General features: G+C 45.3%; 1 protein-coding gene across 1 annotated transcript; it reads right to left on the reverse strand.

Annotated features, from left to right (window-relative positions):
• Positions 1–1727: 1727 nt before the first annotated feature.
• Positions 1728–119774, reverse strand: ADAMTS16 (ADAM metallopeptidase with thrombospondin type 1 motif 16). Its single transcript, XM_054984903.1, has 23 exons — positions 119703–119774; positions 119170–119269; positions 112186–112511; positions 99839–100109; positions 94122–94321; positions 91784–91867; positions 84239–84398; positions 82301–82406; positions 80790–80927; positions 76318–76471; positions 74274–74369; positions 60831–60979; positions 52334–52506; positions 47386–47516; positions 44026–44149; positions 39303–39547; positions 33579–33717; positions 26035–26161; positions 12699–12900; positions 11907–12101; positions 11179–11397; positions 5123–5270; positions 1728–3668 (listed from the first exon to the last, which is right to left on the reverse strand). Exons 1-23 carry the CDS (start codon positions 119772–119774, stop codon positions 3553–3555), a joined length of 3675 nt encoding a protein of 1224 aa, XP_054840878.1. The 3' UTR covers positions 1728–3552.
• Positions 119775–144179: the final 24405 nt, after the last annotated feature.

Raw genomic sequence — 144179 nt, forward strand, 5'->3', positions numbered from 1 at the left:
GCAACAGACTGTGGGTGATTCCCGCACTGGGAAGCACACAAAACGATGATTCTGAATTGCCATAGTTGAGTAACAGTGCAATAATGTTATAGTGATAAAAATAAAATTAAAAAATAAAATGGATATGCAGAAGAAGGGGTGGTGGCATTCCCTTTGACTGAAACTGAAGATGTACTTTCCTTTTGGGCATCTTTCTTTTGCATTTTCCTTACCCCTCTTTATTATTAATGTTGAACTCCAAACATAGTGCAATTGCACTGCGCCACATAACTTTTTTTTTTTAAAAAAAACAGCATATCTAGATAAAGCTAAATACACCTGCGCTATTTCCCCCGTCATTGTGAATCATCAGTGAAGATGAGAGGGAAAAAAGTTTTTAAAAACCATCCGACTGAATAGCTGGAGGAAGGGGGTGGGGAGAGGATGCATCCATTTTGATAAGAACCCAAGATGTACGTTCTGTTCTGGACACATTGAAAACAATGCCCCAGAAATGCTATGCAGAGAAAAATGAGGTTTGGTTCCTTTTTTTTTTTTAAAGCATTTGGTTTAGAGGAAAAAGTGGGCTGCCCACAACTGGGACATGAATGCACGACATCATGTGGAAAAAGAAAAAAAAACACCCGTATTTGTTGGGCGACTGAGAGGGAGATCCCATGTAATAATGGGATCTGAGCATGCAATGCCTGATTCAAAATGCAACTGTGGTGCACGTGGAGAAGGACCTTTGGCCTTCCTTCTCACCCTGTTTTCTTGACCTGAAATGATCTGTTGCGGGGAGCAGTACTGGGTTTGCTGGGGAAACCCCAAAAGTGTACATGGTCAGGAAAATGGCAACGGGGGAGAAGCTCTTTTTAAAACCCAAAGGAGAACTTAACAGAGTGACTATCAGATGAGTATGAAGAAACGAATTTCTTCATATTTTGGCCAGCTAATCACGAGGCGTAATCCTTGGGGATTTTCAGTTTTTAGGATGGGAGACGTTCACATCTGCTCTTGAAATGCTTTGCAAACCTACCCATATATAATGCCTATTATGACCTTCCCATCAGACCAATGGGAGCAGATAGAGGAATCTGGAAAATGTCTTTGCCATCTTCTCAGCACATTCTTCAAGGTGCACTGATGTCTCACTCCTTCCAGAAACAGGTTTCAGGATCCCTGGTATGATTTTTAAAAATGCCCCAACGACGACAACCATTTTCTCAGCATGGCTGTGGAAAATGCTAACTGGATGCATTCCATTTGAAAAGAAATGGCATTTGCTGCTGCCACTCTGTAATGAAAACATATCCTTCTTCCAGTCTTATTGCAATACTATATCCAACAGCAACACTTCCAGATTCCCAGAGCCATGCTTTTATATGGGAGACTTTAAATCATGTACGCTCAAAGAGATTATTGGGGTGGGAGAATTAGGGCAGTTCCTGGGACAGAACAGGTTTTCCCTTGAATCGCATGAATTTTGCATTTAATGGAGCCACTGAGACCCAGGCCTCCTCTATTTCCAAACACGGCTTCTGTTTGTTGGCCATGCTCGAGTGTGACATAATCCTGGTGGCAGGCTTATGATTGACTTATGATTGACAGGCAAGAGGCAGTAAGCATGGCAAGAAATAAGTAATAATATTGGACAACCAGCTGTTGACATTCAGAACTGAGATTAGGAAGTACAAGCTTTTAACAAGGCCTTTGAACATTACTGAAATAATTGATGAGACAGCAGAGAAACAAATAAAAAATTTATTAACTTCAGGTAACATAAATAGTTGCGTTCCCGTTTGGAGCGACAGCACCAGAAAGTCTTAAGTAAGCACCACTCTTGAAATTGCAGAGCACATTATTGTCAGGGCTGTGCATGTTTTTATGCTTGAAAAATGAGGGGGGGGGGGACTGCACAAAGAAAAGTCCAATTTTTGACTGTGTACATTATGCAAATAATGCGCATTTGTATGATTTCCCTTACTGTGTAGCATTTGCAGTGCAAATTTTTACTTGAAAAGAAGTCCCACTGAATCCAAGTGTGTTTTCTGTTGATTAAACCATATTACAGCTTTATTCTGCTTTTGCTAGTTGGGGTCACAACCAGCTATGTTGGGCGCTGAAGCCTCACCCCAAACACTGGAAATCTTACTCAGCAATTGCTTTGCCATCTGATATTTCATCTGGTGTGGCTCATATGCTTTCCAATCCTCTATTTGCAGCCACGAGGACTAGACACTTATGATGTTTAATGAAAACAAGACTGATTCTAGGAAGTGAACATTCTGTGCTCTATACCACGACTTCCTTCCCAACCCAGTTGCAAAACACACACAGCCCCTGAAGTTGGCTTTTCCTGCAGCTTCTAAAGATGTAAAATATTTCCAGTTGATCTGAATAGCTACTGAAATGCAAAAAAAAAAAAGTTTATTATTCATGTGTCTACAGTGCTGGAATCTAGTGTGAAAGTACCTTACATTTAAATACAAGCAAAACAGCATTTTGGTATTATCAGCCACTGGAGGCAGGACACAGATTTTATACTTAACAGAAAAGCATAAAACAGGGATGTTTAAATAAGATTGCCTGTTTGAAAAGAAGAAATATACAGTATCTTATTGCCAACACAGAAGTTGAGAAAGGCACCCTGAGGCTTGTTTCCCCGGCTCATATTCATTAAAAGCTAATAGATATAACTAACTTAGGACATTAAAAAAAAACAGGCAAATGAACCTCAAGTATGTTTCAGCCGCTGTACTCCATTACAGTATTCGTTTTCATGGGGAATTTAGGAATTGCATGACTAAGGTGACTGGCATGCAGCGGCAGGTGAACAATCTGCTGGGGATTTCCATGCGAGTTCCTTTCGAAATGGACAGGAGCTCCTGGGGAGCAGAGTAGCGCCCTTCTGCTGGCCCCCTTTCCGTCAACGGAGCTCATTCAGGAGCCTGCAGTGCTGGTTCCCACAGCTGTGCAAGAGGATGCCAGTGAGAAGTCATAAATATTCCATGCCTTGAGAAGTTCTTTTGCACGAGCCCCACTGCAGGGCTCTAGGGCAGTTCCCTTTGTTTTATCGGGGCAGGGGCACGAGCAGCTCCCGTGAGTTGTGCCCGAAGGGCTTGTTAACATTGCCTCCATTTTCCGCAGTGATAACTGAGGTAAAAAAGGCTTCTCATGGGCTCTGCTGATCTCTGTGATGCTGGCCTCAGGTAGTCTTCCTCCAGACTGTTCAAGACCCTCCCGAAAGAAGGTGCCCGCTTCACAAGAATCACCTTTTCCGTGAGTTTTAAACTCTGAACACTGTGCTGTTCATTGTGAGCCCTTTCTCTCCACATGACTTCTGAACAAGGTATGCCTCAGATATCAGCACCGTGGATGCCTTGAGAATACTGAGAAGGATCTGAGACGCATGGGTAGTCCTGGTGTCCAGGCTCAGTCGATTAATGGGGGGAAAAATGCTTTTGGAGCAAACTGCAGTCACGGTCAAGACTCCTATCTTCAATGGGCCGAGTTAGAATACGCAGCTCATTTTACACTCGAAACGATGCCTTTGCATCGAAGAACCAAGTCTCACAAATTGGAGTTGATACAAGACCTGCAGCATTGTTTACCGTAGAAACTATGATTGCAAACACCGTGCTGGGGAACCAAGTGGCACCAATTAAAGTAATCTTTGCAGAAGGCCTCTGGAAAATGAGAAGTAATAGAAAGCCAATATTGCGGTGTTAACGTTGTTAGAAAATGATATGGCATCCAGATATACATAATTTTACTAGTGTTGTGCCTGAAAAAAGCTAACTCTCTGTGCCTGTTTGTGCCCAATTAGACACAAAGAGCTGGAGAGGAGCGAGTGGTCTATAGAACTTTAATTGGTTCCTCCCTTGAGCAGCAGAGTTTTTATAACAATTATGACATCACAACATCATTGTACCTAATTACCAGTGCTTTTTTCAGCTGGAATGCGGGGGAACGGAGTTCTGGAACCTCTTGAAAATGGTCACATGGCCGGTGGCCCCACCTCCTGATCTCCAGACAGAGGGGAGTTGAGGGCACGGAGGGCAATCTAAACTCCCCTCTGTCTGGAGATCAGGGGGCAGGGCCACCGGCCATGTGACCATTTTCTGAGGGCAACCCACTGAGTTCCGCCACCTCTTTTCCCAGAAAAAAAGCCCTGCTAATTACAATATGATTGGTTCATAGTTTGTCGCAGTTAGACATTTTAGTACGCATGTCACCTTCTTTAGAGCAAAGTCAGCTCATATTACATTGCACAGGAGTGATCCTACAGAATAAGCCATTGTCTGAATATGTTACTTTTCAAGAATTCCTTTCTGCCTGAATGTATCTGGCAAACCACAATGTTAGCCTGTACCGTTATCTTTGAGACAAAGCTCTGAACTCTTGCCTTCGGTACTCAATATAATTAAACACAGCTTCTCAAACTTACTAAGCAATTGTAACTGCTTACAGCAGACACACAAGAAATCACTGCTTGTAGTAGGTCTATCAGCATTCAATTAATTGTTAATTATTATAGCAGAGCTTGGCTGTGATATCACTAGTGTGCCCCCCCGTAGAAGCACCTCCACTGGTCCAATATTCATTCTCATTCCTTTCTTCAGGAGAAGCTGTTATGGACAACACTCTCAGAGCCAAGCTACAAGTGACGCCTGACACAGGTTGGACCCTTGTCAGCTTCCCTCAAGTTTTGATGGGAAATGTAGGCATCCTAGTCTTGCAGGTGTAATGGAGAGCCAAGCTGTAAAACCAGGACGCCTACATTTCCCATCAAAACTTGAGGTAAGCTGACAAGTGTCCAACCTGTGTAAGGCATCACTTGTAGCTTGGTTCTCATTTGGCTTAGAACCAGTGGTGCCGTTACCCTACTTTCCTCTTATTTTATTTATGAAAACATTTATATCCCTCAAGTCAGCTTCTGCACTTCAGCACTTTTTCAATATCTGAACATTTTAATTTGCCTATTGTTTTTAAATGAATGTGCATTTAATTCTCTAATGCTTCTTTGATGAAACTGCAGAGTGCAGACCACCGGATTGCCTTTGAAGACACAGGAGCATTCTGCAAGACCTTTTAAGGACCGATTTTGAAGCCGGGAAAGGAAAACAGGATCTGGATTTACCTTTTGTTTCTGGAAGAGGGCAGAAGTTGGTGTTGCAGGCTTGTGAGGCGATGGGCTTTTGGTGTAGGAGACAACCAGTGGCCAACCTCCCATTGGCTAGGCACTGAACGGATCGCACTTGCATGCCCCCTCCACAAGTTGCTGTGCACTGGTAGGAAAAAGAAACTTAGTGAGTTACCCCAACTCCTCATTGAACAGAACACAAGGCTCTTGGGAATCTCAGGCTATACATCAGACCACACTCTCTGCTGCTTTTACCAATGCCTCTTCAAAGAGGAGAGCGGCCTAAACCCAGATTTTATTCCAGCAGCCTCTGCACACTGAACGATTAACGTCAAATAAGACATAAAGCTCTTTCATAGGCCATCGGAACGCTTTCAGATTTCCCCAGATTTCTATACTTCTTACCACAGAGATATGAGAAATTCCTAGAGTGCTGTGCAACACCATGACATCACTTCCGCATATGAGACCGGAAGTGGTATCATGGAGTTGCATGATGTCGGTTTTTTCCTGCCCATTTTGCTTTTGCTGCGCCATCAAGTGGCAGCAGGAACACCGACCCAGAGGGAGGGGAGTTATCTGCTATGGCAGCCCTAGTGTAGCTCTCCACCCCCAACCAGGCTGTGTTGCTTGTGACATAATCTAGGGACAGGTGTAGCTCATAAGGCTGGCACTGTGTTCGGAGTGGTCCTTTATAGCACAGCGATTACACTGGGTTGGAACCAGTGGATCCATTCTGTTTTTGGGGCATGGAGCAGGGGTCACTGGGGCAGTTGGAGGGGTAGTTGTGAAGTTCCTGCATTGTGCAGGGGGTTGGGCTAGATGACCCTAGAGGTACCTTCCAACCCTATAATTCTATGATTCAGAAGTGCTTCTCTCTGGGAGAAGGAGCCTTCCCTTCACAAGACACAAGGGAAGACTTCTTCCACTGGAGGAAAGCATTTGTATGTGCGGAATGGGTCTGCAGGATCCAACCTTTTAAAATCATTAATTTATTATTTATTTATGTAATTTATAGTCTGTCTTTCTCACCGAAACTTAAGGCGGATTACACGGTGTGAGATTAGTACAGTTGGTATCAAGGACATTTCAATAAACAATACCATAGGATAAATAAATGCATGTTTACAAAGATATAACATTAGCAAGAATCCAATACAGAGTTGAAGAAATGCACACGCAATTATAGGGCTGACATTAGACAACACAGAACTACCTAGACACAATATTATTATTATCATTATCAGGGCTTTTTTTCAGTGGGAACGCAGTGGAACGGAGTTCCAGCACCTCTTGAAAATGGTCACATGGCTGTGGCCCCGCCCCCTGATCTCCAGACAGAGGGGAGTTGAGATTGCCCTCCGCGCCGCCAAGCGGCGCGGCGGGCAATCTCAACTCCCCTCTGTCTGGAGATCAGGGGGCGGGGCCACAGCCATGTGACCATTTTTGCCGAGGGCAATTTAAACTTTTAAACCCCCCCCGCCCCGTTTCAACTAACCCAAAGTGACGTCATTGTGCAGTCCTGAGTTCCACCACCTCTTTTCCCAGAAAAAAACCCCTGATCATTATCATGATCATGATTATTGATGATGATGGTGATGATGCATTTTTGAACAGTGCTTCACATTTCTCACAATAATCCTGACAATGCTCGTTGCAGTTATCCTCTTTCTCTGCAGCAGAGGGGAGAAGGGTTTACAGAGAGTAGCTCACTCAAAGCAGCCCCTAAATGAGTTTATGGCCCCCTCTGTTCAACCATTTTATATTTAATGTAACTCTTTGACACTTTAGAATGACCGGTCATTAGAAACTTCAGCAGCCCAGCTCAGAACCAGGGTCTTGAGATACCCAGAAGAAAGGAAGGTAGATAAATATTTTCAATAAATAAATCAGGTGGTCAAATGGTGAGGCCAGTCCAAGAATAAACCTCTGTGGGCACCAAGCCATTGGGTCTTTACAAGCCTCTCAAGCACTTAGGCTGGCAAGGTGTGAAAATGCTCACAAGCAATTGATCACTTTTAACAGATTAAGGTGTAACCTAAAACTCTCTTGTGGGGGAGCTCGTTGGTTGCTATGTCATGAGTAGTTTCCCAGAGAACTCCTGCGTTAAACCGATCTACAACATTTTTTTTCAATGAATGTTAAGTGGTCCATTAGTATGAAACATACACAGGCATTAAGAATCTGTTAATAAGCTTTAACAAAACAAGAAAGCTTCCTCAGTAAGTAAACAAGAGAGAGAGAGCTGTAACAACTTTCTTTTCTTAACTCCCAGGCCAATCTAGTCTCCTAAAACATCATAGCCTGCGTGATACTCATGTGAAAGAGTGAAGTAATAACAACACCATTTAGCTAAGGGCCACTTCACACATTGCAAAGTCCTTGTGTCCTCCCCAACCCTGTGTCTCTCTCGACCCCTTTTCATTCAGATGTGCTTTGGGAGTTCTGTGCTTGGAACTTAATTCCCAGATACACACAGGCACTCCATGGGATTGGTCCAAGAACAGGACTCTGAGAGTGGAACTACAAGTGACAAAAGGCACAGGCTGGATACTTGTCAGCTTCCCTCAAGTTTTGATGGGAAATGTAGGCATCCTGGTCTCGCAGCTTGGCTCTCTGACGGCTGTCCAATGGACTTTTCAACTGTCACTTGTCCAACATTCCGCCAAGCTGCCTACATTTCCCATCAAAACTTGAGGGAAGCTTACAAGTGTCCAACCTGTGCCTTTTGTCACTTGTAGTTCCGCTCTCAGTCAGTACATGTCTGATTCCGCACACGTTGGATAATGCACTTTCAATGCACTTTATCAATCGTTTGAGGTGGATTTTTTGTTCTGCACACAAAAAAATCTGTTCCAAATGATCTATAAAAAGGATTGGAAGTGCATTATCCAACGTGTGCGGAATGTCTGATGGGAAAGACAGACACAGGGCGGGATGAGGACTTTGTAATGTGTGAACTGGTCCTAACAACAAGGCGTTCAGAGCAGTAATCCTTACAAAACCTTTAGAAGCTGGGTCCCATGTTTCTTCCCTATTATGCATGAGGTAGGGATGAAGCCGAGACTGTGCATTCAGGGCAGACGTGAAGTTTGAGCAGGGGGCTCTGTAAGAGCACAAGACTGAAAGCATCAACACCAAGGCCCCATCATCTGGCACTTCAGATTCATAGAAAATTGCATGGGCTTCTGTATCCTCTCTTGTGGTCCCTTTTGTGGGCATTGGGTTAGATACTGAAAAGAAGCAGGATGCTGAAGAAAATGAGCCATTGGTCTCATTCAGCTGGGCTTTTCTTACATTGAATGTAGCATCCTATTCCCAGCAGTGACCATTCGGGTAATGTCCCAAAGCCCATACACAGGCCACGAAACAACAGCCTTTCCCTCTTTATCGCCAATATCTGCTGGCACTGCCTTTGAACACAGAGGTTATTTATTTATTTAATTAGATTTATAGTCTGCTTACTCCACAAGCAGGCTCAGAGCAGATTACAACTAGAGATGGGCAGGAACAGAACCCGCCCCCCCCCCCCCGAACATGATGTTCGTTGTTCATTGCCATCCATGAACAGGGACTCACGAACAACCACGAACATGGCCCTGTTCACGAACATGTTCATGGTTGGCTGTTCGTGGGGGCCAGCAGGCTCTCCTCTAGCCATCATCCCAGTTTGGTCAGGATCCCAACTGCACCACTCACCATGGATGTAAATGCCCTATACACATCCATCCCCCATGACGGGGCCTGTTTGGTGGTTGAGTCCACTCTGAGATCCCACCCGTCCCCAGAACCCCCTTCTGAATTTTTGTTACAGTTGTTTGACTTAGTGGTAGAAAAGAATTATTTTCGTTTTAAGGATCAATTTTATTTTCAGACTAAGGGGGTCGCCATGGGGTGTGCCACTGCCCCGAGCGTGGCAAATTTGTACATGTCTCAGCTGGAGGAGACCAAGGTGTTTAACAGTTCGGTTAATCCATATTTTTCTAACATAAGGGTTTATTATAGGTTCATTGATGATTTATTTTTTATTATTTCGGGTGTGGAGGATGTCACCGCTTTTGGGAATTGGTTTAACTCCTTGGACCCAAACATCCAATTTACGTGGATCAGTGATAGCAATCATATAGATTTTTGGGATCTGACAGTATACAGGCAGCCCGATAATACTTTGGGGGTTAAACCCTACAAAAAACCCACCAACCGTAATTCTTATTTAGCCTTTGACTCCTGTCATCCTTATACTCTTAAAGCTAACATCCTGTTTGGACAATTACTCCGTCTTAAACGGAACGCATCCGATCCAGGGGACTATGCCAGTGAACCAAAAAATTTACTTCAGTCCTTTGTAAATAGGGGATACCCTCTTGGGGTGTTACAAAAAGCACGCTTTAGAGCTGACTCGGTTCCTAGAGAAAATTTGTTTCGTCCCAAACCTAAACAGCCGTCTGAGAGGATTCGTTGGGCTTTAGACTTCATCTCTAGAGCCAATCATATTTGACATGTGATTTTCAAATATTGGCCATTGTTGAGGGAGGTGCCTGGTTGTTCGACAGGGCCCCTGGTAGCTTTCCGCAGAACAAGAAACATCAAAGACTTTATTGTTCATTCGGATCTTCGGGGTAACATCCCCATTTGGAATGCACCATCAGGGCATGACAAATGGGGCCATGGCTGCCTATGCCCGTTGGCACTAACTGGAAATAGGATCAGTGTGGTGCTGGGTGGTCGTCCTATTATTTTGAAACAGTTTACTACTTGTCAGTCTACTGGGGTTGTATATATGATCATTTGTTGCTGCCCAAAATTGTATGTGTAGTAGAAGCAAAAGAGGAAATTTCCACAGAAACGTAAGCACTCAATGTGCAAGCCATAGTAATAAATAATTAAACAATTTTTCAAAAGTGCAAGTGCCTCTTATTTCTTTAGCTAATATAATCATACATACAAATCCAATTCACAAATATACAAATTCATCAACGGCGCAGTACAACACTACAATTCCAGGTGCAATACAATTGAAATTCAGTTTCTTTCTTCGTGTTTATTCCTTTTTCTCTCCTTGCTAATTTCTCTCCAATTCTTCCCAATGGTGATAAAAAATCCGGATTGGAGAGTAGATAACACCACGCTCAATCTGGGGCCGGCTACGAACGCAGATTTCGTGCCACCTTCTTCAGGAGCGTGCCATAGTCACCCCACGGATAAACATCACCAACACATTTCTCTCTCCTCCTGGTTAGTAGGTACGCATATTCTCTTCCGGAAGAAAGAAGACATGAAGAAAGAAACTGAATTTCAATTGTATTGCACCTGGAATTGTAGTGTTGTACTGCGCCGTTGATGAATTTGTATATTTGTGAATTGGATTTGTATGTATGATTATATTGGCTAAAGAAATAAGAGGCACTTGCACTTTTGAAAAATTGTTTAATTATTTATTACTACGGCTTGCACATTGAGTGCTTACGTTTCTGTGGAAATTTCCTCTTTTGCTTCTACTGTGCTTAGCAGAAACGGCCATTCTTTGCTTGTCCAAAATTGTATGTGGGCAGTACAACCAGACCTTTGAGGACTAGACTTTTAGAACACATGTCCCGCATCCATAACAACGTTAGGGATGCCTCATTGGTGGATCATCATCAGCAGCAGTAGCAGCAGCATCCTCCTCCTCACCACAACATACGATTTATATACAGCCTTTCAGGACAATTTAACACCCACTCAGAGCAGTTTACAAAGTATGTTATTATTACCCACACAACAAACATCCTGTGAGGTGGGTGGGACTGAGAGAGCTCTGAGGGAGCTGTGGCTGACCCAAGGTCACCCAGCTGGCTTCAAGTGGAGGAGTGGGGAATCAAACCTGGTTCTCCAGATTAGAGTCCTGCCGCTCTTAATCACTAAACCAAACTTGATCTCTGCTGTCTGGAAATCAGTTATAATTCCAGGTGGCCTCCAAGGCCCACTTGGCAGTCCTTGTGTCAGCCACCAGCAAGCAGAAGGACTTTGTAACATGTAGCTTTACAGATTTCAAAGCGGGCAGTGCGTCTTACCTGAGACCAAGGAGAGGAGATCCAGCTGCTCTGGCTTATTGGCAAGTACACAGGGTGCCTGGGGCACAGGTTTAAGATGCAGGCTGTTTCCAAGTTGGTGCTGGGTTTCTGTAGGTGGGAACACTTCTTAGGAGCCAGTTCCCTGTACTTTCCAGAAACATATTTCTCTGCACAGTTCAGAGTTCTTCTCTGTACTCCCTTTCCACAAGTGACAGAACACTAAAAAGAGGAGGAACGAGAAAGGGGAAAAAAAGACAAATCCATGACAATATTTTAGCATAAAATACTTTAGTGGAATGGGCACATCTGAATGGATCGCAACACGGCTACTGCCAGAGCAACCCCATTGGTCTAAGAACGTCATGGCTGTCTTCTCTTGGGCAAGCTTGTAAATGTGAGTCTCTCTACACAAGGCGTCTTACACAGGAATGCTCAATTGTAGGGAGATGCAATGTTAGCCAGGAAGGGTAGTTTTAAAAGACAGAGCTGGTGGAGATCGCTCCTCAGAGGGTTTGTTAATTTCATCTTCATGGGGAAGATGAAATTAACAAACTGTTTAAGGAGCGATCTCTGCTGGCTCTGTCTTTTTAAACTATGGTTCCCGGCTAACATTGCACCTCCCTACATTTGAACATCCCTGTGTAATATGTCTTGTGTAGAGAGACTCTGTGTCTTCTAACAGAAATACTGAAATTCATAGGAAGGCAACCGGAATAGTATTTGCTTACCTCAGACCATTCAGAAACAAACCATTGCAGCTTCTTGGGTTTATGGCATCGCTTAAGGAGGCAGGTTTCTTGCATTTTCGGTTTCAGTTCTGCTATACAGGCTGAGTCAGGCAAAATCTGAGGCCAGAGAGAGGAACTGGAGCTTTTGCATAGGACTACTCTCTTTCTCCACCCTTTTCCACAACTTCTAGAACACTGAGAAAGCAGGAAAAATAAAGCATTCAGCGGTTAATGTTTTCCAGAAGTGGAGGGGAAGAAACACACATAAATGAATGATGTTAGCAGGATGCAGTTTTGCAAATTTAATAAATGTGTAAAGTGGCCATTAAAGCCAACCTACATGTTTAGAAATATGATGTAATATTACTCTGCACGTATTAGTATGGGATGGAGGGGAAATTACAGTTTCAATGTTCCTCAAAGGTCTGTGTACATAAGGGGAAAAAACAGCATGCCGGATTAGGGTAGCCAGCTAGTGTCTGCTGTCTGATGGGAGACAGGGGGTGGGGAGGTTATGGGAGGCAAGCTCAGAAGTGATGTCATCATGATGCTCTGGAATTCACCAGAAACTCTATGGTTTTACTCTAGAGCTTCTGGTGAATGCTTCCATCAACCATGGGCCCCTCAGGGATAACAGTCAAGCTTTTCTGTTTTTTTAAAAAAAGTCAGATTGAGACCTAAGGGGTGGTTTCCATACCAGCGGCTAAGGTAAGCTAACAAAGAGATGCCAGTCTAAATACCTTGTTCAAAACATTCTACTAGCTGAAGAAGACATCTGCAAATTGGATTTACCTCAGACCAGGGCCCAGCACTCCAGGTAGGTGGACAGTTTTGGGTGTTGCACAGCTCCCTGGTGACCGGGGCAGAGTATCGACAAAGAGAATCTGACACCCATTCTGGCTTGTACTGAATTCTCTGCATACAGCGGACATGCCGATATCGCTCTCCTCCTCCACATGTCAAACTGCACTCACTCCAGTTGCCAGCAGACCAGCTAGAAAATGGTTCAGAGGAACAGTTACATTTGGGGGGCATCCTGCTTCATCTAACCACTCTGCTTAACCAAGCAGGAAGCCTTCCTTCACCCTAAGGAGCCTGAGGGAAGAGTTTTGCCCTGGAAGTGACATTACAGTGTTACCACAAGGCCTATTTTTCTAGTCTTCCCCCACCCCATTGCCTTATGAAGCAACAGCTGGATCAGGGCAGCCTACACAGGAGTCCTCTCTTTTACCCTCACAAACCCCAAATATTGCTTCACTCCCAAACCCTGATGAGCTTGGTGTTAAACTGAGATCTTCAGGCTGCTTTTCAAATAATTAAGACTTGACAATAATTCCTGCCAATGCTTGAATAAGCAAGGGCAGCATTCATAAAACAGTAGCACTGTCTGAGCCAGTTTTGTTTAGTGGTTAAGAGCGGCAGAACTCTAATCTGGAGAACCGGGTTTGATTCCCCACTCCTCCACTTTTGAAGCCAGCTGGGTGACCTGGGTCAGTCACAGCTCTTTCAGAGCTCTCTCAGCCCCACCTACCCCACAGGATGATTGCCGAGGGGATAATAATAACACACTTTGTAAACTGCTCTGAGTGGGCATTAAGTGGTCCTGAAAGGTGATATATAAATCAAATGTTATTATTATTGAGTCGAAAGGCAGTCCAAAAATGTGCTTAATTTATCCAGAAAGACCAGATACATTGAAGCAGCATAAAATATATCACGCTTCTATGAGATTCGAGTCTAGTAGCACCTCCTGTTGCTGCCAATCACTGACTGTTGTCCTGAAGGGTGGTATATAAACCGAATGTTGTTGTTGTTATTATATATAGCAATAAGACTCCCCCAATGGATTTCTCCACACAGTCAATAAACAACAATTCAATATCACTATATTCAAAGTGCAATAAGTGCTCTGTATAAACAAGTTAAACAGTCATAACAGCATAAATACATTCAGAATAAACACTTCCATTAAATATACAATTGCATATATACAACAGCCGATACAAAAGAGATGGAACAATATCCGAGTAACGTTTCCAAATCAATAGATTCAAGTATAATCACAGTCCAAAATCACTTGTAAACATCTTCCCTTGGAGCGATGAGGTACAATTGTGTGAAAGCTTATAGGTCATAAAGTGCAGTGCCAGTCCATAAACAATTTCCTCAATGGATAGTTGCTACTTCTGGAATAAATATTCATGCTCAAATAATCACGCCCTACAGACAGTCGGCCGCATCCGTGGTGTTTTCTCAAGGGCAATATTATTTCCTAAATTCAAAAAATAAACGTTCAAAAGATCCACCTAAGCATCCAATAACACCACTAACTAACCCAATTGTATATTTAATGAAGTGTTTATTCTGAATGTATTTATGCTGTTATGACTGTTTAACTTGTTTATACAGAGTACTTACTGCACTTTGAATATAGTGATATTGAATTGTTGTTTATTGACTGTGTGGTGAAATCCGTTGAGGGAGTCTTATTGATATTAGTAACCAGGGCTTTTTTTCTGGGAAAAGAGGTGGTGGAACTCAGTAGGTTGCCCTCGGAGCAAATGGTCACATGGCTGGTGGCCCCGCCCCCTGATCTCCAGACAGAGGGGAGTTGAGATTGCCCTCCGCACCGCTCGGCGCGGAGGGCAATCTCAACTCCCCTCTGTCTGGAGATCAGGGGGCGGGGCCACCAGCCATGTGACCATTTTCAAGAGGTGCCGGAACTCCGTTCCACCGTGTTCCAGCTGAAAAAAGCCCTGTTAGTAACCAGGTATACTCCTTGTTGTTTACCCTTTGTTAGCATTGTTATTATTATATAATCAAACAAAGGAAATCAAATACAAAGAGTACTGGCGTAGAGGTACACAGCATATGTTGTGGGCTAGGCTACTGCCAATCCCCTCTTAGTTTATCTCAGTATCTGCAAGATGTTTTTTAAAAGTGGCATTTTTGTTAGATTTCAGTGCCGTTTCAAAACACCACATCCTGGAGCTGTGGCAAAGGGAAAGGAGGGCTCAGTGTGCGGAGGACTCCCATCAATCCTTCATCTCGTATTGATAAGGATAGCTTGTTTACACGTGCTCTCTCTGTCTTTGCGTTCCTCTCTGTTTAATAGCTGCAGGCACACTCTGCCCCTGCCGTTGTATCGAGAATCCGGCGACAAGATACAGCCAAAACAGCAGGACACAATGTGATCACATTTTCCCTTACTCTGCTGTTTGAACAGATGTTCTCCCGGCTGACCTTAGGAGCAGGTTTTAGGCTGCCCAGGGCATCTGCTCATACTTTTCTCTCTTCCCTGAAAACGACTGCCTGATATCAGACACTGGCATGGAAAAGGCTGGGGGATGATGATGACAGCTGCTTGGCATACAGCATGGAAAGAGGGAAACCTGGAGCAGTAACCCAAGGCCTCCACAAGTGACCTAAAACATTCCCGTCAACACTTCTGCATGTTCTGCTTCATGGATCCGTCTTTCTTTTAGCTGGCTGCCTGAGACTTTAGCACAGAACGATTAACTGGGCGTGCAAATAACCAGGTGAACCTGTAACGTGCACAAGGCACCCATTTTGTGCTTTCAGTTCTCATGGGCAGACTGCATCTCATGCAGCATGCAAAAACAAACTGTGGCTGCACATCACAGTAAGTGTGAAATGGTTAGTGTATTGGATTACAACTGGGCAGCAGCCACTGTAGGAATGGGGCACCAGCTATAATAATAATATAATAACATTTGATTTATATACCGCCGTTCAGGACAACTTAATGCACCCTCAGAGAGGTTTACAAAGTATGTCATTATTATCCCCACAACCAGGGCTTTTTTTCAGCTGGAATGCAGTGGAACGGAGTTCCGGAACCTCCTGAAAATGATCACATGGCTGGTGGCCCCGCCCCAATCTCCAGACAGAGGGGAGTTGAGATTGCCCTCCACGCCGCTCAATCTCAACTCCCCTCCGTCTGGAGATCAGGGGGCGGGGACACCAGCCATGTGATCATTTTCTCCGAGGACAACCCACTGAGTTCCACCACCTCATTTCCCAGAAAAAAAGCCCTGCCCACAACAAAACACCCTGTGAGGTGGGTGGGGATCTGAGAGCTCCAGAGAGCCGTGACTAGCCCAAGCTCACTCAGTTGGCTTCAAGTGGAGAAGTGGGGAATCAAACCCGGTTCTCCAGATTAGAGTCCTGCCGTACTTAACCACTACACCAAACTGGCTCCCTAACGGTTGCTGTTAGGGACGCATCAAAGGGAGCTTTCTTACATGTTTATTTGGGCTTAGACCAGTAATTCTTAATGGGGAACATATATTTGCATTTTCATCTTCAGGGACGAATCTTGGTGGACATTCAGAATGTGGGCCAATGAGATCTAAGGGATCCCCTTGTCCCTCCTTGCAATGGCTCCTGACAACCAGTGGAGGAGAGACATTTTATAAATGCACACCAGGATAAATCTCAGATCCCTCCCCCCACCCTGACCCATTGGGCCTTTAACAAGACGGCATGCAGAAAACATGAATCAAGCCTAACATTAAGGAGCTGGCCAACGGATATCAGGCTCAAGCGTCTCATGGAAAGTATGCCTGAGATCTGTGGATTGTATCAGATGAATACAGCTGCATGCATTAAGTTGCCTTGTCCAGAATGCCAGTTTCATGTCCTAATTTTTTTAAACTTGTGGCTTGCGGGTGGGGCATTCATGGAGAACACTGCATACTTGGCAGGTGGTAGATGATTAAATGTAAAGAATCACAGGTTTACACTCAAAGAAGCGTCTGGATTTCCCACCACATTTCCTCTACACCCCCACCCTCCCAATGCCCCCAAAGACGGGGGGAACATTTAGAATCATAGAATCGTAGGATTGGAAGGGACCTCTACGGTCATCTGGTCCAACCCTTTGCACAACCACAGAATCACAGAGTTGGAAGGGGCCATACAGACCATCTAGTCCAGCCCCCTGCCCAATGCAGGATCAGCCTAAAGCATCTCTGAAAAATATTCATCCAGCCTCTTCTTGAAAACTGCCAGTGAGGGGGAGCTCACCACCTCCCTGGGCAGCTGATTCCACCTTTGAACTACTCTGACCGTGAAAAAGTTCTTCTTAATATCCAGCCAGTACCTTTCTGCCTGTATTTAAGCCCGTTGCTTCAGGTCCTATCCTCTGCTGCCAACTGGAACAGCTCCTTGCCCTCCTCCAAATGACAGCCTTTCAAATATTTAAAGAGAGCAATCATGTCCCCCCTCAACCTCCTCTTCTCCAAACTAAACATTCCCAAGGCCCTCAGCCTTTCCTCGTAGAGGTCAGTCTCCAGACCCCTGATCATTCTCGTCGCTCTCCTCTGCACCCTCTCGATTTTGGCCACATCCTTTTTGAAGTGAGGCCTCCAGAACTACACACAATACTCCTGGTGCGGCCTGACCAAGGCACTATAGAGAGGGGCTATGACCTCCTGCGATTTCGATGCAATGGCCCTTTTGATACAACCCAAGACTGAGTTTTGCCTTTTTCGCCACCACATCACACTGACTGCTCATATTTAGTTTACAGTCCACTCTTACTCCAAGATCTCTTTCACATACACTACTACCCAGAAGTGTATCCCCCATCATGTATTTGTGTTTCACATTTTTGTGGCCCAGATGGAATACTGTGCACTTATCTATTTTGAATTGCATCCTGTTCACAATCACCCACTTCTCCAGAGTATTCAGGTCTTGTGGAATTTTAACTCTATCTTCTTGGGTGTTCGCCTCTCCTCCCAATTTGGTATCATCAGCAAATTGACTGAGTAGCCCATTTACCCCTTCATCCAGATCATTGATAAAAATATTGAAAAGTAACAGGCCCCAAACCGAGCCCTGTGGCACCCCTACTGGAACCTCCCTCCAATCTGATGAAACGCCACTGACCACCACTCTTTGGGTGCAGGAAATTCAGTTACCCCCCCCTCCCCCACCATGTGCACTGAGGCACAGGGCCAGGAGGGGAGGGGCAGGGTAAGCAAAACAGTTCATTTGTGCACAAGGGGAAGGCTTTAGCTTGTGGAAATGACATATGAGGGAGGCAGTTTGTGGACTGGGAGAAAAGTGTCTAATTTTGCATGGGTCACATCTACACTACAAACCGTATTGTGTTGTTCTACAATTTTGCCTTGCTTGTATTTATGATACCGGTACATTGTCTTAGTGTTTTGTTTTCTGGCTTTCACTGTTGGATGTATGGTTTATATTGTTCCTATTGCACTGTTGGAATTGTGTGATCTACCTTGAGTTTAAGTGATACAGGAGAGCTGTATCACTAAAGACGTAGATGAAGTAGAGGACTTCAACATATGCAAGACGGGTAGTGGTGTAAGTGTGTCTGTAGCAGAAGAAAAGAGCAAGAGTCCAGAAGCACCTACAAGACTAACAGAATTGGTGGTAGGGTATGAGCTTTTGTGAGTCACAGCTCACTTCTTCAGATACAGCTAGAATGTGAGTCCATCTGTCTTTATATCTTGGAGAGTGGAGTGATTTCAGATGCTGAATGACAATAGCCAGTGAATGACAATAGCAGGCGTGATGTGATAGGGTAGGGTATGCAGAGGGGTAGTAGGTGTGTCTTATCTGCCATCAAGTTGCCTCCGACCTATAGTGACCCTATGGGTATGTCTTGAGCTTCATTATTTTAAACTTTTAACCGTCCAGGTTATTCAGTTGCTGATCTAAAAGTAGCAGTTATCCTGCAGAGGTATTTCAAAGGAAGATTAGAGAGAGAGACTGCTGAATTGCAACTAATAATAACACTCAAGACAATGCATCTGCCTGGACTGAACAGAGACCTAGGCTTCCTGTCTCATTACCAATGCTGATTTCTCCACACCTACTAGCCCTCTGCATACCCCACCCTATCCAATCATGCTTCCTATTGTCATTCACCAGCTTATTGTCATTTGGCGTCTGAAATCATTCCAGTCTCCAAGATATAAAGGCAGACGGACTCACATTTAGCTGTATCTGAAGAAGTGAGCTGTGACTCATGAAAGCTCATACCCCACCACAAATTTTGTTAGTCTTATAGGTGCTACTCGACTCTCGGTCTTTTCTACAGCTTATGCAAGAGACACTTTAGCCTGAAAGTAATATTTCCCCAAACTTTTCATCTTAAATGTAGCTCCCCCAATCTTTTTCTCTTTAGCTCCCTTCTTCCGAGGAGTTCAGGGAGATTTATATGGTTCTTCCTGCTGCATTTTATCCCCATAACTGATGAATTAGTTAGGCTAAGAGAATGTAACCAGCCCAAGGTCACCCAGTAAGTTTCAAGGCTGAATGTGAATGGTAGTTCACAGTAATTTCAATCCATTACATAGCAGTCACAAGGCTGCTGGGGGTTTGTCTGTATGTTCTCAGCTTAAACTGCAATTTCAGTGATGTTAATCAGCTGAGGGTGGGGAGAACCATTTGCGTTACAGCTATTAAGACATAAGAACACCTATATGCTGATGAATATATTGATGAAAACCTTCTGTGACTTGGACACAGCTATCCATTCATAACATAAAACTGGAATAACCATAACTGATAACCATAACTGATATATTTAATTAACACAGAACCAATCTGCATTCAAAAGCTGTGGGAACCATAACAATGTCAACGTCAGTCAACAAAAGAATGAAAGCAACACACACACACGCACAGCCCCACCCACCCCCATGAAAAGAAAGCAGAATGAACTCAAAGCAGCACACACACACACACACACACACACACACAGCCCCACCCCACTGAAATGAACTCAAAGCAGCACACATACACACATAGCCCGACCCACCTACTCCCCCAATGAAAATAAAACAGAATGAACTCAAACAGCACACGCATACACAGAAACCCCTGAATGAAATGAAAGCAGAATGAACTTAAAGCAGCTTAACCTCCTTTGGAGAGCCAGCCCCAGCAGCTCTGCTTGCTCTGTCTCTCTCTCTCACTCATGAATGAAAAAAAAGTAGAATGAACTCAAAGCAGCTAAACCTCCTCTGCAGAGCCAGCACCAGTTACCGAGCAGCATCTCTCTCTCTCTCTCTCTCTCCCCCCACTCAAGAAAGCAGAATGAACTCAAAGTAGCTTAGCCTCCTCTGCAGAGCCCACAGGGCCAAAGGAGGAAGGAATCACGTAGAGCTTCCAGAACAGCAGCCCGGAGTGTTGCCCCTCAAAAAAAGCCCTGTATTTGTTCAACATCCCTTCCCCTAACTAGCAACTGCCATCACAGAGACTTATAGAAAAGAGAGGTGGTAACAGCCATGCATCAAGAAAGTTCTTCAGTTTGCCTTCAAGTTTTAGGAAGAAATGTTGGACGAGAAGGAGTTGGAGCATTGGAAGGGGAAAGGAAAAGAGCTGGATCATGGAAAGGAGTTTGATTATGAAAGGAAAAGGAAAAGGAAAAGGAAAAGGAAAAGGAAAAGGAAAAGGAAAAGGAAAAGGAAAAGAAAGAAAAAGAAAGAAAGAAAGAAAGAAAGATTATTTCCTTGGACTCTCTCAAGGCAAAAATAATAATAATAAATTAAGGTGATTAAACTGGCATTAATTGGAATTCTCTAATCAGTTTATATTGCCCATGAGGGAGAACATAACACAAATGCTTCATGTCAGACAAGTTTTGGATATGCTCAGCAACTTAATCACCAGCTCAAGCTTTGTTCTGGTGTAAACCTAATATTTATAGACATCATACACTAGCTCAGCTGTGTTAAATGTTCAAAACTGGGACTGCAGCCAAGCCCTGCAGGGCTTGGAGCCATGAATTCTAAAAGATCACATATAGAACACAGAAATGGTGTCTGGAGGTTCAGACAGTATTCCGATGTCTCTTTTAACTCGATAGAGGGCACACACAGTGATGTAAGCTGCTATATGCACATAAGGAGCCATGATAGAATCGCTTGTGCATTTTTAGTATTTGTGAGGACTAAACAAGTACTGCTCTATAATGAGTCAGGATCAAAGAAAGCAGAAGCATCCTCAAAGCTGGACTAAGAATTTGAGGGCATAAAAATTCAGCAGAGTGCTTTTATCCTCTTAACGTATAGATTTAACTGCTCTAAGTAATTTTCACCCCAGGACATTTTACTTTGAATGAAACCTACATTGTAGGTATTGAATTTAACAAGGACTGTGCAAATATGCACAAGCACACGCACGCACGCACATGCACACACACAAACACACCGTCCCCAACATTCTAAGCCTTTTGTCACATTCTCGTTTCTGCAATATAGAGAGAAGAGGAGCACAAATAGAAAAGATGACGTGTGAAGATGATGCATTTGAGATCCATCCACAAAATGCAAACGGAAGGCTAGTGCAGCCTTGATTTGTCTTGGTGCTGTGCACGGAAGTGGGAGGGGGGGAGTTAACTCTTCAAACTCCATTTCATTTTGCTATTCGAAACAGGATCCCTCACTCTGCGACTACCATTCGAGGGAGAGCCCTGACATAATGTTTTGCCACAGGACTTGAGTTACCTCTCTATGGCCCTGGATAGGAATGGGCTTGACGGCTGATATTTCCTATAAGAAAAAAATGGTGGTGATGGAGAGTGCCGTCAAGTCATAGCTGACTTATGGTGACCCCCGATGGGCTTTTCATGGCAAGAGACTAGTGGAGGTGGTTTGCCACAGTCTGCCTCTGCAACTCTGGTCTTCATTGGAGGCATCTCATCCAATTACTAACCAAGGCTGAATACACAGTCTGGGATTGGCAACATTACTAAAGGAAGGGCAAACCCTATTTCCCCCCAGAAAAAATGCACACCAGTTAAGGTCAGATGGTGGCTGAGCCAATGGTTCAATAGTGTCCCTAACTGGCAGTACTGGCCTCCTTGAGGAAAAAATAAGGGGCTGTACCACCTTCTATACCCGATAGTGGATGGCCTGGACTCCATTTACAGGGAGCACTTGGGGAAGATGAAAATACTCTGACCTTATGCAATACGGTAGAATGTCTGGATTGCAACAAAACAACATACTGTAAGTCATGATCAGGACTTTTTTTCTGGGAAAAGAGGTGGTGGAACTCAGGACTGCACAATGATGTCACTTTGGGTTAGCTGGAACAAAGGGGGAGTTTTTTAAAGTTTAAATCACCAGTGAAAATGGTCACATGGCTGGTGACCCCGCCCCCTGATCTCCAGACAGAGGGGAGTTTAGATTGCCCTCTGCGCTGCGCGGAGGGCAATCTAAACTCCCCTCTGTCTGGAGATCAGGGGGCCACCGGGGCCACCGGCCATGTGACCATTTTCAAGAGGTTCCGGAACTCCGTTCCACCGCGTTTCAGCTGAAAAAAAGCCCTGGTCATGATCATTATCCCCCTAAGGCAGACAAAAGGCTGAAGCTGAGAGCCGAACTAAATGTTACCTTTTTAATGAGTTCATCATGCAGCCAGCTTGTGTTCCCCACAACTGTGGGGAATTGCTTCTTTTTAAAAAAGGAGAGTGCAAACAGACTTCGAATTCTGTCACAGAGGGCAAATCATTTTCCCATGCAAAAACAGTGCGGGGTCGTGGTGGTGATTATACCATTTCTGTTGCTCCGTGTGGAGTATTCTGTACACTTGGAGCAACAGAAATGGGTACTCGCTACTTATTTTCTTACAGAATACTGTTAGGCACACTCCTCGGGGCAGCACTTCCCTGGCTTGGTTCCGTTCGGAGGAGACAACACTGGAGACTTACAGCATTTCTGGAGTATTTACTTTATTTATAGAATTACAAATAGATCACAGGTGGGGGCATGGAGGTACTCCTGCTGGTCAGCGGATCTACTACCCTATGCCAGATATTAGGGAGAGAGAACCCTGCAGGTGCTTTAGCCAACTATTTGCCAAATCTGTCTGCTCCTCTCTTTGTCTCTTCCAATATCTAAACTGTACTTTCTTTTCACACATACACACTTGCCCGCTCCCTTCACCTAAGAGGAGAAGTCCCCTCTTCCAGGCTTTGACACTCCAGACCCACTGAGGAGTTACCTAAAACTGTGAAAAAAGGTGACCATTCTTTTGCCATAAACTCAGGCCCCATCACACGAATCCTATAGGATAAATTCATTCACAGCAAATTCATTCCTCCAAGCTCACAACTGCAGTACTTCTCCTCCTAGAGAAAATTTATGAATGGAGGGAGCGGGGTGGGGTCAGGGAGGTTCAGTTACATGAGATTATTTTGATTTGGGGCGTGTGGATTAGCATGAATGGGCCTACTGCTATGGTTTGCCTAACAAGTTTGATGTGCAGCCAGGGAATTAACAAAAAAGGATGTCTTGGGTGTTCTCTCATCCAAAGGCAATAAAACTTGATCATTTCATCCCAGGACTTATCACTGCTTGGGGAAGTGGGAAACACATAACCGTATTTTTATATTAACCTTAAACTAGCAGGACAGTGCACTGTCAGGATCCACAGGCATACACATAAATTGCGACTGAAATTCAAAGTAGGGGACATTGGTGTAAAGAAACTGCAAAGCGCTGTTCTTCTCGGTATCTGGAAATGAATGGGCAGCCAGAGGCCTTAGTCGTCAGGTGCCTTCTGTTTTGTTTTACAAGTACTACATGTTAGGGCCAAGTGGAAAACAGCAGTTACGTTACTTTAGACAAAGGATGCTACCTCCAAAATGGACCTAGAACAGCTCACAGGAGGATCTTCACCCCCTGCAGGGAAGCCAGGAACCCTCCCCCCCCATTAAAGAGGAATGTCCATACGATGGAGCATGGTTTGTGGTGTTCCCAGTTTTCTCCACTTTAAACGGGATTAAAAATAAACCCATTTTAATCTGGTTCAAAGTGGAATTGGTAGAGATGCAGGGAAGGGGGGATGTCCATGCAGACACTTCCTCCATATGGGGAGGAAGGGCAGAACTAAGGCCTGTTATTAAAATGGCATGGGGCATGACACTGCCATATTGCTGTGCACATCCTAGGGTTGCTGGTAGAGATGGGCACAAACAGGAAAACCCCCCGAACATGATGTTTGTTGTCATCCACGAACAGGGACTCACGAACAACCACAAACATGGCCCTGTTCATGAACATGTTCATGGCTGGCTGTTCGTGGGGGTCAGCAGGCTCTCCTCCAGCCATCATCCAAGTCAAGATCCCTACTGCACCACTCCCAGAAACCTGACCTGAGCAGGCACCAGGAAAGGTACTAATAATAAATAATAGCTTGGCCCCAGAGCCAGGCAGCAGCCCTGGAACTTGAAGGGGTAGATCCCTACCGCACCACTCCCAGAAACCTGACCTGAGCAGGCAGCAGGAAAGGTACCAATAATAAATAATAGCTTGGCCCAGAGCCTGGCAGCAGCCCTGGAACTTGAAGGGGTAGATCCCTATCCCACCACACACAAAGAAAATTCAAGCTCCAATGCACTCTCTCTATCAAAATGCCAACAGCAACTGTCTCTCTCCCTCTCCACTGTCTGCAAACTAAGCCAGAGCTGGGAGCCCCCCTCCCCCCTGGTCTTTGCTCCCCTGTTGTAACAAATTTGGAGTGCCACACTTGAAAGGAAGACCTGCCTATCAAGCTAAATTGGGCTTAGATTGGGGTTTCCAGGGCAACAGCAGGAGTTCAGACAGAGTTCAGACAATCCCTGCCTAAGTTGCCAAGGGAATTGATTGCAGGTGCCAGATTGTCTGTCTTGACGAACAGCAACGAACAGCAACAAAGGAGGCTTGCAACGACCACCTGTTCGTTTAGAATGGGTCCTCATGAACAGCTTGTTTGCAAACAGCAGATTGGGCTGTTCGTGGTTTTTGTTTGTTTGTATTGCTGTTCGTGCCCATCTCCGTTGCTGGTCCCTTGTTGGGGGCAGGAGATTCCTTGCTTCCAGCCTTCTCCCCCCGCCACCACTCACCTGGCCAACAGGGGAAAAGGTGTGAGAACAGGCCTTCCAGGGTGTGCTCCCAGAGCAGTGTGATGACATCACTCCCAGGAGTGACAGCATTGTGCAGGCCCCAGGATTGCTCCCATTTGGGTCCCAAATTGGTCTGGAGAGAGCACTCCTGGGGCCTGATGTCACTCCCAGATGTGATGTCACTGCACTGCACAAATAGTGAGTGTGACCTTTGAGCATACACAAGAGCAACACAGAGATAAGTGCCAGGTCTCTGCTCCTCCCTCCAGGAGGGTAAGGGGACCTGGCAATCCTAGCACATCCATCCACTCTTGGTATTACAGCATGGAAAGAGGGCTTTTAGGGCTGCAGGTGGTCTGGGCACAATCAAAACAGGGGAAGGAGTAGAAGAGCATTTGGGTGGTAGTGGCGGCAGGAAGTAGCATGGGAACAGGTGTCTATGGACCTTGTTTCCACCCTGTGGGCTGCTGCTGCCATGGCAAGCAAGGTCCAGCCAGTTTAGAGAGACAACATATGCAATCCCTAAATGAATAAATAATAAATAAATGTTGGTACCCCTGTGTGAATGTAGCCTAGGCAGACTCTACTTTTTCTTGTAGAGGAGAACTGCCCGAATGGCTCACACAGACATCCTTATAAAATACGTGGATGTGAAAAGGCCAGCGTGGCCTAAAGAACTCAGGTAAGTGATGGATTATACATAGGGGCGCCAACTTCCAGATCTCCTGGAATTACAACTGATCTCCAGATGTCACAGATCAGTTCCCTGGGAGAAAATGGCTGTTTTGGAGGACAGACTCTTTGGTGTTATGCCCTGCTGTGATCTCGCCTCTCTCGAAGCCATGCCCTCCCAGGCTCCACCTCCAAATATCAGGATTTTCCCAAAGCGGAATTGGCAGCACTAGATATGCAACTGCATTATCAAGCATTATCAGAGTAACAGCAGATCACACCACACAATAACAATTTCCATGCTCCTTACATAATCTACAAATCAGCTACACAAAGATTTGGATGCTGTATTTCACTGAAGGTTTTAATATATATATTGTACACACACACATGCGCGCGCACACACACACACGTGTTTAACTAAAGATTAGGGCTTTGTTTTACTTAATTACTTCCTTAATTACTTCAAATCTCAGATAGATGACTTCAATGAGATAAGGTGGTGTAATATAATTTGTTTACCAATTAATTGAGAAACACACCATTGGCAACGCAGTTCATTACCTGGGAGGGCAAGCTGGCATTTTGCAAGGAACGATTCCAGAAGCCGGCCGACCTCGGGGATTGCAAAGAGAAGTATCCACTTGCACTTGCCGATCTTTATAGCAGCTTTCTTTTGTGACCATTTGACCTGTGCACAAAACAACACAGGTGGCAAACACAAAGTCAAGAACAGCTGCATACATCTGAAACCCAATCTCTTGATTATCTTAAATCCACTGTGTACGTCTTACATAACCCTGCACAAATAGTAATCTCATTTATCTGATTGCCTCTGTGGTTTGGATCCCCAGTGCAAATAAAAAGAGCCTGTAACATTCCCCTCCTCCCCAACTATCAACTAATTACATGATTGATCATCTCAGAGCTTTAAATAACTATGGTAATGTTATCCACCATTTGCTTCTAATTGCTGTGCCAGTTGCTCTCTTCCAGTTCTGCTGCCTCTTGTCCTTCTATTCCTGCTTGTTAAACACCAGTAAACCCAGAACTATAGACAGATTAGAATTCAGAGAGTAAACTTTGTTAAGGTTTGCTTCACACAGCTGAGCATGTGGAGAGGGGGAGGGTTCTACAAAAACAGTTTTGCTTTTGATTCATGGGGCCAAAGTTCAATGGCAAAAGTTCAAATACCCATTTGGAGAAATGCTTTGAGTTTCCATCAGAAAAAAGAGGGCAGTCTGCATAGCTCACTTAAGGGTGCTTAGAACATTCTCCCCATCTAGGGTTGCCCATTTCCAGGTGGGGAGAAGAGATTCGGAATTACAACTGATCTCCAGATGTGACAGATCAGTTCCCCTGAAGAGGATGGCTGCTTTGGAGGATGGACTATGATAGTATGCTCCACTAAGGTCCCTTCCTTCCCAAAATCCTGTCCTCCCCAGCTTCCATCCCCCAAATCCAGGAATTTCCCAACCCCATCTGAATGTTTCCTCTGGATTTTAAGGGTTTTTTTATTATTTGATCTTGTGTACAGAATGGCACACTGGTAAGTGAGCAGTCCACCATTCTTTTGGGTTTTTGTTCAGAGTGATGCATTTTTAGTCCACGGAGCCAGCCACATGGGTTCATTGATTAAAACAACTGGCAAACAAGAATCTTCATCTGACGGCAAAATCACATCAACAGTCTTTTCACAGGTAAATTAATGTTAGTTTGTGAACATCAGTAACTTATGGGAGGGGGCAGGGTAACAATGAACTAAAAACTGCAACAAATGCCACGTACTTCAGGTTGAACTGGAGGGGGCAGACTAGAACAGGGAGCAATCGGAAGCTGGGCATCTTCACTGAGTGATCCTTGAAGAGAATCGTCATTCTTCACATAGCCTTGTGGTTTAGAGTCTCTCTGCATGAGACGACTCGGTGCTTATTTGTCAAGTGTAGGGATATGTAATGTTAGCTGGGAAGGGTAGTCTAAAAAGACAGAGCTGGTGGAGATTCGCTCCTCAGAGGGTTTGTCAATTTCATCTTCGCCTTCCCCAAGGCTCTGTTAGTTGCACCTCTCCAGTCTAAAGCTGCATAGGATTGCAACCAGAGGGCAGCGAGGAATGGAAATGGTCTGGAGCTGCCTTCCAGAGCCAGGCTTGGACCTGGAGCTCTGTTATAATAGGCTAATAAGTTATTATAATATTACCTATTCTATAATATAGGTTATAATGGGCTAAAGTTTCCCTTCTGGCATTTCACAGCTTCAGTGTATAGCAAAGCCTTTGCCCTGCCGCCAGCTCTGTCTTTTTAAACTACCCTTCCTGGCTACCATTGCATCTCCCAACATGTGTTCTTCGCATGACAGATGTCTCATGTAGAGAGACTCTTAGTGGTTAATGCATTGCAGTCAAACAGACATTGAGTTGCCCTGAGCCTTTTTTAAGTCATGCAACCCCACCCCACCCATGAGTGGGCTAAAACTCCATGACAGAAGAACAAAGAAATAGAATGAGTAGAAACAGGGAACACCAAAGTAGTAAGAAAAGGACTAATTTATCTATCCACTTAATGGTGTTTAAATGTTTATATTATTGCTTGTTTTAAAGCAAAATATAATTGCATCTGTGGCACCCAGGGTTGCCAACTTCCAGGTGTGGTCTTGAGATATCCCAGAATTACCACTGAACTCCAGATGACATACAGTTCAGTTCCCATGGAGAAAGTGGCTGCTTTGAAGGGTAGACTCTATGGTATTACATCTCTGCTGAGCTCTCCTTCCCCTCCTCAAACTCTATCTACTCCCAAATCTCCAAGAATTTCCCAACCCAGCATGGCCAGCCCTAGTGGTGTTGGCTCATCTATACATTGGTTAACCTAGAGAGATGAAGAACTACAGCAATAATAATAATAATAACATTCAATTTATATACCGCCCAGGGCTTTTTTTCTGGGAAAAGAAGTGGTGGAACTCAGGACCGCACAATGACATCACTTTGGGTCAGCTGGAACAAGGGGGGAGTTTTTTAAAGTTTAAATCACTCTCAGTGATTTAAACTTAACACCCACTCAGAGCAGTTTACAATGTCATTATTATCCCCACAATGAAACACCCTGTGAGGTGGGTGTGGCTGAGAGAGCTCCAGAGAGCTGTGACTAGCCCAAGGTCACCCAGCTGGCTTTAAGTGGAGGAGTGGGGAATCAAACCTGGCTCTCCAGATTAGAGTCCCGCGCTCTTAACCACTACACCAAACTAGCTCTCACACCAAACTGGCAAGACCCCTAGATGGATCCTATATCCCAGGAATACAAACAAAATGTCCAGTTTGCATGGAGAATTGTGCATGGGTCATTTGCAAAGAAACCTCATAAGGCTGTGCCATGTAGTATCCAAAAACACTTGCTGAAGAGCAGGGGAAGTTCCAGTAAGGCTTTATGAACACAGAAGCCTTTATGCTGTTATAGCATGAGCATGTCTCTCCTACCCACTAGGCATACTTGCCCCCCCTTCTGGACCCACTGGTCTTACACTCCTTAGATACTTTCTGCACGAAGTTTACGTGCAAAGGAAAGGGTAAAGTACGCAGGCTCTTACCCTGCAATCATTAACCCATGTGCAAACTGTAAAAGGACAGCACCAGGTGGCCCACTGGACCTAACGGGCCCTGCCTCGGCTGTTACCAATTAACCTGAAAGGTTCTATGCAAATGGTTCAGAGGCGAAATCACATGCTGTGGTATGTGGGACAGCTGCAACCACCTTCTCTCACCATACATAGGCTATGCAGGCCTAGAACTTCATCCAAACTGTTTGTCTTTCAAAATGTCCTACAAGTGTTGGGCAAATCACGTGATTTGTGTCAGATGAGGTTTGGGGTTGGTCTGAGGGGGGCCCACTGTCTAGACAACCCCTGATGGGGCAGGATAGCTCTTGGCAGCCCCGCCCTCTGATGCTACTAAAGCTGCCCAATGGCATTTGGACCCAGGTAGCCTGATCAAAGTAATAATAATATTTCATGTATATACCGCCCTTTAGAATAACTTGATGCTCACTCAGAGGCGTTTACAAAGTGTGATACAAAGTGTATTATTATTATTATCCTCATGACAATCACCCTTTGAGGTGGGTGGGGCTGAGAGAGCTCTGAAAGAGCTGTGACTGACCCAAGGCCACCCAGTTGGTTACAAGCAGAGGAGTGGGGAATCAAACCCGGTTCTCCAGATTAGAGTCCTGCTGCTCTTAACCACTACATCAACAAGGCATCGCTCTCTTGTCTCAGGTTGAATAGCCATTGATGGGTTCAGTTCTGTGACGGGAGGAGGCAAATGGGGGATGTTCCATGGAGGGCTGAAAAAGGAGGCTTCTCTTGTCTCTCTGTCTGATGCAGCCAGGGGGAATTAGGATTGCCAGCCTCCAGGGGGTGGCTGGAGATCTCCCCGAATTACAACTGATCTCCAGGCAACAGAGATTAGTTCCGCTGGAGAAACTGCCTTTGAAGGGCAAACTCTATGGCACTGTACCTCCCCGAGGCCCCTCCCCAAACCCCACCCTCTCCTGGGTCCACCCCCAAATCTCCAGGAAATTTCCTAACCTGGACTGGATAGAATAAGGCAGAACTATCTTTTTTGTTTTGTTTTCCCAAAACCATCAGAGTTCTGATAATCAGGGCTTTTTTCTGGGAAAAGAGGTGGTGGAACTCAGTGGGTTGCCCTCAGTGAAAATGGTCACATGGCCAGTGGCCCCACCCCCTGATCTCCAGACAGGGGGGAGTTTAGATTGCAATCTCAACTCCCCTCTGCCTGGAGACCAGGGGGCGGGGCCACTGGCCATGTGACCATTTTCGGCTAATTCCGCACATGTTGGCTAATGCACTTTCAATGCACTTTATCAATCGTTTGAGGTGGATTTTTTGTTCCACACACAAAAAAATCCATTCCAAATGATCTATAAAGAGGATTGGAAGTGCATTATCCAACGTGTGCGGAATCACTCTTCAAGAGGTTCCGGAATTCCGTTCCACCGCATTCCAGCTGAAAAAAAGCCCTGCTGATAATTAAACACCCCCCCTCGCCGCCAACAACTGACTGTTGTCCATAATGAAGGAAGAAGTCATGGAAACCTGGTCCAGAACTGAACATTTGGCACTCAACAGAAGCTGCTGAAAAACTGCAGCAAAGCATCTGCATTTAAAACCGCCCCCCTTCCATACACACTTAGAACTTTCTCTCTGTGGGAATTCCTTTCCTTACGGCTTTTTCCTATTTGACGGTGTAAACCTGCACCTGAAACTTCAGCAGGAGGAATATCTCTGCCACCCCCCTCTTCCTGACAACTCCCGCCTCCCCCACAACATTTTGTAGATCAGAAGCCAGCTGGGATTTCCAAGAGCAGGATGGCAGCCAAGCGTTTTGTTTCAGCCTTTGCGCTGCGTAATTGAGAAAATCCACGGGTAACTAATCCTGGTTGTCCAGGTGAACATCGCGTACAAATATAAATCAAAAGCCCCAAAAAGATGAAAGGAAAGGTTTTTTTTTTAAAGAAAAAAAATTGGATCATTTAAAAATACCCCTCCAGTCTGACAAGCATAGCGACTTTAAGATCAAAGGCAAAAAGTATTTGTATGAAAGCTGCTGAGACAAGGACCAGCTTCGCCTCCTGAGGGATCACAGCCAGGCTGACCTTTCCCTTTCTCATGACATCACCTCCTTCTTCTTTGGCCAGTGTTGCAGGCTTTCAAGCCAGGTGACAGATGTGCCTCAAGAACCAGCAACAGGGAAGGCGACTCAGGTGCAGACAGCGGCATCTTACAATTTACTCTTTGTCTCACGTCAAGCTTTAGGTATCTACGCCTTCTCAAAACATGACAGGGTCTAGTTAAGAGCACCTCAGTCTGATAGGAAGTGTGTGGGCTGATCAAGGCCCAGTCTTGCCCCTGTGGTGGTAGAGAGTGCCCTCAAGACATAGCTCACTTACGGTGCTCCCTGCCGGGGTTTTCAGGGTAAAAGACTGAGGTGGTTTGCCATTGCTTGGCTCTGCAGCCCTGGTCTTTGTTGGAGGTCTCCCATCCAATTACTAACAAAGGCTGACCCTGCTTAGCTTCTGAGATCTGATGAGATTAGGCTTACCTGGGCTGTCCAGGTCAGGGCAATCTTGCCCCCAAGTCTTATCATTTGTCCAAGAGTCACTAAATCCATGACCCCCCCCCCCCACAAAAACAACTTTAACACGATTCACCCAAAAGTTCCCCCTTCCCCAACAAAGAGGCTTTATTAGTTCTGCCGCAACCCACCCAGCTTTGAATGCCGTCTCCCATGCATGAGCCAAAACACTGCTGACATGCATTATAAAGGGAGGGATCTCCTCTAGGAGATGAGGTGGTTAAAGGTAGTTTTGCCTGTATCTTGGGCAGCATGGGGACAGGTCAGTGGCTAATGCCGCTGACCCTTCAAGCCCTTCTCAACCCACTAATTCATTTATTTGCCTGCACTTAGAGTAAGTTCAGATATGTGCAAAGTCCTGGAACTGAAGGCAAGGAAGAGAGCAACAGAGAACCGGTGTGGGAAGGGAATTGGGATGGGTATGGAAAGGAGAGAAATGCAGATGACGGAATCATGATATGACCCTCAAGAAGAGAAGTTGTTCCTGCACTGGGCAGAGGGTTGGACTAGATGGTCCGTAAGACCCCTTCCAACTCTGTCATTCTATGATGCTATAATTCTATGAAGTAGGGAGGAAAGGGACAGAGAAGGTTATAGAGGTTAAGTAGGTAGAACCAGGGCTTTTTTTCTGGGAAAAGAGGTGGTGGAACTCAGTGGGTTGCCCTCGGAGAAAATGGTCACATGGCTGGTGGCCCCGCCCCCTGATCTCCAGACGGAGGGGAGTTGAGATTGCCCTCTGTGCCGCACCGCGGCACAGAGGGCAATCTCAACTCCCCTCTGTCTGGAGATCAGGGGGCGGGGCCACCAGCCATGTGACCATTTTCAAGAGGTTCCGGAACTCCTTTCCCCCACGTTCCAGCTGAAAAAAAGCCCTGGGTAGAACGGATATGAAAAAAGAAAGGATGCATTCCTGCCTCTTATAGGCCAACAAAGTCCCCAGACCTAAGCCTAAATTTAGCCTGTGTAAAAAAAATAAATAAAGTTGCTTTATATTAATGGGAGTGCTAATTACTTGTATCGACTCAACTGGAAGTCGAGTGCTGCCCAGAAGGGTAGCAAGATCAGTTGCCGCAGCTGGCAAACCCTGGGAGGAGATAGGAGGTGAGGCCTGGCACGCCAGCATCATGCCGGCACTCTTACATCACTTCCAGTAAAATAATAATAACAGTAACATTCAATTTGTCTACCACCCTTCAGGACAACTTAATGCCCACTCAGAGTGGTTTACAAAATATGTTATTATTATCCTCAAGACAATCACCCTGTGAGGTGGGTGGAGCCGAGAGAGTTCTGAGAAGCTGTGACTGACCCAAGGTCACCCAGCTGGCTTCAAGTGGAGGAGTAGGAAATCAAACCCGGTTCTCCAGATTAGAGTCCTGCCGCTCTTAACCTGTATGCCCAACTGGCTCTGGAATGGCCAATGCTTGGGCATCTACCATGTCGCTTCCATTTTATCGGAGATGACATAAGCACACTGGCATAATGTCAGAATGTGTTCCTTTCCCCACCCCATTTCATCCTGTTGGCACCACAACAAAATACAATACTGGAAGTTATCTTCCCATCATGCTAATGCAAATCTAAACCATTCAAAGACAATATGCCCTCTGCAGTATAATATGCATTGAGGGCATATTATACTTCCTTTTTGGCATCTCATTTTGCTCATCATAGTGATGTACATAAAGTACTCTACGTCTAGAAAAAGAATTTGTTGTACAGTCCTTTCTAGATCATCAATTCCAATAACAGTTCTTTGGCAACATAAACGACTATGCGATTTCCATGTTTAACATAATGCTTTGGCACCAATGTAACTATTTAGTCCATAAAGGAGCTTTCTGTTCCTACAGGTTACCCTTCTGAGCTGCCTGGAAGTATCCAGGGAAGGCTATTCCTGGACAGGAAAGAGTCTGCGGCCTGCAATAAAACTGTATTTTTGAACATTTCAGAGATACATTACCTCCTCCACACGAGACTGAGCATGCGGAGTGGGTGATAGCCCATGTATAGTTATGCTTCAGTGCTGTCGTCTTTTCATTTTCTGCCTTAGGAAGGGAATATTCCCAAGCGATTCCTGGGTTTTTACCTTGAGAGAGAAGCTATGAAAGGAAAACAAGAGGGAATAGGCTTATCAGCATAGTATTAATACTTAACAAAGGTTTGAGGAAAGGGTAAGGACAAGAATTTCTCTGAATGAGGAATCTCTGGGAAAAAAGTGCATTACATGTATTGGCAAGAGTTCAGCAAAAGCTGAGGTGAATTTGAAAAGTCTGTCTGGCGCAAAGTATCTGTGAGAATTTCAAGGAAAGGCAGATTATTTTATTTCTTTATTTATCATATTTGGTATCCTACTTTTTCTGCTAGAAGGTCAGTTTTCTTTATACTCTCAACCACCTCGTAAGGCAGGGCCAGATCGAGGGGGGACAGAGGGGGTAGTCTGCCCCTGGCGCCGCCAGGGAGTGGGCGCCAGGAGCAGCTGCCAGAGCGCTCAGGCAGCAGCATGGGCAGCCTCGCAGCCCCCCGCATTGCCTTTCACCTGCCCCGCAGGACAGGGGGCGGCCAGCTTGCCACGCACCCCCTGTCCTGCAGGGCAGGCAAAAGGCAGTGCGGCCGCCCGCGCCATTCACCTGCCCCGCAGGATAGGGGGCAGCCGCCCGCCCCGTCCTGTGGGGCAGGTGAAAGGCAGCGTGTGGGGCTGCGAGGCCGCCCGTGCTATTCGCCTGTGGGGAGGCGAATGGCGCAGGTGGCTTCCCAGCCCCGCACGCTGCCTCCGCTGCTCTGCCCTGCGCGATGACGTCACCGAAATGATGTCATCACGCAGCGCCGGGAGCACGCACACACGCGAGAGGGGCGGACTAGGGTTGCCCTGGGTGCCAGCAACCCTAGATCCGGCCCTGTTGTAAGGTAGGCCAAGTTGAGTCATAGTGATTAGTCTGTGTTAAACACCTTTTCTCTTACACCATTCTCCCCCTCTTCCCAGGGTGGTGATATTTCTCAGGAGAAAAGATTGCACAGATTTCGCCTGACAAGAAATTCAGGGTAAATGGAGAGCATCCTCCTGAACCAGTGAAACCATTGGTAGAACTTCGAATAGGGCTAGAAGTACAGCAGTTCTTTTACACTGAACTCTTTTGGATAAATAAGGCTACAATCGTGAACTCCAGGGTTCATCTGGAATTTCACAACTGGGATCCAGTGAGATTTATTACCGATACTAAAAAAGAAAAACACCTATCAGTCTCAAAATTACACACTTGGGTATTTGGGCGGTTCCATCCTATCACTGGACTTTTACTCCCGAGGTGCAAACATTCTGAAGTGGCACCCTTTACCTGGAAATGGTCAAGCGGGCATCTAACTGTAGCTAACGTGCTAAGGAACAGCATGCCAGGTTCTGCCTTACTCCTCTGGCCACGGGATGAAGCATAAAGAGCCGCGTCCCTTCAGGGATGCAACACCTGATGTCTGCATGACACAGCTATGATGCACGGGGACAAGGACAGACTGCTGCTTGAATAGAGGAGCTCTTAAACCTAGTAAAGATGACCCTCACCGTGCGGGGGGAGAGAGTAGGCACAAGTGTGCTGGCAGCACTCACTGCTTCTGCACAATTACCTGGTTGCCTGTGGGGTATGACTGTGGGGAAGAAGTGGCTGCAAGTACACCCCCTCCCCGTGATGGGAGACGCTGCTTTCAGGATGTTGCTGACCGCAGGGAGGTGGTGCCTGGGAGACCACTTCTTCTATGTGGTCTCAGTCTGCAGTTGACCAGATGTGGACGCAAGGTGGGTGGGGGCAGTGCGATCGTGCCGGCTGTGCGGAAGGGATTCCTCTTTACTGGGCTTTAGCAAAGGGCATCAGGCAGAGTTTCAGTCCGGCTAAAGGAAGTCTCTCCTGATCGGCAGGAAGTCTCCTGAAACCAATGGCCTGCAACAGGTCAGGTGGTACTCCTAATCCCCTAGAAAATCCCCTAGGGCAATTTAACCTTTAAAATACCTCCCCTTGCTGCAAGTGACTGCCGACAGTCAGCTGCAGCAAGGGAGGGTTTAAACTTTAAAATCTCCCCTTGCTCCAGCTGACTGTCGGCAGTCAGTTGGAGCAAGGATAGATTTTAAAGTTTAAACTTTAAGCTCCCTCCCTTGCTCCAGCAGACTGTTGGCAGTCAGTTGGAGCAAGGGGGGGGGGGATTTTGAAGTTTAATGGTCACATGACCATTTTCTAGAGGTGCCAGAATGGAGTTTCACTGCGTTCCAGCTCAAATAAAGCCCTGCATCTTACACAAGGATGCTCAAATGTAAAAAGATGCAATGTTAGCCAGGAAACATAGTTTTAAAAGACAGAGCTGGAGAGCACTCCTCAGAGGGTTTGTTAATTTCATCTTCACCTCCCTGAAGGGGAGGTGAAATTGACAGAGCCTTTGGGGAGGCAAAGATGAAATTAACAAATTGTCTGAGGAGCAGTCTTCCAGGCTCTGTCTTTTTAAACTACCCTCCAGTAGAGAGGTGAAATTGACAGCACCTTAGTTTAAAGAGAGGTGAAATTGACAGAGGGTAGTTTAAAAAGAAGGCTCTGTCAATTTCACCTCCCTTTTGGGGAGGCAAAGATGAAATTAACAAACCCTCTGAGGAGAACTCTCCAGCTCTGTCTGTTTAAACCACATTTCCCAGCTAATGTTGCGTTTCCCTACACTTGAGCATCTTCATGTAAGATGTTGCATGTAGAGAGACTCTAAGAGATTCTGTTCTTCAGCTCACAAAATCTGCTTTTGCTTTACCCTTCTCTCAAGAGAAGTGGCTTCTGGATTTTACAAAACCAGCACCAGTCCTGAGCACACGTCTCTGCAAAAAGCAAGGACATAATGGAGCTGGAGCCCTTTGCTGCCGTCAAACGAGCCACTCTGTTGGCCCAGAAGCTATTTGTAGGCTAGTTACCCTACTGCTCTCACTGAATTCCCTGGAAACTGCTGAGGATTCAGCAGGTTTAAATATAGAGCCCTGTATTTAGAAACCGGTGTAATAAATAGTCGTGATCACCTAGTGTAAGATCTATATAGCTGTACTCGTTTCCTCTTTTAAATATCTTCTTATGTCACTGGAACCTAACTCCCTCTATTTAGAATTCCGGGTACGACTAGCGTGAGGGTCAGGAGAGTCCCTTCTGCTATAACAGTTCCTCGATTCACAGAAGTACACGGAATATCTGACTAGCTTAGCTGGCGTCAAAATGGCATTTCCCACTACGACTGATTTAGCACTGTGGCACCAAACAAGAAATAGAGGGAAGAGACCTCAAGAAAGAGAGGCTCCAGAAAACAAGAGGTTTTATTTTAGCACATCTAGTCTTCCTGTTTAATTAGCTCTCCGCAGAAAATTCTCTGTTTACTTTAAAAGGAGCACGTTCCAGTTCAGCCCAGCAGAACAGATTACCACACCAGTATACACCTTCCTGAATATTCTGGTTGTCCAGCTGAGGTGCAGCCCCCCCCCCCCTTTTGGATTTTTTACTCTCACTGCTGTTTAATCTGTTCAGCTGTCGAAAGATTTCTGCCCACACAGCATGCCTTTTCAATTCAATTCAATTCAATCAATCAATTTCTTTATTTGGTCACTGACCAGTACAAATCAGAAACAATCAGGGCTTTTTTTCAGTGGGAATGAGGTGGAACGGAGTTCCGGCACCTCTTAAAAATGGTCACATGGCTGGTGGCCCCGCCCCCTGATCTCCAGACAGAGAGGAGTTTAGATTGCAATCTAAACTCCCCTCTGTCTGGAGATCAGGGGGCGGGGCCACCGGCCATGTGACCATTTTTGCTAAGGGCAATTTAAACTTTTAAAAACTCCCTCCTTGTTCCAGCTGACTCAAAGTGACGTCATTGTGCGGTCCTGAGTTCCTCCACTGAGTTCCACCACCTCTTTTCCCAGAAAAAAAGCCCTGGAAACAATAACTATATAGTGAAGTCATAGGAAAATAGAATTGGTCCCACCAATGACCAATAGTTAAAATTTAAAAATTGTGTAATCTTGTGTATGCACAATGAATTCTGCAGGCCGCTGAGAAAAATTTAGCACAGGTAATAGTGACCTGTTGGTTAACGCCCATTAAAAGTTTCTTTAAAATATCTCTGCTGCGGAGCTGCAGCCTCCCAAGACGCTCTGAAATGTTGCTCCTGGGGGATGCAGGATCCAACTCATAGTGTACTAGTAGTGACATTGTTGGCAAAATCATGTGAGTGGCCAAAACCTATATTAGGAGTTAGCAACATTTTGTAGCCCACGGGCACCTTTGGGTTTCTGGTAAAGGATGGTGGGCCCAGCTACAAAACGGCTGCCACAAGAGACTGAACCAGCCACAAAATGTTAGGGAGTGAGCTGACGTGTCACTATAATAGGAACCCTTCAATCAGGTCTCCAATCTCCAGAGTTTAGATTGCCCTCCGCTCCAGTGGCGTGGAGGGCAATCTAAACTCCCCTCTGTCTGGAGATCAGGGGGCGGGGCCACCGGCCATGTGACCATTTTTGCCAAGGGCGATGTAAAAACTCCCTCTTGTTCCACCTGACCCAAAATAACGTCATTGGTCCTGGGAGTGTGTGTGTACTTTGCGCATGCACATGTGGTATGAGGGCCACCACCTCCCGCCAAGAGTTGCCCCCTGTGCTGGCAATCCACTGAGTTCCACCACCTCTTTTCCCAGAAAAAAAGCCCTGATACTAATACTACTACTAATAACATTTGATTTATAAACCGCCCTTCAGGACTACTTAATACCCACTCAAGAGTGGTTTACAAAGAGTGTTGTTATTATCCTTACAAATATCACCCTGAGTGGTAGGTGGGACTGAGAGAGCTCAGAGAAGCTGTGACTGTCCCAAGGTCGCCCAGCTGGCTTCAAGCGGAGGAGTGGGGAATCAAACCCAGTTCTCCAGATTGGAGTCCTGCCGCTCTTAACCACTACACCAAACTGGCTCTACATCAAATGAGGCAAGTAGCTTCTGATCTGAACCAGGAACAATCAGCATGAGGACTGGCAGAAATACCTACTTTGCAGGATGCCATTAAAATGTATCTTGTGCTGGGGAGAGAGGAGGGTAGTAGTAGAGCTGCCTATCCTCACCTCTCATTTTCTGCCACGTCTGGGAAAAAGTTTTTTTAAAAAATGGTCATCATTTCCCCTGGAATTAATGCAATCCTCTCTGGGAACTGCCACAAATTCTATGGTTATTGCCGTTTCTGGCAATTGCCAGAGAGGTGTCGCACCAGTTATGGTGATCTTTCCCTGGAAGCAATGGGCTAAAACTACATGCACAAAGGTACCGACTGGATATTAGGAAAAACTTTTTCACCGTCAAAGTAGTTCAAAAGTGGAATCAGCTGCGTAGGGAGGTGGTGAGCTCCCCTTCACTGGCAGTTTTCAAGAAGAGGCTGGATGAATATTTGTCAGAGACACTTTAGGCTGATCCTGCACTGGGCAGGGGGTTGGACTAGATGGTCTGTATGGCCCCTTCCAACTCTTATGATTCTATGATTCTATGATGCCATGCCACAGGCCCAATGGAGCGGAGGCAGGAAATAGGAGCTGGGGGGCTGGCCGTAGAGTGCGTACCACTGGCCTAGAGGAAGGCTTCAAAATTGGCTGAGTGGTAGGTTAAAAGTCTGTGAATCCTCTCTCCACTGTAACAATAACATACCTCTATTACCACACTTTCATTCGTGGGTCCAGAAGCACTTAATGTCTCCGGTTGATTGTGCCGCCTCCGGTAGTCAAACACGGTTCCAGCAAATTTGTATCTTCCCGGCCAGTCCACAGTCCAGTAACCATTGAGGTGGTATTTTTTATTGGAACTACGAACAGCAATGTAGGAGTTGGAAATGTTCATTTCATAGATATGAATGCTGCGTGCTCCGGCAGGAATGGTGATTAACGTATAGTACTCTGGAAGGAAAAGGAAGAAATGGATCTTTCAGTAGCTTTGTAAGGCTTAAAGATGTTACTGAAATTCATAATGACCTGTTTTGAAATGGATCCAGAGGAGTTAGCCGTGTTAGTCTGTAGTTGCAAAATAGTAAAGAGTCCAGTAGCACCTTTAAGACTAACCAACTTTATTGTGGCATAAGCTTTCGAGAGCCACAGCTCTCTTTGTCAGATGCATCTGACGAAGAGAAGGTTAAGCAGGGGTGAATGTTTTGGTGAATGATTCTACTGAGTTCAGTAATCAGTTCCAAGAGCAAAGACCTCCAACAGATTATATTTCTTCTCCACATATGAATGGTGAGTGAAACCAAGTGTCGTCATCTTCCTCATCATCCGTGTAAGTCCAAAGGTCACACGACCCTCAGTTTCCCTCTGGTCTTTCTCCTCATCTCCGCAGTTGCGCCCTTGAGTTCTGTCATCGGCCTCCCACACACCTCAGACATTAGTTTCCTGGCCCAAAAGCTCTCAGTTTTTCCTCATTTGAGACTTTCTCTCCCCTCCGTCCCTCTGCGCCTGTTATTCCAACTCTTTACAGCAATGTAACAGGCTCTTCTTCGTTCCTCCTTTACTGACTGTGTGGGTGTGGGAATGGAAGACAGGAAGGGGCGTGAATGCACCAAGAGAAAATGGGTCTCTATTGCCAAACTTTTATTAGTATCACCCCAATGGTCACAGGGCCAACAGGGCTAGGCCTCTAAAGGAAAATCCCATACCCTTACTGTAGCTCTAAGGCATTCACAGAGCAGATGTATTTCCATGGAAGAGAGGCTAAAAGTCTCTAGCAGACAATTTTATTCTCTAATAAATGTAAGGCAAAATATGTCTTTTGGGGAGCCTTGTAAGTCATACAAATACGGAGCACCTCTAATCACAAAAACTGTTCCCATCACAATCCAGTATTTTAGCTCTATGTATAAAGATACCAAATCTCTCTAATAAACTGAAAATTGTGTCAGATCAGTAGACTAAAGCCCACTATGCTCTTTTTTATAATGGGTAATAATGATTATGGTTGTTGTGGATTTTCTGGGCTGTATAGCCGTGGTCTTGGCATTGTAGTTCCTGACATTTCGCCAGCAGCTGTGACTGGCATCTTCAGAGGTGTAGCACCAAAAGACAGACATCCGGAAAATCCACAACAACCATCGTTCTCCAGCCGTGAAAGCCTTCGATAATGATTATGTTGTCTACAAACTTGTTTTTAAGCTCTGGCTACTTAGGCATTGAAAAAACCAAGGCTTGTTTCCTTCAACAAATAAGATCTGGTTTAATATTTAAGTGTGTGACCGTTTCACACGATTGACCAAAGTACAAGGAATTTATAAACTTCAAGCATTAACTCAAAAGCATCATTCCTGACATTTCTTGTGGACATCGGTATTTCACGGCCAAGATTATGATTTTATTTATTCATTACCACACAGGTATTGGGGCAATGATAGCTTTCAAGGGGTTCTCTCATTTTCACAACCATCCTGAGAAATAGGTTAGGCTGAAAGACACTGCAAGTTCCATAGCCACAACACACTTTAAAAAAAAGAAATCAATTATCTGGTGCAAAGTCAGGGGGGCTGATTTGTATTTGAATTACAATGCAAAGTAGGGTTTAAGCCTTCCTTCCACACTGTTTTCCTGATCTAAAATTGTGCTAGAGTCAGGGCTTTTTTTCAGCAGGAACGTGGTGGAACAGAGTTCCAGAACCTCTTGAAAATGGTCACATGGCTACGAGTCAAATTGATTGACCATGTGACGAGAGTTATATAGAATTACCATAAAAAGATAGAATGAGTAATACATAGAGAATAAGTCAAATTGTTTGATTTAAATGTGTAAGATTTTTATGGTTTATGATATATAGGTTTATGATATATAGAAATATTCAAAATTGGAAAATGGGATAAATTGTTTATCCAAGATGGAAACAAAGACTTACAGTTTGGGTATACAACAAGAAAAGTAGTTAAGGATGTACTGCTTAGTATAATGGAGAATATGTATTTGTTTTAGATAGAGAAATTTAATAGAAGTAAGGGAAAAGGGACAAAGGGTTGGAAAACTGTTGGAAGTCAACAAAAGGGGGGGAAAGGGAGGGGGTTAGAAAGGAAAAATTTGGGGAAAATTGAATGTAAATGTAAAAATAACGGATTCTAACCCAATAAAAAATTTTTCAAAAAAAAAAAGAAAATGGTCACATGGCTGGTGGCCCCGCCCCCTGATCTCCAGATAGAGGGGAGCTTAGATTGCCTTCCATGCTATGGCGCGCAGGGCAATCTAAACTCCCCTCTGTCTGGAGATCAGGGGGCGGAGCCACCAGCCATGTGACCATTTTCTCCGAGGGCAACCCACTGAGTTCCACCCCCTCTTTTCCCAGAAAAAAAGCCCTGCCCATGGGGACATTTATGGAAAGAGGTACTCATATTCTTGCAAACAGTGGCTTTCTTGGATCATTTTAGATTGGTAACATGGAATAAAGTGGGTGAGGGGAGTTTAAAACTCTCCCTTCCCTCGTGATGCTGATGTAATTCAGGCCCCCGTGTGCCTAATGGATGATTATTGAAAAAGGCTGGCAGCTCAGGACGTGGAACTCGCAGTGTCTCATCTGGTTTGACTTTTGGATATGGGGAATTACCCAAAAACCACAAAGCAATCTTTGCAGCTGAGAAGAGACTGTAGGCCTAGTGCCCGATGCTAACTCATCTCACCCCAATTCCTCCAGTAGCTTCAGCCAAGCAGCAAAAAGTGGGAGGGATTATTGAGCTCTTGGTAGGTCAATAATAGAGATTCCAGGTCCCCCAGGGGGGGCATGGGATCCCCCACTCCCCCTGCCATCACTCACCTGGCTGTCGGGGAGGAGGCAAGGTGGGGAAACAGGCCTCCGGGGCGTACTCCCAGGGTGGCGCAACAATGTCACTCTGTTGTCACACTGCTCCAAAAGCATGTGCATGCTTTGCAAGTTTGGTGTAGTGGTTAAGAGCGCAGGACTCTAATCTGGAGAACCGGGTTTGATTCCTCACTCCTTCACTTGAAGCCAGTTGGGTGACCTTGGGCCAGTCACAGCTTCTAGGAGCTTCCAGGAGCTCTCTCAGCTCCACCCACCTCACAGGGTGTTTTGTTGTGGGGATAATAATAACATACTTTGTAAACCGCTCTGATGGGGTGTTAAGTCATCCTGAAGAGCGGTATAAAAATCGAATGTTATTAATGGGCTGATCTGGGCCCCTAATGGGTCAAACTGGGCCCATTTGAGGCCCAATTCAGCCCTCTGTGAAGCATTTCCTGCTCCCGGGCCTGTGTGATGACATCACTTCCGGGAAGGAAAAACAAAAGAGCCACAGAAATGTGATGGTGGGTCTCCCCCCTCCTGCTGGGAGGGTAAAGGGACCTGGCAATTCAAGTCCCCAGGAATGGCTAGTGGGCTTCATATAGCTTGATGCAAGACTGCATAGCTACAGCTTCATAGCTACAGCTCCTGCCTTGATTACACATAACTATAAAAGCACATCACGTATATTATTTTGTTGTCATCTTTACAGCCATCAACAACAAAGTTGCTGAGTTATTCCCATATTGCAGACAGTATGTCTGAACTGGAGAGACTTCCTAATTCATAAACAGCTGGTTTATATAGTACGTAAAATACAAGGGCGAGCAAAACGCTTGGTTGCTAGCAGGTCCTTAGGATATGAATAGCTGCGCTGGACCAAATCACTGATCCGTCTATTCAAGCACCTGCTTCCAATAGCAGCCAGTCAAGGATGCCCATCTCACAGTTGTCTACTTGCAACAGCCATTCCCTGGGGGCGGCTCCCCAGCATTGGACCATCAAGGGCATTATGGCTCTGAAGCCGGATTTCCCAGTTCAGCTATCCTGGTGAACATCCAACAACAGGCCTGTTATGTAGAAATCTGTCCATTTCCCCTTTTGAATCCATCTAAGCCCCTGGCCATCACAATATTTCATGGCGGTGAATTCCACACGGCAAACTATCTGTTGTGTGCAACCAGGGCTTTTTTTCTGGGAAAAGAGGTGGTGGAACTCAGTGGGTTGCCCTTGGAGAAAATGGTCACATGGCTGATGGCCCCGCCCCCTAATCTCCAGACAGAGGGGAGTTTAGATTGCTCTCAGAGGGCAATCTCAACTCCCCTCTGTCTGGAGATCAGGGGGCGGGGCCACCAGTCATGTGACCATTTTCAAGAGGCTCCGGAATGCCGTTCCCCCGCGTTCCCGCTGAAAAAAAGCCCTGTGTGCAGCAGCCTGCTCTGAATCGACTGCTTTCTTAGGTTGACCATGAGTTCTAGTCCTATGGGAGACGAAGAACATTTTCTCTCTATCCACTGTTCCTGCCTCATTCATAATTTTGCAGATCTTTACCATGTCACTCTTTTAAACCTTAGATCATTAATGACACTACATCAAGAGCTTTTAAGCTCTTACTTACGGTTTGTGGGGTGGTATTTAGTGTACTGCCCTTTATAGGTTCTGCAGCTCGAATTATCTCCTCTGCACACTCCACAAGCATCTTCCACAGCGCTGGAGCCTAAGACATGATCACAACCAACCATCTGCAAAATATGGACCACCACGTTTAGAGGACAGGGATAATTTAATTTTTAAAAAGTTAAAGGGAAACCATCAAATTTTCCCATTCTTAAGGTGGGCTATGGGAAATTTTATATTGCCAGGGAAACACTAAGTACAGTGACAGGGAGGTGGGGAGAGAACACATTTGCTTCTATTATTATTGCTCTTAATCCAAACCCATGTTGAACTACCCAGAATGTGTCTCCACAAAGGGTCTATCTGCCTTTTTGTGCCTTTTGGGAGGAACAGCAGATTAAAAATGGGAAAACTAAAATTAGAAAGGGGGAATGCTCAATGACTAGGAGGAAATAAGGGACAGTCAACTTTTGTATTGTGACTCAGTCAGCACCACCACACTTCTTCAAGTGGTGGGGAGTTCCAGGGGCAGAACTATACAGTTTATTTTCCTTTGGAACACTGAAAGCTTGCCACATTTGGCATATTTGCTTCATTTACAAATATATGAACAGCACAGCGAAGGCAAATAGGCTCTTTAGCGGTAGTATTGTATCAGCTTTCTCTATATCACGTCTCCAGGGAAATTAACTGCACCCCAGCATGGGTTGGCTTCACATAACTCCCAGAACTCTCAAACTCTCTGTGTATTCATGAGTCAAACTGCAAGCTGACTCCTACCAGTTTCTCTGCCCACTCTCACTAGCTACCTTCCTAAATGCGGAAAGACTCCCCGGTAGCAGGAGAGCATCTCCTGTCTGTATTTTTCCCTCTGACAAAACATCAAGTAATCATCCTCGTTCATTATCAAGTCATATCCCGCGTGCCCCCCCCCCAAAGAGTGGCCAAAGAGTCCTCTCTAGGTGATGGAGGAATTCTGATCATAAACCTCCTATTTCAGATCTGCCCTGGCACTAAAGGTGGAAATACACCTTATGAATTACCTCGGGATGGTCAAGTGCATCTCGTTTCACGTGTTCCCCCTCCAACTTTCCATGGACTCACTTGCTCAGAGCCAAGCTACAAGTGACGAATTACACTTGCCCGGCAAGTGAACAGACTCACATGTATTTCTCCCTGTTCACTTGCCGTTCACTTGCGCTCCAAGAGCGCAAGTGAACAGCAAGTGAACAGGGAGGAATACACGTGAGTCTGTTCACTTGCCAGGCAAGTGTAATTCGTCACTTGTAGCTTCGCTCTGAGTCACACTTCCATTTGCTTCGCATGAGTACATTCACGTTCGCTATCAGTTCCTCCTCAACTGCTAAAAGTATCTTAGGCTCCCTTGATTTTTTAAAAATGTATTGTGAGGTACCAGTGTTCTCCATTTTTTCCTTCTGATAACAATTTGATTTGAAATGAATGCAAACTGTTCCATTATATTTCTATAAAGAAATAGCTCTGGCTATGCCTTTCTTTGCTACCCCTGTATTTAATCTTTGACAAGGAAATTCTCTGTTTACAACTGCCAAATTCCCAGTTTTCCCTACCTCCCACATCCATTCAATGAAATGCACATTCATTCAATGAAATGCACTTTCTCACATCTTAAATAAATGCAAATTGGCAAGTTAGAGGAGCCTAAAGAACTTGCTCTACAGTGTCCGTCCCTGAGAGTTCTCACTGCAAAAACAGAGCTGAATTGGCACTCTAACCTCCCGACTCATTGGTGGTGTTTGTACTCACTTGCAGATGCAATCACACAAAGGGAGCTCGCACGAAAGCAGCACGCATGTGTGCCGAGCAAGAGACAGCCTACACATGAATTGAGGACCACATATAAAATCCTGCACTTGAGCATCCCCAGGTACTTCGTAATGTGTATTTCCATTCTAAATAAAGGACTCCACGAAAATGAACCTTTGGCCTTTATTCCAGTCTCTATGAACCTGTTTAAACACATGTGCTGAGTTTTACATTGTCTACGAAGAAATAATACAGACGGCCCCAATTCCGCATTCACTACTATGGGATGTAAGCCACAGTTTTCAGAACAAGGCTGACTTCAAATGCTGCGATGAAAGAAAAGGAAATAATTCCAAGGGGTATTTGCTTGCATTTACAGCTCTCACCTATTGCAGTGAATGGGTTTCACTTATAGGCCATCCCAGTGAATAGGCTTGAAGCACGCTGTGGGGTGGCATTAATAGGTCACCACCCAAAAATCCTACTTGGGTCTGTTCAATGTATGCATGCAAACATCCCCAGTTTCCACTCTGGGTTTTGGATTAGGTTTGCCAACTTCCAGGAAGGGCCTGGAGAGCTTCCAGGATTACAGCAGGATTAGAGGATCTCTCAAGTTTACAACTTCCCCCTGGAGGATGGACTCTGTAGCGTTATACCTTGGTGCGGTCCTTCTCCTCCTCAAACCCTGCCCTCCCCAGGCTTCACCCCCAAATCTCCAGGAATTTCTCAAGTCAGAGTTGGCAATCCTAGCTTGGATCCAGTATAATGTTTCCACGGGCACAAGGATTTCGGCTTGTGGAGCTGTCTTCTCACCTCCTCCTTTGGCCACTCCAAATGCCCCCAAAATCTTGTTTCTGGGGCTCCCTTCTCCCTCAGGAATAGGATGTCAGGGGGCGTTTTGGTGTGCCATGGAATGGGGAAGGTGGAAAAATCTCACTCCATCGACAGAAGTCCTTGAGGAAACCATAAGTCTGGATCCTACCCCTGATTTCCACTTGCACAAGAAATGAGAGTAATCTAAGGCATTAAACTGCAGCTTTTCAGGGGCTCAGGGTCTTACGGCGGGATCAGGAGCTTTGACAGAACCCTCCTTCCTCTATGAAAGACCCACACGCACAGAGAAATAAACTGATGAATATTCAATTGATTAGTTATGATTAGGTCAAACAAAACTTTAAAATATTACAACAGACTGGTTTTACCAGAGAATATCTGGTGATTCCTAGAGCAACGTGTCACCACTCCCCCCAGGTTTTCCAGCACCCACATGTCCCTGCCCCTTGGTGAATGCCTATGCGGAAGTGATGTCACATCTTCCCTAAACGCACCCTCACCACGCACCACCCTCAAAATCTTCCAGCATTTGCCACGGCTGCACTGGAAACCGTGTGTAAAAAGCAGACCCCCTCCACACGCACACTGTAGGTGAACAGGCCAGGCGCTGGGGGTTTAATTCTGCCCCCATCCCTGTCACAATAAAAGGGAAGAAGGTGGGGGGGACACACCACACTTGACTAACTGACAAAACTGGCATGCAAGTTAATGGCAAAACAAAAGAAACGTATTGCATCATTACCTCACAAATCCCATCTATACACACGTTACGGCTATCCTCGGAACATGGCGTCCCATCTTTTACTTTGTTCGACAGAGAAAAGAAGAAATCAAAGCCCTCTGCAATACAATAGAGCTTGCACAAGTCTTGGTCTAAAATGCAAACAGAACAAGGAATATTCTTTTATTTTTGTCCATGATAATGCTACTAGAAGATTAAGGAGCAAGGACACTTCTTCCTATGTGGAATGAATGGTACTTTAAGCTAATGAGAAGTTGTGTTTGATTCACTAAAAGTTGCAAATGTAACAAGTGAGATGAATATATTGCTGTGTTCATGCTATTAATCATTTATACTTTTGATTATTTTACATTGAGTTGGTGCTTGATTATTTATTTACTTCACTTATATTCTGCTTTTCTTCCCAGTTGGGAGCCAAAGTGGCTTACTGCAGTCTACCTTTCTCAGTTTTATCCACACAAAAACCCTGTGAGGTAGATCAGGCTGACAGGGTGTGGCTGGAAGAGCAGGCCTTTGAACACAGGCATCTGGGAGTCTCTCTACAAGAGATGAATTACATGAGGATGCTCAAGTGAAAGGAGATGCAACCTTAGCTGGGAAGCCGAGTTTTAAAAGACCGGAAGCCTCAGTCAGTTTCACCTCTCTAGAGTTGGCAAAGATCACTCCTCAGAGGGTTTGTTAATTTCCTCTTCACCTCTCCAAAGGCTCTGTCAATTTCACCTCCCCTTCAGGGAGGTGTAAAGGAAATAAACAAACCACCTGAGCAGCCATTTCCCTGGCTCTGTAGAGAGGGGAAATTGACAAAGCCTTCTGATCTGTCTTTTAAAACTCAGCTTCCCAGCTAACATTGCATCTCCCTTCAAGTAATTCATCTTTTGTAGAGAGACTCTGAGATCCAAGTTCTATACCATGAATATTGAAAAGGAGGGATATAAAATAAGGGTCTCATGCAAAATTAGCATCCAAAGAATTAGAAAACAGGTGGGGGGAAATTAGCTGCTACGTGTTGGAAGGGAATCAAACCGAAGTCAACAATTTGGAAAGCAGCTGTGCAATACAGGTACTTCCCTTCTCCCTTCCTGAGCGTGACCCTTTTTAATTGAGGAAGGGGAGGAGAGAAAAGGTGACCGCTGCCTCCAGCAGCACTGTAGCTCTGATCTGTATCTCCCTTCCCACTGCTTTGAGGGCTGAAAGACATGGTGGGCATTTCAAATGTGACATTACTAGAAACAAAGCCCGTTGTGGGGGAAAATACAACGGGCTCTAGAAAGGGGAGAGTGGGCAGGCAGGCATTCCCTCCTCCTCCATAAGGTGGTGGTGGTCATTGCCACCTGTTCCACTTCTAATACCAGCTGGCTGAAAGGGGGATGGGCATTGCCACCTTCTCCACTCCTAATATCAGGCGGGTTAATGCAGAGAGTGGGCATAGCCACCTGCTCCGCTCCTGATCCCAGTTGGGTGAAGGGGGTTCACATTGCCACCTGCTCTGCTCCTAATACCAGCTAGGTAAAGGCAGGGGTGAGCATTGCTACCTTCTCCACTCCTACTGTGGGTTATGATAAGGTGGGGGTGGACATTGCCACCTGCTTCGTTCCTAATACCAGCTGGCTTTGGGGCAGGCGGGCATTGCCACCTGCTCCTAATACCACCTGGGTTAAGGTGGGGATGGGCATTTCCACCTCTTCCACTCCTAATACCAGCTGGGTTAGGGTGGGGGTGGGCATTGCCACCTGTTACGCTCCTAATATCAGCTGTGTTAAGGTGGGGGGATGGGCATTGCCACCTGCTCCGCTCATAATGCCAGCTGGGTTAAGGCAGGGGGAGGGCATTGCCACCTGTTCCATTCCTAATACCAGCTGGCTGAAGGGGAATGGGCATTTTCACCTGCTCCACTCCTAATACCAGCTGGGTTAAGGCATAGAGTAGGCATATCTACCTGCTTTGCTCCTGATCCCAGCTGGGCATTGCCACCTGCTTTGCTCCTGATCCCAGCTGGCCAAAGGGGGGTGGGTATTTCACCTGCTCCACTTCTAATATCAGTTGGGTTAATGCAGGGGGCAGGCATCACTACCTGCTCCGCTCCTAATACCAGCTGGGTTAAGGCACGGGGCAGGCATTGCCACCTTCTCCACTCCTAATACCAGCTGCCTGAAGGCGTCGGCCATTGCCACCTGCTCTGGCACTAATACCAGCTAAGTTAAGGTGGTGGTGGTCATTGCCACCTGTTCCACTTCTAATACCAGCTGGCTGAAAGGGGGCTGGCATTGCCACCTGCTCCATTCCAAATATCAGCCGGGTTAAGTTGGGGGTAGGCATTGCCACCTGTTCTACATCTAATACCAGCTGAGTTAAGGAACGGGGAGGGCATTGCTACCTGCTCCGCTCCTGTTCCCTGCCTGGGCTTCCCACCACAGCACGTTTTCTGGAGCGATATTGTGAATTACCCTGGCTTTCCTCTGTGGCAACGCCCTCTGGTGGTGCACCAGGGTATAAAGTGAGTGTCTGAAACACGCGTACTCAATTATATAGTAAGATATACAGTCAGGGCTTTTTTTCAGCTGGAACGCGATGGAATGGAGTTCTGGAACCTCTTGAAAATGGTCACATGGCTGGTGGCCCCGCCCCCTGATCTCCAGACAGAGAGGAGTTGAGATTGCCCTCCGCACTGCAGCACGGCGCGGAAGGCAATCTAAACTCTCCTCTGTCTGGAGATCAGGGGGCGGGGCCACCAGCCATGTGACCATTTTCTCCGAGGGCAACCCACTGAGTTCCACCACCTCTTTTCCCAGAAAAAAAGCCCTGTATACAGTATGATCCATAGAATTGTAAAACATATCATCTCCACTATACAATGACCCATGAAGCTCTGACGTGTATATGGAATTCTCCATCAACAGCCGCAGGTCATTTCAAAGTCAGAGAATGTTCAAGGTGCGTTTTGGGAATACAAATACGGCATATCCCCCCACACTGAAGTGAATTCCCATCCTCTCCTCATGTGCGGCTGGATTCAGGCTTTGGAGGTGCATCTTCTTGCCCAGTTCCTTCAATCTTTGCTCAGAGAGTATGTTTTCCTCACCCTCCATGACCCTCTTTGTTTCCTCCCTCTGAAGAAAACAGCTACTTCTATCTTAGTTAATTAATCGGGATCAGAGGGGAATACCTAGGAGAGAGATGACCATGCTCTTTGAATGCCTAAAGGGCTAGCACATCAAAGAGGACAGAAATTTGTGTCCTGCTGCTCCAGACTGGATCTAATGGGCTTAAGTTATAGGAGGATAGATTTCAACTGAACATCAGAAGAGAAGAGATGAGAACAGTTTTACAACGGAACTAATGACCTAAAGAAGTAATTTAGATTTAAAATCCAGGATATCATTTTGCAAATTTTGGAGAACTATGTGCTTTAAAAGAAATTTTAAGAAAAATCTGCCTCTCACTGTTAAGAGCTGCTCAAGCAATGGAGGAGCCTGAACTTGATGGGACAATTGAGTGAATAAAGATTGAAGAATGTACTTTGTGCACAATCCTACTCAGTTAAGCATGCATATAATTCTATCCCACTGAAAGCCAAAACTGAATACATTGTTTACTGGATGTCCCATCCTGTTGCTCATATTGACTTACACTGTGTAATCTGCCTTGAGTCTCTGTAAGAAAGGAAGACTATCCGATCCTACTATATAAAAGACTAAGCATATTCAAGACAACTCACTTCCTACTCTGGTGTGCCACCAGAGGGCACTGCTATGGAAGGAAGCCCAGATGAGGCAGCCAAACCTCCAGAGAGTGTGCCATGGTGGGAAGCCCAGGCTGAAATCAGGTGTGGAGCAGGCGGCAATGCCTGTCTCCCACCTTCACCCAGCTAGGATCAGGAGCAAAACAAGTAACAATGCCTGCCCTCCGTCTTCACCCAGCTGGGATCAGGAGTGTATCAGGTGGCAATGCCTGCCTCTCTTCACCCAGCTGGGATCAGGAGCGCAGCAGGTGGCAATGCCCATCCTCCATCTTCACCCAGCTGGGATCACGAGAGGAACAGGTGGCAATGCCCATCCCCTGCCTTCACTTAGCTGGGATCAGGAACAAAGCAGGTGGCAATACCTGCTCCCCCCTTCACCAGGCTGAGATCAGAGCGGAGCAGGTGGCAATACCCACACTCTGCCATCACCCAGCTGGGATCAGGAGTGGAGCATGAGGCGATGCCTGCCCCCCTTCAACTGGCCAGGATAAGCCGCAGAGCAAGAGGAAATGCCGGCCCACCCTTCACCCAGCTGGGATCAGGCACAGAACAGGTGGCAATGCCCACCCACCCTTTACCCAGCTGGGATCAGATACAGATCAGGGGGCAATACTCATCCTCCGCATTCACCCAGCTGGGATCAGGAGTAGAGTAGGTGGCAATGCCCACTCCATGCCATCACCCAGCTGGGATCAGGAGTGGAGCAGGTGGAAATGCCCATCCGCTCTTCATCCAGCTCGGATCAGGAGCAAAGCAGGTGGCAATGCCCACTCCCCCCTTAACTCGGCCAAGATCAGGAGCAGAGCAGGTGAAAGTGCCTGCACTCCACCATCACCCAGGTGGCATCAGGAGTGGAGCAGGTAGCAATGCCCTCCCCCACCTTCACCCAGCTGGGATCAGGAGCAGAGCAAGTGTCAATGTCTGCCCCCCTTCAACTGGCCAGGATCAGCTGTGGAGCAGGAGCAAATGCCCTCCCCCCTTCACCCATCCAGGGTGACCCTAGAGAGGAGAATGGGTCACTGGATCCACTTAGGAGAGGCATGTGCCAGTAACTCCCTTAGGCAGCCTGGTTGCCAGCTGTGAGAGGAGTGAGGGGGCTGTGTGTGTTGATCCCTTCTGAGGATTTGTTCAATGTACACAAGTCTATAGAGGGGGGATGATTCACAGTTTTAAACAGCAGAGATTGAATAACAGAGGCTCTAGGCTCACCTTCCACTTGGGTGTAAGGTTTCCACTTGTAATTCCACCCTCGAAATCGCTTGCTGTTGAATTCTGCACACTGGGCCGCTCTGAAGTCAATGGTGTTTTTGGGGCACTTCTGATTGTTACAGAGTTTTAACATTCGGGGGGAACCGTCACAGAACTTTCCTCCATGGGATGGTCTACAGCATTGACGGAAACATTACCAGTGTTAACAGGCAACCATAACAACATATATTTAAATAAACCAATACATAGTGGAGGATAAAGCAGGCATTCTTCGTAACATCTTTATCAGTGATGCAGGGTAGTGATGGCAACCACAAAAGGGCTGCCACAGGAGGTAGAGCCAACTACAAAATGGCTGCCACAGAAGGTAGCCCTGGCTCCTGTAAAATCAGATCTTCTAACCTGTAAAGTTTCATAGATTTGAATCATACTCCCTGGTTACGTAGCCCCTGTTCCTGAAAATGCCTTTCTATTAACAAGGTCAAACTCAAAACAAGTTTAAAATGTCATTATGTCAGGGCTTGGAGAGCCCCCAAAACTATTTTAATAACGTTTAAGGATGTGTACATTCCTAAGCTAAATACGCTTCATGACTTGTGGTGGAGGGCATATTAAGAGTCTGAAAATATTCCTCTTTGTGCCAAAGGGAGGTCAAATGATAAGCTTGGGGAACTACAATTATGCATTCTGCATTATGTCCCAAGTTTACCCCCCGGTGAGCAGACATCCGCCTGTTACGAAGCTTTTCTTACTATTAATGAGTGCCTGTTTAGCACTCAGAATACTTTGTAGTGGCAAAACTGGTCAAGTGACAGGGATAAAATTCTTTTCCTAGCTGAATATGGCAGCTGGCCGGAGAACGCAGACAAGACCTGCCACCCTCAATACAGATATTCTTAAGCGCTCCTTTCAAAGTCACCTTTCCATCCTTCTATAAGTTCTATTCTACACTTTCAGCAGAATGAAGCTTATAAGAGGGAAGATCTTGAGGTGGTAGAATGAAATTCTCAAATGTTCCTTGTTTTAAAAAAATCCTCTTCAACAATAAGAAAACTAGCACTGGTCTGTCTCCCTGAAGGACTAGTTTTCTGCTTTCAGGGAATGTCTTATGTAGGAGAAAGCATTAAAAATAGCATCCCGTACTTGCAATCTGATATGCTATAGTCCATTTCTATTACTTCAGGATTTTACCACACTATATGAACGATCCAGATTGTGTAGAATGGGTTGGTAGAATTTTAGATTGTACCATTTGGGAATGCTACCAGACGTGTACCATGCTTTCAAATAATCCTTTTTTTTTTTTTTGAAAAATTTTTATTGGGTTAGAATCCATTATTTCCACATTTACATTCAATTTTCCCCAATTTTTTCATCTCTAACCCCCTCCCTTTCCCCCCCCTTTTTGTTGACTTCCAACAGCTTTCCAACCCTTTGTCCCCTTTCCCTTACTTTTATTAGCTTCCTCTATCTAAAACAAATATATATTCTCCATTATTCTAAGCAGTACATCCTTAACTATTTTTAACATTATATGCCCAAACTGTAAGCCTTTGTTTCCATCTTAGATAAACAATTTATCCCAATTTTTCAATTTCAGGTATTTCTATATATCATAAACCATATAGATCATACATTCGTTTATATCAAACAATTTGACTTATTCTCTATATATATTACTCATTCTATCTTTTTATAATAGTTCTATATATCTCTCCTCACGTAGTCAATCAATTTGACCCATCTATATCTTCAGACATTCAGTTTGGTACAAAACTTGTCAGAAAAAAAAGAAAATATTGTTAGTTAATCGCTCCTTATATTTAGTCCTTATAATTAATTATTTTCTCTATGTTCTGTTTGTTAACCTATATATATCTATATATATGTCAATCTATTAATCTGACTGCTTATTAATTCACATTTATCTCTTCTCCCCCCGGTAAAGTCTCCCCCCTCTACTTCAATACTTCAGTAGTTCTCAAACTGCCACAGTTTTCCTCCCACCTCCCATTTCTTCTCCAGGTATTGTTTCAGCTTCTCCCAGTCTGTGTTGAACTGCCCTGAGTCCAGATCTCTCAATTTTCTTGTCATCTTGTCCATTTCAGCCATATACAGCAATTTGTAAGTCCAATCTTCAATAGTTGGCACTTCTTGTACTTTCCATTTTTGCGCATACAAAAGTCTAGCTGCTGCTGTCATATAAAATATCAACGTCCTGTGTTGGGCTGGAATTCCCTCCATTCCCAAGTTCAGTAGCAGGAGTTCTGGGTTCTTATTAATTTGAAATTGTAAAATTTCACTCATTTCTCTTATTATTTCCCCCCAGTACTGCCTGGCTACCTCACACGACCACCACATATGATAGAGGGAGCCCTCATGCTTCTTACATTTCCAGCATTTATTAGAAGTATTCAAATTCCCTAGCGCAATCTTCTTTGGTGTCATGTACCAACGATAGATCATTTTATGAATGTTCTCTTTGATATTAATACATGTCGTTGTCTTCATTGTAGTTTTCCACAAGTGTTCCCATGCCTCCATTGTTATTTCTTTATTAAAGTTTATAGCCCATTTCACCATTTGTGTTTTAACTATCTCATCCTCGGTATACCACTTCAACAGTACTTGGTATACCTTGGATATTCTTTTCTTATCTTCTTTAAGAAGGGTCTGCTCTAGTTCCGAATTCTCTATTCGTATACCTCCCTTTACAGAGTCCGAATTATATAAGTCTCTGATCTGTCTATACTGGAACCAATCGTAGTTAGGTGATAGTTCCTCTTGTGTCTTTATTCTAAGTTTGGATGCTTCAGTTTTAGTTATTTCTTTATACGTTAAACATTGTTGTTCATTATCAACAGCTCTCGGGTCTATCACCTCATATGGAACCACCCACAAAGGGGTTCCTTCTTGTAGATAAATTCTGTACTTCTTCCAGATTATGTATAGACTTCTCCGAACAAAGTGATGCAGGAACATCGAGTTGACCTTTACTTTGTCATGCCATAAATATGCGTGCCATCCAAATATTTTTTTATATCCCTCTAGGGCTAATAGTTTCTTGTTCTTTAATGTCATCCATTCTTTCAACCAAACTAGGCAGATTGCATCATGATAAAGTCTCAGATTGGGCAGTTGCATTCCGCCTCTTTCCTTTGCATCTTGTAAAACTTTCACTTTCACTCGAGGCTTCTTGCCTGCCCAAACAAAACCTGATATTTTCCTCTGCCATTTTTCAAATTGTTTGGAGTCTCTGATGATTGGTATTGTCTGTAGCAAAAACATTACTCTTGGTAACACATTCATCTTAACTGCTGCAATCCTGCCCAACCATGACAAATTCAATCTATTCCATTTAATCAAGTCTCTCTCTATCTGAGTCCATAGTTTTTCATAATTGTTTTTGAATAGATCTATGTTCTTTGCAGTTAATTCGACTCCCAAATATTTCACTTTACTTGTTACTTCACAATCCGTTGTTTCCATTAACAATTGTTGTTTCTGCTTAGTCATATTTTTGCATAATATCTTTGACTTCTTTTTGTTAATGAAGAAACCTGCCAAGTCTCCAAACTCCTTGATCTTATCTATCACTCTTGGCATGTTCTCCAATGGGTCCTCTACAATTAACATTATGTCATCCGCAAATGCTCTGATCTTGTATGAATAGTCCTTTATTTTTATTCCACGAATTTCATCATCTTGACGTATTTGTATCATCAGAATCTCCAATACTAAAATGAACAACAATGGAGATAACGGGCAACCTTGTCTTGTTCCTTTACTTATCGTCAATTTCTTGGTCAATTCATCATTCACCACAATTGCTGCAGTCTGGTCTCTATAAATTTCCTTAATTGCTCTGATGAATCTTTCTCCCAATTGTAGCTTTTCCATAGTGGCAAACATAAAGTCCCAGTTTAAATTGTCAAACGCTTTTTCAGCGTCAACAAAGAAGAAACCAACCTCTTTGTCACAACGCTTGTCATAATATTCAATAGCATTGATCACTGTCCTTAAGTTGTCTCTTATTTGTCTGTCTGGCAAAAAGCCTGCTTGTTCCTCCTCTATGACTTCCGAGAGCCACCCCTTCAATCTCTCCGCCAATATCTTCGCAAAAATTTTGTAGTCATTGTTGAGTAGCGATATAGGTCTATAATTTTTCACATTAGTCAGGTCTTGGCCCTCTTTTGGGATCAATGATATATTCGCTTCACTCCAAGTTTCTGGAATCCTTTGATCCCTTAAAACCCCATTCATCACCTCTTTTAGGAATGGTGCCAGTTCATTAGCCATTGTCTTATAGAATTTAGCCGTAAGTCCATCTGGCCCTGGCGCCTTTCCTAGATTTGCAGATTGTATTGCCTTACTTATTTCCTCGTCAGTTACTTCACTATTCAACTTATTTCTCCAAGCTTCCGAGATTTCTGGAAGTTTGGTTTTCTCCAAATATGACGCTATTGATTCTTTGTTTACTTCTTTTTTATTATACAGCTTAGCGTAAAATTTATAAAAGGCTCTACTAATGGTAGCCTGCTCCAAATACGTTTTGTTATCTTCGCAAATTTTATTTATTATCTTCTTTTCCCTTTTCTTCTTCAATTGCCATGCCAGGTACTTCCCAGGTTTATTAGCACCCTCAAACGCTTTTTGATTCAGTCTTTTGAGATTCCACTCCAATTCTTTATTGCTCATTGCTGTTAGCTGTTCTTGAAGTATTTTAATTTCCTGGTATACCTTCTTTTTCCCTGGTCTCTTTTTTAGCTGTATTTCTTTGGCTTTTATTTTCTCCTCAATCTCTTGTCTTTTCTCCTCTTTCTTCTTTCTTGCTCTACCATTTAAGTCCATTAGTATGCCCCTTACAACCGCCTTGTAAGCATCCCAAACTTTATTGGTTGGTACTTCTTTATTCACGTTGTATTGTATAAAAAACTTTGTCTCTCTTCTCAGTATTTCCATATTCTCTCTTTCCTGTAACAAGTCCTCATTTATTCTCCATGCTTTCCTTTTTCTCTTTTTTCCAAATTTCCACATAATTGGGTTGTGATCTGAGCCTACCATAGGCATTATTTCTACCTCCTTAGTCCATAATGCTAAGTCTTTTGAGGCCCAGATCATATCAATTCTTGATAATGTAGAATGCCTTGCAGAATAAAAAGTAAACTGTCTGCTTTTAGGATATTCTCTCCTCCATACATCTTCAAGAGTCTCTTGTTGAATCAACTCAAAAAAAAGCTTTGGTAATAGTCCTCTTTTCTTTTGTACCGTTGTAGTCTTTTTGTCTAGTTCCAAGTCTGTCACTCCATTGAAGTCTCCAGCAAGAATTATCTGGTCGTATACAAGATCGTCTAAATGCTTCCTTAAATCCTCAAAGAAGCTTTCTTTTGCACCGTTAGGTGCATAAAGTCCGACTACCAACACTCTCTTTAAATTCCAAATACATTCCACTGCTACAAATCTAGCTTCCACATCTCTCATAACAAATTTTGGCTGTAGCTCCTCTTTTATGTACAACACCACTCCTCTTTTTTTCTTGTTGGAGGCCGCTACATATTCTTTGCCCAATTTTCCAGATTTTAAATATTTTACATCCTGCTTTCTAATATGGGTCTCTTGCAAACAAACAATGTCACATTTTTGTTTTAGTAGCCAGTGAAAAGTATTTTTCCTCTTATTCGGTGAGTTTAGTCCATTTACATTCCAAGATAATACTTTACACTCCATACTCATGATCTTGTTGGTAAGTCTTTTTCATTGTCCTTAATAAATCGCTCCATCTCTCGCTCAGATCTGATGCGTTTTTTGGCCCCTCCAAACTCAAAGGACACTCCTTCCGGTAACTCCCATCTGTACCTGATTTTCATGTCCTTCAAAATCTGAATTAGCACTTTATATTTTTTCCGGTCCAGTAACACTGATCTGGGCAGTTCCTTCATTATAATAATCGTCTTGCCATCAATCTCCAATGGATCTTGAAACTGTTTTGTCACAATCCTCTCTTTCATATTTCGTGTTGTAAACTGCACAATCACATCTCTTGGTAGTTTCCTCTGGGTTGCTATTCTCGAATTCACACGGTATGCCACATCTAGGATAGCCACAACTTCCTCCTCCTCCTTCCCCAGGTACTCAGCCAACACCTCAGTCATCTGTTCTTGCGCTGACTTTCCTTCCACTTCTGGCAAGCCACGAAAACGTAGCTGCTTCTCCATATGTTTAGTTTCTGCAACTGACATTCTCCCCTTCACCAATCTCATCTCTGTTTGTTGCGTGTCTGCTAAATTCTCCATCGCGTCTTCTACTGTTTTAACTCTCTGCTGCGTTCCTTGTAATTCACTTCGTATTGTTTCCATACCTTTTTTCACTTCTGACAGCTCCGATTTTACTGTCTGTGTAACCTCTTTAACCTCTTTTATCAGCTCCAATTTCGTGTCCTTAAGTTCTTTAATCATATCTAAAAGTTTTTTGTCCAGGTTTTTATCCAGGTTTTCTATTGCCGATTGCCACTCTTTTTTTGACATCGTGGGGCTTGCTTTAGCTCGCTCCCACGAATCCGCTCTCTTCCTTAACTCCGTGGCGTAAAATTTAACGTTTTTCTATTTTAAATGTCCCGGTCTTCTTATAGAAATTAAGTTTTAAAGAGTCCAAAATGTCGGGCGTCTTTTCTCTATGATTTCTCTATGATTTTGTAATCCAAGATGGCCTACTTCCTCTTCCGCTGAAGCCGCGACCCTTCCCCTTTCAAAAATGGCGATTCCCTACTTCCTGCCCTCCAGCAAGGGCCGCTTCTCTCCAGCCACTCTATTGTTATTACGCACTTCCTGTCTCCCGTCTTCCCACAGCAGATCTCGCGATGGTGTCTTTTTCTCACAGCTCCAAAGCCACAGGTATTCAAAACAATAGTCCCATTTCTTTAATAACTTCTTTAAACTTAGTCTCTTTTTAAATTCGATTCCTGCCGAGTCTTCCCCTCCTTTTCACTAGTCTGTTGCAGTTTAAAAATCTACTTTTTTTTCTCTCTGTTTTTATCAATCTGTCCCGTCTCAGAAGATAATGATCTTTACCTTCTCTTCACTTTTCTCGGGTTGTAATCGCTGTTTCGATTTTAAGTTCTCCTCTCAGCTTCTTCCCCCAATCGATGCTTGGGTATGTAGGTCTTATGCCAGCCGAATTGGCCCCAAAACTGCCGCAGAGATTATAGCCGACCCGTCGCAAGTTGGGACCTCAAGGATCGGGGGGAGACTCGTTGTGTAGAGCCCCCCCTCGTCCGAGATCTAGCTCACCCTAGGGTCTTGAGCGTTCTTTGCCTGCTCCCCGCCTGAGAGCAGTCGGCCGCGGGCTATTTTCACCCCGCCGGCCGGTTAAAACGGCAGTGCGGTCAGCTCCGCAAGTGGAGCTGCGTTAGACCTCCATGGATCCCAAACAGGAAGTCGCTTTCAAATAATCCTTAATGTTAATATAATACTTCAATGTGTTTAAAACACTTCCCATAATTATATATTTTTTAATCCTTACAACAACTCTATAATGTATTAAACCTGTATTACAGATAAGGGGCTGAGATTTTCACGGCAGAGTCGAAATTAAAACTTAATTATCCACAGCTTTTCACAACAACTTCAGCTTTTCACAACACTTGCTCTTACTACCACTCCATATAAATAACAACCTGGAAGTAGAAAACTAGCACAGCAACTAGAGACCACAATGTGCTAGTTTTCTACTAGCAGGAATGTGATCTTTCTCTCTTAGAAATGTGACCCCACATACACACCAGCCTGAATTATACAATCAAGGTAGGCATTAAGAGATGTTTCTTCATCTTTTGGAGTTGCTGGTAAGCAGCAAGCTGAAGACAGCAACCCCACTCCAGACATTCTATAAGATATATAGCAATGGAACCACTGTCTCTGAGTCTGAATGCCAAAAAGGAAGAAACTGTATGCTTTAAAAAAACATTTATCACAAATAGTGTCAATTCATGTTCTCAGGAAATAACATTACCAAATCTGTGGATACTTGCCAGTTCCTCACCACATAACTGGTCCTGGCTTGGTTTTACCATAGAGTTTCTGGTGATTCCTAGAGCTATCCACTGCAACTTCTGGATTGTTCCCAGAAGTGATGTGCCAGCACTGGAACATTTTGCATGCAAAGTGTGCCCTCTGCTATTGAGCTGTGGGCCAAGGCACCAACCTCGTTCTCAAAAGCAAATATTAAAATCTGAGAATTGTGCATTTCAATCTTTGTTGTGAACAGAGATGCATCAACTATGTCTCTGTTATGAAACACGTTATGCTTAGTGCCTGAACTGCTGACACAAGCTGTAATGTAATATAGTAAGGCTCTCTTTGGCTGCATGTAGCTTATTCATTCATTTAAAATATTTATACATCGCCTTTCCTCCCAAAAGGGCCAGGGCATCTTGGAAACACGACATAAAACAATTCAAAGAGAAAAATGTTTAGGTTTGCAAAACAAAATATGCAGTCACCTTGGATTGGTGCAGTTTCGCTCTCGATGAGATATTCCTCCTCCACAGGTCCTGGAGCAAGATGACCACCTGGACCACTCTGACCAATGGCCATGGGTTGGCTTGGGCCCTTCATCACCATATTTCACACACTGGCCACCACGACACCACTGCAACATGCAACATGGTTGTGGTTCAGAACTTTCGTATGTTCACCAGGTCCCACTTTCAGCATGGGAATGTTTTTAAAATACATAAGCCCATGTAAACTAAAACACCTGGTTTTGTGTGGGTTTTATGAAGATATTCACACAGAGAACCTCTCTCCACAAGAGGCTCTTCAATTATTCAGTTTTCTTAATCGTACGCAGAGAATACCTTCTGTCTTCTCAAAATTATTATATGATGAAATGCTTTCTGAGGCAAGAAATTCCTCATGTACAACAGATTTCTTAAAAATGAAAAAATTGAAAAAGAACAGGGGCGGGGGGCAGTTGGGCCATGGCTATGGTTGCCAGCTCTAGGTTGGGAAAACCATGAGTGTAGGGTTACCAGCTTTCGGTTCAGAAATTCCTGGAGATTTTGGGGGGGGGGGGTGGAGCTTGAAGTGTGTGTGGTTTGGGAGAGGAGGGGCCTCAGCAGAGTATAATGCCATAGAGTCTCCCCTCAAAAGCAGGGCTTTTTTTCCAGCGGGAATGTGGTGGAACGGAGTTCCGAAACCTCTTGAAAATGGTCACATGGCTGGTGGTCCCGCCCCCTGATCTCCAGACAGAGGGGAGTTGGAGGGCAATCTCAACTCCCCTCTGTCTGGAGATCAGGGGGCGGGGCCACCAGCCATGTGACCATTTTCTCCGAGGGCAACCCACTGAATTCCACCACCTCTTTTCCCAGAAAAAAACCCTGCTCAAAAGCAATCATTTTCTCCAGAGGAACTGATCTCTTTCGGCTGGAGATCAGATGCAATTCCAGGAGATCTCCAGTCACCACTTGAACACTGCAACCCTATCCTGGCGTCTGGGGATGGTGGAGTTTGGGGAGGTGAGGGGTATAATGTCATACAATTCACCTCCAAAATAGCCATTTCCCCAGGGGAATGGATTTCTGTAATCTGGAGATCAAGTGTAATTCCAGGAGATCTCCAGCCACCATCTGGTAGTTGGCAACCCTGTGGCCCTTTTCACCTACATCATTTTCCCAGTTCAACTCTTCCCCACACCCTAGGAAGACACCATTTGTCATACAGGGAAAAACATAAAAGGTGGTCGCCACACCTTAAAAAAGATATCATAGCACTGGAAAAAGTACAGAGAAGGGCAACTAAAATGATTAAAGGGTTGGAACACTTTCCCTATGAGGAAAGATTGAGGCGCTTGGGGCTCTTTAGCCTGGAGAAAAGACGACTGAGGGGAGACATGATAGAGGTTTACAAGATAATGCATGGGTTAGAGAAGGTAGAGAAAGATGTGTTTTTCTCCCTTTCTCACAATACAAGAACTCGTGGGCATTCTATGCAATTATTGAGCAGTCGGGTTAGAACAGATAGAAGAAAATACTACTTTACACAAAGGGTGATAAACACATGGAATTCGTTGCCACAGGAGGTGGTGGCAGCTACAAGCATTGCCAGCTTCAAGAGGGGACTGGACAAATATATGGAGCAGAGGTCCATCAGTGGCTATTAGCCACAGGAGATAGATGGTATTCTCTTTGTGGGGAGGTGGTGCTCTGTTGTCTTGGTGCTGGAAGGAAGGCAGTGGGAGGGCTTCTGGTGTCCTGGCCTCACTGACAGTCCTTTAGATGGCACTGGATTTCTAGCCACTGTGTGTGACAGAATGTTGGACTGGATGGGCCACTGGCCTGATCCAACATGGCTTTGCTTATGTTCTTATGTTCTTAATACCTATTTGTCTTCCTCTTTTGGGGGGGAGGGAAGGATCATGAATTTAAGCACAAATTTCACCGGGACACTGGATGAACTCATTTCCTTCGGTTGTATGCATTTCAGGTGTAGCAGCATTTTTGCACATTATGGCATCAGCACTTTAATTGCACCAGATTCCAAATAATATTGTTGTTGATAATTTGCATTCTTGAGTGGGCTGTGCCGCTTATGTTATAAGTGACATTAACAGGAATTAAGCATATTACTCTGTATGTGATATGATTGGCACTTAGCATTTTAGTTGCATTACTAAATATATAAACTTCAGTGAGTAATTGTAACTTGGGGTGGACCTTTGTCCTTGTACCATCTGGTAGCTGGTAACCCTGTCAGGCCTTTTTCACCTGCATCATTTCCCCAACTGAAATCTTCCCTGCACCCCCTAGGAAGACACCATTTGTCCTACAGGGAAAAATGATAAAAGAATATCTGTTTGTCTTCCTCTTTGGGGGTGGGGAGGGGGGGGAATCATGAATTTAAGCACAAATTCCACCTGCTTTTTGCAGGCCTGGGACACACAGATTTCCTACCAAAAGCTCACAAAACGTACAACTAAATTTGTTACAACAAAAGAACCAACAAAGGACTTGGGTGTGAGAATTTGCATGGTGTCTGAACTCTGCAGCAACGGTAGAGGCAACAACATGTTTGGTGAGCTCTTTTGGGTTGGATGATTTATACTTTCCTCCCGAGACACCTGGGCTGTGTGATAAATGACTGTCTGTCCAAGGTCACATAGCTTCCCTAGCAGACAAAACAAAGCAGGAACTGAGCTGCGGTTCAGAGTCTCTCAGTACAAGTCCCTGAGCTGGGTAATTTTGTAATTTTTGGTTTGAAGGTGATTTCTAAAAAAAGAGAGACTTGCACTCATCCAGGGTTGACATTGAGCTTAGTTTTTACATGTTTTATTGTAACAAAAGTAACACAAACATCTTAGCTGCCTCAGGCCATAACTCGGCATGGAGGGGGATGGGCGGCTGCCAAACCGCATCTCCCCCACACGTCTCCCTGCTAATATTTAGCACAAAAATGTCTGATGCGGTAATAAAGTTACATTCAGCATGTCCATGCCTCCTGCAACTGGGGTGGGAAAGGGGGTGGTGCACCAGATATTTCTTTTGCCTGATGCTAACGGGGAGAAACTTGTTTTTGGTGTGTGGCCTGCCCTTATCAAATGATATTCTTTTTTCAGATATGCTATTAGCCATTGCAAAGAGGTGTATTAGATTAGAGGCCAAGAGACCCTTTTCCTGTCGTAGCTTGACAGGCTGGGGTGGGGGGATGTGTGCATGTGTGATATGGCATCACGCTGACACACCATGTCATTTCTGGTGTGAGACTGGAAGTGATGTGATTGTGTTGGCCTAACACTGTAGGATTCACCCAAAACTCTACGGAATATATGCTTGGGAACAGAAAAGAATTGTATATTGCAAAGGCTAGTTGAGAGGGGCACACTGTGGGTGGAAATGCTCAGTGCAGGGTTGTATGAGTGGTCCTCAATTCACGAGCAGGCTGTTCTTGCTCAGCGCACGGGTATGTTGCTTTTATGGGAGCTCCCTTTGTGTGACTGCATCTACAAGTGATTCCAGAGGGCAAAGTGGCAATTCAGCTCTATTTTTGATGGGAGAACAAGTACTGTAGGCGATTTGACTTGCCTATTTGCATTTCTTTAAGGCGTGAGAAAGTGTCAACATCTGTATTTCAATAAATGGATGTGGGGGAAACTGGGATGCTTTTAGCCGTTGAGGAACTGATATCAAACGCGTGAATATGTTCATGCGGAGCAAATTGAAGTATGTATGACTGTGCGAGTGAGTACATGGAAAGTTGGAGGGGGGGACATGTGAAATAAGGTTCACTTGAGTGTCCCTAGGTAAGAATCTCTCTATACGATACTTTTTACATGAGGACGCTCGAGTGAAGGGAGACGCAATGTTAGCTGGGATGTGTAGTTTAAAAAGAAAGAATAGAAGGTTCTGTCAATTTCCCCTCTCTACAGGAGGATAGTTTAAAAAGACAGCTGGCAGAGATGTTCCTCAGAGGGTTTGTTAATTAGATGAAATTAATAAACCCTTTTAGGAGCAATCCAGCTCTGTCTTTTCAAACTACCCTCCTGTGGAGAGGAGAAATTGATAGAGCCATCACCTTTTAAACTACGCCTCCTGGCTAACATTTCATCTCCTTTCACTTGAGTGTTCTCTTCAGGGCTTTTTTTCTGGGAAAAGAGGTGGTGGAACCCAGTGGGTTGCCCTCGGAGAAAATGGTCACATGGCTGGTGGCCCCGCCCCCTGATCTCCAGACAGAGGGGAGTTGAGATTGCCTTCCGTGCCACGCTGCAGTGTGGAGGGCAATCTCAACTCCCCTCTGTCTGGAGATCAGGGGGCGGGGCCACCAGCCATGTGACCATTTTCAAGAGGTTCCAGAACTCCGTTCCACCGCGTTCCCACTGAAAAAAAGCCCTGGTTCTCATGTAAGAAGTATCATGCAGAGAGACTTTAAGATGTCTTGTGTAGAGAGACCCTGTGGCTCTCTCGGACACACAGAATGGGATCCCTGCCATTTAAGGCCAACCTACCCACTTGGCTAGCGGAAGCAGAGGACAAGTTTTGTAACAGTGCTTTATATTTTTCCATAGAATTGAATGGTACTTGTCAACTTGCATTGGAGAAAAGAAAGGGGTGAACTCTGGAATACCACTGGGAGCAACTAAACCTGCTCCCCAGCGATTCAACCCAGACAGACTCAAGCTTGGCCTTTTCCTCTGCATAGCCTCATCCTGAATCTTATTTGTGTGTTCTGCTAGACTGGGCATAAACGTAGACAAGACAATCTGAAGTGCGGCGGAAGTGGATTTAACATAAATTTGCTACATTCCAAGCATTTGTTTCAGTACTGGAAATGTGTGCCAAAAACACTTCAAAGAACTTTACAATGGATGGATGGTTAGATAGGTTTTATTTTGAAAGTTTCATAGATAATTTGCTTCCAAAAATAAAGAATTAAAAGATCTGCAAATTGCCATTTGCTTCCCTTGGGTGTTTTGTGCCCTTGTTAGACCCTGAACAAGCTGAACGTTCAAGTTATCCCAATTAAAGTGTTTCAGGCTTTAGATCACTGTCTAAGAAAGGCCTCGATGTCACTGCCTGACTTTGGTTGCCTTCTACAATATATGAACCTTTTAAAAAAGCTTAGTCAGCAGCAAATCGGAGTTCAAAAGAAAAACTAAATCTTAGAGCGGCTGTCTGCTGCGTCAGACCAGACTATTCATCTTAAATTCAAGGAATAAAAGAGGAGGCAACTTTGTGGCTGTTGCTTCTGGAATGATTTCAAGTGTAATGGTCTTTGGCTCACTGCTGTTGAGGGCAGGGTTACCAACCTCCAGGTGGAGCCTGGAGTCCTCCCAAAATTACAACTGATCTCTAGAGTTCTGCTCCCCTGGAGGAAACAGCTTCTTTAGTATACCACAAAATCTAGGATAAACAGAAACCCTAGAGTAATATCATATCCCTCTGTGACATCATTTCCCTACCCCCAAATGTGGAATCATAATAAAGTATAAAACCATATGATCTACCCTACCATCAAGCGGGTAGATGTTATGGTACAGGAACAAATGCAGAAGGGTAGCACACTCGCTTCTCCAAGAAATGTATAAATAGGACTGTAATGATTTCAAGTAAATGCGTGCATGTGTCTTTAAATGCTTGGTGTGAGATAGGTGGAGAGTGGGGGTGAGAGGGATGAGTGAGTGATATGATTGGCTCATGACTGAGAGGGTGGGCGGAGTGAAGGCAGTTTGAGACTGGGAGTGGAGTGAAAAAGTTTCAGTCTGAAGAAAGCAGGCTGGCTGTGTGCTGCCTGAGTATGTTGACGTATTTATGAGAGAAATATAACCTGTGTGGAACCTGAACTGAGCATGTTTGTGAAAGGACACTCAGGGCCAAGCTACAAGTGACAAATGACACTTGAACGGCAAGTGGATTTTGTGGAGCGCAAGTGAACAGGGAGAAATACACTTGCCATTCAAGTGTCATTCGTCACTTGCAGCTTCGCCCTCAGTCAGGGAAAGGGAGGCCAGCTGTGCGCTGCCTGAGCAGGTTTCATATTTCTGTGAGAGAAATACAGAGTCTAGAGAAAGCAGGCAAGCTGTGTGCAGCCTGAGTAACCTTAAGCACGTCTGTGAGAAATATTGAGTTAGAGAAAGAGGCTAACTGTGTGCGAAGCCTTAGAAGAGATCTGTGTGAATGAGTTTATAGGAAGTAACTTTAAGAACCGAGAACTACTTTTATGAAACCGATACGCTTCTTGACAAAATAAAAGTTTATATTGCTTTTGTTATATCCCAAAGTAGCTGTCATTGCTTTATCCCATTCCTATCCTCAGGGCCACATAGAACCATGAAGGAGCCTGACGCTTAGGCACGTTACTAACGGGAAAATTTAAATAAAATATCTTGGAATATAATATTCCTAGTGGCAGCAAACTACCCAGAGGGTGTTAAGGGAAAGATTAAAAGCAAAATCTACCCAAGAGAAAGCAAGGGTCATAACAAGGGCATTAGAAGGGCTTTTATTCTTTCCACTGATTCCTAGCACAGCTAAAATCTGGTTTTAAACACAGGAAACATCTGGAAGGCAAGTTCTTGTCCTTAGCTGATGCCCAGGAACTAGGGATCCCAGATTCCCTGGTGGGAGCAGGGGATCCCCCACTCCCACCCTCTATCCCCTGCCCCTTCTCACCTGGTTGGTGGGTGGGAAAGGGAGGGGACTAAGCCTCCAGTTGCACTCCCAGGGTGGCACGATGTCACTTCCTGGAAGTAACATCATCGCATCACCCTGGAAGTGTACGAGCAAAGCGCGCACGTGAATACGTTGAAAAAAGTTAGTGCCAGGTATCCCTTCCACTAGGAGGGTAAGGGGAACTGGCAATCCAACCAGGAACAGTAGGGTGTGTGTTTGCATGTGTCATGTTTTATCGTATTTATTAACAAGCATGCTAACAATGGGAACAAAATCAAAAAGAGTCCAGTAGCACCTTTAAGACTAACCAATTTTATTGTAGCATAAGCTTTCGAGAATCACAGTTCGAGAATCACAGTTCTCTTCATCAGATGCATGGAAGGCAAAAAGAAACTGGACATTGTTGGCACATGAGGGCATGTGCCAACATGCCCTCATGTGCCAACAATGTCCATCTGCTCTGTACATTAGACAAACCAGCCAACCTTTACGCAAAAGAATAAATGGACACAAATCTGACATTAGAAATGGCAACGTCCAGAAACCAGTGGGAGAACACTTCAATCTACCAGGACATTCCATCAAAGACTTAAAGGTCACTGTAGTTCAACAGAAACCTTTCAAAAACAAAATCCAACGGGAAGCTGCTGAATTGGAATTTATATGTAAATTTGACTCTGTCAAGCTGGGACTGAATAGGGACTATGAATGGTTATCTCATTATCAGAGGTAACTGATTTCCTCAACAGAAGCAAACTGATCTCCATATCAGAAGGAGCTGTTTGCATCTCCATATCAGAAGGAGCTGTTTGCATCTACTCCGCCCTCCCCTCTCCTCCTCTATATCCGACCAGTTTCTTTTTGCCCTCCATGCATCTGACGAAGAGAACCGTGATTCTCAAAAGCTTATGCTACAATAAAATTGGTTAGTCTTAAAGGTGCTACTGGACTCTTTTTGATTTTGCTACTACAGACTAACACGGCTAACTCCTCTGGATCAATGGGAACAAAGAGTTCTTTAAAAAAATCATCCAATGTAACTCAAATATACCTATCTCTTCATGAAGAATTGCAACAGATCTGTCCTATCTCATAATTTGTCCACAATGTATATTCCAAAAGTGAACCAGTTTTCTTTATATAGATCTCAAATCATCTCTGAAGAATCACCCCTTCCATGTTTCTTACAAAATCAGTTGATTCAGCTAACCTTTTTCCTAATACCCCATAGCCCTGTTCAGCTATTGGCAGTGGATTTGAAGATATCATATCTTTGCCCTTTCAGATCTGCAAGCTATGATTTCCATATCTGAATGCTTGATAATGTTACCCAGACGACCAAAAAGCAATAACCAAAGACACATGATCGATAATTTCAGTTCTTTGAATTGTTTTTATGATCTGGTTCCAAAACATATTCAGCCATATAATGCTAACCTACAGCAAATTATGTCCACAAAGGTTTGCTTCCAGTTGCCTTTTGTCTACAGTCACACAATGGGCTCTGTCTGCTAGACGGCAGCCCCTTTGGTCATCCATGAAAGCCAGGGCTTTCATGTGAAATGGAGAATGCTTTTATTTTCAGAAGCCAAGGAATGGAAGCCCCGACAGGGATAGGCCTGTTGAACTCCACACATATTGCAAGCTGCAGAAAAGTAAGTAGGGTTGCCAACTCTAACTTGGGAAATTCCTGGAGATTTGCCGGGGGGCGGGGGGAGATACAGCCTGGGAAGGGAGCTCAGCAGTCCAACTACCACTGCAGCCATTTCCTCCAGAGGAACTGATCTCTGTAGTCTGGAGAGTGGGTGTAATTCTGGAAGACAGTTTGGGGTAGTGGTTAAGAGCGGTGGGACTCTAATATGGAGAACCGGGTTTGATTCCCCACTCCTCCGCTTGAAGACAGCTGGGTGACCTTGGGTCAGTCACAGCTCTCTCGAAGCTCTCTCAGCCCCACCCACCTCACAGGGTGATTGTTGTGAGGATAATAACATCATACTTTGTAACCTGCTCTGAGTGGGTGTTAAATTGTCCTGAAGGGCAATATATAAATTGAATGTTGTTGTTGTTGTGGGAGAACTCCAGTTCCCACACAGAAATTGGTACCACTAAAAGTGAATGCATGCAAGTTCCACCAGAATTTACCTGCTCACTTACTAAGAATGCATACTCAGAGTTTCTCTACATGAGACATCTGACATGTGAAGAACATGTGTCGGGAGATGCAACAGTAGCCAGCAAGAGTAGTTTGCCAAGCTGGTGGCAAAGCAAAGGCTTTGCTATACACCGGAGCTGCGTAAAGGGGCTGTGAAATACTAGAAGGGAAACTTCAGCCCAGTATAACCTTTCTAAGTCCAAGCCCAGCTCTGGAAGGCAGCTCCAGCCCCTTTCTATTCTTTGCTGCTCTCTGGTTGCGATCCCACATAGTTTTAGACTGGAGAGGTGAAATTGACAGAGCTTTCGGGGAGGTGAAGATGAAATTAACAAACCTTATGGGGAATGATCTCCATCGGCTTTGTCTTTTTAAACTACGCTTCCCAGCTAACATTGCGTTTTGAGGCGTTGAGGCGTTTTGTGTAGAGAGACTCTCACCCAACCCATTTTTACACTAGATTTGAAAGCCCTCCACTATGCAAATCAAAAGGGGATTCTTACTCACCATGCATACTAGTATCACACTAGCAAAAAGCATCCCTGTGAGTAAATGTGCAAATCCACCCTTATAAAGTGCATGGAATTGAGGCTTTTTTAGACATCAACACCAGCATACGTTGGGGAAATACGGGCCAAGCCTTCCTGACCATTGGCTTGGCTATGTTAACTGGTAATTATATGACATGCAACTTACACTCATACAATCTCACTGCACAGGTTTGAACCCCCGCCCCCAACCTGCAGAATCCCGAGTAAAAATTGAGAGTTTTAATTTGGGGCTTATGTGAATATTCATCTATTATATTGTATAACTAATGTTTACTGGCTTTGTAGTGGGAGGAAGTGAATTAGGCCCAGTGCAACGGGGATCCCTCTGTTACACTGAGATTCTTTGTTTTCTCTGTCATGTGAGAGATTTTTTATTTCCATGGGATTTCAATACACTTAAATTATTCTGACGCATTTTATTTAATATGGAAAATATAAGATTGATCAGATATTGGGAAAGCCAATTGTGTTATGAATATCTTCCAGATACAGATGTGTCTGTATGATACAGATGAATATCTTCCAGATACATTACAGATGTGATGACTCGTATGTGGAAACAAGGGCTGTTTTCACACCAGCCGTGCAAAATCACACAATTCATGCAACAAACACAAGTCATGACGGGAAATCGCGCCAGGAAGACACTGTCATTCCGGCAGTTTTGCTTGATTTTGCGCGGCTGGTAAGATGTGTGAAAATTGCTAAGCTTTCATGTGGACATCAAGGGTTGTAATCATAAACGTGCGTTCTGCTGAAAATAATGTAGCTCTCAGATAACTTTCGCATTTGAATAGCAAGATTTGAGTCTGGTAACATTTTAAATACCAACAAGATTTCCAGGGTATAAGCTTTCAAGAGTCAAAGCTTCCTTCATCAGATATCTTGAAAGTCTATGACCTGGAAAACATACTGATCTTTAAGGTGTTACTGAACTCGAATCTTGCTCTTCTACTGCAGGCGAACACATTACCTGCTTGAAACTACCTTTGTATTTGAACATATATCTACATGTGCATCTGATTTATGCTCTTGATATACATGTGGAAGTCTGCTTCTGTCTTTCGCATTGCCTTCTCTGGTGTAAAATAAGGGTCTCTGACATCCTGTATTTCAAAGGAATGGTTTGGAGTGATCTCATGAGGTTTTCTGTTATTGTTACAGATTCATCAAGTTTTCAATCCCTTATATTATTAGAATAAAGTCTGCCAAGTGACACTTTAGAAATGGTAAATGGGAGAAAACAGTAAAGAAAGCAAATGGGTTGTCTTTAGGGTATTTGATTTATAGATTAAATAATCTGTTAGAGTTTAATTGTTCCTGTCCATTATTCTTGGACCAAAACCCCCCCAACAAACCCTCACCACTTCTCTTGGGACTGCTGGTCAAGCTTATACCCCATTTAACCTAAAACCACATGTTGGCTTTGATGTGAACAGTTTAAATCACATCTGGCAGCATTCTGCGTGATAAATGCTTTGTGTATGAGATTGGAAACAAATTATTCAGCATTTCACTGTGGGTGAAGAATTTAGGAATACTTTTCTGCTAGAGGTTGAGGCTATTTTTGATAGAAAGTATCCCTAAAGAGATGCACCAACGTTGGCTGCATCAATCCTGGCTGGATTTAGTGAGGCTTCTGCAACTTGGGGCCCTTTTCCAACTTTGTATGGGTCCACAATCTAAGGCCAACGAAAGCCCAGTAAAAGTTGGGGAAGGAGAGGATGCCTGCATTGTCCTGTCAGCATTAGTCTAAGTTATTAACATAAGCCCCAATTCTAAGAAGTGTAACAGAGTTTCGTTGGCTTGCCCAGCCAATGACAGCTAGCCAACCATGCTCTTATAGCTTGTTTCTATCTCAGATTCCTCAGTAGAGAAACTGTTTGGGAAAATAAAAGTTTCATTGCATCTAAATTCAGTTAGAACCTAAACAGGACAACAGCAACAAACGATTAGAAGAAAAAGAGGAGAACTGGGAGATGGGTGTACAGAGATCTGTGGTGGTGTAGAACAATGGTGTTCAACCTTTCCAGGCACAGGACCCACCCAAGGGGTAGCATGGGACCCACTGAGCTATGACAGAAAATCACATGACAGCACAGTCACATGACATTACTCATATGATAGGAATAAAAGGGGCCAGAGTTATGACCTCACCAATAGATATTCCAGGTACAGAACACTGGACTAACAGTGGTGGAGGTATCTGTTCCAGGCAGTAACGTGTGAGGGAGAACGAAAGGGAGAACTTTCACAGGGGAATGGAGACTTTCTGAATATGACTCAGTTCCCCCCCTCCTGCGTCCTATAAAAATAAATCTAAAAATGGCCCTCAGGCTGATGGTGTGATGTTACTTCTGGAAATGATGGCAGATCTTTCTAGGAATTGCCAGAAACTCAATGGTTTTACCACAGAGTTTCCTGCCATTCCTAGAAAAGTGACATCACTTCTGAGTTTTCCCATAAGTGACATCATGCCATTTCTGACAGCCCCTCCCCCACTCCCTGGCACCCCTAGTACTGCTCTTCACTGCCGAGTGACTTTTCATTGCTGTCTGGCCATCCGTCTCAGCAGGAGTGCAAAATGAGGCAGGAGGTATGGTGCCCTTGCTGTGTACATATATGCACAAGCAGCAGGTATTTCAGAAAAGCAGCAAAACTATGGCAGCTCTGTAGTGACTCCAAAGCCACCTGAGGGTCCATGACTCAAGGGCTGAAGACCACTGGTGTAGATAAAAAGAATGTTATGACAAAGGGGGGGCAGCAACAGAAAGGAGACTGTAGGGAGACTGAAAAGAGCAAGAGTCCAGTAGCACCTATAAGACTAACAACATTTGTGGTAGGGGATGAGCTTTCATGAGTCACAGCTCACTTCTTCAGATACAGCTAGAATGTGAGTCCATTTGTCCTTATATCTTGGAGAGTAGAGTGATTTCAGATGCTGAATGACAATAGCAGACGTGATTGGATAGGGTGGGGTATGCAGAGGAGCAGTGGGTGTGGAGAAATCAGTACTGGTAATGAGACAGGAAGCCTAGGTCTCAATTCAGTCCAGGAGAATGCACGGTCTGGAGCTTCGTTATTCGTTGCAATTCAACAGTCTCTTTGTCTAATCTCCCTTTGAAATTCCTCGGCAGGATAACTGCTACTTTTAGGTCAGCAACTGAATGTCTTGGAAGCTTAAAATGTCCCCCCACTGTAGAGAGACTGTTGGGCTGGGAAACAGAAATATGGGGAGGTACCAGATATAGGGTTGCAGCAGAGAACAGGGGAGAGGATGGATTAACAAAGAGATGGGTTCAGAGAGATAAAGCAGAGAAGATCATACAGTCCTACAGCTTCATGATAGGTCCAGGAAAATGTTTAAATGTTCTTCCCACGTGGACCCCCTAGGTTGTACGGGAAATACCAGCCAGCACCAGTACGTGCTCCCCGGTGTGCAGTGGTGCTAGTGTGATTCCTTCTCCCACAGTCCAGCAGATCCTCACGAGAAGAATAAACATTCCCACAGCTGTGGGAGGTCCCTTACCGGCAGCTGCGATGTTCTGTGGCAACCATATTCCAAAAGGAATATTTGAACTGGGCCCTCGTGTAGGCCCAGCGAATAGCGAACATGTAGGTCGTCCAACTCACTCAAAATCACAGCAGAAACACAACTGACTGCCAAATGCAACACTTGCTTTTAATTCTTTATCAGAAGAAATACAAAACCCTTTCAGTGGACTGTGAGAATAGCAAGCGTCTGCCTCTGTAATTTCCAAACTCATTATGACAGATAAGGAATTCAGGAGTAGTTTTCTCAAAAATATTTGTTTCTTCAGTTAAACATACTGATTTTGTGCAAGATTTAGCTTGCTATAACCCATGTGGATTTTCTCACAAAGTCAGAATTAAAGTACACCTGAGTTTATCTTCCAGAACTATTCTAAATATCGAGATATTTAAAGAGATACCAAAAGAGCCTATTTTCTTGTTCATTTTGTTTTGAAAGCACTTACAGTATGAATCCAATATACCTTCCCCACATTGCCCTTTTGTTATGCCTTCCACTTCCCCCCTCCCTCCCCAAATTTTCCTTACCATGTCATAACCACACATTGTACCTTCTGCGGCAGGCATAAATTTGGTCTCACATTTTCTGCCAACCCGATGGCACCACAATGCCTTGCAAATATCCTAATTGGGCAAAAACAGCAACACGCTGAAGTGAGGCATTAGAAATCAATTCTCAAATACGACTTAAAACAACTAAAACAGCAAAACTGTGTGTGGGCCATTATCATATCATAGTTCAAATGTGGCTCATTTTTTTCTTGCATATCCACAGGTCCCCACCCCCACCCCAAACAGTATTAAGAGTCAATGGACACACTAACATTAACGGAATTTGCACATTTAACTTTCATTGGATTATACCTACTATGTGGAAGTAAATTTCGTTGACATTAATGGAAGTAATGTGGTTATGGTCAGTTTCCCAGTCTGCTAAATGTTTACAGCTAAGGGTCACATAACTTAAACCCAAGCGAGCCTTTGAATTTCTAATCCAGACAGGGTGATGGTACAGGAGATAAAAGTAATTCTGTCGTCTCCTGAATAACAATCTGTCGGGAAGCAAAGCGCTCTGCAGGATTCATGAGTGTGAGGAAAGGAAAAAGGCAGCAGAAGTCTGAATTGGAAAAAGAGACAGCAAGGAATTGGGGTGCAATTTTAAGGGTTTGCACAAACTGCTCTCAGGGAATCTGATTCAAGGTCTGTGGATTTGCTGCCCATTTAGAGCTAAACTACAAGAGACGAATTACATGAGGACGCACACGTGAAGGGAGTCTCAATACTAGCTGAGTTTTCAAAGAGATCGGATGGCTTTGTCAATTTCTCCTCTCTACAGAGCCAGCAAAGATCACTCCCCAGAGGGTTTGTTTATCGCCTCTTCGCCTCCCGAAGGCTCTGTCAGTTTCACCTCCCCTTCTAGAAGGCAAAGAGGCAATAAACAAACCTTCTGAGGAGCGATCTTTGCTGGCTCTGTAGAGAGGGGAAATTGACAAAGCCTTCCGATCTGTCTTCTAAAACTCATCTTCCCGGCTAACGTTGCGACTCCCTTCACATGAGCGTTCTCGTGTAATTTGTCTCTTGTTGCTTAGCTCTTAAGAGTTTTTCTCTACTTGTATATTTGTGAGCAGCCCTAACCTAGATGGCTCAGACTAGCCCAATCTTGTCAGTTCTCAGAAGCTAAGCAGGGGTGGCCCTGGTGAGTACTTGGATAGGAGAACACCAAGGATCACTAAGAAGAGGCAGATGACGGCAAACAATCTCTGCTCATCTCGTGCCTTGAAAACTCTAGGGGTCGCTATAAGTTGGTTGCAACTTGATGGTACTTTACACGCACCAATTTGTAAATAGGGCAAATATTACAAAGGCTAAAGAACAATACTCTCTCATCAGAAGAAAACTAAACACCTACCGGAGAAGCAGGGAACGTGTAAAACCAAATATAGCAGGAAAAGCCTGGGCAGAGAACTCAGTGATTCTTCTTGAGCCAGGATCTCAAGCTATTTTAAATATATTAAACTTTTTGCAAACTTGTTTGATTTGGGGGTTGCCCCCTGAAAGGCCAACGTGGTGATCTTCTGAGCCTCTGGACTAGAAGAAACAGGAGTTTCTTTTGAACCTGTGACTCTTGTGTTAATTGCCATGGCTTGGCAACCAGCATGAGAAGGCGGGGGGATGAGTGGTGGCTGTCAGTGACAGCATGATGTCACTTCTGGGAAAACCCAGAACCAATATCACACTTCTTTAGGAATCACTAGAAACTCTATGGTAAAACCACAGAGTTTATGGAGAATCCTAGAGTGGCCTGATGTCACTTCTGAGTTTTCCCTGAAGTGATGTCACACATCAGCCTGATGCTGGGAGCAGTGGGGGAAAACAAAAGGAGGGGGCAGGGTTGGCCCCTCCCGGGAGCAACTACCAACCTTACTTTGGTAGTTGCTCCACTTCAAGGAACTCTGATGCTGACCTTTGCTGTGAGGAGAAAATGGGCCGAGGGAAAACCTCCGCATGTTGCATTGTGCTCCTTGGATTAAAGGTGGAATAAAATGTGTCTGTAAACAAAAGAGGGTCTGACCTTTTTAAAATCCATCATGCACAGCTTGGCCTTCTCTCCAAACTGCCACTTACACTGAGTGGCCGCATCGTACAACTCTCCAGGCAACTTTTCCGGGTACTTGTATTCCTGCACAGGCTTTGGCTGATCCACAAGGCACAACGACTGGGCAGAGCTGCAAAAAACCCCAAACCCCAAGATACGTAAAAATGCCATTTTAAAGGGGCCCTTTTGTTGTGGCTCACCATTTATGAAACGAAAAAGGTTTTAAGTCAAAATCCTCTTCTCTTGTGCAAGCCCCACTGAAGCAACAAAAGGAACAAAAGCAAACAAAAGGGAGGGCTGAGAGCCACAGGTGGAAGAATCAAGTCTTCCTTATAAGGCTTGGGGATAAAAGTTGAGTAAGCTCTCAAGAGAAAGAGAAACCACTGAAACCACTACTCTAATGCAAACCCTCTTCCCCAACCCCTCTGCTGGCAGGGGAGGGTGGGGGACCAGGGCTGGCCTTGGACTCAGTCTCTCTACACAAGACATCTTACACAGAAACGCTCAAGTGTGGGGAGACGCAATGTTAGCCAGAAAGCGTAGTTTTGACAGAGGGAGCCAGCAGAGATTGCACCTCAGAGGGTTTGTTAATTTCATCTTCCCCTCCCCAAGGGGAGGTGAAATTGACAGAGCCTTCCTGGAGGTGAAGATGAAATTGACAAACCCTCTGAGGTGCAGCCTCTGGCTCTCTCTTTTTAAACTACCCTCCTGGAGGTGAAACTGACAAAGCCTTCGGGGAAGCGAAGATAAAATTAAAAACCCTCTGAGGAGCGATCTGTGCTGGCTCTGTCTTTCAAAACTACGCTTTCCGGCTAACATTGCGTCTCCCTACACTTGAGCATCTTTATGTAAGATGTCTTGTGCAGAGAGACTCTTAGTACCAGTGCTTGTTTCATAAAACAGCCAGCCTTCATGAGTTCCTTTCCTCATATACATGTACTTGCTTCTGTTACTTCTCAGGTTTGTGCATGAGGGAGAGGTTATGCAGAGCTCTAAACTGGCACCCCAGATTTCCTGGGTCGAGGGGTGAGCCAATGAGTTCAACAGAAAGAAGGTAATCCCTAGACCGCTGAACACAGCCCCTTGCTTCTGAAGTTATTCAGGAGTCTAACAGTCCTGGAGTCCAGCTACACTCTGCTCACCCAGGTTGGAAGCCTTCCTTCTAGTCTAAGAAGCCTTCCACCTACACTAGCGGAAGAGCTCCTTCCCTTGGAAGAAGGATCTTTGAGCTGGAAGGCGGCTCCAAATGAGCCGCTATTATTCCCTCACTCAAATTATTTCAGGATTGTTTTTCTAAGAGCTCAACACAAGCTGAATCTGCACGGGTCTATTTCGCTGGTTCAGTTCCCAGACTGCAGTGTTTTTTCATGACGGTCTGCACCAGATTTGCACCAGGAGTAGTCACTGTGGCCACTACGTGGCTTTTCCCAGCTTTCCTGGGAGCACTTATACCACAGCTTTTTTGGGTTTGTTTTAAATCTGCTTTGTGGCAGGCAGTTTCCCTGTGCAGTCTCTTTATTCCTTTTTTTTGGTGTTCCACCCTCTTCCCTCCTCCCACCCCCTGCTAGCCCACTGCATTGTGATTGGCTGCTCTCATCTAGCCAGCCACTCCCTCTCCCCTCCTTTCCATTCTTCTCCCCTCCCCCTTTTTTTAAACAAATGTTTTTAAGTCCAGTGCAGGATTGATGAATCGCTGGTTTGAAAGCGGACAGGGGAAAGTTCCCTTTTTATTCTTTTGGCTTTGGCACTGGTGGGAATATCATATAGGGGGCTAAATATCTAGGTATCAAAAATAATTGAGTTTAGATTCTCTTTTCATCCCATGGTGGAGAAACAGATGCTTGGGGGCAAAACAGAAGAAGGAAGGAATTGAGCTTTGCCAGCGATTCATCGCTGCTCCAATGAGAGGTGTAGACGGCCACATACAAGCCGATTCCATACTTTTCAGCTTGACTTCTGGGAAAGTGAGGAGTTATGTCCCCTGTGCAGAAGGGGCTACAGTTTCCAATCACAATATCTCGAAATATACCAAAGACAAAAAGATCATTAAAATAATAAAATCAGCCCTATAATACTCCTCTGCTTTGCAAACATTTCTAAAGCAAAGTCATGTTGACAACATATCAAATACCACCGAGATCCAAAACATGGAGCATAACCACCCCTTCTCCCCAACCTGGGGTCATCTGCAAGTCCCTTCACATGGTGACAACCAACTGCCCACTTCCAGTACTCGTTTGACATCTTTTATTTGTCAAGCTCTCGCACGTATAATGTTACCGGCTGAGAATGTGCAGAGGCCTAAACTGTGCCTAGCACAGTAATGAAGTTCACTTTCAACGCTTTAATTCTGGCAATGGCTGACGTTCCGCCACTTTCTATTGGGATTAGATAATTCACCTTACATTGCGATGACTTCAATTTTGTGCTGCTGAAAAACAAAACCCCGAGGATGTCAGACATGCCCCGTCTAACATTAACCTGTTCTCCTAAAATAAGGGCTGCCAAGCTGTCACTATGAGATATTTCTTCTATTAATATAGAAAATGAGAAGACAACATGGTCCACGATACTGTTGCTGTTGAAAGAAATTTTGCACAGCCTGGCGAATGAGAGGTCTTTGGGTGATGCTACTTAATATCCTGAGAGCAAGAGAAGTTGCACTAACAGTGCAGTCCTAAGCAGAGTTGGATTTAAAAGGATGCTTATTGTATTTAGAAGGGCATAGGATTCAGACGCTTAGGACTGCAGTGTGCCACAAGAACAGAGCATCTGGAAAACCCTAAAGTGTCCATTATAGGAAGCTCTCTCATGGAATGCTGGTTGTTTTTAGAAGGCTAAATTCATTGGGGCTAGAAATGCAAAGGCACGAATCTATGCATCATTTCTGAACCACTCATATTCTGCACAAATGTGACTCTAAGGCACTTACCCAGAAGTGCACCAGAGTTTATATTTATTTTATTTTATTTATTTTATCAAATTATACCCTGCCCTCGCCGAGAACGAGCTCATATACAATACAATTAAAACCATATACATATCTAAACAAACATAAAAACAATACAAACAACTGGTGTCATGATCAATTCAGGCTATAATAAATATCTAAAAAATTATGTAAATAGCTGCGGCACAGCCCAGGGCAGCTGCCAGCGGAGCACGGGACGTGGCAAACAGGAAGGGGACAATTTGCTGGCTCTCAACCACAGGCCCGAAGGAACATCTCCATTTTGCAAGCCCTGCGGAACTGGAATAGGTCCCACAGGGCCCATATCTCAATCGGGAGTGTGTTCCATCAGACTGGAGCCAGGGCCAAAAAGGCCCTGGTCCTGGTCGAGGCCAGATGAATGTCCTGTGTGCATGGCACCACCAGGAGTTGCTTATATGCAGAGTGCAAGGACCTGCGGGGGACATAGTGGGATGAAGTGGCATGCAGAGCCATGGCATAAAAAAAACAAAAAAGCATTGCACCCAGTCACAGACTGCTCACGAAAGCCTCAAAGCTACCATCCTCCATGCCTATAAGCCAAAGGAACTGCCCTGGATCTAGCCTCAGTGGAATGTAGGGGCCAGCTGCCTGTAGGCCAATGGGACAAACTGCCCATCCGAAGTGTGACCAGGGACTCCGACTGCCAAGCCAGAGGCAATGAGGACTGTGACGGAGCAGCTTCTCTGGCTATTGGACTTGGAACCAGGCCACTGTGCTGTCTGGGACTGGGGCACTGTTCTGCCTCACCCATTCTCTTCTCAGAACGGCATTAAAAACTAGTCTGGGACCAGCAGTTTACTGAACGGGGCACTGGTGAGCTCTGAGCACGTTCAGTGAAAGAAAACCAGGAAAACCCCAAGAAAAGCAAATGAAAAGCATTTGAATCCCAGCTAGGATCCCGTGACAAGAAAAGGCTCTTGGGGGCAAGGGAGGGAAGAGCTCAAAGCAGGGGTCAAATGGAAAAACAGTCTCTGCGCGGCCCATTCCGAGGGCGCCCATGCCAGAAATACGGGCGAATGCTACCCCCAATTCTGTTTCTTTACAAGATGCTCAGCAGAAGAGAATTCAAGAGAATTGCCAAATTAGTTTAAGGTGAGAGAAGCTTGGAAGTTTGAATGTGAGAGGGACATCCAGCAAATAAAGGGCGATTGGTGATTCAATTATCTTCTACAAGTGTCATTCGTCACTTGTAGCTTGGCTCTATGTGAAGCAGCGTTTTCTACAAAAACAGAAGTAACTGCCAAAACTTCTGGGGAAAAAACCCTGTTCTTTTGTAAAGATGATCCATTTTTATGCATGCTGTCCTGGCAAATGAGTAGAAAGAAGATAATTTCTGATCAGCGAATGCAGCTTAAAACATGGGGGGTTTCTTTCTCAGAAAGGTAGCAAAAGAAAGTTTTTTCCCCAGTGGATCTGGTTCATCATCAGGCCGAATTACGTTTTTCAGCATCCGTACCTTAGAAATTTGTAGAGATACTGGCGGCTGCAAGCTGACCATGAGAAGACCCCGTTGTGTCCTGCCAGAGTGGGGGACATGATGTTGCCTTCTGACTTTTTGCAAATATTTCCTTCTCCGTCATGGATCATGCCAAAGCTGTAGGAGGAAAAACGATCGCTTTTATCCTGTCTGTATGGCAACTGTCGTCTTACTGCAGTGCAAAGACCTAAGTGCAGGGGTTTTTTTCTGGGAAAAGAGGTGGTGAAACTCAGTGAGTTGCCAGCACAGGGGGTAACTCCTGGCAGGAGGTGGTGCCCCATGCGCAAAGTGCATGCACGTTCCCGGGACCGCACAATGATGTCACTTTGCGTCAGCTGGAACAAAGGGGGAGTTTTAAAAAGTTTAAATCACCCTTGGCGAAAATGGTCACATGGTTGGTGGCCCTGCTCTCTGATATCCAGACAGAGGGGAGTTTAGATTGCTGGCGGCATGGAGGGCGATCTAAACTCCCCTATGTCTGGAGATCGGGGGCGGGACCACCAGCCATGTGACCATTTTCAAGAGGTGCCGGAACACCGTTCCACTGCGTTCCACCTGAAAAAAAGCCCTGTCTAAGTGGAATCTCAGCCACAGAGAGCCAAGCTACAAGTGACGAATGACACTTGAACGGCAATTGTCATTCATCACTTGTAGCTTGGCCCAGAGTTCACTGTTACACCGCATTATAAATCCTGATTTTTTTTTGATATGTGGACATGTGGAACCAGAGAAAGGGTCCAACAGGGCCCTCTGTGGCTGTTTCCACTGGCAAAAATGGCACATGAGAGAAAGCAGAACTCCCCTCTCCCCACTCACAGCACTCTGGAGTGCTTTCAAGGCAAGTTTCCCAGTTCATAACATGTGACTGTGTGTCAGGTCGGGCATCCGTGTCCTGACTTATGTCATTCATAATGTCTAGCTTGAACCTCAGAAGACATTCTAGTGAGTCAGCAAAACATGCCTTGTGCTTTCTATGATTTTGCATGATACCTGAATTGACTAATCCTAGTTGTGGCTGTTGCTGGCTATTGAGCACAGAGGATGGGATGCCAAATAGACAGAAAAAGAAAGCAAAGCATTTCTCTGTCATGGGTTGTATCCTGAGACATGCCTCAGCCTGTCTGAAGTTCAAGGAGCCTTTCTTCAATGGAAGTGGCTGGAAGACTTGGGCTACTGGTAGAAGAGCCATTTCCATGGGAGGAGCTTTCCTGGGGCAGGAGGAAGGCTGGGCAGAGCGGTAGGATACAAGCGACAGATTTTTTGTATGTCTGGAAGCTCAAACCACATTTTAAATCCTGAGTGTCGATTAAACAAAAACATGGGGTCATTTGCGAGCGTCAACTTCCTTCATGGATATGAAGAAACACAAAAAATGAAGCATTTTTCATTTCTGACGGGGAGGGCTGTCTAAAAATGTAATTAAATAAATTTTCAAACTCTCCAAACCAAGCCCTCCTTCCTCTGCCCGGTGAACACAGATGCACACTTACTTGTGCCCGGACTCATGTGCAATAGTAAATGCCAGCCCCAGGCCAGTGTCTTCATTAACGGTGCAACTGCGATATTTACTGCACATTCCACTTATTGGAGCAAATCCTAGCCAATTTAAATGGAAAAGGGAGAAAAAAAGAGAATCACAGAATCACAAAGCTGGAAGGAGCCTTACAGACCATCTAGTCCAACCCCCTGCCCAAGGCAAGAATAGCCTAAAGCATCCCTGACAAGCAGGACTTTTTTTTCTGGGAAAAGAGGTGGTGGAACTCAGGACCGCACAATGACGTCACTTTGGGTTAGCTGAAACAGGGGGGTGGGGGGCTTAAAAGTTTAAATCGCCCTCAGCGAAAATGGTCACATGGCTAGTGGCCCCGCCCCCTGATCTCCAGACAGAGGGGAGTTGAGATTGCCCTCCGCGCCGCCAAGCAGCGCGGAGGGCAGTCTCAACTCCCCTCTGTCTGGAGATCAGGGGGCGGGGCCACCAGCCATGTGACCATTTTCAAGAGGTGCTGGAATTCCGTTCCACTGTGTTTCCGCTGAAAAAAACCCCTGCTGACAAGTATTCATCCAGCTGCTCCTTGAAGACCACCAATGAGGGGGGACCCACCACACCCCTAGGCAGCCAGTTCCACTGCCTGTTAGGAAAGTGCCTTAGAGGAGGGAATTATTTTAACAACGGCATCAGAAAGACTGGCTTGCCAGCTCAGAAATGCAGCTATAATGGGGGTTGGTGCTAAGCATTTTGTTGCTGTTGAGTTTGGCGTCACCTGCCTTCAGGAGCAAGTGATGTGAGCGAGGCAGGGGCAGCCCTCCGCACAGATTTACTGAGTTCGCTTCACTTCCTAAATGGGGCACTTACAGGTCTAGCCCCCACCTGCCAATTCCTCACCAGAGATTTTCTGGACTCAGTTTTTCATATGGAGTAATGAAAAGACAGCCCTGAATTTTTATCATAGATTATTTGATGGATGGGGAGGGTGTGCCAGTGCAGCGTACAGTTTAGAACGTTGGGTTAGGATTTGGGAGACCAAGGTGAGAATCCCTGCTCTGCTGTGGAAGCTCGCTAGGTGACCTCGCAGGGTTGTTGTGAGGATAAAATAGAGGAGAGGAGAACGATGAAAACCACTTTGGCTTTCCACTGGGAAGAAAGGTGAGGTACAAACAAACAAACAAACCCGAGTTGTTAGCTATTACAAGAAGTGGGTCCGTCCCGACTTGTGGGGTAGGGGGAATCTATTGCCAGCCCCCCTCTAGCTCTGTTTCCTCACCAATCCAGAACGCCTTGCACTGGCTCTATTTCTCCCTCCCTGCTTCTGGACAGCATTACAAAGGGAAAGGAAGAATAATATTTCTATTTTGATCCATAACCCAACTCAGCACATAGCTTTCTAAAGCCTGGGGGACTAGAAGCTCCCAAAATAGTAAAAAGTCCTATAGCACCTTTAAGACTAACCAACTTTATTGTAGCACAAGCTTTTGAAAGCTTTATTGTAGTGTAAGCTCAAAAGCTTATGCTACTAATAAACTGATTAATCTGAAAGGCGCTATTGGACTTTTTACTATTTTGCAGCTACAGACTAACACGGCTAACTCCTCTGGATCTAGAAGCTCCCATCCTCTAAAGCAACCCTTCAGTAAGTCCCATTGCCTGTTATCCTGTCCCCCCTTTACCCTCTTTCAAAAATGTGTGTGAGGGGAGCGGTGGGAGTTCTCAGGCGGCTGTCTTGGGTTCAAGCCCATCCTGCCACTGAACTGCTTCCCAACTGTGAAAATGTGTAAAATCATGGGCCACATCATGTTCTCTTCACCCGCTGAGTGGCAATTCAGCCAATGGGCTGGAGGTGTCGAACACTTGTGCCAAAGGTATCAATTGGACCAAAGGGCATTCAGGTGCTGAGACCAACTGTTAGGGATCGCCACACAGCAATACTCACCTAAGGTATCACAGGGCTCATTCTTCCAGGAGCAGATGTCCAGGCCAGTAAGCAAAATGGCATGGTCGTGGCGGCTGCCATCTTTCCCCATCAGCCCCGACTGCCATTGGCAAAAACTGCTCAACGTACGGTCTGCGTGATGACTTATCGTGAGTCCTGGCTGCACAGGAGTCAAATGGAAAGAAAGTCAGCTGTGGGGAATTCAGTAAGCTTTACTTTCATCACAGAAGATGATTTTAATTTTTAAAAAATCAAATAGATGGTTAGGGACAATAATAAAAAGAGGAGTACTTTTTCTTTACAAATATACAGATTCCATCATAGGATTGAAGTACCCCCAAAATCAGTGTCTCACGTTGGATATTTAGCCTTCTGTATACTATGCAAAAGCACAGAGGCAAAATTTTGAAAGGGACCTCAAATGACCTTTGAGCCCCTGCAGATACAGGATTTAGATGGCATACCTAGAAGAGCTGGTCCTTGCTTTGTATTTGTGATCTTCACGAAGTGCGCACATGTACAACTTCAGTTCCCCCAAGATAAATGTAGTCCACCAAACACGTATGGTGGGACCCCAGGAGATCAATAAACTGCATTGCAATTCTTGCTTGGTGCTGCCAACATGAGGAGGGGATTGTCAAGCACCCGGCAAACCCGGCAAAGTAGGGTTACCGATACCAACCTCCAGATGGGGCCTGGAATTCTCCCCAAATCACAACTGATCTCCAGTCTACAGAGATCAGTTCCCCTGGAGAAGATGGTACAGTCGGAGGGTAGAGCCTACGGCATCACATCACCGTTGAACTCTCTCTTCTCCCTAAACTCTGCCTTCCCCAGGAATTTTCCAGGCTGGAGCTGGCAACCCTAAAACATGTCAGATGGACTGTATTCAGCTTGACAGGAGCCAAGTAGGAGAGCCTGGTTTATGTCCAGCTAAATGGTTAATAGATTATCTGTGTCTATTGATGTTGATTATGTAAAGCTTCCCCAATCCATTTATTTGCTTAGTTCAGATAGGGGCCATTTCTGTGGAACATCATGTGGAACATCATGAAAAAAACGTGGAAGATAGCATCTTCTCACGCGACTTTTCCGCGACATCGTGCAAAACTCGCGCGAGAAGACACTATCTTCCACGGTTTTTTTTGCGATGTTCTGCAGCGTTCCGGATGAAGGTGAGTAGTGTGGAAACTGCCGTGGTTTAATTACAATGACTTGGATTAGTGTGATTGTCTCCATTAACTGTGGTTAAATGGGGCCCATCAAAACAGAATCTGAAACCATGATTTGAAGTTGGTTTATTAGCCACAATTAATCATCACTTTGTTTCCGTGTAATGTGTGAATGCAGTCACGCTGGCCGCATCTCTCCCTTGTTTACCGAGTGGCCATGAACCCAGGAGGTGAGTTATCATCTGGAAGCCGATGAAACCTGGTTTCACAGGCAGGGTTTTGTGTGGTGTTTGAACTGCCGCTCTCTTCTTTCGACTGCATCAGGTATGAAATTACTACAACTTGTCTAACATTCTCCATTTAATCACTATCTTTAAAAATTGACCCAACTCCCTGTGCTGAACAGGGCTTCAGTCTTTTGCTTTCCACTCCCCTCCCTATCCTCCTGAATCCCAAAGTGTCCTCACAGTTGGCCTACTTTATCTCTCAGCGAGGAAGAAGAGCGTTGAGATGCTAAGAACACCGACTTTGCTGGTGGCGCTCAAGTAGAAACCAAAGCCGTTTCCACACTATTTACCTTTATTTGGAACGCTGTGGAACGCTGCGGAAAAAACATGGAAGATAGCGTCTTCCTGCACGAGTTTTGCGCGACATCGCACAAAACTCGCGCGAGAAGACGCTATCTTCCGTGGGTTTTTGCGGCATTCCACAACGTTCCGGATGAAGGTAAGTAGGGTGGAAACGGCCCAAGTGTGACTCTGGATCCAGAGACACCTCCAAAACATCTCCAGACCGCTTCCTCTGCAATGGGGAAAACAGGGTGGTGCAGCAGAAGATTAAGCAGAAAGCAGCCTGCACTGGTTGCTGGAACTGTCTATAAATATGTATTTTAGAAAGATCTGTGGATCCATTTGGTTGCTAAGATGCAAGAAGAGCAGTGCAAAAGCCACACTTTTGATCACTATATAACCTTTAGGCTTGCTCTCGAAGCCCTCTGTGGTCTTGCTATCCCATGCTTCTTCACTCTTGTGTCCCAATACACCCCTCCTGCAACCTTCACCCCTCCACTGCCATCACCTTCAACCATTCAGAGGTCTCCTGCCCCCTCAAACAATTTTGACTTTCCCCGCTTATGCCTAGAATTGCCTTGTGGAACACTGGCATGCTGCCACCCCTCCTTCAAATCTACTTTTTCTGTGAAGGCTACAAGTCTCTCTACACGAGACATCTTACATGAGGACACACAAGTGTAGGGAGATGCAATGTTAGCCTGGAAGCATAGTTTAAAAAGATACAGCCAAAGACTCTGTCAATTTCACCTCTCTACACAGAGCTGGCGGAGATTGCTCCTCAGAGGATTTGTTAATTTCATCTTCACCTCCTGGAAGACTCTGTTAATTTCAGCTCCCTTTTGGGGAGGTGAAGATAACATTAACAAACCCTGTGAGGAGCGATCTCCGTGGGCTCTGTGTAGAGAGGTGAAACTGATAGAGCCTTTGACTCTGTCTCTTTAAACTATGCTTCCTGGCTAACATTGTGTCTCCCTACACTTGAGCATCCTCGTGTAAGATGTCTTGTACAGAGAGACTCTACATCACAATCCCTCTTCTGTATTAAATCTAAGCTTCTGTAACAAGGATGAATGCATATTCTTCCCCATGTTATACCCTTTTGCTATCTGTCTGTTAGGAAATTTTAGATGGTAAGTTCCTCAGGACACAGACTGCCAAGTACATTGATGACTCTATATAAATATAATAATAACCATAAGAGAGGTGTTATTAAGTTAAATTTGCATATGAAAAAACCAATCGTTATTTTTACAAAATAGGTGGGGCAGCAGACATTGTCTTAGAAGAGGCATTCCTTCTAGTATCCGAGAGAAGAGGGAATGCCTCTTCTACAATGTTACCCCTAGTTTTATGTTGAACGAAACCAGGGAAATCTTTTAATCCATCAAAAGGCTTTTAATCAACCAAACCTATCAATTAATTGGCTCAGCCGTGCAGTCCTACAAATGATAGTCTGCTTTTAACAAGGGCTAATTATTTCTTTAGCACCTCTGCACTGAGTACGACTTATTACGGATGGGCAGAAAACAAGAGAAACAACAGGTTTACAAGAGCGGCTCTCATGAGCCAGAGATGTAAAGGAAAATTATGCTGCAGGTGTAAGATCAAAAGATTACTCTTCTTACTCCTTTCGGGGCTGGATGTGATCCAAGCATGAAAAGCTGAGCAGTCAATGTAATTAAGCTGTCACTTAAGGAGGCTGGATCGCTCAGCACATAAAATGAGGCATTACATTGTTAGCCGAGAGCTCGACTGCATGGAACTCCAAAGCAAAAAAAGGGAAATTAAAATGAAGGGAAAGGAGAATGTACTGTACCAGTTCATACAATTATATGGAATAGTGGTAGGGATTTTTTCTGGGAAAAGAGGTGGTGGAACTCAGTGGGTTGCCCTCAGAGAAAATGGTCACATGGCTGGTGGCCCCGCCCCCTGATCTCCAGACAGAGGGGAGTTGAGATTGCCCTCCGCGCAAGCGGTCTGGAGATCAGGGGGCGGGGCCACCAGCCATGTGACCGTTTTCAAGAGGTGCCGGAACTCCGTTCCACCGTGTTCCAGCTGAAAAAAAGCCCTGGTGGTAGGGATGCCAGCCCCTCAGTGGTTTTTGGATTTCTACTACAAGAACCACGGTATCAGAGGAAGAGTTCATTGCATTGACCAGCTGTTGCTTGGCACACCACATTCATGCAGGGATTGAAATTAAAGCCACCAAACTCCGTCCACCACGTGCTGCAGCCTATAGTACTTGAAGCCTCAGTCATTTCACTACATCCTCCGGTGGCTCCTGGCTTGCCTCCCCTCTCCCCTTCCTCACAGAGGCCAGGTGAATGGAGGGGAGAGTTTACACAATTGTATGCAATAGTAACAATCTTAAGTTGCTCTTTCACAGCTTCATTGGTGAGCCATGATATGAATGGCAGGATTCTTATCTGGAGAGCCGGGTTTGATTCCTCACTCCTCCGCTTGAAGCCAGCTGGGTGACCTTGGGTCAGTCACAGCTTCTCAGAGCTCTCGCAGCTCCACCCACCTCATAAGGTGATTGTTACGGGGGTTATTCCCACAATGCAGCTGGATTCCCAGCTGCATTGTGGGATAATAATAACACTAACTTGTTCACCGCTCTGGGTGAGGCACTAATGTGTCTAGAAGAGCGGTATATAAGTGCAGTTATTATGATAATAATAACATACTTTGTAAACCGCTCTGAGTGGGCGTTAAGCTGTCCTGAAAGGCAATATATAAATCGAGTGTTGTTGTTGTTATTATTATTATTATGGCCATGCAACTTCAAAATACTGAGCATAAATCCTTCCCTTTATTTGACTGGGCATCCCAGAAGAATGCTCTGAATCGCTGTATATATTCCCATCATTAAAAGGAACGGAAACCGATTAAAAGATTCCAGCTTTACTTTTCCTTTCCTTGAAGAGGGATCATAGTGAGTTTGAGCATATCCTATATCCCGATCTGCTCAAACACAGATAAGGGAGTGGGCTTCAGTTCTCCCCTTCCTTTCGTACGGTAGTCTTCCCAACCATTGGCTCTTCTTGTAGCCCAAATCTTGGGCTGCCAATTTGGCTCCTGGGGCAAGGGATTCCCCACCCTCAGCACTTGTTTCCCACTGCTGCTTCTGTGGGGTGCAGAATAATAATCTGCTGTTGGGTGGCGGCATCACGTTGCTTCTGGGGAAAACCTCGAAGTGATGTTGGTCTGCTCTAGGAATCGCCAGGAACTATGGCCTTACCATAGAGTTTCTAGAAATTCCTAAAGAAGCGTGATGTCATCTCTGGGTTATCCCCAGAAATGATGTCACACCATCGTCCAGTGGCAACCCCCATATGCCTGCCCCCCAGGACCCCACTCAAAGCATCCATGTGGGAAAGATCCAAAGCTGTCCTGTTGCTATGGTTCTACTTCCTGGCTGGGTTCCAAGAGTTCCAAACCTTTCTAATCTAGAGCCCAGAGGAGCATACCAAGATCATGTGACAACCTGGCACAGCACAGTTCCCTTTCCTCCCTGGCAGCGGTTGACCCACAGAGACCTTCCAAGGCAAGTCTCAGCAGAGAGGGCAAGGCTTGGTGGGGGCTTTTACCATGTATGTACAATCAAATCGCATTCAACTTCTGGTGACCCCAGCACGGGGCTTTCAAGGCAAGTGAGAAGCAAAAGTGGTTCACCAACATTGCCTTCCTCTGCAGAGCTCCTTGGTGGTTGTCCATCCAAACACTGACCCTGCTTAGCTTCTGACATTTGATGACATCAGGCTACACCAAGCCACCTTCCCGCCTGGTTTTTATCATAGAGCTCAGGGAATTCCTAGAGGGCTGTGGCATAACCTCCACATACAGCCAGAAACAACAAGACAATGTTGTGCAACATCACTCCACTGGCCCCATTTGTGCTCCCACTGGAGAAAAGAGGCTGCTTGGTAACCCTTCGACCTCTGTGCACTCTTGAGGAGGTCTGGAAAGAACTGTATGCCCATGAGCTCTTCCAAGACTTGGTTATACTTCAGAAAGTAACATTCCCAAATACGCATACATAACCTACATGCTCATACATAACCTACGCATATCCAAATATGCATACATAACCTACATATATCCTAGCAACACCATCAGTGGACCCAACAACATCAGCTATACCATCTCGGGTTCATACTCCTGCTCATGTCAGTAATGCCCTTCCGCCCTCTACATTGGACAAACTGGCCAGCCCCTCCGACAGAGTATTAATGGAAATAAGTCTGACATCAGAAACCACAACATTCAAAAACCAATGGGGGAACATTTTAACCTTTCGGGACATTCAGTTGCTGACCTAAAAGTAGCAGTTATCCTGCAGAGGAATTTCAAAAGGAGATTGGAAACAGCGATGGCTGAATTGCAACTAATAATGAAGCTCAAGACAACACATCCACCTGGACTGAATCAAAACCTAGGCTTCCTGTCTCATTACCAATGCAAATTTCTCCACACCCACTACTCCTCTGCATATCCCACCCTATTCAATCATGCCTGCTATTGTCATTCACCGGCTATTATCATTCAGCTTCTGTAATCACTCCCCTCTCCAAGATATAAGGACAGATGGACTCACGTTCTAGCTGTATATGAAGAAGCAAGTTGTGGCTCACGATTCGAAAGCTCATACCCCACCGCAGATGTTGTTAGTCTTACAGGTTCTACTGGACTCTTGCTCTTTTCTACTACATGTGTATATTTATACATGACTCCCCCCGTCCCCTTGTGCTGAATGCAAGGAATGTGGGAACAGGGCACATGCATGCAATCTTGTTTCCTGCATGCACTATATATACAATCATATATGCAGGGGATGGTGTACTCTGTCACCCCAAGTAAGGTATGCTCATCACCTCTGGGAAAAGCACTTCTGAAAATGTCACAGGGCCTGGAGTTGATGGTGCTGGCCCAGGATGGGATGACGTTTACCTCCCATGCCACCCTCCTCATTGTGAAGCTTGGGTTAGAACCAGCTGCCTGTGTAGGCATACAAACCATAAACTTGTTGATTTCCTGTGCATGTGGAGGGCATTGCTTGCTCAGCAAAACCCACCTCCTACCATTTGTACATGCACAGGATCTCTGTATAAAAGCTGAGCGACACAAGGTAATGATGAACAGAGTCTGAGGGCACAGCCACAATGCCCACCCCCTCGGTCAGGCTATGGATGACAGGATATGGCAGACAGGTCCCTGTACCCTTGCAACAAGAAGTCCAGGCTCTTGGTTAAATGGTTTTATTCAGAAATCCAAACATTTCCATATATATGTCCACAGGCTTACTCAGAAGCAAGGTAAGCATCTAAGCAGTACGAGCAAGATTGACAGGAATAGTGATATGTGGAAAAATCCTTCCTCTTAACACACACATTTGCTCCTTCCCCCTCCCAACAGTAAACAGGACTTTGGGTGCAAACTTAGTGTGAGAACGTCTCACATCTTTGTACTACCAAGTTGAATCACTGGGAAAGCAAAACATAGCAATACATGGGAGTGAGTATTGTACAAGGTCATGAACACTGAAAGATTCTACAGTCCGTTAGATAAGCGCCTGCAATAAGCCCGTGAGAGAAACAGTTATGGCACTGGCAATGTGATATCAAGTTATAGCAAGTTACAGCATGAAGCACTGGTTCAGGACAACAGGTCTGCATTAGCATTAGCATTGCTGACAACAGCATCGGTATCGTCATGGATGTGGCTCAGACATGACACCCTCACACACGTTTCATCATCCCTTCCGCCAATCGCATTTAAAACAAGACCAGTATTCATTGTACCTGTTCTTCTTCCAAAAGGATCAAACCAACGACAGCAATGTTAATATTCCCTCCAATTGTTCCATCTCTGAATAGTGCAGAAACCTAAAGGAGAACACAAGAAACAAATGCAGTCAGGGCCACCACCTGCAGCGGGTTAGAATGGCAATGCATTTGTCCAGTTTCACAAAACTGCTGGGTTGCATCCTCTTGTTCATCCAAAGATGGTTGAAAATATGCCCAACAAGACTCTGCCTTAAAAAAAAACATTCAAAGAATTTTTCTTGCACAACTGATGAAGTAGGATCTGCTTCTCAGAAACCTGTAAACAATGACCCATTGGGGTCCAGTAGCACCTTAAAGACCAACTAGATTTCCAGGATATGAGCTTTCTAGACTCAGAGCTCCCTTCATTTGTGTCTCTCTCTCTCTCTCTCTCTCTCTCTCTCTCTCTCTCTCTCTCTGACTCTCAAAAGCTCATACCCTGGAAATCTAGTTGGTCTTTAAGGTGCTACCGGACCCAAATCTTACTCTTCTACTATAGACCAACATGATTATTACCCCACTGAAACAACCAGTCATGCAGTCCTATGCAGAGTCACTCCAATCTAATCCCACTGCTTTCAACTGGACCAACTCTGCATAGAGTTGTACTATCAGAGTCCAATGCTAAACCAAATTAAGTCCATTGAAGTCTACAGAAGGGTGTTTAACTTTGTTTAGGATTGCACTGATAATGTGTCAGTCTTTAATGTACAACAGGGCTCTTTTGTTGTTTTTGCTTACTTACATTTAAAAAGATTAGTAAATGTTTAAAGAAGATAAACCAAATATGTGCTTCTAAATTCCACTGATTTAAATGGAGCCTACTCCCCCTCTAACAACTGATGGCCATTTTGGGCCCGTTTGGGCCGGAATCGGGGCCTAAACGGCTGGGACTGGGTTGGTACTGGGCGGGGGAGTCTTCCCTCTCCTGGCACCGACCCAATCCGGATGGTTTCGGCCCTGATCCAGGCCAAAACGGGCTCAAAATGGCCATTTTGGGCCCATTTTGGCCCAGGGCCTAAACGGCTGGGATTGGGTTGGTACCAGGCAGGGGAGAGTTCCCCCACCCGGCACCGACCTGATCCAGGCTGAGTTGGCCCCGATCAGGTCCTTTTCAGCCCCAATTGAGGCCTAAACGGCCCCAAATTTTTCAAAGTCAGGTGGGCGGGGCCACCTGACTGTTGGGGGAACTAAGGCGTTCCAGTGGGTTCCCCCTCCAAATGAGCCCTGTTTACACCTCTAAAGCTTGTCTCAGCAGTTGCAAAATAATCTCTAGAGTAGCTATTGATCTTGGGGGAGAATATCGGACCATCAGTCTCCAGACCCCTGATCATCCTCGTCGCTCTCCTCTGCGCCCTCTCGATTTTGCTACCTTGTGAAGACAAACTCTGGCCTCCCTGATTATTTCTCAAGTGTTCTCTGCCTCTCTTCTAAGGAAAGTACTTGCTGCTTTGTGATGTCAAACAACAGTCTGCGTATTTGCAGGGGAGTTCTGTTCCTGTTGACTGTTGTTTATGTATTAGGCTATGGAGTAGTGGATACTTTCATAGGCTACACATTCCAATGCCCTTTATATATACTTCCCTGGGAAAGATTTTTTTTAAAGGAAATTCTTGAATTTCATCTGCAAATGATGCTGAGAATATCTGATACTTGATATCTGATGGGAATAAATGTGTAACATATACAGTTGCCGTGTTTGTTCTATCAGCTCTAGGCATTCCGTATGTGTTTGTTTCACAAAGTATGGCACAATGCACTGAAGACCATTTATGATAATATTAAAGTTTATGTTTCCCCATAGGTTATTTTGTCAGCTGATTAGTGCATAGCATGTGTATCTCCCCCCACCCCCCCCACCCCCAGTGTGGACAATGACTTATGGTTTCAAGCAAATATATTTGATTAGACTTCTACCCAGAGTGAGAGGAGTGGAGGAGGGGTAGGACAGCAAGCACCGAAACCAGATGCTTCCAATCTCACTCACAGTAGAATCAGAGTCTCTCTATATGAGACACCTTACACAAGGATGTTCAAGTGTAGGGAGACGCAATGTTAGCCAGGAAGCATAGTTTTAAAAGACAGAGCTGGCAGAGATCGCTCCTCAGAGGGTTTGTTAATTTCAGATTGACAGAGTCTTTGGGAAGGTGAAGATGAAATTAACAAACTCTCTGAGGAGCGATCTCCGCTGGCTCTGTCTTTTTAAACTACTCTCATGTAGACAGGTGAAATAAAGAGCCTTGGTTTAAAAGAGAGGTGAAATTGACAGAGTTTCAAATGACTCATCTTATTTCATGGAAAGGGATCGCCATACCATATTCAATATAGTCAGGACGTAAGTTGTGATATTGTCGCGCCCGTGGTTTTGCATCATCTTCCTGTCAACCACCACTAACGTCTCAACATTCAGCTCTTTGTTTTTGTAGCCCTTCAGAAGAGATCGCTTGTTTCTCAGCAGGTAGTTATATTCATCTGGCAAGATAAAGGTATCTCCATGTGGAGGCTGAGGCATATCTACAAGACAACAGATTGCTGATTAAAATGAAAGTTGCATACGTGCAGAGCAAAACCATGTTCAAGAGCTACAGATGTAAGAAAGATCACGACTGATACAAACAGGGCTTTTTTTCTGGGAAAAGAGGTGGTGGAACTCAGTGGGTTGCCCTAGGAGAAAATGGTCACATGGCTGGTGGCCCCGCCCCCTGATCTCCAGACAGAGGGGAGTTGAGATTGCCCTCCGCTTGGCTTGGCAGCGCGGAGGGCAATCTAAACTCCCCTCTGTCTGGAGATCAGGGGGCGGGGCCACCAGCCATGTGACCATTTTCAAGAGGTTCCGGAACTCCATTCCCCCGCGTTCCAGCTGAAAAAAAGCCCTGCATACAAATAACTCCAACTGCAACAGAATAGGGGAAGGACCACAGCTCACTGGAAGAGCACAAGCTTTTCATGCAGGAAGCCCCAGGGTCAATCTCCAGCTTCTCCTGTTCAAGGATCCTCAGTAATAAGTTGGGGAAGGCCTTTTCTTGAGGGCCAAACCAAAAGAGAAGCTGGGAAATCCATGATCAGAACTCCCTGAAGTTTTCTTTCTTTGCCTTTAAATGGGGAGCACCATATAGCACTGGGAGCCCCGGGGGGGAAGGGACATGGGGGGGCAACCATCAGTGATGGCATGATGTCACCTCTGGGAAAAATGGAAGTGATTTTGTGCCTCTCTAATAATTTCTGGAAATTCTATGGTCAAGCCATAGTGTCCAGTGATTCCTAGAGAGGACTGACATCACTTCCATGTTTCTCAGAAGTGATGTCACATCATTGGCCCGATGCCCATTAAATTTTTTTTCTTCTGCTGCCACTCTGAATAGCAGTGGGAAACAAATGTCAGGCTGCGTGTGGATCTCCTACTCCCACCAGGGCTGTCAAGCCTAGCACTAGAGGTGGGCACAAACCAAAATAAAAACCAAAGTTTATCACAAACCAGGCCATTTTTTTGGTTCTTGAACCAGTGATTCATCAGAGGGCATTTGTGACAAACCACAATGAACTGCAATGACTTTTATGCCGTTTCGTTTGGTTCATTCTTCGGTTCTTTGTTGCAGACAACCTGGCACCGATCAATCAGTTTCCTAGGTAACAGGGGGGGTGGGCTTTCTGTAGACCTTCTGCAGACCCGAAAGTGATGTATTCTTGAACCAAACGAACCAGTTCGTGAACCGGGCAATTTCATGCTGGTTCATGGTTCGTGAAATGTGTCGAACCTTGAACCGCAACGAACCACTGTTTTCCTGGTTGGTGCCTATCTCTACCTAGCACCATTATTTGCCTTACTGGGGAAACTTAAGACTACAGATATGCATATAGGTATGTTTACTCCAACAGAACAAACAGTAGCTCCCCAGGGCTTTTTGAGACTGGGAAAATGGCTCAGAAAGAAGGCTTGTACCACAGCCCCAATCTAAACCTGGTTCTTGGTTGGCTGATAATCTTTTTTTTTTTTTTAAATGCTCTGATCATTGAACATCCAGTGTGTTGTCTGAATTGGCTCTGAGACTGTGGAGAGCTGCTGGCAATTCAAGGAGACCCCGCAGGGCCAGATTGACGTACGGGGCCAAATTATTATACAGCATACTTTCATGGTTCAGATACAGGGAACAAGCTGGTATCCAACAATGGTATTACGGTCGGCTAAATTCCTCCATCTGGGGGAAAGAGACCACCCTCAGCTTGATCATCATTGCCAGGTTTGGATCAGAGGAGAGGGCTCCCCGAAGATGCAGAGGAGCAACAAAAGCAAGAGGATTCATGTTGTGAACTGGGCCGAGCAAGGCCTCTAAAGTAGTTACTGTATTGATTGCAATGCACTATACTGTGTTGAGCTTGAGGTTCAGTCAAGGCTCCCAAAGCCTGCATTCTCATTGGTCCATAATCCCTGCAATATCACTGGTTACTTTCTCAAGACAGCAGCCAATTGGTCCTCGATAATAAAGACCAATCAGTGGCCTGTCTACTTCAAACACTGTATATAGTTTATGCAAATAATGGTATTCTACAGTATGTATTCTCATTGGCTATCAGTTATTCTGGGGGTGGAGCTGCTGTATATATATTGAGGGCTTCTGTTCAGTCTGTCTGTGTGTGTTGTGTTCCTACTAAATAAAGAGCTGTTGAATTACCTCGTGTCTGAACCCACTATTGAACAATTCAGAAGATAAAGTGGAGGCACTTCCACCATCACTAAAGCTCAGGATTCTTCTTCTGTCATCTTCCTCTGTATTCTGAACCTCACGGCTCATGTGCATGCCATGAAAACATACAGTTTAGTTATGGCCCTGGGGATCAGATAAGACCCTACTGCCAACTACATCCTGCCACATTCAGGCAACTGGTCGCTCCTGCCCTGGCACAGCCTGGATCCATACAAAAGTACCCTTTTAAAAAAAAACACTGCATTTTTTTCTTCCACCGAGTGAGGCCATTTTCCTCTGTCTGCCTCCGGCAGAACTTTGACACACATGCTCGTAAGTGAATCAAACACTGATTGAATTTTCAGTCTTCCCATTCTGCTGCCCAGGACTTTTCTTCTGGGGAAAGAGGTGGTGGAACTCAGTGGGTTGCCCTCGGAGAAAATGGTCACATGGCTGGTGGCCCCGCCCCCTGATCTCCAGACAGAGGGGAGTTGAGATTGCCCCCCACGCCGCTGGACCGGCGTGGAGGGCAATCTCAACTCCCCTCTGTCTGGAGATCAGGGGGCGGGGCCACCAGCCATGTGACCATTTTCAAGAGGTTCTGGAACTCCGTTCCACTGCGTTCCCGCTGGAAAAAAAGCCCTGCTGCTGCCCACATTCACAAAATTCAGGGATGCAGTTTGCAGCCTTGTGATTTTTCAGTGTCTTTTGTATATTTAAGAAATCAGAGTTTTAATTCATGCCTTGCTTTGGAAGGAAAAGAAAATACTGAACTTTAAAATGCTGAAGATCACCCTGAAGAGCAATGGGATTTGTGATGTAACAGGCAGCAGCTAACTGGTTGGCTTCAGACCCAAATTAACGGAACCAGTTTTCAGCCTACTTGGCCCTAGAGCAGGTTTCTCAACTCTAGGATGGGAAATTTCTGAAGATTTGGGCATAGAGCCTGGGAAGGGTGGGGTTTGGGAAGGGGTGGGAAGGGACCTAAGTGGGTATAATGCCATAGAGTTCTCCCTCCAAAGTAGTCATTTTCTCTTCTGGAGATCAGTTGTAAAACGGGGCGATCCCCAGGCCCTACCTGGTGGTTGGCAACCGTACCCTGGGGAGCTGTGTGTGGTGAAAATGTGGCAGTTGTGCTTCCAAAGCACAGTTCTCTGTCTATGTATGTCTTTGTGTAGCTTCAAGTATACAGCTGATTCAGCACACAGGCACTGCATTTTGTTTTGTTGAAACATTTTGTTGAAACATTTTGTTTCAAATGTCAGTTTCCCATGCAGCACTCTGTGCGTTGATTGTGCTGAACATCATTGGCCTTTCCCATGTGACACAGAAAGTTTACTAGACCAGCCTGGGATGAAGCCATGGGAAAGCGGAAGCCCCCAGACCAAGCTGTTCGGGAGCTGCTTTTGGGGTGGCTTCAGGTTATGTGTAGACAGACCAGCCTGCACTTGAACTGTGCAAAAATCTTGGGAACTGCAAGCCTGAAAAATTTCCATGAGCCACACAATGTCACAAAACATATAAGAGTGTGGAAGGAGAGGCCACAATTCAGGCAAGGATACGTACTTTTAAGCTCCAAGTTTTCAAGAGGAAAGACCGAAATATGTGTTCAATGCTCCAGTGAAAATCAGTAAGACTTTTAAATGATAGCATTGGATTGGGTCACACCAGGGCTTTTTTTCAGCAGGAACACGGTGGAACGGAGTTCCGGCACCTCTTGAAAATGGTCACATGTCCAGTGGCCCCACACCCTGATCTCCAGACAGAGGGGAGTTGAGATTGCCCTCCGCGCCATGTGGCATGGAGGGCAATCTAAACTCCCCTCTGTCTGGAGATCAGGGGGCTGGGCCACCGGACATATGACCATTTTTGCCGAGGGCAATTTAAACTTTAAAAAACTACCCCCTTGTTCCAGCTGACCCAAAGTGACATCATTGTGCGGTCCTGAGTTCCATCACTGAGTTCCACCACCTCTTTTCCCAGAAAAAAAGCCCTGGGTCACACAGTATGCTTACCGAACTCAAGATGAGGCCTGGACTTCTCTCCGAGTAACAGATGATCTCCAGACTAAGTGGTCAGTTCCCCTGGAGGAAATGGTAGCTTTGGAAGGTGAACTCTATGGTATACCATAGAGTCAAGCAGAAATTGAAGTCCCTCCCATGACAAAATCCCCCCTCTCCTGGTGCCACCCCCCAAATGCCCAAAAATTTCCCAAGCTGAAGTTGTCACCACTAGGTCAGAGGTATGTCAGAGTTCTTTTAAGTGGAAACTAGCAAATATGCAGATGTGCACTCAGCCAAACATTCTTTTTAAGGCCCTAATAAATACTCTCTGTACATGAGACGCCTTGGTGCGTGCTCATTAAGTGAAACAGGATGCAATGTAAGCCGGGAAGCTTAGTTTAAAATGACAGAGCTGGCGGAGATTGCTCCTCAGAGGGTTTGTTAATTTCATCTTCGCCTCCCGAAGTCTCTCAGTTTCACCTCTCCAGTCTAAAACTGTGTGGGATCGCAACCAGAGGGCAGTGAGGAATAGATATGGGCTAGAGCTGCCTTCTGGAGCCGGGTTTGGACCAGGAGAGGTTATAATGGGCTGAAGTTTCCCTTCTGGCATTTCACAACCCCTTCACACAGCTCCAGTACATAGCAAAGCCTTTGCCCTGCCGCCGGCTCGGTCTTTTTAAACTACCCTTCCCAGCTAACAGTGCATCTCCCGATACATGTTCTTTACGTGTCAGATGTCTCTCTTGTGTAGAGAGACTCAAAGATGGTGGGGGAAGGGCAAGGCAGAAGCTGGCATGGATCCCATTGCAAATTGTTTATTAAACAACCATACATATATTTAGGAGTCAGTAACGGTGCAATCCTAAGCAAAGTTACTCCAGTCTAAGCCCACTGATTTCAATGGGCATAGACTGGAGTAACTCTGCTTAGGATTGTTGTTGTGGGTTTTCCGGGCTGTATTGCCGTGGTCTTGGCCCGGAAAACCCACAGCCCGGAAAACCCACAACAACCATCGTTCTCCGGCCGTGAAAGCCTTCGACAATACATCTGCTTAGGATTGTACTGTAAATTTAGTACCCAGTATTTGAGTTTAGTATTCAACATGGTAAGTTTAGTACCCAACATCTGAGGATAGGCACATCACAACACATCTGACCTTATATGAGTAACATGAACCCTGTCTAGGGCACACAGCTGGGTAATTCTGCCGCCCACTAATGCAAGAGTACAGCTCAGTTTAACGTCCAGTTATCCATGAAGATGACAAAAAGAGGACTGTAAATGAACAATCTTAACAACCACTACACAGTACTGCAAATAACAAAGGGGGGGGGGACTGTCCTTACATTTCTTGCGCCTTCCACAAAAGTGCTGTTTGCGTTGCTGCTTGGAATGGTGGCGGCGCTGGGATTCATGGGAAACACCGGAAGCGTCCGCCTCTCGTTGCCTCTCCTTCGCAGTGACCTCGTTCTCAATTGACAGCTGAGGCTCAGTAGATCTTTTATACAGTACGTGAGAGTGGGGGCTGCCAGCAGCAGAGAAGTCATGTTTAAGTGCAAGACTTGGAGGTAGTGGTTTCAGCAAGTAATCCGCTTCCTGCGTCCTGATCAAGCCTGACTAGAAAGACAAAACACCGTTAAAAGTGGCCAGTGGCTGCAATCCTCTTTCAGGAGACTCTGTCCTTTGACTTCTCTTCTCCAGCAAGCTGCTAACCTCTGCAATCAACACCACAGTTTTGAGAAAGCAGAGATCCAGGACAGACATAACATAACCTGGTACCCTGTAAACGATTATTTGTAAATCTGAAGTCACTCTAATAGAGTCTCTCTAGATAAGACATCTTATACGAGAATGCGCAAGTGTAGAGAGATGCAATGTTAGCTGGGAAGCGTAGTTTAAAAAGACAGAGCCAAAGGCTCGGTCAATTTCACCTCTCTAAAGAGCTGTTAAAGATCACTCCTTAGAGGATTTGTTAATTTCCTCTTTGACTCCTGAAGTGGAGGTGAAATTAACAGAGCCTTCAGGGAGGCGAAGAGGAAATTAACAAATCCTCTAAGGAGTGATCTTTAACAGCTCTTTAGAGAGGTGAAATTGACAGAGTCTTTGGCTCTGTCTTTTTAAACTAACTTCCCAGCCAACATTGCATCTCTTTACATTTGAGCATTCTCGTGTAAGATGTCTTGTGTAGAAAGACTAAGTGACACATGCTCCTCTTGATGCCTTCTTCTCCTCTCTCAAGCAAATTTCTCTGCTCTTTCACAGTCTTAACCAGAGTTACATGTTGCATCATTTCTGATGCTCACCATAGTTAATACTAACCAAGGTTCCCACTTTAACAAGGGCTTGACCCAGGTTTGCAAACTTAAATTAAGAGGGCGCACAGACACAGATGTAACTCCAACCCATTATCCTAATTGGTCTTAGAAACTTGGGAGCACATCATGGCTGCGTCTCTTTCCTCCCCTCTCTCATGAGAATTCACTCATCACTCATAGTTAACTGAACGGGGGGGGGGGGGGGGAGCTGTGCCTGTGCAAAAGGCAAGGAAGAGGGAAGAGTAAGCTGGCGGGCCCAACCTCTTAATTATAGGAATAAGGCCCATCAATATGGCAAAGGCACCAAGCCATGGTTAGCATCAACCATGGCTTGCATCAGGGCAGATTCAACACTTAAACAATGTTTAAAATTGACAAGGGAATTTCCTTTGGAAAGAAGAGGGGAAAAAAAGAATGATGTAATGTTGTAAATACTTGATAATATCATAGTTCACTATCAAAGAGAAAGATTATCCTGACGCAGTGGCTTTCTGGGCAGTGATTTAGCAATTCCTTGATTTGGCCACGAAGGGGATGGGAATATTGAACTGGGCGTTAAATCTAAGACCACCACCATCATCACTCTGGGTTGCTCTATCCTAAATCAAGCCCCTTCCCCAGCAGTAAATAAGGGCCAAACCGCAAGAGATGAGTGCTGAGTGAATATAATCAGGTCTGTTCCTACCCACTCATGTCCATTTTCCCGAAGACAAGCACATGTGCCGTAGCCCGAGTCAGTGCGCTTATGAGCTATACATGTACTCATAGTGGCGGGTGTCTGCGGACAGCATCAGTGATTCACTGCTGTGGAGCAGCCATTTTTATCTGCTTCCGTTTCCCGACCAGGAGAAAGGGTGGGGGCAGATGGGGAAGGGGGGTGAAAGAAAGAAAAGGGATACTTGGCGGAAGGTCTGAAGAAAAATGCAAAGGCAGAGGGGCGAAGGGGGTGCTCCTGGTGGAACCTTCTCTCTTAAAATCATCGGTACAGCCCATCTCCCAACCAGGTGGGGGGTGGATGGGGATGAAGGGGGGGAGAGAGGGAAAAGGGATGCTTGGCGAAGTGGAGGTGCATGACGGGATAGCATCCTGCATCATAGAGGAACAATGAAGAAACCCGTGCCAGCACGAGCCAGAATGAACACAGGGATGTGTGCAGGGTGGCTGCGCTGTGCGAGTGGACAAGAGAGCAACGGCGAAACACATGTAAATGCATTCCCGTGTCAGTCACATGCCATTCGTCGCACGCAGTTCTGCTCTAAGTCCGTTAAAGTAACAGGCCTTCTCCAGTTCATCCTTCTATCTAATAGCCAAGGGCTAGCCTCAGATGGATCAAAAAATCTACACAGTGGGGCCATAGTGGAAATCCCAGCTCTGCAAGAAAAAAAATCTGATTCGTCAAAAAAGGGTGGTGGTGGAAAAAATGCTCCCAAATGTTAAGAGCAATGTCTGTGCATGCACATACATCACAAAGGAACCCTGGAGTGTGGGCAGGATAGAGGGCTGCTGTTGTAACCCAAAATGGCACACCATGTCGTGGCAGCAGCCAACACCATCAGGAAGAGGAGGAGAAGGAGAGTTGAGAGGAAGGGGAGCAGAGCCAGAGCCAGTGGGAGGTATGTGATGTTAACATGACTAGTTCTGACACCCTGTGATCAGAGGTAGGGTTCTGATTCATGTTCCTCCTCTCTGGCTCACACAGGGATATGGGCGTGTTAAAAAAGCATCCATTTATTAGTAAGAAGATACAGAGATGGGAGCAACTGGTTTCACGACAAGAAAGCGCATGCAGTCCACATGAATAGAACTAACCGGCAGGGACTCCACGCCATGAGACTAAACCAACACACACAAAGGGTGAAACAGACTGGTCCATTGTAATGTATACAAGAAATACACCACAGGGCAAGGTGGGAAAAGAAGCCAGTGAAATGAAGGGAGAGAAAGCAGAGCTGGATTAGAAAGCACGAGACTAAGGAGGAATACCATTTCCCTTCCTCTGCAAGTCCCCCATTGTTCTGGTATATTTCTCAGGATAATTTGTTTTAGGTGTACCTCTTTCTTCCCAACTGAGCAGCAGCATCAGAAAATGGTGCCATCAAGGCATGGAACCTCCAGCCACTGCCCGGTTTGGGGAAAAAAATAGATCGGGCTTTTTTAGCTTGTGAACACACCAAACTGAGTTTAGTTTAGTTTGTTCAAGCTTAACAGCCCATAAGCCATACACTAAAACAAAACTTAAGAATTCAAAATAACCATAAAACAAATGTTTGCCACGTCCACAATGCAGCTTTCACGAAGGCTACTCAGCAGTAGTCTTAAAGAATCGGCAACAGTCGGGTACTTCAATAGCCACGTTTAAAGAAATCTTTCTCTGGCTAGTTCATACTTCGGACAGTGGAAAAGGGTATGAGATGGTGAGACAACTACAGTTAAAGAGGCTGTGGGGGAGCCACCACCATCACCAAACTGAGAGCTAAACTACAAGAGGTGAATTACACAAAGATGCTCCCGTGAAGGGAGTCGCAATGTTAGCTGGGAAGCTGAGTTTTAAAAGACAGATCGGAAGGCTTTGTCAATTTCCCCTCTCCACAGAGCCAGCAAAGATCACTCTTCAGAGGGTTTGTTAATTTCTTCTTCACCTCCCAAAGGCCATGTCAGTTTCACCTCCCCTTCTGGGAGGTGAAGAGGAAGTAGACAAACCCTCTGAGGAGCCATCTTTGCGGCTCTGTAGACAGCGAAAATTGACAAAGCCTTCTGATCTGTCTTTTAAAACTCAGCTTCCCAGCTAACATTGTGACTCCCTTCACATCAGCATCCTCGTGTAATTTGTCTCTTATAGTTTGGCTCTAAGTATCACCTACCAGCCATGTGTTGTGGCTGGTTGGGATCCTGATGGCTGTTCCCCCATTATCAAGCACTCAGTGGCTGGTGGGCTGTGCTTGTGTTAGTTTTGTGCAAGCCTGCACTGGCTTGAGTTCTGGAGATGTGACACAAGCAAAGTAACAGCTAAGTAGAAAGGAAGGATTTTTCTGCTGTGATGCCAAAGTGAAATGAAAACATGCACAAATTCTGTGTTAACAAGGAGCACAGAGCCTCTGTTGAAAATGCCTGTGACATATAGGATAATTTATTGCATGCAACCACGTCATTTCACCGAGTGTTTTCTTGGCCCTATTCACATCTTTGGCTGCAGCTAGTGGGAGTATATTCAGCATAACGTCATGACATCTGGTAAACCGTACTAAGCATTAGAGATGTACCAGACACAGGGCTACCATTTTCAGCAGAAGTCCTGTGTTTCTTTTAATACACAGTTCTTCACTAAGAGAAACAACATTTACTGGTCTTTAAAAAAAAAAAAACTCAGAAACATTTCCTAACAGTATACTACAACCATCTTGTTTTTATTAAGCACTAGAGGAAAGGTAGCTGTCTATTCACTGGAGAGTTTCAAAACTGAATTGGTCACAACACCAGAAACTGTACCAAAGGAAACTGTTCTTGTTTGGCAAAGAAAGAGACTGGATGAGCTAATAGATCTTTTCCACGACTGTTATGATTTTATGTTTCCTAATGTAAGGCCAAGTGTTCATATGCCCTCTGGGTCAAGTATCTAACAGATTTCTGGGTCTCCAAATGAAAAGAAAGCTTTTCAATGTGTTTTTTTTTGTCTGTGTTGCTATATCAACTTACAAAATAGAGCAGAATGATTCCAACATGTCGCAGGGAGTAACATCTTTATAGATTCCCCAGAAGGTGGTAGAAAGGGAAGTCCTCATGTAAGGAGCTGGATTCTACTCCAACAGGAATTCAGGGCCGTTTCCACACTACTCACATTCATCCGTGACGCTGCGGAACACTGTGAAAAAACCATGGACGATAGAGTGTTCTCGTGCGAGTTTTGCACGACGTCGCGCAAAACTCGCGTGAGAACACGCTATCTTCCGTGTTTTTTTCGCGACGTTCCGCAGCGTTCCGGATGAAGGTAAGTAGTGTGGAAACAGCTCAGGTCCAAAATCCAAATTCTGATTAGGGCAGAAGAATAATTTCCAGAATGGACAGAGTAGGTTAGGCTACACAGAACAGTTTTGCATGTGCAGAAATCTTGAGAGAGTGGAAGTGCTAAAATTACTGCCCTTGCTATCTGTTTGCGCTGTGACAGCAATTGTAGCCGCTCTATCTTTTCTGCATGTGCGAGACACAACACTAAGAATTTCTTCTGATAAAATTTCAAACCCAGATTAAATGAAATCATGCAACCTATCTGTATGTACAGCTTTTTGGTGTGTAGTTACTTAACACTTAAGCCAGGCAACAAGAAATAGATTCAGATGTTTCATCCTATACTATAATATCATTTTTCTGGGGTTTGGTTGCTCTAGAGGCTAGGAACGAGCATTGACCACAGAATAAATTAGAACACCTGTTTAACATGTTTTGTTGAGAGTTCCCACATTGATATTTTCACCAAACCTTAAGTGTGTGTGTGTTAATGTATATTGATGTTATGCTTTTTAACTACCCTCTGCTTGATTTGGGGTTTCAAATATTTTTGATTTTTTTTTTTAAATTGCAATTTTGAAATGGTGGTTAGAATGTCAGACTAGGATCTGGGAGACGCAGGACTGAACCCCTGCTCTGACACGGAAGCTTGCTAGGTGACTTTGGGCCAGTAACACAGACTTGGTCTAACCTACCTGACAAGGTTGTTACGAGGATAAAATGGAGGAGTGCAAATGTAAGCTGCTTTGGCTTTCCACTGACGAGAAAGGTGGTGTATAAACAGGGTTGGCCAACTCTGGATTAGAAGTTCCTGGAGATTTGGGGGGGCGGAGCCTAGGGAGGGCAGGGTGTAATGCCACAGAATCCGCCCTCCAAAGCAGCCCTTTTTTCCAGGGGAGCTGATCTCTTTTGTCTGGAGATCAGTTGTAATTCTGGGACATCAACAGGCCTCACCTGGAGGTTGGGAACCCCAGGAATAAATGCATCAAATAAATAAATAAATAAATAAATAAATAAATAAATAAATCTCTTGTATTTTTCCATTGCTCATATCCACATTGTTATTATCAGGACTTTTTTCAGCAGGAACGTGGTGGAACGGAGTTCCGGAACCTCTTGAAAATGGTCACATGGCTGGTGGCCCCGCCCCCTGATCTCCAGACAGAGGGGAGTTGAGATTGCCCTCCGCGCCGCCAAGCGGCGCAGAGGGCAATCTCAACTCCCCTCTGTCTGGAGAGCAGGGGGTGGGGCCACCAGCCATGTGACCAGTTTCTCCGAGGGCAACCCACGGAGTTCCACCACCTCTTTTCCCAGAAAAAAAGCCCTGGTTATTATTATTTTGAAATTATATGGGAGTGCTTCATGTTACTGCAGCCGTTGTGCAACTGCTTGCACCAGCAAAATTAAGCTTAAGTATACTATCCCTCCTGTTCACACTTGCTGCAATTCTGTTCTGGAACATTATATTTGAGATGAGGCTCTCTGTGGCCTGGTGATATCCCCTATACAGGGCTGGGTCTCACCGCACATATCTGGAGGCTACACCAAGACCTCTCCATGCATGCCTGGAGTGGTTTGCAGAATTCACAACTGGATTCCAAGTCCACACCTAGTCTGAGATGAAAGGAATGAATTCACTCTTGGAACGGAATCAAGCAATTTGGCTCATCCTGAAACCGTGGCAGGATATATGTGAATTACGAATGGCTTTTTAAATTTATATCTCGGTCATATAATCAAACCCTAATCAATGACATCATATCAGGATTGGAGTTTTCCCCATCCTCACTTAATTCTGAGAAGGCATCCATTGTTTTGTAGGCTGATGATATCTTACTTGTGTTTAGTGCAATGGACAAATCGCACCAGCACTTCATTGGTCTGAGAGACTTTCGTTGGACACAGGAATTTTGGATATGTACTAGCACTCATTGAGGCTTATATAGCACTTGGTTTCTTTAAAACGAACTCAACCAAGCCTATTGTAAAAAAAAAGTGTTAGAACATTCTAGAATTTTGTTAGCCATACAAATTCGTTTGAGGACCAATTATATATATATTTCATGCACTGTTGTCTCTGCTTTTCTAAGTATTTCATTTGGATAATTTTGATTGGTGTCTTAGTTAGTTTTCATGGCTTGCTGCTTTGTTTTGACCTTTTCCCGTAAAACTCTCCTCTGCACATACCACTTGGAGGTTGGCAACCTTACTTGAGTTCATATACAAGGAACACTGCTTAAATCCAGTATATATCAGTGGGGTTTGATTCGTCACTCCTCCACTTGAAGCCAGCTGGGTGACTTTGGGTCAGTCACAGCTTCTCGGTGCTCTCTCAGCCCCACCCACCTCACAGGGTGATTGTTGTTGTGGGAATAATGATAACATACTTTGTAAACTGCTCTGAGTGGGTGTTAAGTCATCCTGAAGGGCGGTTTTTAAATCGAATGTTATTGTTGTTGCTATTATCAGGGCTGTTTTTCAGCCGGAACACGGTGGAACGGAGTTCCGGAACCTCTTGAAAATGGTCACATGTCCTGTGGCCCCGCCCCCTGATCTCCAGACAGAGGGGAGTTGAGATGGCCCTCTGCGCCGCTGAGCAGCGCGGAGGGCAATCTCAACTCCCCTCTGTCTGGAGATCAGGGGGCGGGGCCACCAGCCATGTGACCATTTTCTCCAAGGGCAACCCACTGAGTTCCACCACCTCTTTTCCCAGAAAAAAAGCCCTGGCTATTATTATTATATTGTAAAGAAGAAACATCGTATAAATTATGCCAAGACCAAGGTGAAGGTCTCTGGGAAGAAGCCCCATAAATTTCCGCAGTTCCTAGACAGCATCTCAGCTGACCCATTTAGGAATTTTAAATACCTTAGAATAACCTTGAACAAAACTCTTCATCCGAAGGCCTATTTGGAAATAACAAAGTCTCCCATTTCTAAAACCACATTAAAATTTTACTGCAAAAAAGGTGGATTTCTGGTCGATCCCGCTTTGAAACTTTTTCAGAGCAGGACTATAACCCAAATCTTATAAAGAGCAGAAGTTTGGTGTTGATTTGCTCGTCACAAACTTGGAGACTATTCTTGAACTAACCTTGAAGAAAATTAACCCAGATGCAAAATGAGAAAGAATTTGTGCCATCATTTGGATGTCACACTACACAGTAAGGACTCAGGAGTACCAGTAAATGGACACATGTGCTTGTTCACACATGCACAACAATATGCATCCCCCTTAAATGTTGAAAATAACTTGCACGGCATGTTCCAATCAGAGCTGGAGGCAGATCCGAACAGCTCCTGGATTTTGTATTTTCAAAGGCAGAACAGCCATTGGTTCTCTTTCCCAGTATGCTTTGCTTACAATTTGACAGCTTTTGTTCTTACTGCAATCCACCTGGGGTCATTAATTGGTGGTGACTGAGAGAGAATTTTCCTATGATCCAAGTTAATCCAAGGAGCCCCATGGCGCAGAGTGGTAAGATGCAGTACGGCAGCCCAAGCTCTGCTCATGACCTGAGTTTGATCCTGGCGGAAGCCGGATTCAGGTAGCCAACTCAAGGCTGACTCAGCCTTCCATCCTTCCGAGGTTGGTAAAATGAATACCCAGATTCCTGGAGGTAAAGTGTAGATGACTGGGGAAGGCAGTGGCAAACCACCCCGTAACAAAAGTCTGCCAAGAAAACGTCGTAATGCGACGTCCCCCCATGGGTCAGTAATGAATGACTCAGTGCTTGCACAGGGGACTACCTTTACCTCTACCTTACTAAGTCAATGCAAATGCTACTTTTCAGCAGAGCTATTTATCCAATGTTGAGTGAACTAGGCATGACAACAACTTAACCTAAGATTGCCTGTATGCAATCTTAGGCATAGAACTATCATGGTCCCGCTTAATCTACATGGGTAGAACTTTTGGATCTTCTCAGGTCACCTCTAAGACATAGCAATGGATCTTGTTCACTCATTTGAGCAGCCAAGCACCAAGTGCTGAGAAATGAGGCAGCACGCACGTGGGACCCAACCCACAGGAATAGGTAGGTAGTTAGATAGACAGACAGACAGACAGACACAGACAGAGAGTATGGGGTATGGCCAACTTCCATGTAGACTCTCTTTCTTTCCACCGAGATACCATATCAGAACCAGATCAATACCAGAATGGGAATCTGTGAGGAAAAAAAGGACTCTAGTTTGGGCCCCTTGAGCTTTCCATGCTCACATAGGTATGGAAGTGCAAAACAAACATGTCACTCGACAGAGATTCTGTTCTGATTAATTGCAGGGATGCAGTATGGTCTAAATTGTCTGTAAAACTGACCACCTCAGACTGAGTAATAACAAGCTCACGAAGTCCTAAAGGGAACTTTGGGTGGGGACAGGCATTTAGGCCAAGAGAAAGGAGGGAACATCTTCCCTGGCACCGAAATTGAGAAACATTGGGTTTATTTCCAAAGCAAAATATGTCTGTTATTCAATGGAAATAACTGCAGTGGTTCCATTGCTGAAAATTAATATCAGCTTCCCAGATCTGTTCAGTGTTAACATACAAATATTCATCACAGCCAGCCAAGCGGCCCTGATCTGAGGATACTTAAATCCAGAGACTGGAGCCATTAACAGACAAGAGAGACCCTCCGACACACCTGAAAAATGCCCCAGGTTGGCAGAAAACTCTGACATCTAAAAAAAAAAAAATTGAGAGGTTTGAAAAATGCAAAGTAATAAAAGGAATGCCTGTAGCTTTAACCAGATGCCTTCGGTGTCTATTGCTAGGCAACAATTAGCCAGTAATCCAGGCTTGATTTCTGTCAGGAAAAGGTAGAGGGAGGGGCAGGGCCCTTTCCATGGTGTTTGGGCCTTTGAGGGAGGACACACTGCAGCCAGGTCCAGAAGGAACCGCCAGGCAACTTCATACCACATGACTGGCGTGACTCACTCAGGCCCGGCTACTGTTCAACAGCACCACCCCCGAGACAGTGTATTGTAGTGGTTAGAGTTCAAGAGTAGACTCTGGCAGACCCAGATTCAAATCGCCACTTTGCTGTGGAAACTCATTGGGTGACTTTGATGGAGTCACACACACTCAGCCTAACCTGCCTCTCAGCGTTGTTGTCAGGATAATATGGAGGCAAAGAGAAGGATGTCAGCTGTTTTGGGTCCCCATTGTGGAGAAAAGCAGTATGTAAATGACGCAAATAAGAAACATAGATGAAGACGGGGGGGGGGGGGGCAGTTAAAGGAAATTGGTTTGGTGGGTTTTAAGGAGAGAATGACGTAGGGAAAGGTGAGCGTATGGAGGTTGCCAGAAGGTGAGAAATAGAAAATAGTGAGGGGAAGGGGATACAGGGAGAAGTGAAGCGCCTCCTACAAGTCCTTGCAGCTTCCTCAGCATGCAACTTGGCCGGCTTCATTGGCACCGTGCCACTGGGCCATCGGGGAGAGGCTGCCAGGGAGGGGAGGAGAAGACAGGGGCAGACAAAGGTGGGTGGGAAGGAGAGAAGGAAGCAAGAAAAGGGGGAGAGGCTATGGGGGACAGGAAACTGAAAGAGGACATGGTGGGCGGAGGTGAAAAGAGATCCCACTCACAAGCTCTTTTGTGTCCCCGACAACGAATCTCCGGATGATAGAGATCAGTTCTCCTGGTGAAAAGGCTACTTTGGAGGGCGCTGGTGGACTGTGTGGCATTATGACCCACTGAGGGACCTTCCCTACCCGAACCCTGATGGAATCTTGGTCTAAGCCAGCAGGGATTTTCTCATGCTAGAGGGGTATAGTGGTTAGATGGTTGGGTTAGAGGAGTAAATGGGAAGCACAAATACGGGATGGGGGATACGCTTCTGGGCAGTAGTATATGTGAAAGGAATCTTGGGGTAAGAGTGGACTGTAAACTAAATATGAGCAGTCAGTGTGATGCGGTGGCAAAAAAGGCCAATTCAGTCCTGGGTTGTATCAAAGGGGCCATAGTGTCGAAATCGCAGGAGGTCATAGCCCCTCTCTATACTGCCTTGGTCAGGCCGCACCTGGAGTACTGTGTGCAGTTCTGGAGGCCTCACTTCAAAAAGGATGTGGCCAAAATCGAGAGGGTGCAGAGGAGAGCGACGAGGATGATCAGGGGTCTGGAGACTGAGGGCCAAGCTACAAGTGATGAATGACACTTGAACGGCAAGTGGATTGAGTGGAGGGCAAGTGAACAGGGAGAAATACACTTGCTGTTCAAGTGTCATTCGTCACTTGTAGCTTGGCCCTGAGCCCTATGAGGAAAGGCTGAGGGCCTTGGGAATGTTTAGTTTGGAGAAGAGGAGGTTGAGGGGGGACATGATTGCTCTCTCTTAAGTATTTGAAAGGCTGTCATTTGGAGGAGGGCAGGGAGCTGTTCCAGTTGGCAGCAGAGGGTAGGACCTGAAGCAATGGGCTTAAATTACATGTAGAAAGCTATCGGCTAGATATTAGGAAAAACTTTTTCACGGTCCGAGTAGTTCAAAAGTCGAAGCTGCTGCCTAGGGAGGTGGTGAGCTCCCCCTCACTGTCAGTTTTCAAGAAGAGGCTGGATGAATATTTGTCAGGGATGCTTTAGGCTGATCCTGCACTGGGCAGGGGGTTGGACTAGATGGTCTGTATGGCCCCTTCCGTGATTCTATGAGTAGACTATGATCAGGGAGACCCGGTTCAAATTCCCCACTCTGCCATGGAAGCTTGCTGGGTGACCTTGGGCCAAGCACACACTCTAAGCCTAACCTCACAGGATTGTTGTGAGGACCAAATGCATGGAGGAGAAATAAGTAATCAGCTTTGAGTCCCCACTATGGAGAAAGGCAGGGTATAAATGAAGTAAAGCAAACAAACAAAATGTTCTTATGAATGTAGGTTATGTGCATATATGAAATGTACAAGACTGGCACATGCATGTGGTATTAGATATGTCTTGCTGGGTACACATTGACTGTTTCCCCACGGTCTAAAAACAGCATGATACACACGGAAGGCTGCCAGCTTCCTTGCGCGGTTTTTGTCGCCATCCGTCAAAATGGAGGCAGGCAGTCATGAAAGCGCCATCATCACTGCCTGCCTCCATTTTGTAAACAGATGGCGTCAAAAATTGCGCGAGGAAGCCAGCAGCCTTCCATGAGTATCGAGTTATTTTTAGACCGTGGGGAAATGGCCATTGTTATTACTTATGAAACATCTTCAATGCTCACTTTAAAACATAATGTGAAAAATGCCATTCTACTAAAGTTCCCACAGAAGTTTTGCCTGGGCAGGAACCTCCGTTCAACATAAATTGTGCTGTATTCAAATTCTGACAATCATCTTTCCTTTTTTTAAGGAAAAAAAATCAAGATTCTTAGATTGTACCGCTTGTTATACACTTCACTTACCAGGCCTCCACATGTTGAAAGTGCTACAGATGAGTTTTTGTGCAATCGCAAGACACCTTGATAAAAGCAGAACTCTTCCGCTGGGTAGGTCTGTATTGACTTGGTTCTCCCTTTGGCCAATGTCTGTATTGTAAATCCCGGTGCCACAAGGAAATCAGAAGTCTTCAGGTCAAGTTGGAAGTCACGGCCAAATCCCTGGAAACGCAGGTGGAGCGAGTCACTTCCTCCCGTGGAGGCAGACCTCTTCCTCCTTTCGTGGTGTGCCACGGCATGACTGATATAATCCCCATTTTGGTCTACCTCATATGCTGTCACAATATCATAGTCTGGAATCGGTAAAAGATATAGAATCAGAAAACACAATGTGAGAGATGAATCCAGGCTCAAACACACACAGGCACACTCATACCCTTCATACAACTGTGAATCTTTCTACACAAGGTCATAGATCCAGAGGAGTTAGCTGTGTCAGTCTGTAGTTGCAAAATAGTAAAGAGTCCAGTAGCACCTTTAAGACTTACTAACTTTATTGTAGCATAAGCTTTTGAGAACCACAGTTCTCTTCATCAGATGTATCATCTGATAAAGAGAGCTGTGGTTCTTGAAAGCTTACACTACGATAAAGTTGGTTAGTCTTAAAGGTGCTACTGGACTTTTTTCTACACGAGACATCTCACACGGGGATGCTCAAGTTACTTACTTTCTGTGTGGTTTTATATTCAAACGTACTCTGTCTCCCTTGCAGTGCATGTGTATCCATAACGGGAGAACAAGTGTAAGATCTTTCACTTAAGTGTTCCTGTGAAAGACTCTCTCTACACATTATAAAGTACCTAGGGATGCTCAACCGAGAGTCAAGCTACAAGTGACGCAGTTCACGTGGCAGGTCTGTGCAAGTTTACTTGGGAAGTGGAGTCGGAGACTACTTCCCATAGCAACTGTGGCAGCGGTGAAGCTCCAGCCGCTTGGCTCCTCTCCTCTCCCCCGCCTGCTCCCAGGCGCTGGAGGGCTCCGCAAGGAGGCTGAGCCATGGCACGGAGGCCTAGGTGGCTGGCGGCCAGGCTGTGGCAGTGGTGAGGCTGCTTCTTCCTTCCTGCCTGCCTGGCTGCCTTTCCTCCTCGCTTGCAGGAGCTGGGGCGCCAGCATGCACAGGTGGACAGATGCACCTGCCATAGGACAGGGAGAGTGGCAGTGCCGCGGGGCAAGGATGAAGCCAGGCAGGCACAGCGCTGCACTCCGCCCTCGTGTCAGGAGGTGCCCGGCAACAGTGCTCCGGCCCTGTGCAGCTCCAGCAGGCCACGGGAGGAGGGGCACGTGCTGCCCTCCACTGCTTTTCCCTCACCGCTGCCCATCCAGAAGGTGCTCCTGTGCTCCTGCTGCCGCTGCCACCCCAACCCCCCAGCCAGGCCATGCACACAAGCTGCCATGCGCAGGCACCAGGCATATAAAGGGCAGCTGAAGCTTCATCGCCACTGCAGCTGCTGCAAGGGAGTCTCCGACTACACTTCCCAGCTAAACTTGCGGGGCTGATCAAGTGCACTTCACATGAGCTGCATCACTTGTAACTTGACTCTATACCTCATTTCACGTGCCCCCCCCCCCTCTAACTTTCCATGCACTCGCTGGCAGTCACGCTTCAATGTGCTTCCATGAATAACATTCACACATTGTATATCAGTTCCTCCTCAAATGCTAAAAGCATCCCAGTTTCCCCCACATCTGTTTACTGAAATGCAGATCTTGACACTTTCTCACACCTTAAAGAAATGCAAATTGGCAGTTCAGAGCAGCCTACAGTACTTGTTCTAGCAGTGAAAACAGAACTGAATTGTTGCTTTGCCCTCCGGAATCACTTGCAGAGGCGATCACACAAAGGGAGAACAACCGGCACGTGAAATGAGGACTACACATACAATCCTGCACTTAAGTGTCCCTAGGTCGCCATGTCAACTCTGACTTGAGGGCATCCCCCCCCCACACACAGAGGTACTTAGTAACCTGTAGAGAGAGACTCTCAGATGTCTTGTGTAGAGAAACTCTGAGCTAAAACACACGAGACGAATTACACGAGGCTGTTCAAGTGAAGGGAGATGCAATGTTAGCTGGGAAGCCGAGTTTTAAAAGGCAGATCGGAAGGCTTTGTCAATTTCTTCTCTTTACAGAGCCACTGTGATCAGTCCTCAGAGGGTTTCTTTATTTCATCTTCACCTCCCCAAAGGCTCTGTCAGTTTCACTTCTCCAGCAACCTTACAGACTAAAAGCCAAAGGATATGCAAAGTGCAATTCCGCAATTATTATTTAAAAAATTTAAAGTAAAATGCACTTTGAGGGGGAACAGGTAGAATAAAAGTATTGTTGTGAAGGTAGAAGAGGCTGCTTCGGCCTTTTCTTGGCAGCTGTTAGCCCACTCATAATTATCCCACATTCCGCTAGCCGTTTTTTCCTTTCAGTGGGAAAAAGATACAGGATCCACTTATCTCTCCAATCCTCTGCTCGACCAGAAGTCACCCGAGTTGAAGAATTTTAAAACAAAGCTGTCGTGAATCTGCGCACAACGTATCGCTCGATTCTAACTGAGGGACCACTAAGCGGACAAAGATAAAACTGTTGCTGGTCTATCCCACTTTATACCATGAGGGGGCCTCATACTTGAGTGACTCTCCACACAAAAATAATTCCCATGCGAATAAATGCTCTATCATGTGATAAAGACTTCAAGCTTCCTTCCCCCTGATGTGCCAGTTTTCTATGTCCAGGGAGTGTTAATTTTCTATATGGGGGAGTACTCAAGTAGGAGATTCCTCTCAACTCCAAGCGGTACAGCCAAGACACGAGTTTTCTGCTCCACCTGCTGCTAAGTCATATTTTGAATTATGTGTTTGATGATTACCCAATTATTTCCTTGCAAGGCAATTGTTTAGTTTTATTTTCCTAACAGAAAGCATTCCAGGCCTTCCCAAACCCACGCTGCAAAACAAATGTGCTGGCTTTTACCTCAGACGGGGGTTGCCAATTCTAGGTTGGGAAATTCCTGGAGATTTCGTGGTGAAGCTTGGGAGGGCAGGCTTTGGAAAAGCCAGGGACCTCAGTGGAGGATAATGCCATAGAGCCTTCAAAGCAGCCATTTTTGCCAAGGGAACCAGTTGAGGGTTCCCAGGTGCCTATTAGTGGCGGGCAAACTCCCGGGGGGTTGCACCCTTGCCCACTGATCGCCCAGATTGGCAGGAGGTGGCAAGCTCATGGAGGTTGCCCGCCACGAGCAGGAACCCCAGGAATATGCGCCGTATGTATGCTCCCAACAGGCATGACAATGTCCCTCTTGGAAGTAACGTTGTTGCGCCGTCCATGGGAGCATTCTCATGCTTCGTTTGGGGCGGATTTTGGCCCCAAACTGGCAGAATCGGCCCTGCATGGAGCATAGGAGCGCTCCCGCGGCCGAGGTGATGATGGCACTTCTGGGAGTGAGGTCATTGTGCAGGCATCAGAGCGTGTGCTCACTCTCAGTCACGAAGTGACAGCACAAATGAAACGGGACCGCCAGCAACAGTGGCTTTTACGGAATCAAAATAACAACGCAGGAAGCAGTCGAAGCACATTGACTAAGAGCCAAGCTACAAGTGACGCCTGACACAGGTTGGACACTTGTCAGCTTCCCTCAAGTTTTGATGTGAAATGTAGGCAACCCGGTCTTGCAGCTGTAATGGAGAGCCAAGCTGTAAAACCAGGACGCCTACATTTCCCATCAAAATTTGAGGGAAGCTGACAAGTGTCCAACCTGTGTCAGGTGTCACTTGTAGCTTGGCTCTCAGAAGCAATTCTCATTTTATCCAGGGGGATTTACACCCAGGAAAGTATCCTCAAGATTGCAGCATCCGTTGGTTCCAATGGAACTATAAAATTAAAAGGTCTTCCCTTTGAAGACCTGAAGCTACCTGATGCCCGTCACAGAACCTCGGTTGGCTGAGTGCAACCTTGTCTAATCTGGCTGGCACCGCTCTCCAGGGTTTTGGATCTTCACATCACCTAATACCCGATCCTTCTAGCTAGAGATCGACCTTAGGGCCTTCTGCATGCAAAGCAGGTATTTTACCATGGACCCATGGCCCCTCCACTTTAATCTAGCAGAAGCTCCACACAAGCAGGGACTTCAGCGTTCTCGTCACTGTTAAAGAGATGGGCCCTTTTCACACTACGTACCTGTTCCGGGAACGTTGCGAAATATCGGGCAAAAAACGCGGAAGATAGCGTCTTCTCGCGAGAGTTTTGCGCGACATCGTGCAAAACTCTCGCGAGAAGATGCTATCTTCCGCGTTTTTTGCCCGATATTTCGCAAAGTTCCCGGAACAGGTACGTAGTGTGAAAAGGGCTGTGGTGCACGGTTTTGCTCTTCCACTGTTAAAGAGTCTTTACTTCCGGGGAGCTTAGAATCTCACAGCCTGTGGGCTGTGAATCTTTTTTTAAATTTCAAAGGCTCTTCATCCGTGTAAGCCTAGCATTCATTCTCCACTTTAAATCAGGATAAATGCAAAATACAATATACTGTAGCAGCAATGGGGAAATGCATACCTTTGTTGTGTCATGACAGAGGTAAGTCTAAGGGCTCAATGACATATTTCATTTTTCTTCCATGCATTTTATTTTAAATTGATAGTTTCCCCTCCTTGGGAAATTCAGCTGCTAGGATTGCCTTATCAAGGAGGAGGAGAAACTTTAACCCTTTCCTCCTCTCCCATTTTCTTGTTGGAAATGCTTCCCCCTCCCCCAGCAGCATTGACACCTGTTGGGAAAAAAATATGGGTACCATATTCCCCCCCCCCCCCAGGAGCACAGTGGTTAAGTGGTTGGGCTGCAAATCAGCACTCTGCTGGTTCGAATCCCACTACTGCCATGAACTCAGTAGGTGGCCTTGGGTAAGGCGCTCCTCTCACCCCCAGCTCCCCAGCTGCATTGTGGGGATAAAAATAACACTAACTTGTTCGCTGCTCTGGGTGGGACACGAATCTGTCTAGAAGAACAGTATATAAGCGCAGTTGTTGTTGTTATTGTTATTATTATTACCCCACTGAGGGTAATACTAGGTTTTCCCAGCTGGGATAAAAATAGCCCTGGGGTTTCCCCCCCCCTCCAGCAATAAAACAACTGCGGAGAAAAAGGTTATAATTTCTCTCTTTCTACCCATTTGCCTTTTGTCCTTGGTAAAGCAATCTTGGGAGCTAAATTGGCAAAAGAAAAAAAAAGTATTTTACAGTACAATCCTAATAGCATCTTTCAGGGAGAAAGCCCTACAGATTAGACCAGAATAGACCTGTTTAGGATTTCTCTACTTAAAGAAAGAAAGAAAGAAAGAAAGAAAGAAAGAAAGAAAGAAAGAAAGAAAGAAAGAAAGAAAGAAAGAAAGAAAGAAAGAAAGTGTGGTGGAGCCCTTAGATATTCTTCCAGGGAGGAAGGCATTAAATGCACAGTGGTTCCCTTCTGGCAGCTGTCATGCACTGAACACAGTCCACTAAGTTCCTGCTTACCTATACCACCTCCAGAACCTCTTAAATAAACACTCCCAATAAAATTAATGAGTAATGCTTATTTTAATGCTAACTGGATCTTCCCTTAACTCCCTGGAATAGTTAGGGTCCCACTAGCGCCCTCTAGTGTTCCTTCTGCACTCCACTTGCAAAACTTCCTCTAACGATATGACACTATTACAAAATGGAATTAGGGTATTGCACATCTGGACTTTTTATGTGCCTAATAAAAAGCTGAACTTCCTTTTGTCATAATTATGGAAAATCGGCGTCAATTATATGTATAACAATATTCAGATCGCTAATAATCCCCTATTTTGACTTCCAGCTATCCTCCGCCAGGCGGCAAGTCAGCAGTTGGCTGGGACACTTATTGAGCTACTACAGCCAGACGGCAAGACCTCACTTAGGGCAACAGTTATTCATTAGCTTGAATGTGTGTGGGTGTTATTTCCTCATCCATTAAGTTATTACAGTTAGGTTTTAAGTTGCAGCTCCAGACTGGGAAAACTGGAAGGAAGCCCGGTTGCAAATATAACCGTTTAATTTAAGAAAGCCACCTCAGAATTAGCTTTATGCATTGTGCACATGTGATGATCTATTCACACAAACCAAAAGCAACACACCAAGTGTCACCCACACTCACAAATATCAACAAATAAATATACGAGTTGGACTGTGCCATCCTAAGCAGAGGTACTTCCTCCCTAAGGCGACTGATGCCAATGGACTTAGAACGGTGCAACTCTGTTTAGGATGGCACTGCAAGTGTTTTCCCCACAAAAACAGAAATCATCTCTGTGGAAAGTGACAAGATTGTTTTTTTTTAAACAAATACCCCAAATTCTAAGCATATTTATTTCGGGATTTTGTTTCTGTTCAGCAGGAATTCTTTTTAAGGTTGCATAAAGCAGATTTGTCAGTGGATCCCGTTTGATGCATTTATTTGCCAATGCAATTACCAGAATCCCTGCAGAACTTTAACCAAGAACCCCCAAGCCGTCAACACATTTTATTACATCACCAACTTCAATGGACTTCACTTCCAAGGAAGTAACGCTTAGAACAGAAGCCTCGTTCCAATCAAACTACCTTCCAAATCAGTGCGTTGTAGGAACCACCAACCAACCGAGAACCCAAACGTTAAGCAGTCCAAATTTCACACCGTCTTGAGATCCAAGGAACACGCATGGCTGGGCTATGCATACACAACCGCTGAATATACTAGCTAAAACCTCAACCAAGCATTTTTTAAAAACCGCGCACTGAAGTTGTAATGCTCTGCCCACAGCTGTTGAATGGAGAGAGGGTCATTTCTTATCAGTCAAGTGTTAGCACAAGGAATTCTCAAGGCAGTCGAATCAATCCACTTCCAGAGCCTTCTCCTCTGGGATACACTTTGATCATCCCAAGTGTTATTCATTCTCCAGGCATGGGAATTATTCAAAGCTCCCTGTTGACTTACCACCATCTTCTGCAAAGTCCAGCTGCTCGGAGCTCCTGGAGGGAAGGAGAAGGGATTGGCTCCTAGCGGCTGGTTCAGCCACACATGCCACAGGTGAGCCCTGGAGGAACAACAAGAGATGCCAGGAGGTCAATAAAGACAGTTAAAATCGAAAATAAAAAGGAGCACAGCAGCGAATTTAGGGCCACACGGGGTAAGTGAGCAAGATTCGAGCCCAGTCTTCTTAGAGACCTACTGGATTTCCAGGGGCTGAGCTTGCAAGCGTCAAGAAATGCATTATGATAGAGAGGATTGGATCTGTAGAGACACTTGCAATGCTCTACAAGTTGAAATTATGCAAGTGGAAAGTCTGCAAATTAATGCCCTCGAAGTTGAATTCATGCCCTTTGCAAATTAATGCCCTCGAAGCGGAAAGGGGGAAACTGTTTAGGTGCGCCCTTTTGAACCCATTATTCCCAAGGGGTCAACCCCAAGGGACGGAACACCAGCAATGCCGCCCCCCAAGCTCTGCAGCCCGGCGCCGGAGGACCTACCCGGAGCGCAATTTGCACCAGCAGCAGCAGGAGCCGCAGCGCCGCGAAGCCGCCGCCGCCGCCGCCGCGCATCCTCCCGCCCGGGCGGGCCAGCCTGGCCAGCAGCGCCGCTCTGGGCTAGCGCGCCGCCGCTCCAGCCGCCAAGTGCCGCCCGCGTCCCGCACGCCCGGCGGAGGGGAGGCTAACGGGCGGGCATGGCGGGAGCCGAGCCGGTGGGGGTGCCTCGCCCGCGGCTAAGCCGGGCAGCCTCGGCCGGCGCGAGAGCAGCAGCAGCGGCAGCCGCGGGCAGCCTGCTCGGCGCGCCAGGTGCGGCGCTCCATTCCCAGCCCCGCCGCAGCGGCAGCGGCAGCCCAGGCGGGGAGGGCAGCCCGCCGCCTGCTCCCCTCCCCCGGCGCTGCCGAGCAGAAGGGGGGGAGGGCGGGACGCGGGCCTCGGCCTGGGACCCGGTTGCCAGCCTCCAGGTGGGACCGGGAGATCTCCCGGAGTCACACCCGCGCTCCAGTCTGCAGAGATCCTTGCCCTGGAAGGGGGGGGGCTTTATAGCCTTATGCCTTCCAAACCTGCGCTCCCCAGGTCCCCCCCCCCCCATCTCCTGGAATTTCTCAACCTGGGGCTGACAAATCTGTTGGGTGCTTCCATTATCTGCCTAAAGTGAAGAGGCAGATAGGGTAAGGTTGCCAACCTCCAGGTGGGGCCTGGACTTCTCCCAGAATCACAACGGATCTCCAGTCTGCAGAGATCCTTCCCCTGGAGGAAATCGCTCCTTTGAAGGGTGGGCTTTATGGCCTAATACCTTGTTGGGGGTCAATCCCCAGGTCCCCTCCCCCCAATGTCCAGGAATTTCCCAACCTGGGATAGGCAATCCTGCTCGGTGCTTCCATTATCCGGGCGAAGGAGCCGATAGGGTAAGGCTGCCAACCTTCCAGTGGGACCTGGAGTTCTGGAATTATAGCTGATCTCTGGAGATGGCAGTTCCCTTGGAGGAGATGGCAACTTCCGGGAGTGGAGTCTAAGGTATGGCATCTCTGCTGAGCTCTCCCCCTTCCCCAAACTCTACCACCCCCCCCCACCCGGTTCCACTCCCAAATCACCAGGGATTTCCCAAGCCGTAGCTGGCAACCCTAGGACGGGGGTGGAATTTGAGGGGGGTATCAAACCTCCGCAAAAGGAAGCGGGGAGGCAGGCTTCAGACTTCGCATCCATCTGGGCCATTTTTAAGGCCACCTCTTCTAGATGGAGCAGGGGCTCCTGAGCTTGCCCTTGTCTTCACAACAGCTCTGTGAGGTAGGTAAGTTGGCAGGGGACTGAGTGGGAGAGACTGGTTGAATTTCACCCAGTGAATTACATAGCTGAATGGGGATTTGATTCCCAAGTGTCTCCAGGCTACTCTAACCACTGTGCCACACTCCTTTTTGGCATGCTTTTTGTTTTCTTCTTAAAGACTAACAGACCTCATAGGATCTTGCCACAATATTGATTTGTGGAGTACATTTGAACCCACCTGCCCTGTAGGGAGTTTAGGGCGGCGTATGTGAGTCTCCCTTCCTCATTTCAGCCTCATATCATCCCTGTATGGAAAGTTAGGCTGGGAGAGAAAGGCCACCCAGCAAACTTAGGCCTCCCAGATGCGAGACTAACACTCTAACCACTACACCACACTGCCCCTCCATTTTCTGTGCCGGGGATGAATCTTAGAACATCTGCAGCTAATTGGGAATGTTAGTACATTTCTTCATTATTAGGCTTTCCTAAATATCCAGCCAAGCCTGACTCCTGAGATGGCAGAACAAACTTCACTTTTGGAAAATTTATTTCTATTTTTTAAAAATGCCTTGCAAGTAGAAAAGTGGCACCGCAAGCAGAATACTGGCCTAGAGAAGAATTCTTTTTTTTTTAATAAAATTTTATTAGTGAGTGGTAAAACAAAGAAAATTTTGCACATTTGACACAAATAATCCCATTTTACCCCTTGTTCTATCCCCCACCCTTTCCCTCCCCCCTCCCTATTGACTTCCAACAGCTTTCCAACCCCTAACCCTTCTTATTACTTAAATCTATTTCATTTATATTTCCCTACCAACTTTAATTCGTAATATCTCTTATTCTAAGCACATTCTTATTTTTTACATAACCTCTATCAAACCTACTATCAATATAGTATATCTCAACTCAATATAACATACTAATATAATATAATATATAGCAAGGATCGCCCTATCTCTTACTTTAAACTTATTCTATTTCTTTTCTTTTAAGTGGCCTAGAGAAGAATTCTGATGCTCTGTTTTTCTACTTGCAGGGAACCGTTTAATGAGCCTCCAGAAATGGGAACACCTCCCTCCCCTCCCCCGGCAGCCTGAAATGATGCTGTCTGCTGCATGGTCTCAGGATCCCGTCATCTCATTCTGCTGCTCGAAGCAGGCCTAATTATTAACTAACATGTATCTGAGATCAGGGAGTCTCTTGATTTTTTTTAAAAAAAACTACCTCTCCCCGTCCTAAACTCATATCGTCTTCTGTGTAGCACCTTAAAATCTGTCCCACGAGAGAATCTGCAGTATTCCTTGCACGCCGCCACGTGTGACCACTCCAACTCTGTGTCAGGGTCAGTGGACTGGAGTAGAACTCCCCCCCCCCATGAATTAGTAGAAAAATAAGCAGAAGCTTCAACCAAAAGGGAGACTGCATTGAAGAAATCAGAAGAAGATTGAGACTTGGAAGAGCAGCGGTGAGGGAGCTAGAAAAGATCCTTAAAGATAAAGATGTCTCTCTGGGAACCAAGATCAAGATAATCCAAACTCTGGTATTCCCCATTACTATGTATGGATGTGAAAGTTGGACAGTGAAGAAAGCTGACAGGAAGAAAATTGGTTCATTTGAAATGTGTTGCTGGAGGAGAGTTTTGCAGATACCATGGACAGCCAAAAAGACAAATAAGTGGGTACTAGATCAAATCAAGCCTGAATTCTCCTTAGAAGCTAAAATGACAAAACTGAGGCTATCGTACTTTGGTCACCTCATGGGAAGACAAGAGTCTCTGGCAAAGTCAGTAATGCTAGGAAAAGTGGAAGGCAGTAGGAAAAGAGGAAGACCTAAAACGAGATGGCTAGACTCAATAAAAGAAGCCACAAACTTGAGTATTTATCTTATGGTATTGTATTGAAATGTACTTACCTGATACTGATTGTATTAACCTCATACTGTGTAATCCGCCTTCAGTCTCAGTGAGAAAGGTGGACTATAAATGACGTAAATAAATAAAAATAAAAATCCTCCAGTTTGCAGGATCTGAGCAAGTCTGTTAATGATGGGATGTTTTGGAGGTCTTTCACTCATAAGATCACCATAGGTTGGAGGTGACTTGATGGCACATCACACATACACAAGCAGAATCTCTTGGACCATCGCCTAAAGACACACTCAGGAAAACCCTAAACAGAAAGTGATGTTTGTTTCCAAACTGCTAGATTCTCTACTCCATTGAGATGATGAGGCTAGAAAGTATCTGTAGAGACCTCCTGCTAGAGACCGGTAGGGGAAGAAGGCATCACTTAGTAAAGGGTCCTATATCTTCAGGGAAGAAGATGCCTTGTGTATCCCCCCATACCCCACCCCACAGTTTGAGAATGGCTGGATTAGGGGGAAAGATTTCTAGTCTGGAATGTGTAGTAGTTTCCAAAACAAACTAAATGAAAGTGTTTTTAAATTCAGAATATCCACACCGTGCCATATATACACAGTCCAAAGAGTTTTTGTGCCCCCTTGAACAGATGTGTTCTATTTAGTTCTCCCACCACCAATTTATCCAAGTGCTGTACATATTTCTGAACGGCTTCGCCCTGTATAGAATGTTTTAAAGGCACTATTAAGAGGTACAGCAGGGCTCTGTCACGTGGGGCCACCTTCTTTCTCCGCTCCTGCAGTCATCTACCAAATGGCCATTTCTTTCACTGACCCCCCACCCTCAATTCCTAGTCTGTAGTGAAAGTGAAAAGATCAGGGGGAAAGCCTTCTTTCCCTGACCCCCCCCCAAATTGTAGCTTTTGGGGGGTGAGGGGAGACTGTTTCATGATATAATTGAAAGACCCAATTATGTATCTTCTGTGTCACATCTGCTGTGACCTCTCTGAGGCAGTAAACCTGATTATGCTCAATGGCACTTCAGATGGAACGGGATCACATCATGAAAAGGTTCCTGATTTTTAAAAAAATCCCTGCACAAAGATAACTAGCATCTCAGGTAGAAAGATTCTCCCGGAGATGCTCGACTTATATGTATTTTCCCATGGGGAAGCCTTTTATCATATGAGTTTCAGAGTTTGAAATGAGGCAGGCCAGATGTAGGTTCATCACCGCAGTGAAAGCTTGGTTGCATCCTTAGGATGGCTACCTAGGCTCCAGTACAGCCTCAAGCTTTGTGTTTCTGGACTCAAGACCCAAAGCCCTGGGTACTCTAAAGACCCGCCATCTAAGAAGACAATCACGTGGGGACGGGTTTGTAGAACTTGCCAGCCACCCAGCTGCCTGCAGCACAATTGTCCAAGGTGGCCCATGAGAATTCTGTTAATCTGGCTGGCTGAGGGTCTGCATTCAATTTGCTGAGTCACAAGTATGGGGTCAGGAGCTCTGCTCATCTGGCTAGGTTTACAGTCAAACATTTTAGTGTATGTGGTTTGGGTTGAAAGACAGTTATCCAAACGTCTGTCTCTGTTTGGGGTAACATCAAGGTCAATTTTTTCACCTTAAAAAAAAAAGAACAAATAACTGAACCGGATGTGGAGTAACTTCCTTGTCTATACCTTAGCAGAAGCCACAAATCTGCAAAGCCAGCACAATGTTGTTAGCTACTTTCTCTAGGAGTTACAGGCCCATTCAAGTGTTTGTCCGTAGTGTGAGATGCTAGAAAGTTTCTCTGCAAATGTGGACACAATTATGCAATGTATTTAGATGGTCTAAAGCAGGGCTTTTGAGATGGGAGCTGCTAGTGGCCTGAGATCAGGTGTGTGTGTGGATTGGCTTGAGCTGCTTGCTAGTATCTGTTTATATGAATGTCATATGAATACAATAGAAGTGACTATTAGCATTTGTGCTTTAAACTGAACCAAGAGTTGTATTATTTTCTTTTCTTCCATGAGGGTTTCCTTCCTTATCAGCAGTTTCACTCGGGAGTTGCCACTGTTGTTTGCTAGTATCTTCAGCCAGCCAGCCAATGGCACCAGGGAGCCAGTTTGGTGTAGTAGTTAAAAGCAGCAGGACTCTAATTGGAGAACGGAGTTTGATTCCCCACTCCTCCACTTGAAGCCAGCTGGGTGACCTGGGGTCAGTCACAGCTTCTTGGAGCTCTCTCAGCCCTACCCACCACACAGGGTGATTGTTGTGGGGATAATAATAACACACTTTGTTAACCGTTCTGAGTGGGCATTAAGGTGTCCTGAAGGGTGGTATATAAATCGAATACTCTTCTTCCCAGTTCTGAACGTGAACCCTGAAGAATCATGTTTCAGGTGGGTAGCCGTGTTGGTCTGCAGTAGAACAGCAAGTGTCATGTCCAGGAGCACCTTAAAGGCCAAGATTTTCAGGGTATAAGGTTTTGAGAGTCAACACTCCCTCCTTCAGATCTTAGTATTTGAATACAAATACTTCTGACCCCAAAGGACTCTCAAGACGTGAAACGGATGAAGGGAGGTATCTGAAGAAGAGAGCTTTGACTCTCAGAGGCTGAAATCCTGAACATCTGAACATCTCTGAGGTGCTACTGGACTCGAATCACGTAGAAGCGTGATGTACCTTGTGCTGCTTCAATGTATCTGATCTTTCTGGATAAATTAATCCTGGTTTTGGACCACCTTCCACTCAACGTTCCCAATTTCAGGAATTTAATGAGTGTTGGCTGCTCTTAGTCCCTCTTTCAGTATCTCCAAAGCTTGCACAGTCCAACAAAGATATCACTAAACATGGCTTGCTTTGGTTAAAGAGCTGCACCTTTGGGTACTGGAGGATGTGAATAGCTGACTCCCACTGACCACTCTGCCTGAGTTGATGGGCTTCGTCAAGGAGAACCTGATGATTTCCCAGCTACTGCCATCTATTCCATATAAAGGCTTAACTTCTGTCCAAATTGGAGCTTGGGGGGGGGGAGAGGGGGAACATCCACACAACATCCACCGCTAATCATCCACTTTCCAGGTTTTCCTTGCCTTTGATAGAGTCTTTCTCAAACCTGGGTTGATATGATCATTCTGAAAAGATCACAGTCTAGCTGTACTTGCATGCCTGAAAAAGCTTTCCAGTGGCATGAGGGGGGAGATGGTGGTTGGCAAGGGGCTAAGGCAAGGTAAGGTTGTGGAAAACTGCTTTGTAGATGCTCCATTGCCCCTGTGAATTCCTCTGCATGTGCAGTGGCAATGAGTGCTACATGGAGAATAAGCACTGTAGGGATGCCCCAGTGGCCTGTGTTTTCACAAATGCAGGCAATCCTATTCCGGCTCTTTCCACATGCTCTTAAAGAGACAGCCCACTCACGGAACTCTGGCAGTTTCCCCCCAGAAATCCAAATGTCTCCATTTTCCAAACTGTTGTGGGCTGTTTGGCTTCAGTTTTTTAGGCACCTTTTCTGGGTCTGCGGAAAGTGCGTTCCCAGAAAAGGCGCCGAAAAAACAGAAGCCAAACAGCCCGCAAGACTTTTGAAAACAGAGATGTCTGGATTCCTGGGGAAACTCGGGCAACATTCTGTGAATGGCCCGTCCCTATAAGAGCATGTGGAAGGGGCCTTTATATGATAGTACTGATAGCTGAAACAGACATCAGAGACTTCTTACATTTAGGGAACAGTTCCCAGCTCATTATCTGTCAAAAGGTCTGCCACGGAACCTTTGAACACGAGAGGATTTTGCCACATATTCTAAGCTGCACTCTCAGCTTGCATAGAGCAGTGTCGTTGACCCTCGTCTTCATCTCTTACAAGAGTGTCTTCAAGCAAGTTTCCCCTGTGGTTGTGCATTAATAAGAAAGGTCAGTAATCTGTCTTTTGGCTGCTTGCATTGAAGGGCCCCAGAGAAGGTTTAGAAAAACTCTTCAGTTCTCCAAAACACAGTTTGACTGTATGTAACCATTGTCATGCAAAAGTATTTAATATTTGTGTTTGATAGTTGATATGCATTGAATTTGTTTTGCCCTGCCTTACTATATAATTGAGTAAGCGTGTTTCAGACAACTCACTTTATAAACTGGTGGTATACACCAGAGGGCACTGCTGCAGAGGAAAGCCCAGGTAACTCACCATATCACTCCAGAAAACATGCCATGGTAAGAAGCCCAGACAGAGAACAGGATCAGAGCAAGTGGCAATGCCCTCTCCGCGCCTTAACCCGGCTGGTATTAGGTGCAGAGCAGGTGGCAATGCCCACCCCCACCTTAACACAAGTGTTATTAGTACTGGAGCAGGTGGAAATGCCCGCCTCCCCTTAAGCCAGCTGGTATTAGGAGTGGAGCAGGTAGCAATGCCTGCCCCCTGCATTAACCCAGCTGATATTATGAGCAGAGCAGGTGGCAATACCCGCCCCTCTTCAGCCAGCTGGGATCAGGAGCAGAGCAGGTGGCAGTGCTGGCCCCTCACTTTAACTCAGGTGATATTAGGAGCAGAGCAGGTGGCAATGCCCATCCCCTTCAGCGAGCTGGAATCAGGAGCGGAGCAGGCAACAATGCCTGCCCCTGCCTTAACCCAGCTGGTATTAGTAGCGGAGCAGATGGCAATGCCTGCCCCCTTCAGCCAGCTGGGATCAGTAGTGGAGGAAGTGGCAATGCCCACTCTCTGCCTTAACCAGCTGTTATTAGGAGCAGAGCAGGTGGCAGAGAAAGAGTATTGGTGTCACTCTCCAGTTACCTAATAAGAGAGAGAGAAAACACATATATAAGACAAAAAGGAGACAGATTAAAACGCCCCTGAGGAAGTCTGTGGGACGAAAATCAGCGTTTAGAAATAGCTGGCCCCGATTTGGGAGTCTGCGTGGGAATGCCAATTCCTCTGGCAACAACAACTGATAAATACAAGCTGCAAAAGGAAAGAAGACAGAGCAATTGTTGCTTTGAAAAAAGAATGGACTTTAATTACTTACCTTGCTTCAGTTATCTGGAGTCGTGTCTTTAAATTGTTATTTATGAAATACAGCGTATAAAGAGTGAGCATTTGTTACTTTGAAAAAGTAAAAAAACTTTTTGACCCAGTTGGGGTGTCCCCTTTCTATTGTTACGGTTTAACTACTGGGTTTGCCTTGTTTGTTATACCATAGGTATTAGGAATGGAGCAGGTGGAAATTTCCACCCCGCCCCCTGCCTTAACCCAGCTGGGATTAGGAGTGAAGCAGGTGACAATGCCCACCCCCACCTTATCATAACTGGCAGTAGGAATGGAGCAGGTGGCAATGCCCACCCCCACCTTATCATAACTGGCAGTAGGAATGGAGCAGGTGGCAATGCCCACCCCCACCTTATCATAACTGGCAGTAGGAATGGAGCAGGTGGCAATGCCCACCCCCTGCCTTTACACAGCTGGTATTAGAAGGGTAGCAGGTGGCTATGTCCACTCTGCTTTAAGTGGAGTATTAGAAGTGGAGTAGGTGGCAATGCCCACCCCCTTCTCCAAGGTGGGGTCAGGAGTAGAGCAGATGGCAATGCCCGCCTCTTTCACCCAGCTGGGATCAGGAGTGGAGCAGGAGCCAATGCCTGCCCAGTGCCTTCACCTAGGTTGGGTCAGGCACAGGGCAGGAGGCAATTCCCTTCTTCCCTTCACCCAGCCGTGACAAGAATTGGAGCAGATCTCAGTGCCCGCCTCCTTCAACCTACTGGAATAAGGCACGTAGCAGGTGGCAATGCCCAACCCATCTTCACCCTGTTGGAATCGAGCGCCAAGCAGGCAGCAATCTCTGGCCCCCTTCAACCTGCTGGAATCTGGATCAGAGAAGGTGGCAATGCCCGCACCCCCTTCACCCAGTTGGGATCAGGAGCAGAGCATGTAGCAAAGCCCACCTCCTGCCTTCACCTGTCTGGATCAGGCGAGGATCAGGAGGTAGTGGTCACTCCTCCCTTCACCCAGCTGGGATCAGGCTTGGACCAGGCAGCAATGCCTGCCCCCCTTCACCCAGCCGTAATCTGATGCAGATCAGAAGGTAATGCCCATTATCCCTTCTCCCAGTTAGGATCAGGTCTGGATCAGGTGGCAATGCCCACCCCCCTCCTTCACCGGTTGGGATCAGTGATGGAGGAGGAAGGAATGCCTGCCTGCCCACTCTCCCCTTTCTAGAGCCCGTTGTATTTTTTCCCACAACGGACTTTGTTTCTAGTAATATATAACATGAAATGAGAATCACATTAGGTAATTGAGGTATTTCAAGGTTTATATTAGAAGCCTGCCAAAAACAAAGTAACCAAGAGATGTTACTGGGGTTGCCAACTCTGGCTTGGGAAATTCCTGGAGACTTGGGGATGTGAGGTTTTGGGGAGGGGAGGGACCTCAGCAGGGTATAATGTTGTAGGGTCTACCCTCCGAACAGCCATTTTCTCCAGGGGAATTAATCTCTGTGGCCTGGAAATCAGTTGTAATTCCCAGAGGGAGGTTGTCAGCCTTCAAGGCCACAAAGACCAAAGCATTTGAATTTCAGGTTAAACATGCAACTCTGAATTTTGCTTCCAATTTTTTCTTTCAAAATAAATGACAAAACTGGAAAACGTACTATATTTCAAGGTTTAATACTTGCACCAAGCTTTTCATCTCCACAGCTCCTTTCATGTTACAAAGGTACACAACATATAGACTCCTGCCCCAATGGAGCCTGCCAAAATGGACAGTGGAGGAAACAGTTATTTTCAGGTTGAATTATTTTCGGTATGTTCTTAATGCACCGAATGACAGATGTAGCAAATATTAACCATCGGCTCCTTTCAATCAATCCTAAAAGTGGGGTTCGAGCAAGCAAAGGTATTGATGAAGCAAAGGCTCTTTTTCATCGAGCAGCAGCATGATATACAGAGTTCACCAACTTTTCTGGCCTGTCCACGAGCAAGTTGCCCCAGCTGTATATCTATCTCAACTAGAAATCCCAAGACAGCAGAAGGCTTTTCCCCTTGCCAAATGGCAAGCCCTTCCTACAGTGGAAGTAGAGGGGCGATATAAAAAGATCCTTTTGGATGAGAGATTCAGCCCATACAAAAGTGGAGAGGTAGAGACAACAGAACATGTTTTACTTCATTGCCCTCTTCATCAAGTGATCCGCTCAAAGTATATATCTCCCCTGCTGGACAGATTTTCAGGCTGCTCAAATCAAGCATATGTTAGAATGTTGCTTGATGGAGAAGATGTGCAGGTCACAGCATCCACTGAAAAACTTTGTGTAGCAGTTTGTAAAGCTCAACAGATTATTGTAGTTAACCTTGAATAGTAGCAATGTTAGTAGTAAGCCACTGTCAATGAAAGATACAAACTAGAGGGAATAATTTTGCTGTAGCACAGTGGTGTTAAGTGGTTCGACTGTGAATCAGCAGTCGACTGGTTCGAATCCCACTCCTGCCATGAGCTCAGTAGGTGGCCTTGGGTAAGCCACTCTTCTCAGCCCCAGCTCCCTAGCTGTATTGTGGAGATAATAACAACACTAACTTGTTCGCCACTCTGGGTGAAGCACTAATCTGTCTAAAAGAGCGGTATATAAGCGCTGTTATTTCATAGAACAATGCTGCCATAACTATTGTATCTACGTATTTGGAATTACACACACACACACCCTTTTAATTTTTAATGTATATTAGTATCACATTTTAAATCGTATATTGGTTTTAAATTTTTAAATCATATTTTAGGGCAGTGTAATTTCTTGTTTCTGTGTCATGATAGTCTTTGACTGTATAAACAGATTGATTGATTGCTTTCAGGGCCATTTCCAAATTTTTGTGGGCCCTTAAAGGAACCTGTCTCCCTCAACAGGATCACAGGAGTGCCTGGTAAGAAGATACGTGCGTGAACCAGCAGAGTCATTCAGAGACGGCAGACGTACGTTTTCAGCTGTTTCACATCAGGCAAGGTCAGAAACTCTGAGTGGTTGGTGAGACTTTTTCTCATGCCACCTGGCTAACATGAAAATTGAACCTTCTCACTTTTCTAGGAATGAGGACAGAGACTCTCTTCCTCAGGTGAAGGGGGAAGGAATCAACTGTGACACTACAGAATTAGCTACTCTTTCAGGCAATACTAATATTTTTCTTAAACTTGCTTTCAAAGCGTAACGTATCAGGGTCTCATTGTATGGCTCTGAGGACATGAAAGGACCGAAGACTCTGCAGGGCACGTGTGGCTCCACGTGGCTCATGTGGGGAGGGACTGTGGGTCCATGAAAACATTTTAATCAACATGGTGGTTGCTAAAGTTTGAAAGCTGCTAGGGCAAAACTGGCCCATTTCTGACCTCAAGTACACATTTACTCCAATTAACTTCTCTCCCCTTACCCCCCCCCCCCCGCTCCCTTTGCGGGTGGCCAAACTCGCTTGCTCCTTAGATAAGGAACAAGTTTGACCAACATCAGCAAAACTGGCCAGCTTCTCCCAGGACCTGTACCGAGGCCAGGTGTGGCAGACAGTGTGCAGTAACCATGGGAAATGTATAACCTTATCTGTAACTGATCTCACCACCCCCAACACTTTGTGTGGTCCTGGACTTAAACCATCGGCTGAACGTTGGGAGCTTCCCGTTCCATTCTAAGCAAAGTCTGCGGCCTTCGTAAAATCGGCCACTCAAGCAGCAGTGCTCTGTGGAGGTAGGATGTGGGATTCCTCAACCAATACAGGATTAACTAGCTGAGCAAAACGAGGGAGACTGGTAATGACTGCTCTTGTGAATCGTCTTTGTATTTTCTTGTTTAAATTGGAACTTTGCATAATTGCATTTCACGGTCCTTCGAACTGCTGTTTACATTTCCACCTATAACTTCATATATCAAGGTCTGCCAACTGAGCAGGATTACCAGCTTCCTGGAGGGGGTGGGAAATGCCCTGAGAAAAATAAAAACAAATGGACAGATGATGTGATGTCACTTCTGGGGGAAGCCATAGAGTTTTCTGCAATTCCTAGAAAGCTGTGATGGAACTTCCAGGTTTTCCCTATAAGTGACATCACACTGTGGCCAATGGCCACCTCCCCATATCTCCACCCCTCCCCGGTCTCCCACTGGTGCTTGCCAGCCTCACTAGTGAGGATTCACTACATGCCTTTGATGAAGTGGGATCGATTTATTTTATTTACTTCATTTATATCCCAACTTTCTCCACAATGGGGACCCAGAGAGGTTTACATAGTTCTCCATTTTATCTTCACAACAACCCTGTGAGGTAGGTTAGGCTGAGAGTGTGACTAGCCCTGCGAGCTTCCATGTCAGAGTATGGATTTGAACCTGAGTTGCCGAGATCCTAGTCCATTACTCTTGCCAATATACTACACTGGCTCTCAGTTACTTGATTATTTAAACGATTTAATTTACTTGTATCTTACTTTTCACCCCAAGAGAGACTGATAATGGCTTACAGCAATTCCCCTTCCCCATTTTATCATCTTAACAACCCTGTAAGGTAGCTTAGGCTACAGTGAGTGACTGGCCCAAGGTCACCTAGCAAAGCTTCTGTGGCCGAGTGGGGATTCGAACGTGAGTCTCTCAGATCCTAGTCATACTTTCTAATAGCTCCACCACATTGGCTCTCTCTAGTCCACTGTCACTCAGTCTTCATAAACAAGAGTCTAGTGACACCTTAAAGAAGAATGAGATTTAATGCCTGCATATGCTCTCTTGTGGACTAGAACCCTCTTTGTCAAGGAGATAGCCAGACCCCACCTGGAGGCTGGCAACCCTTCATAAGTCTTAGTTATGTGAACACACCATAACTTTCCCCCATGTCAACAGTGTCCCCATTTCAGAGAGAGGTGTGTGGAAAGGACCATGGAAGCGGCTTCTACCATAGGCCCTCAAACATCTGACTTTACCACAAGGTACAGGAAACAGCCACACTGAGGCAGTATATTTGTTTAGGGGATTTTTGTGCTGCCACCCAGAGTTCTGCTTGAGGCAGCTTACATTTAAAGCAAACACAATCAATATATATATAAAAAAAACAAAGCAAGTCATTAAAACAAGCCCAGGGGTATACAAACAGCATAAAATGGCCCAACAAAACTCAGACCAGAAGTAGTCCATAAAACAACTGGAGAGATAAAACTCCTAATTAAAAGCCTGAGTGAAGGGGGATATTTTGGCCCAGAGTCTAAAAGATAGTAAGATGTCAAGTGAGCCTCGGGGAAAGCACCCCAACGTTGAGGTGTCACCACCGAAAACGCCCTGTCTCTAGTTGCTGCCTGCCACACCTCTGAAGGTGGAGGCACAGAGAACAGGGCTTGAGAGGGAAATCTTAACTGGGTGGAAGGACAGTCTTTCAGTTCCCACACTGTTAAAGAACCCAAAGATGGTTATCATGGTGGTCAGGGCAGTATTATTCATAAGGCTGACTAGGCCGAAGCCTAAGGGTCCTGCAGGGACTAGGGGCCCGCCAATTTTTTTTGCTGAGGCACACCCCCATATAAATTACATTAACTGATTCCCTTATATAACCTCTATTAATAAGATAATTAACTGCTTCTTTATTGAAGTGAAACAAATTGTCTCATATTAAAATAATTATCCATAAATTATATATTTTTAAATAAATAATAAAAATTTTATTCACTTCAAAATGTTACAGTATTGAACAATTATACCCCCAAATGTGCTTCCCTGAAGAGTTCTACTCACGCAACAAAAATATAAACAAAATTGTGTATAGAATTCTTCCCTCAAAATGGATACGGGGCTATGTCTAGTACCTACTGTACCAGGGTCAGGCTGCCAGCTGTAGTGGGGTGAAAGATTGAAGTGCCGGAAGGGGGCCTGAAATACCTGAAAACCTAGAGGCCCGGCCCTGATGGTGGTAGAAAGTACATCAAGTTGTAGCTGATTTATGGATACCCCATAGGGTTTTCAAGGCAAGAGACTGAGAGTCTCTACACAAGAGACATCTTACACAAGGACGCTCAAGTGCAGGGAGATGCAATATTATCTGGGAAGCATAGTTTAAAAAGACAGAGCCAAAGAAAGGTGAAATTGACAGAGCCTTTGAGGAGGTGAAGATGAAATTAACAAACTCTCTGAGGAGTGATCTCCAAGGGCTCTGTGTAGAGAGGTGAAATTAAACTATGCTTCCTGGCTAACATTGTGCCTCCCTACACTTGACAATTCTCATGTAAGATGTGTTGTGTAGAGAGACTCTAACAGAGGTGGTTACACCTGCCTCTGTGCAGCAACCCTGGACTTCACTGGTGGTTTCCCATTAATGGGTGCTGACCCTGCTTAGCTTCTGAGATCTGATGAGATCAGGCTAGCTTGGGCCATCCCGGTCAGGGCAGCATGTGTGTAACTCTTGGTAAGTCGTATTTTGTATTATCCAGCTGAAGAGAACACCACTCCCCTGTGCCTCCAGACATGTAACAGCCGAGTCCTCTTCAGAATTTGAAGTGCCTAAACCTCTTGAAATCCAGACACTGCAGGAAGGCAACAAAAAGAATTATCCACCCTGTTTCACATTGTTATACTCTTCGCAGGCTATCAAAGTTCTTTACTCCCCATTAAGCTGAGTGGGAGAAATGTTTTAGCCCTTTTACATTTACACATGAACAATATGGTAAAATTGGGCCTCCTTGTCTTAACGATTCTACATAAACAAAGTACTACAATGTTCATGTTCCTTCACCTGTTAAAACAAAACCCCTTGGGCAAGTTCATTAGTTTTTACTGCCATGTCAAAGGTGAAAGAGCAGCTAAGAGCACTTCAGTGACTGGCATTGTTTGAAGGAGGGAGGGGGGAAAGGGTAAATTCTACTCTTTGGCAAGGTATAACGTTATTGTCATTACTGCTCTTTTTTAAAGATGCTATTATGACAGCAGTATGAAAAATGAGCATTTTACATATGAATACACAGACTTAGGTACCAATTTGCTTAGATTTCAGGTATTTTGTTCTGTAACTCTCCTCAAATGCTTACATTACCATATTCCAGGGCTTTTTTTCTGGGAAAAGAGGTGGTGGAACTCAGTGGGTTGCCCTTAGAGAAAATGGTCACATGGCTGGTGGCCCCGCCCCCTAATCTCCAGACAGAGGGGAGTTGAGATTGCCCTCCACGCCACGCTGCAGTGTGGAGGGCAATCTCAACTCCCCTCTGTCTGGAGATCAGGGGGCGGGGCCACCAGCCATGTGACCATTTTCAAGAGGTTCCGGAACTCCATTCCCCCGCGTTCCCCCTGAAAAAAAGCCCTGCCAAATTCACTCCCTGCCTTTGTACCTCAGTATAATGGTCAGTGGTACCATTCAGTCAAAGTTTATTTACTTCATTTATATCCAGTTTTCCTCTCCACTGGGGACACCAAAAGTGGCTTACAACATTCTCCTCGCCTTCATTTTATCCTCACAACAACTTTGTGAGGTAGGTTAGGCTGAGAAAGTGTGATGGGCCCGAGGTCACTCAGAAAGCTTTCATGGCAGAGTGGGTATTCGAACCTGGATCTCTCAGAGCCAAACTCAATGACACACCTGACATATGAAGGACACGTGTCAGAGCGGAACTACAAGTGACAAAAGGCACAGGTTGGACCCTTGTCAGCTTCCCTCAAGTTTTGATGGGAAATGTAGGCATCCTGGTCTCGCAGCTTCGCTCTCCGACTGCTGTCCAATGGACTTTTCAACTGTCACTTGTCCAACATTCCGCCAAGCTGCCTACATTTCCCATCAAAACTTGAGGGAAGCTGACAAGTGTCCAACCTGTGCCTTTTGTCACTTGTAGTTCCGCTCTCAGTTTCCCGCAAATTTCCATGGGAAGTGATATCACGAACAAGCCTCACGCCTAGTCCTCTCGGCTCCCTCTTACCACTGTTGGCACACTCAGCTCCCTCTGGCTGGGGAGTGCATTTAGGGAAGCAAGGGGAGTATGTTTCCTCTTGCCATCACCAGTGCACTCCCCTTGTTCTCCTAAATGCACTCCCTAGCCAGAGGGAGCCATGCACACCAGAGGCAACGAGAGGGAGCCGAGCTCATGCTGGCAGCGACGAGAGGGAGTGCGCTCCTCTTGCTCCCTTAAATGCACTCAGCAGCCAGGAGCTGAGCACATCAGCGGCAGTGAGAGGGAACCGAGCGGACTAGACACCTAGAGAAAAAACTTCTGCCAGGGAGAAGAGGGATTCTCCCCCTCTTCTCCCTGTCAGAGGTTCTTTCTCACTACACTTCCCATGGAAACTTGTGGGAAACCAACACGTGTCCTCCACGTGCCAGGTATCTTGTGTAGTTCAGCTCTCAGATCCTAGTCCAACTCTATAACCACTACACTGTGCTGGCATTTCCACTTCCTTGGTCTGTATTTCTGGCCAACCCACAGATTACAATCCTGCCTTTCCCCAGGCTACACCCTCTAAATCTCCAGGAATTTCTCAACCTGGTGTTGGCAATCTTCCATGGGGTACAGCTAATAGTAAAAGCTGTCATTCAGCTGAGGAGAAAATAACGCTGTGTGTTCTAGCCCCTCACAGAGAGATTTTACTCCTTCGTTGGGAGATCAAGAAGGCAACCAACCACTCGTTATTTCACGTCAAATCCTGCGATCGGCCAACTTCTCCTTTCTCCTCTAATCTTAGAAATTAAGTGCTGTTTTTAGGAATTAACAGTGCCCTTCCCTGGTCATATAACCCCATATTGTGAAGCTCGCTATATTCTCTGGTCCTCTTGCGAATTTTAAATTTCTCACTGAAATAAAGTAATAAATCTACAGGGATTTTTTGGATTGACAAAGATGACTTCTGAAAACCACAGTGTGTCTGGAGGGATTTGCTTCCCAGGCCTCTGTTTGGAACCTTGTCAAACTAATCATTCTCGTTCTAAATGTTTCCTCTGAAAACAAATTAATGGATTTCGCAGGGAACTGAGTGAGGTTTTTTTTGTTATGCTGTACAAACCACTGGGGCTATTTCAGCTTCTTTTGTTTTCTCCTTTCCAAGGATTCATCACTAATTTTAGTATACATTCCAAAATGGACATTATTCACAAAAATAAATATGCTACAGGAAATGCTTTAAATAAAGAATGGGTCCTTTGCTATACTATATTAAGACATATAAAGTCAAGGTTACCAACTCCATGTTGAGAAATTCCTGGAGATTTGGGGGCGGAACCCGGGGAGGGTGGAATTTGGGGAAGGGAGGGATTTCACTGGGGTATAATGCCTTACAGCCATTTTCTCCAGGGGAACTGATCTCTGTAGTCTAGAAAATAGGTTGTAATTCCAGGAGATCTATAGGCATCACTTATAGACATATAAGGTATATATGTTGTCCTTTCCAGACGTTACAGTCATGCATACCAGGAGACTGCCAACCACGAGTAACAGAAGTGCACACTATTATTTTATTATTTTAATTTATTAGATTTTTCGTCTGCTCCCTCTGCAAGCGGGCTCAGAGCACAGCACAACATAATGATATACATAAAAGATAAAAACAATAGTAGCAATTCATTATATTAAAAACATCATAGTACAGCGCACATAGTACATTCCCGTTTCTCTGAGCATCAGGGCCTGTGGGACAGGGTGGCCCTCCGATGACAGCCTATATCAGAAGTACACTACCTGTCATTCTTGTGATACGTGTTGTCACCATGTGGTGTGAAGAGGGGCAAGATGCATCTTTACCATATTTGTTCAGCTTCCGTATGCTTGAATGTGAACCCGAAAAAAATAGGTCATTAGGAACCTTGCTTCTCTTGTTCCCCTCCGTTCATGAGGTCCATTCATCTACAGCCAGTGCATGTTTGTTTTCCGGGGATTTGGAACAGCCTGCCAGATACAGTATGGAAAGCTCCTACATTCTCCTCCTTCTGTAAAAGATGCAAAGTGGAATTATTTTCATATGCCTTTAGCGGAAATAACTAATGGGTGTCTCTGGCAGCTGGCAGTTTAAATTTGATGTTTAACTGTATTCATAGGTATTGTGGGTGTTTATATGTTGTGAGTCATCTTGGGCTTTGTGCAAAGGTGGGATATAAGAATTTTAAATAAAGTATTTTAAATAAACACAATACGTTTGCATGAAACGAACCCTGGAAAGTCCAGTATGCCTGATGGAATGATGCCAGAGAATCTAGTGATAGCCACAGCCATTGACAAAGGGGATTAGAAAGATTTACGAGGAGAGGTCCATCTGTGACTACTAGCCATGGTAACTGAGGGGAACCTCCACATTCAGAGGCAGTCAACCTCTGACTACCAGTGCTGGGAGGCAACATCAGGGAAAGGCCTCAGCCTCTATGCCCTGTTATTGGCCCTCCAGAGCAGCTGGTTGGGTAATGGACCAGATAGACCGCTGCTCTGATCCAGCTTATGTTCTTATGATTGCAAGGTCTGAAAAGGGCTTGTGTTAAATAATGACACAATGCAATCAAAGTTGAGCACCTTCCTCCCCAAACCATTTGGTTCTGTCATGCTCCGAAAACAGATCCATCTCAAATATAACAAACGCAAGTGCATTTTACAAGAAATCAGTGTCAAATCCCTTCTCAGGCATTCAGTGCAGGTTGCATGAATGCAAATGCATTCAGTGGGATGTACATATAGATCCTCCATATAGGTAGGGCTTTCTCCACACAGTAGGGAGCCTTGCTTGTCATATGTCCAGGATGTGCATAAACATATAAATTTTGTTGAATGTATTTAGTCTATTCGTTCGTTTGTTTATTATGGTCCCAAGACCCGCACGCAAATTAATCAAGCACGGATACAACTAAAAGGAAAAAAAGATCAACGTTAAGGACTTTTAAGATACAATTCCCGTAGTTTAAGAATGAATACACAAAATTTAGCGACTTGACGTGTAATCCTAAAATTTTTATCAGATAAAAACCAGCGGAGCCATGCATTATTGATGCATTTAGTCTGGAGCAAAACTTTCTGTCACAATCCCATTCATTCAAACCACATTGGCTTGTCTGCTGCTACTCTGATTAGAAATTTGGAAGTCTTCTTCTGGCCCAAGGAGTCTTCCTTCAACAGAAGTGGTTCTCCTACCACCAGCTCCTTGAGGTGGAGGTTTCAATCCTGGCCGAGCAAAGCGATAGCACGCAAGCCACTGAACAACCGAAACAAGCTTTCGATATCCTTATCACATTCTTTTATGGTTTGTCCCTGTGGTTATACCCAGATTACATATGGGGGGATGTATCCTCGCGGCTTGCCAAGAGTCACCGTGTGAGCTTGTGCTCGATGGGTTTGTCCAAGTACAGGTCACACCCTTAGATCCAAACTTCATACATATGTATGTGCTGTCAAGTTGCAACCAACTTTTGGTGACTGCAGCAAGGAGCTTTCAAGGCAAGGGAGGAGCAGAGGTGGTTTGCCACTGCCTTCCTCTACATAGTGACCCTGGCCTTCCCGGCTGGTCTCCCATTCAAGTTCTGATCAGGGTCAACCCTACTTAGCTTCCAAGATCTGATGAAATTATTCTATACCATACCACCTCCCCACACTTGGAACCAAACTACATGTTATGTTTTTTGACGAACTGGACCTGGGTTCAGGGGACCCAACTCACTTTCCATGCAGTCCCACTGCAGCTGCTAGGAAAGGCATTTTCAAAGTCTCCAGAAGCCCAACTGAGCTCGGGACAACAGCATGGGATGGGGATGGGCTTCTTCTTCCTTCTCTGCACTATTTTTCCAAGCCAAAATGGCTGGAGGGGGGATGGGAGTAATTTGTCCAGACCCATCAAAAAATGTCACATGTATTTTGGTCCTTTAGCTACTGTGCTACGCTAGTTCTTAAAGATGCTCAGAGAAAAATAGGCAAGATAAAAAGCTCTTTCAGTTAAGAGGAGTGCTGTGTACAAATGCTTCCATTTGTGAAAAAGCAAGGAGTAAGATACCCCATCCACTGCCAATTTCTGCATCTTTTAAGTAGTGAACCTAGTTTACTCTGGCTCACCTATTGTGCAAAATTACAACTTAGCCTGCCAAAATGTCAGTCTTAGGGTGGCAGTCCCTGGCAGGTAGATCCCCAAGCCCCTCACAGCAAGCAGACAGGTGCATTGGTTGAAGAGACTTTATTTAGAGATCTATTCAGTTCAGGTGTGCACTCATAGGTAGGAGTTGGCAGAAGTGATTATTCAAACAATAGGACTACTAATGATAGGGGACGTTCTCACGCCCACTGGTCCGTTTGCATTCAGGCGCGAAAACCCAAAAAGTTACATGGGAACAAAGTAGTTTAGTCTAGACAAAGTACAGAGTGGAATCATTCCCTCCTGTGAAAAAGATACATTTCAGTACACAGCTGCAGCTCTGTTCCAAGGACGCTCAGAAGTGAAAGCGCATATTTCTTAGAGATAACAAAGAGGCCACAGTGCAAAGAGGACACAACAGTGCAGAACACAACAATGGCATGGATGCTTGCATACATGACATCCAGGCACCCACTCTCTCCCTCTGATTTTTTAGCTTTTTGAAAAAGAAATTAATTCAATTACATAAGACATCTTTAACAGAGAAGGATCCAGAGGAGTTAGCTGTGTTAGTCTGTAGTAGCAAAATCGAAAAGAGTCTAGTAGCACCTTTAAGACTACAACTTTACTGTAGCATAAGATTTTTAGAATCACAGTTCTCTTTGTCAGATGCGTGGAGGGTAAGAAGCATGGAGGGTATATCTGACCAGTTTCTTCTTACCCTCCACGCATCTGACGAAGAAAACTGTGATTCTCGAAAGCTTGTGCTACAGTAAAGTTGGTTAGTCTTAAAGGTGCTACTGGACTCTTTTCAATTTAACAAAGAAGGAGGTGGCAAAATTTAGCTTCATTGTGCTGCTGTAATAATTAGCATACGTATCATGATCTAAGGTTATGAAAGCACTTAGCATGCATTAGCTCAATAATCTTTGCACAAACTGCCAATTAAGTCATTTTTATTAGGCTCCCCATGCTAGCTTGTCAGGGGCAGCTGTGGCTCAGTGGCAGAGTGATCCGCTTGGCATGCAGAAGGTCCCAGGTTCAATCCCTGGCATCTCTTGTTAAAAAGTATTTCAGGTAGCAGATCTTGGGAAAGACCTTTCTTTGTTGATGATCTGCTGACTGTCAAAGTAATCAATACTGATGGCTGCCCATGCAAAGTAGCTATGTACGTATGCCCAAATGTTTAGCACTTTATTGTGTTGGCATGCTAACTAAACAGTCTAAGGGTCAAGATAAATGAGCAGATTTTTAAAAGTTCCCTGCAGCTACATGGCAGATTTGTGGAGTAGCTGTTATAAAATAAAGGAGATCCTAAATGGCCTCTGAATGCCTCCACAGGGGGAGGAGGGGCTCCTCCCTACCCTTCAAGCTGTTTCCTCCTGTCGAAATAGCAGCAAAGGGAGTTTTTTCTCTCTGCTTTTTCTGCTCCATGTGGAGTGTTCTGTGCATGTGGAGCAGTAAAAATGGGAGAGAAGCTTCCCCTCTGTGCTATTTTGACATGGGGAAATGACTTGAGGGCCTCTCCCCCCCCCCCCCCCGTGGAAGCATTCTGAGGCCATTTCCTCCTTTATTTTTAAGCAGCCATTGACTTTTTAACTGCTGTATGGATATGGAAACCCGCGTTGAGTCTGGGGACCCCTGTTGAGAACCCAGACCCAACTCTTTAAAATCCTGCACATTTAGCTTGGTCCTCAGAGGGAAATTACACAAGATGCCTGGGTGTGTGTTGGGTCCTGCAAGGTTCCCTGGGTAGTGTAGTCTTACAAAGAACAGCAGCTCGATGTGATTTTCTGCTGGGGGAAGAGTGATGAAAGGGATTCTCTCTCTGTCTCTTGCAAAAATCTTCCACTCAGGTTTTCCTTTAGGAGCGTGGGGCAGGGTGTGTACGAACGTAACAGGAGGCAGGAAATACAGGGCGGCTTTTTGCAAGAGAGAAAGGATCTGCTACATGATTCTCCACCGAGGAGAAGAGCAGTGTGTGGGGGATTCTCTCTCCTCCCCCTTGCAAAACAGCTGTCCTGGATCTGCTGTCTCCTGTTACGTTCACCACCCCCAGCCCCCGAGCTCTGGGAGGAAAACCTGAGCTGAGGCTTTTTGCAAGAGTTAGAGAATCCCTGCCATTGCTCTTCTCTTGGCAGAGAATCACATCGACCAGCTGTTCTTTGTAAGACTACACTACCCAGGGAATCTTGTGGGATGGGTGTCTCATGTAGTTTGGCTCTCAATTGCTAAAAGGTGCTCATAGCCAATTCTGACCCTGATTTTGCACTTCCACTGCCTCCTTGGAACTGGGTGGCAAGGAGCAATAGATTTGTGTTGGAACGACCTTTCCTACTCAACTGCAAGATAAAACCTTTGGGAGCCCCGGAGTCAATAGCCGGGGACTGGAATAAAATTCTTCCAGTGTCATCTTCTGGGCCTATGAGGAAGGATCGGAACCACTTTGGTACTCCTCCATTCGGATCTATTCCTGTTAAAGAAGCAATCCAGAAAAATACCATAGTTGATGGTATTACAAGCTGCTGAGATTTCCAGGAGAACTAATAGTGATGCACAGTTCATGTTAGTTGAGCAGCATGGCAGGGCAACCAACTAGACTTGTCATTTGCCCACCCACAATGTGTAAACCCTCGCCCTGAGCCCCAATCCCCTGTCCTTGAGAAACTGAGTAGCGGGAGGGGGAAAAAAAGCCCGAATATGACTTCTATAGTACTACTCTAGGGATTTCCTCTTGTTTCTATTATCTTGACTACACAAATTAGAGGAAATTCCTAGAGCATCACCTGGAAGTGATGTTACATCCTCCCAAAACTCCATCCTCCCCAGGCACTTTCTTGAAAATCTTCCGGCATTTGCCATAACTGTGCTAGTAGCCCTCCAGCCTACATTATCCACTCCACAATCAGGATGAATGTCAAATGAGAAAGAATCCCCTTCAGAAATAGCTAGAGCTGAGAAGCCATCACTTTAACCAGGATGTTATTTAAGAATGCTAAATTTAATAGAGGCTTGTGCTCAGCTCTGTTTTTTCCAGGAACAGCCTTGGCACTGTCACTTTAAGGACAAATGCACAGGTCCCCCGCACAACTGATGGCTGGGTCATTTTCACCATACAGTTGTCAAGCCATGTCCTGGCAGATTTTACCAGCTGGGGGGGGGGGCGCAAACAGTTACAAACAATGGTGGATCTCAGAACCATGCCTTTATTCTTAGGTTGCGCCAACAGACTTCCTCATTGTTTAAGGGCCAGAATGTGTATGTGCCAGTTTCTAAAATATAGATAGAAGCTACAGGGGAAGCTCTGAGAAGGGGGGCACACCTGTATACACCCCCCAGAAAAGAGTAACATTGAGTGAGCAGATTTGCACTGGGAAAACAGTAGGGTGTGGGAGCAAGGGACAATACCTTTCCTCTAGCTCCAGCTGCAAGCGGCATTATTCTCTCTCAAGCACGGCTGCTTTTTACATCTTTTAAAAACTGTATAGAACATCCTAAGGCTGCAGTACTGTCCTTTTCCCCTTACAAAGCCTGGCATTCATTGAAGCATGAAGTCTTCCTTTGAACGTGAGAATGAAAAATACAGGACATGCAGTGGGTTATATGACATCAGAGGCAAATTGTGAACTCATGAAGAGGTTACTGAATGGCAACGGACCATCAGTTCTGCAGCAGCGGAACTAAAAGCTTCCTGAAAAAAGCATACTGTGCACTGACCACTGTACTGGTCTCATACTGTATGTTCTCTTGGCCACTTAATTCTTAGCACAATATTCACCTCTGTCCAGCTGATTAAATAAATAATTAGGACTACAAATACCCTAAAGAATGAGAAAGCATCACAGACAGATTTACGAGCATAAAGAAACTTGAGGGATTATAGGATACTAGTTAAAATAAGGAGAGAACCATTACAAGGCCGATTCCAGACGGCCCTCCGCATCCTGAAACGTCGCGCGTCGTCGCGCGGAAAACGCGAAAAATGGCGTTTTCTCGCATGAGTTTTGCGCGACCTGTTTTCCGCGTGACAACGCGCGCCGTTTCGGGATGCGGAGGGCCGTCTGCAATCGGCCCAAGTTTACCCTGGGAATCAGTGGTGAGTCATAAAGCTCTCTTCCTTAATGTTAAAACGTGAATGATGCAATTACAAAGAAAACAGAAAAAAACCCCAGGTTGTATAATGCTATCTACTGAATTCCTAATGGAAGTGAAATTTGAACAGACTAGGTGTGTAACACACACACACACAAAACCGGCCCTAGTAGCAAGACATCTACAACCTTGGAAGAATCATAAACCTTAATTAATCTTACGTAGATAAGAAATAATTTCTATGCTTCGGAGCCAGTATTTTAGTATGTTTTTGTCTTGGCACAGTCCAGGA

This window comes from Eublepharis macularius, chromosome 7 (assembly GCF_028583425.1).
Source record: "Eublepharis macularius isolate TG4126 chromosome 7, MPM_Emac_v1.0, whole genome shotgun sequence".
Taxonomy (NCBI): Eukaryota; Metazoa; Chordata; class Lepidosauria; order Squamata; family Eublepharidae; genus Eublepharis; species Eublepharis macularius.

Excerpts from the sequence above, each read along its gene's own strand:
- ADAMTS16 (XM_054984903.1), bottom strand. The coding sequence starts at position 119,774 with ATGCGCGGCGGCGGCGGCGGCGGCTTCGCGGCGCTGCGGCTCCTGCTG. Across the intron at positions 80,928-82,300 it reads GCACATGAGTCCGGGCACAA|CTTTGGCATGATCCATGACG; the intron begins GTAAGTGTGCAT and ends TTCCTCCTACAG. Across the intron at positions 52,507-60,830 it reads CGAAACTGCACCAATCCAAG|ACCATCCCATGGAGGAAAGT; the intron begins GTGACTGCATAT and ends TCAATGCTGTAG.